This window comes from Tachyglossus aculeatus, chromosome 7 (genome assembly GCF_015852505.1).
Source record: "Tachyglossus aculeatus isolate mTacAcu1 chromosome 7, mTacAcu1.pri, whole genome shotgun sequence".
Taxonomy (NCBI): Eukaryota; Metazoa; Chordata; class Mammalia; order Monotremata; family Tachyglossidae; genus Tachyglossus; species Tachyglossus aculeatus.
Genome location: NC_052072.1, coordinates 32,176,876 through 32,288,026, shown reverse-complemented (window position 1 = coordinate 32,288,026; position 111,151 = coordinate 32,176,876). Strand labels below are relative to the sequence as shown.

At 44.4% G+C, this 111,151-nt stretch overlaps 3 protein-coding genes and 1 non-coding gene across 6 annotated transcripts; all 4 read left to right on the top strand.

Moving 5' to 3' along the window:
* Positions 1–9,759: 9,759 nt before the first annotated feature.
* TRNAF-GAA lies at positions 9,760–9,832 on the top strand. Its single transcript has one exon. It is a non-coding gene; the product is annotated as a tRNA-Phe (tRNA).
* A 4,611-nt stretch (positions 9,833–14,443) lies between these two features.
* SIKE1 (suppressor of IKBKE 1) lies at positions 14,444–30,105 on the top strand. The gene is made up of 5 exons (XM_038749523.1): positions 14,444–14,625; positions 20,865–20,970; positions 22,450–22,592; positions 25,405–25,518; positions 27,911–30,105. The coding sequence occupies exons 1-5, from the start codon at positions 14,467–14,469 to the stop codon at positions 28,010–28,012; spliced, it is 624 nt and encodes a 207-aa protein (XP_038605451.1). The 5' UTR covers positions 14,444–14,466; the 3' UTR covers positions 28,013–30,105.
* Positions 30,106–44,760: 14,655 nt separating this feature from the next.
* Positions 44,761–91,457, top strand: CSDE1 (cold shock domain containing E1). 3 transcript variants are annotated; one of them, XM_038748723.1, is made up of 20 exons: positions 44,761–44,859; positions 62,554–62,968; positions 71,657–71,855; positions 72,616–72,725; positions 73,128–73,220; positions 73,824–73,921; positions 74,957–75,038; positions 75,723–75,851; positions 75,969–76,094; positions 76,728–76,940; positions 78,594–78,734; positions 78,821–78,985; positions 83,424–83,531; positions 84,078–84,253; positions 84,707–84,819; positions 85,714–85,833; positions 86,793–86,971; positions 87,840–88,003; positions 89,493–89,625; positions 90,001–91,457. In XM_038748723.1, the coding sequence occupies exons 3-20, from the start codon at positions 71,657–71,659 to the stop codon at positions 90,046–90,048; spliced, it is 2,397 nt and encodes a 798-aa protein (XP_038604651.1). In that variant the 5' UTR covers positions 44,761–44,859; positions 62,554–62,968; the 3' UTR covers positions 90,049–91,457. The 3 variants fall into 3 exon arrangements, with proteins under 3 accessions (XP_038604651.1, XP_038604648.1, XP_038604649.1); XM_038748720.1 differs by lacking the exons at positions 44,761–44,859; positions 62,554–62,968 and adding an exon at positions 70,012–70,154; XM_038748721.1 differs by lacking the exons at positions 44,761–44,859; positions 62,554–62,968; positions 73,128–73,220 and adding an exon at positions 70,012–70,154.
* Positions 91,458–94,228: 2,771 nt separating this feature from the next.
* NRAS (NRAS proto-oncogene, GTPase) lies at positions 94,229–110,460 on the top strand. The gene is made up of 5 exons (XM_038748981.1): positions 94,229–94,424; positions 104,481–104,659; positions 105,474–105,633; positions 106,483–106,606; positions 107,559–110,460. The coding sequence occupies exons 1-4, from the start codon at positions 94,314–94,316 to the stop codon at positions 106,600–106,602; spliced, it is 570 nt and encodes a 189-aa protein (XP_038604909.1). The 5' UTR covers positions 94,229–94,313; the 3' UTR covers positions 106,603–106,606; positions 107,559–110,460.
* Positions 110,461–111,151: the final 691 nt, after the last annotated feature.

Genomic DNA, 111,151 nt, shown 5'->3' with positions numbered 1-111,151 from the left:
TAAAGTTTGACAAGATGCAGCTACGGAGTTAATAGTTATTAAAAGCATTAAAGCATTAACCTCTCGCAACCTCATTTTTCACTTTGTACACACACTTAAGTGTTTAATCGAACTGAAGTTCAACACTAAAAAAATTGGAGTGGCCAATTTTATCCCTTCTCTTCAGTTAATGAAGAATAGCTGTGATAAGAAGCCAAGGGCATTAGGAGAAAGATACAACCTAGAAATTTGTTTTAATGTTCACAGACTTGTTTAATCTCTTCCATAGTCCCTGGAAATTTTTAAAGGAATACTGAACATGCAAAAATGGAGTCCTTTGAGGAATATTCAGGTTTCAAGTAGTACAGGAACATGATTTTTTCTGGTACAGTAAACAGGAAGAAATAGAAGGTCATTCAGTTTTTTAATAGCAGAAACTCTTACCCTGACTCTTCACATCACTTTTATCTTCAAATTATAAAATAAACATTGAGGGCTTTCTTACTTGTATTACTTTTGTTGTATTATTTTAGTCTCCATTGTCCTTACTCTTTTTTATCTCAGTTGATTATTTAAGCCATATGAAATCCATAAATACTAGGACCTATTCAGAGACAGAAAAGAATAAGGCCATTTTACAAAATGACAATTTGTAATTAAACCCTAAATCTCAATTAACTCTGCAATGCCAAGATCATGTATTACTGTTATACAGAATAGACCAAGATGGGATTAAAGATATGATGTGGCTTACACTGGCCTGGGTAAATGGATCTACATGATCTAATAATCAATCAACCAGTGGTTTTTATCGAGTGCTTATTGTGTGCAAAGCACTGTGCTAAGCACTAGGAAGAGTTACAATATAACAAGAGTTGGTAGATATATTCCTTGTCTACAACAATAGAAGCAGTGTGGTCTAATGGATAGAATGTGAACCTGGGAGTCAGAAAGATCTGGGCTCTAATTCGGGCTCCACCGCTTGTCTGCTGTGTGACCTTGGACAAGTCACTTAACTTCTTTGTGCCTCAGTTGGCTCATCTGTAAAATGGGGATTAAGACTGTCAGCTCCATGGATACAACCTGAGTAGCCGGTATCTACCCCTGTGCTTAGTACAGTGCTGGTACATAGTAAGCACTCAACAGATACGACAATTATTATTATAGTAAGCACTTAACAAATACCATTTAAAAAAAAGCTTACAGTCTAGATCCATAGGGACCTTCTAATATCCATCTCGTGAGTTGAGAGATCCCATCCTGGTTTACTCTGAATAGAGACGTTTTGGAAGCCATATCCTCCTTTTGGTTAAGCATGTAAGCATGAAACATTAAAAACTGGCACTTAGTTGTTGAATTGGATCCTTCTGGATTTTAATATGTAGCATTTATTATTGAGAAAGAAGTTCTGTCCTGGGACCATACTATCCCCCTACAACAAAATCCTAACCTATGGCCGTTTGATTCCGAATTGAGCCAAAAAGTTTTGAGAGTCCTATTCAAGGTGATCAGCATTCTGGGAGGCTAAAAGAGAAGTCAACGAAGGGGTAAAACAAGGGGGAGGAGTCATGCAAGCAAGTAAAAGTCACAAGTGAATTAAGCAATAGAGACCTTTAGGCTTTAAAGGACAGAGAAAAAGGATTTATTATGATATATTATCTAGGGGAAATTGATGCCAAAGTCCCTCCAAATTTATACCTTAGTTAATCTAGAAATATATATATATATATATATATATATATATATATAGGGTGTATCTGGATTCTTGGAAAGACTAGAGTGTATTCTGAAATTTATTCCAAATTTATCTAAGGGAAATTGATGCCAAAGTCCCTCCAAATTTATACCTTAGTTACTCTAGAAATATATATATGTATATATATATATTTATATGTGTATATATATATATATTTATATATATATAGGGTGTATCTGGATTCTTGGAAAGACTAGAGTGTATTCTGAAATTTATTCCAAATTTATACCTTAGGTAATCTAGAAAGATATATATCTATCTATCTATCTATATATCTATATAGATAGATAGATAGATATCTTTCTAGATATATATGGTGTATCTGGATTCTTGGAAAGACTAGAGTGTATTCTGAAATTTATTCCAAATTTATACCTTAGGTAATCTAGAAAGATAGATATATAGATATATATAGAGATATATATCTTTCTAGATATATATGGTGTATCTGGATTCTTGGAAAGACTAGAGTGTATTCTGAAATTTATTCCAAATTTATACCTTAGGTAATCTAGAAAGATATATATATATATATATATATATATATATATATATATATATATATATATATACATAGTGTACCTTGGAAAGACTAGAGTGTATTCTGAAGGTACTATAAACATGTCGTCAAGTCTAAGGGACCAGACCCAGGCAGTGAGTTTATCACTTATTTATTCATTCATTCCACACACGAACTTCTCTTTTCATAATGGCATTTATTAAGCACTTACTATGTACAAAGCACTGTTTTGTTCCTTAACTCTTTGAATATCATCAGGATTCTGTTATTTCAGCTACTGATCTGAAATGCACTAGAACATCACTAAGTCATTTCAGAATTCATTCATTCAATTGTATTTATTGAGCGCTTACTGTGTGCAGAGCACTGTACTAAGCGCTTGGGAAGCACAAATCGGCAACATATAGAGACGGCCCCTACCCAACAACGGGCTCCAGTCCAGTGACTGTCTCTGTGAAAAAAACAGAAAATTTGTCCATGAAATAATATTTCTGCCAATGGCCATTTAAACTTAATGGAGTACATTGCAATTAAAAAAAAATCCAGGTATTTAAAGTGAATCGGATTTACCTGACTTTATATTTTGAATAATTCTTTGGAAAATAATTCTTTAAAACTTTTTTTCAAAGAAAATCAGAACTCAAGCATTAAAAAGCAGAAGATAGAAGCTTCTACCAGCAAATAAGTAACAAAGAACAAAATCAGTGTAACCAAACTTCTGTTATTTTAACTTAAGTGGAGGATGTTTACTGTGAGAAGGAACAAACAGAAATAATACTGATAAGATGACAGATCAACAGATCACAATCCCGAATTTATCAAACAGGGTTGAAGAGTATTTGAATAGGTAACTAGGATTCCTTTGGGTCAAGGATGGGCAGCCTGCTCTAAATTCATAACCAAACTGTGCTGGCCTAGCATTAGCAATATATTGAATTTAAAACATGATTGTTACTCAGTATTTTTAGCACATTTTGAAATCAGACATAATCTTTCATGAGGTTTATTTTTTCCTTTGAATGTTGTTTCAATTTTTCTTTTATTTTTTCCACGAAGGATTTTTTTTTTCCCAAGTAAAACTCACTTATCTGAATCCTAATGGCCCTTTTAGAAAGGAAAAAAAAAAAAAAAAAACACCCAAGGAACTGATGCTGTATGAGAAACTTCAGTTTGTTTAGAAACTACATTTTCTAGTCCAAGAGTCTTGTTCAGAAACATACACAACCTACTAAGTGGAAAATCTGAAACTACAGGGTCATTCAAGTGCAAGAGATTTACCACGTAATCCCAATGAATGTTTTGGGGAGCTATGAAGCTAAAAATGTGACTCTCTAAATACCAAAAAAATAAAGTACTTGCCAGAATTTGGTTTTCCATATTAATGGAAGTTAGAACAAATTAACACCTATTTCACTGAACTTTTCTCTAGTTACACAGACTAACAAGTCAAAAAAACGTTCTCAAAGATAGAAAAAATATGGTTTCCTGGGAATATGTCAGCTGTGTGACTTGGGGTAAGTCATTTAACTTCTCTGTACCTCAGTTCCCTCATCTGCAAAATGGGGATTAAGACTGTGAGCCCCAAGTGGGACAACCTGTATATGTATAAATGTTTGTACATATTTATTACTCTATTTATTTATTTTACTTGTACATATCTATTCTATTTATTTTATTTTGTTAATATGTTTGGTTTTGTTCTCTGTCTCCCCCTTCTAGACTGTGAGCCCACTGTTGGGTAGGGACCATCTCTATATGTTGCCAACTTGTACTTCCCAAGCGCTTAGTACAGTGCTCTGCACACAGGAAGCGCTCAATAAATACGATTGATTGATTGATTGATTGTATCTACCCCAGTACTTAATAGTGCTTGGCACATAGTAAGCCCTTAACAAATATCATTATTATTGTTATTATTATTGTTATGTTTCAGTATTAAATAGGAATAAAGGAACATTCTCGAGAACTTATGATTTTCTTATTTATACTTGTATATTTAATTTATGAAACTATTATAATATTTTTCTTTCTCTTGCTCCTACTGGGTACATGACAGGGGTGCAGACTGCCTAAGCTATTAGGATTTCAAGTGTTTTGGAATTGTTAGGAAAACTGAAACCATAAGGCCAAAAAATACTTATTTCAAATAAATAAACAAGATAATTGCCAGCCAGGTGGCTGGTTATTGAAAAAGGACAAAAACGTTAAGATGAGTGAAATATGGAGGGCACAGGATATGTAAAATGTGACGAACCAATTTGGTTCGGTTTGTTTGAAGTCTGCGGAACAGTAAAAGTAAGTTTTTCTATGTTCTACTTTCCCAAAAGCAATATTAAGTGTGAAGCTTAGAAAAGTGTTAAATTCCCAACTAACTTTACATTTAGCAGGGCAAAAGCTAAAATCTCAGCCTTAAACTCAGAGAGAAAATCAGCCTCTTCACTGATCTCCCTGCCTCCACCCTCTCCTCCTTTCGTCTATACTACATAGAGAAGCGGCGTGGCTTAGTGGCAAAAGCACGAGCTTGGGAATCAGAGGATGTGGGTTCTAATGCTGCTTCGGCCACTTGTCTGCTGTGTGACCCAGGCAAGTCGCTTAACTTCTCTGTGCCTCAGTTACCTCATCTGTCAGATGGGGATTAGAAGCAGCGTGGCTCAATGGAAAGAGTGTGGGCTTTGGAGTCAGTGGTCATAGGTTCAAATCCTGGATCCGCCAATTGTCAGCTGTGTGACTTTGGGCAAGTCACTTAACTTCTCTGGGCCTCAGTTACCTCATCTGTAAAATGGGGATTAAGACTGTGAGCCCCCTGTGGGACAACCTAATCACTTTGTTACCTGAACAGTGCTTTGCACATACTAAGCGCTTAATAAATGCCATTATCATTATTCCCCTTTTAGACTGTGAGCCCACTGTTGGGTAGGGACTGTCTCTATAGGTTGCCAATTTGTACTTCCCAAGCGCTTAGTACAGTCCTCTGCACATAGTAAGCGCTCAATAAATACGATTGATGATGATGATGATGAAAGAAAAAGTCATGGGAACGCTTACAGTAATGAGCAGAGGAGGTTGGCAGAGCAGTCACAATCTACTTCTGGTTGCTTTGCTGGTCAAACTCTCCCCTCACTGTAAACGGGTCCGACAGAAAGGCGCATTTGTGTTTTACTAGACGTCCGAGTGCTTAGAACAGTGCTTGGCACGTGGTAAGTGCTGAACAAATAGTGTAATAATTATGACGATGATGATGATGATGATGCAAAGCCTCCTCCAGTTGGCTTTGTAGTGAGAAACAGTGTAGCCTAGTGAGTAGAGCATGAGCAGGAGAGCATGAAAAAGGGGTAAAGAGAGAGAGAGCAAGAGAGAGAGGGCAGGGAAGAAGAGAGAACTATGGTTTCTAGAAAATTTCTAGAAATTCCCTTCCTCCTGCCACACCTCTATTTCCCTATCCTGCAGAGATCTACTCCTGCTGCTGGGAATTTGGCATTGCCTAGCTATGGGCTAAATTGATACCACAACTGATCCCCACATACGAGCTTACATAATGTAAAATGATTTCAGTAAAGAAGTTGGAAAGTCAGTCATTTTGATTCATCCTGCTTGTAAACCTCACGATCCAGAGAAGCACCACGGTCTAGTGGAAAGAGCGTGAATCTGTGAGTCAGAGGACCTAGGTGTGTGGTTTTCTGTCTCGAGCACTGCACCGGAGCAGCTACAAGATTCAGTCAATATCCTGATTGAGAGGAAATTGATTTTTCCCCTCCTCCTCCCCCCCCCAACTCCTTCCCCTCCCCACAGCACCTGTATATATGTTTGTACAGATTTATTACTCTATTTATTTTACTTGTACATATTTACTATTCTATTTATTTTGTTAATGATGTGAATTTAGCTTTAATTCTATTTGTTCTGACGACTTGACACCTGTCCACATGTTTTGTTTTGTTGTCTGTCTCCCCCTTCTAGACCGTGAGCCCGCTGTTGGGTAGGGACCGTCTCTTTATGTTGCCAACTTGTACTTCCCAAGCGCTTAGTACAGTGCTCTGCACACAGTAAGCGCTCAATACGATTGATTGAATGAATGAATGAATCCTGGCTCTGCCACTTGTCTGCTGTGTGGCCTTGAGCAAGTCACTCCACTTCTCTGTGCCTTAGTTACCTCTTTTGTAAAATGGGGACTAAGACTGTGAACCCATGTGGGACAAGGACTGTGTCCAATCTAATTTGCTTGTATCCACCCCAACACTTAGTACGGTGCCCAGCACATAGTAATAAGGACCATAATTATTATTATTATAGTGTGGCCAGCACTATGGGTCCCACATTGGCCCTTCCCCTCACCCATGCATCTACACGTGGACGCAGAGAAATAAACTGCATGCACAGTATGATGTATGACATCATCTGAGTCTCTCTATCAGATAGTCAAGCGGGCCGTCAGTAGCCACCCTAAATATATCACAGCTTGATCAAATTCAGGATCAAAATTCACTATCAGCAGCATCGTCTTCAAGCACAAAGGACAACTATGATTGTGTGCTTGTGTGTGTGTGTGTGTGTGTGTGTGTGTGTGAAAAGAGAACAAAAGCCAGCTTTAGATATTTGGTCGCTGTCTTTGGGCAGGGAGACCAGTTATCCTACTCCATTTTACAGAGGAGGAAACTGAGGCCTAGGAAGGTTAAGTGACTTGCCCAAGGTCATACAGCAGGATGAGAATCTGGATCTCCTGACTCCAAAACCCACGCTCTTTCTTCAAAGGGAACATAATCAATCAATCAATCATATTTATAGATCACTTACTGTGTGCAGAGCACTGTACTAAGCGCTTGGGAAGTCCAAGTTGGCAACATATAGAGACAGTCCCTACCCAACAGTGGGCTCACAGTCTAAAAGGGGGAGACAGAGAACAAAACCAAACATACTAACAAAATAAAATAAATAGAATAGATACGTACAAGTAAAATAAAGAAATAAATAAAAAGAGTAATAAATATTTACAAACATATATACATATATACAGGTGCTGTGGGGAAGGGAAGGAGGTAAGATGAGGTTTCTAGAGCATGTTGGGGGAGTCAGGGATCCCCCTGGAGAAATGCGGTAGATTCAAGCGAGCTCAGCGTACTGTACAGTGGCTCGTGTGATATCATCACACTACATTGGGGGCAAAATGGAGTGTACATGACATCACATCTATCTCAGTGTCTGTAATTCTCAAGCGCTGTCAGTGGCCACCCTATATCTGATGAGATGATTACATTGTACTACATTATGGAAAGATTTTGTAGATCCATCCAACAATCTTTCTCTGTACTATTCCCATCATTTCACTGCTGACCCTGATAGCTACCCCACTTCCACACCACTGCCATCCCCACAGACCCCCCCCCCCAATCAATCAACAGATCAATCAATGGTATTTATTGAGTGCTTACTGTGTGCAGAGCAGTGTACTAAGTGCTTGAGAGAGAGAACAGTACAGTGGAGTTGATAGACACGTTCCCTTCCCAAAATGAGTTTACAGCCTAGAGGGGGGAGACAGACATTAATATAAATCAACAAATTACGGCTATGTATATAAGTGCTTTGGGGTTGAAGGTGGGAGGCAAATACCAAATGCTCAAAGGACACGGATCCAGATGCAGAGAAGCAGCATGGTGTAACGGATAGAGCAGGGGCCTGGGAATCAATCAATCAATCAATCGTATTTATTGAGCGCTTACTGTGTGCAGAGCACTGGACTAAGCACTTGGGAAGTACAAGTCGGCAACACATAGAGACAGTCCCTACCCAACAGCGGGCTCACGGGTTTAATCCTGGCTCCTCCACTTGTCTGCTGTGCGGCCATGGGCAAGTCGCTTCATTTCTCTGGGCTTCAGTTACCTCATCTGTAAAACGGGGATTGAGACTGTGAGACTGATAAACTTGTATCTACCTCTGAGTTTTGTGCAGTGCCTGGCACATAGTAAGCGCTTAACAAATACCACAATCAGTATTAGTGTCAAGGCCCTACTGAGAGCTCACCTCCTCCAGGAGGCCTTCCCAGACTGAGCCCCTTCCTTCCTCTCCCCCTCGTCCCCCTCTCCATCCCCCCCATCTTACCTCCTTCCCTTCCCCACTGCACCTGTATATATGTATATATGTTTGTGCATATTTTTTACTCTATTTATTTATGTATTTATTTTACTTGTACATATCTATTCTATTTATTTTATTTTGTTAGTATGTTTGGTTTTGTTCTCTGTCTCCCCCTTTTAGACTGTGAGCCCACTGTTGGGTAGGGACTGTCTCTATATGTTGCCAACTTGTACTTCCCAAGTGCTTAACACAGAGCTCTGTACACAGTAAGTGCTCAATAAATACCATTGATGATGATGATGATAATAATAGCATTTATTAAGCGCTTACTATGTGCAAATCACTGTTCTAAGCGCTGGGGAGGTGATGAGGTTGTGCCCCGGGGGGCTCCCAGTCTTCATCCCCATTTTACAGACGAGGGAACTGAGGCCTAGAGAAGTTAATTAACTTGCCCAAAGTCACACAGCTGACACGGGGTGGAGCCGGGATTTGAACCCATGACCTCGGACTCCAAAGCCCGGGCTCTTTCCACTGAACCACGCTGCTGGGCAGGGACTGTCTCTATATGTTGCCAATTTGTACTTCCCAAGTGCTTAGTACAGTGCTCTGCACACAGTAAGCGCTCAATAAATACGATTGAGGATGATGATGATGATGACACAGACCAAACGCCTTTGGTAGCTTGGCTTCTAGAACCCTGACTCCCACCCCATTACACATCACTCCCACCTTGGGCATCACGCCATCCTACTGCCGACATCTCCGAGAGGGATGGAGAGACATAAATTCCGCTCAGAACAGTGCTTGGTGCTTAGGAAATGCCATCATTATTAATTCCTTGGCTCCAGCATCTTTGTGCTGGGCCCCACCAACTACTTGGGAAGCAGCGGGGGTAGCGCGGCGGAAATCCCACCGATCGAGCGATTCCCCTCCCGTCTTCATTTTTGAGGTGCATTTGCGTTTCCACGGCTACCGGCACCTCTGGATTGTCCTCTCCCAAGCGCTCAGTACAGTGCCCTGCACACAGTAAGCGCGTCGAAATTAGATTGTCATCTGTTGAAAGCGGCTGGACGTCTGGAAGCATGCGGAAGCATGTGGGCTCCGTGGAAAGAGCACAGGCTTTGGAGTCAGAGGTCATGGGTACAAATCCCGTTTCTGCCACTTAGCGGCTGTGTGACCTTGGGCAAGTCACTTAACTTCTCTGGGCCTCAGTTACCTCATCTGTAAAATGGGGATTAAGACTGTGAGCCCCACGTGGGATCACCTTGTATCCCCCCAACGCTTAGAACCGTGCTTTGCACATAGTAAGTGCTTAACAAATACCATTAAAAAAAAAAGACTGTGAGCCCCCTTGGGACAACCTGATCACCTTGTAACCTCCCCAGCGCTTAGAACAGTGCTTTGCACATAGTAAGCGCTTAATAATAGTTAGCGGGCCGCAACAGTTCAGTTGGGAGAGCGTTAGACTGAAGATCTAAAAGTCCCTGGTTCGATCCCGGGTTTCGGCACGTGTTGTATCTTACATCTCAGCGAATCCTTATGGAACTTCGTCTGCGCGCTCACAATTTTCCAGCGCTTAGAACAGTGCTTTGCACATAGTAGCGCTTAACAAATGCCATTATTATTATTATAAATGCCATTATTATTCTCTTCCTCCCTTCAAAGCCCTACTGAGAGCTCACCTCCTCTAGGAGGCCTTCCCAGACTGAGCCCCCTCCTTCCTCTCCCCCTCCTCCCCCGCCCCATCCCCCCACCTTACCTCCTTCCCCTCCCCACAGAACCTGCATATTTGTATATATGTTTGTACATATTTATTACTCTATTTTACTTGTACATATTTATTCCATTTATTTTATTTTGTTAATATGTTTTGTTTTGTTGTCTGTCTCCCCCTTCTAGACTGTCAGCCCGCTGTTGGGTAGCGACCGTCTCTATATGTTGCCAACTTGTACTTCCCAAGCGCTTAGTACAGTGCTCTGCACACAGTAAGCGCTCAGTAAATACGATTGAATGAATGAATCTGGAAGTTGGAAGTGCGTTTTCTAAGTGCTCAGAACGGTGCTCTGCCTTTGGTAAAAAGCACCGCACCCTCAGCCCCAAAGCACTTCTGTGTGTATCCAGAATTAATTTCCATTTTTACCCGTCTCCCCCTCTAGATTTCTTTCGATTTATACCCATCCCCCAGATCTGTTTCCATTTATACCCATCTCCCCCTCTAGATTTCTTTCCATTAATACCCGTCTCCCCCTCTAGATTTCTTTGCATTTATACCATCCCCCGTCTAGATTTCTTTCCACGTATACCCATCTCCCCCTGTAGATTTCTTTCCACTTATACCCGTCTCCCCTCTAGATTCATTTCTATTTATACCCGTCTCCCCCTCTAGACTCTTTTCTGTTTATAACCTTCTCCCCCTCTAGATTTCTTTCCATTTACACCCATCCCAGCTCTGCCAATTGTCAGCTGTGTGACTTTGGGCAAGTCACTTCGCTTCACTGGGCCTCAGTTCCCTCATCTGTAAAATGGGGATGAAGACTGTCTCCCACTCTAGATTACATTTAGATTTCTTTCCATTAATACCCGTCTCCCCCTCTAGATTTCTTTGCATTTATACCATCCCCCGTCTAGATTTCTTTCCACGTATACCCGTCTCCCCCTGTAGATTTCTTCCCACTTATACCCGTCTCCCCTCTAGATTCATTTCTATTTATACCCGTCTCCCCCTCTAGACTCTTTTCTGTTTATACCCTTCTCCCCCTCTAGATTTCTTTCCATTTACACCCATTCCAGCTCTGCCAATTGTCAGCTGTGTGATTTTGGGCAAGTCACATGACTTTGGGCAAGTCACTTAACTTCTCTGGGCCTCAGTTCCCTCATCTGTAAAATGGGGATGAAGACTGTGAGCCCCTCGTGGGACAACCTCATCACCTTGTATCCCCCCAGCGCTTAGAACAGTGCTTTGCACATAGTAAGCGCTTAATAAATGCCATCATTATTATTATTATTATCACTTCTCTGTGCCTCAGTTACCTCATCTGTAAAATGGGGATGAAGACTGGGAGCCCCCTGTGGGACAACCTGATCATCTTGTAACCTCCCCGATGCTTAGAACAGTGCTTTCCACATAGTAAGCACTTAATAAATGCCATCATTATTATTATTATTAATCCCAACTCCGCCGCTTGTCAGCTGTGTGACTTTGGGCAAGTCCTACTGAGAGCTCACCTCCTCCAGGAGGCCTTCCCAGACTGAGCCCCCTCCCCATCCCCCCCCGCCTTACCTCCTTCCCCTCCCCACAGCACCTGTATATATGTATATATGTTTGTACATATTTATTACTCTTTATTTTACTTGTACATATTTATTCTATTTATTTTATTTTGTTAATATGTTTTGTTTTGTTGTCTTTCTCCTCCTTTTAGACTGCGAGCCCGCTGTTGGGTAGGGACCGTCTCTAGATGTTGCCAACTTGGACTTCCCAAGCGCTTAGTACAGTGCTCTGCACACAGTAAGCGCTCAATAAATACGATTGACGGAATGAAAAGTCACAACTTCTCTGGGCCTCAGTTCCCTCATCTGTAAAATGGGGATTGAGACTGTGAGCCCCACGTGGAACTACCTGATCACCTATATCCTCCCCAGCGCTTAGAATAGTGCTTTGCACACAGTAAGAGCTTAACAAATGCCATCATTATTATTAGGGCAAGTCACTTAACTTCTCTTTGCCTCAGTTCCCTCATCTGTAAAATGGGGATGAAGACTGTGAGCCCCACGTGGGACAACCTGATCACCTTGTATCTTCCCCAGCGCTTAGAACAGTGCTTTGCACACAGTAAGAGCTTAACAAATGCCATCATTATTATTAGGGGAAGTCACTTAACTTCCCTGTGCCTCAGTCCCTCATCTGTAAAATGGGGATAAAGACTGTGAGCCCCCCGTGGGACAACCTGACCACCTTGTATCCTCCCCAGCGCTTAGAACAGTGTTTTGCACATAGTAAGCGCCAAAGCGGAGAAATAATAATAATGGCATTAATTAAGCGCTTACTATGTGCAAAACACTGTTCTAAGCACTGGGGAGGTTACAAGGTGATCAGGTTGTCCCACGGGGGGCTCACAGTCTTAATCCCCATTTTACAGATGAGGTAACTGAGGCACACAGAGGAGTTAAGTGACTTGCCCAAAGTCACACAGCTGACAGTTGGCAGAGCCGGGATTTGAACCCATGATCTCTGACTCCAAAGCCCGGGCTCTTGCCACTGAGCCACGCTGCTGTGAGCCCGCTGTTGGGTAGGGACCGTCTCTATATGTTGCCCAACTTGTACTTCCCAAGCGCTTAGTACAGTGCTCTGCACACAGTAAGCGCTCAATAAATACGATTGAATGAATGAATGAATGAACAAATGCCATCATTACTAGTATTATTACTTGTATGAGGGACTGCACCACCCACCTATCCCCACGAGGTGGCGACGGAGAGGCAGTTGCTTGTGTCTGAAATAATGATAATAATAATAATAATAATAATAATAATAATAATTGTGTTTGTTAATACCTTCTTGCCTGAAACCAGGCAAGAAGAACAAAGAATAATAATTGGGGTACGTGTTAAGCGCTTTCTCTGTGCCTTGCATTGTGCTAAGCCCTGGGGTAGATACAAAATAATCAGATCTCACAAGAGGCTCACAGTATAATTAGGAGGGGGAACAGGTATTAAATCCCCACTTTGCAGGTGAGGGAAATGACGCACGGAGGTGTTGTGACTTGCCCAAAGTCACAAGACAGATAGATGGCGAAGCTAAAAGAGTATATGGACAATAACAACAACAACAACATAATAATAATAATGGCATTTATTAAGCGCTTAATATGTGCAAAGCACTGTTCTAAGCGCTGGGGAGGTTACAAGGTGATCAGGTTGTCCCACGTGGGGCTCACAGTCTTAATCCCCATTTTACAGATGAGGTAACTGAGGCCCAGAGTCTCCCCCTCGTCCCCCTCTCCATCCCCCATCTTACCCCCTTCCCTTCCCCACAGCACCTGTTTATATGTATATATGTTTGCACATATTTATTACTCTATTTATTTATTTATTTTACTTGCACATATCTATTCTATTTATTTTATTTTGTTAGTGTGTTTGGTTTTGTTCTCCGTCTCCCCCTTTTAGACTGTGAGCCCACTGTTGGGTAGGGACCGTCTCTATACGTTGCCAGCTTGTACTTCCCAAGCGCTTAGTCCAGTGCTCTGCACACAGTAAGCGCTCAATAAATACGAGTGATTGATTGATTCCCTCATCTGTAAAATGGGGATGAAGACTGTGAGCCCCCCGTGGGACCCTGTATCCTCCCCAGCGCTCAGAACAGTGCTTGTAAGTGTTCTCTGCACATAGTAAGCGCTCAATAAATGCGATTGATGATGATCTTGTCTGAGTGAAGTAGCGGTGCAAATTCCCACACTGGGATGAAAGGTCTTTGTGGCAGGCGCCTAATTGCTTTCATTCTTAGGAGGAAGTTTTTTAGGTGGAATATGTGGTGGGATTCTTCTTGAATGGGCATCCCTGGTGATAATGGGGAATAGCCACTGTTTTCTTGGACTTCCTTGCATCGCATATACATTATATGTATATATGTTTGTACATTTTTTTTTACTCTATTTATTTATTTAATTTATTTCTACATATCTATTCTATTTTATTTTGTTAGTATGTTTGGTTTTGTTCTCAGTCTCCCCCTTTTAGACTGTGAGCCCACTGTTGGGTAGGGACTGTCTCTCTATGTTGCCAATTTGTACTTCCCAAGCGCTTAGTACAGTGCTCTGCACACAGTAAGCGCTCAATAAATGCGATTGATGATGATGATGCTGTGCGCATAGTAAGCGCTTAGCAAATGCCATCGTTATTATTGTTATTAGGATGAATGAGTGAATGACTGGCCGAGGGAGGGGCCGAGCAGGGCGTCGGCGGCCCGCCAGGGGGCGGCAAAGGGCGGCCCGCGGGCAGGCGCGCTCTGCGCAGGCGCCGCTGGTCGGGAAAGCGCGGGCTGGCGAGGGGCCGGAAGTGACGTCGAGGCGGCGGCCGGAAGTGGGGGCTGAGGGGCTGAGGCGCCGAGCCGGCGGCCGCCGCCGCCGCCATTGCCGTCGCCATGAGCTGCACCATCGAGAAGATCCTGACGGACGCGAAGACGCTGCTGGACCGGCTCCGGGAGCACGACGCCGCCGCCGAGTCTCTGGTGGACCAGTCGGCCGCTCTGCACCGGAGGGTGGCCGCCATGAGGGAGGCCGGGGCCGCGCTCCCCGAACAGGTGGGGACGGACGGCCGTGACCTCTGACCCCCCCGTGACCTCTGACCCCCCACCTCGGCGGGGCTGAGGCACCACTTCATTCATTCATTCATTCAATCGTATTTATTGAGCACTTCGGTCAGTCAAACGAGGGTATTTATGGAGCGCCTCCTTTCATTCATTCATTCATTCGTATTTACTGAGCACTTCATCAGTCAACCGAGAGTATTTATGGAGCGCCTCCTTTCATTCATTCATTCATTCGTATTTACTGAGCACTTCGTCAGTCAACCGAGGGTATTTATGGAACGCCTCCTTTCATTCATTCATTCATTCGTATTTACTGAGCACTTCGTCAGTCAACCGAGGGTATTTATGGAGCGCCTCCTTTCATTCATTCGTATTTACTGAGCACTTCATCAGTCAGTCTACCGAGGGTATTTATGGAACGCCTCCATTCATTCATTCATTCGTATTTACTGAGCACTTCAGTCAACCGAGGGTATTTATGGAGCACCTCCTTTCATGCATTCATTCGTATTTACTGAGTATTTCATCAGTCAGTCTACCGAGGGTATTTATGGAGCGCCTCCTTTCATTCATTCATTCATGCATTCATTCAATCGTATTTATTGAGCGCTTACTGTGTGCAGAGCACTTCAGTCAGTCAACCGAACGTATTTATGGAGCACCTCCTTTCATTCATTCATTCATTCATTCGTATTTACTGAGCACTTGATCAGTCAGTCAACCAAGGGTATTTATGGAGCGCCTCCATTCATTCATTCATTCATTCATATTTACTGAGCACTTCATCAGTCAGTCAACCGAGGGTATTTATGGAGCGCCTCCTTTTATTCATTCATTCATTCGTATTTACTGAGCACTTCATCAGTCAACCGAGGGTATTTATGGAGCGCCTCCTTTCATTCATTCATTCATATTTACTGAGCACTTAGTCAGTCAACGGAGGGTATTTATGGAGCGCCTCCTTTCATTCATTCATTCATTCGTATTTACTGAGCACTTCAGTCAGTCAACCGAGCGTATTTATGGAGCGCCTCCTTTCATTCATTCATTCAGTCGTATTTACTGAGCACTTCATCAGTCAGTCAACCGAGCGTGTTTATGGAGCACCTCCTTTCATTCATTCATTCATTCATTCATTCGTATTTACTGAGCACTTCATCAGTCAACCGAGGGTATTTATGGAGCGCCTCCTTTCATTCATTCATTCATTCGTATTTACTGAGCACTTCATCAGTCAGTCAACCGAGGGTATTTATGGAGCGCCTCCTTTCATTCATTCATTCATTCAATCGTATTTATTGAGCGCTTACTGTGTGCAGAGCACTTCAGTCAACCGAACGTATTTAATATGGAGCGCCTCCTTTCATTCATTCATTCTTTCCTTCAATCGTATTTATTGAGTGCTTAGTGTGTGCAGAGCACTTCATCAATCAGTCAACCGGGCATATTTACTATGGAACACCTCCTTTCATTCATTCATTCAGTCGTATTTATTGAACACTTCAGTCAGTCAACCGAGGGTATTTATGGAGCGCCTCCATTCATTCATTCATGCATTCACTCAATCGTATTTATTGAGCGCTTACTGTGTGCAGAGCGCTTCAGTCAACCGAACGTATTTAATATGGAGCGCCTCCTTTCATTCATTCATTCATTCATTCAGTTGTATTTATTGAGCGCTTACTGTGTGCAGAGCACTTCATCAGTCAGTCAGTCAGCTGAGCATATTTATGGAGCGCCTCCTTTCATTCATTCATTCCTTCAATTGTATTTATTGAGCGCTTACTGTGTGCAGAGCACTTCATGTCAGTCAACCGAGCATATTTAATATGGAGCGCCTCCTTTCATTCATTCACTCATTCATTCGTATTTATTGAGCAGTCAGTCATTCGAGGGTATTTATGGAGCGCCTCCTTTCATTCATTCATTGTCGTATTTATTGAGCGCCTACTGTGTGCAGAGCACTTCATCGGTCAGTCAACCGAACGTATTTAATATGGAGCGCCTCCTTTCATTCATTCATTCAGTCGTATTTATTGAGCGCTAAGCGCTTAGTACAGTGCTCTGCACACAGTAAGCGCTCAATAAATACAATTGATGATGATGCAGAGCACTTCATCAGTCAGTCAACCGAGCGTATTTATGGAGCGCCTCCTTTCATTCGTATTTTTTGAGCACTTCAGTCAGTCAACCGAGGGTATTTCTGGAGCGCCTCCTTTCATTCATTCATTCATTCATTGTCGTATTTATTGAGCGCCTACTGTGCGCAGAGCACTTCATCAGTCAGTCAACCGAACGTATTTAATATGGAGCGCCTCCATTCATTCATTCATTGTCGTATTTATTGAGCGCCTACCATGTGCAGAGCACTTCATCAGTTAGTCAGCCGAGCATATTTATGGAGCGCCTCCTTTCATTCATTCATTCGTATTTATTGAGCACTTCAGTCAGTCAACCGAGGGTATTTATGGAGCGCCTCCTTTCATTCATTCATTGTATTTATTGAGCGCCTACTGTGTGCAGAGCACTTCATCAGTCAGTCAACCGGACGTATTTAATATGGAGCGCCTCCTTTCATTCATTCAGTCAGTTGTATTTATTGAGCGCTTACTGTGTGCAGAGCACTTCGGTCAGTCAGCCGAGCGTATTTATGGAGCGCCTCCTTTCATTCATTCATTCATATTTACTGAGCACTTCAGTCAGTCAACTGAGGGTATTTATGGAGCGCCTCCTTTCATTCATTCATTCATTCAATAGTATTTATTGAGCGCTTACTGTGTGCAGAGCACTTTAGTCAACTGAACGTATTGAATATGGCGCGCCTCCTTTCATTCATTCGTTCATTCCTTCAATCGTATTTATTGAGCGCTTACTGTGTGCAGAGCACTTCATCAGTCAGTCAATCGAGCGTATTTATGGAGTGCCTCCTTTCATTCATTCATATTTATTGAGCCCCTACTGTGTGCAGAGCACTTCATCAGTCAGTCAACCGAACATATTTAATATGGAACGCCACCTTTCATTCATTCATTCATTCAATCGTATTTATTGAGCGCTTACTGTGTGCAGAGCACTTCATCAGTCAGTCAACAGAGCGTATTTATGAAGCGCCTCCATTCAGTCATTCACTCATATTTATTGAGCGCTTAGTGTGTGAAGAACACTTCATCAGTCAGTCAACCGAGCGTATTTATGGAGCGCCTCCTTTCATTCATTTCATTCATTCATTCAATCATATTTATTGAGCGTTTACTGTGTGCAGAGCACTTCATCAGTCAGTCAACCGAACGTATTTAGTATGGAGCGCCTCCATTCATTCATTCATTCAATCGTATTTATTGAGCGCTTACTGTATGCAGAGCACTTAAGTCAGTCAACCGAGCGTATTTATGGAGCGTCTCCTTTCATTCATTCATTCATTCAATCGTATTTATTGAGCGCTTACCGTGTGCAGAACACTTCATCAGTCAGTGGACCGAGCGTATTTTTGGAGCGCCTCCTTTCATTCATTCATTCATTCAATAGTATTTATTGAGCGCTTACTGTGTGCAGAGCACTTCATCAGTCAGTTGACCGAGCGTATTTATGGAGCACCTCCTTTCATTCATTCATTGTCGTATTTATTGAGCGCCTACTGTGTGCAGAGCACTTCATCAGTCAGTCAACCAAACGTATTTAATATGGAGCGCCTCCTTTCATTCATTCATTCATTCAGTCGTATTTATTGAGCGCTTACTGTGTGCAGAGCACTTCATCAGTCAGTCAACCGAGCGTATTTATGGAGCACCTCCTTTCATTCATTCATTCAATTGTGTTTATTGAGTGCTTACTGTGTGCAGAGCACTGTACTAAGCGCTTGGGAAGTCCAAGTTGGCAACATATAGAGACGGTCCTCTACCCAACAGCGGGCTCACAGTCTAGAAGGGGGAGACAGACAACAAAACAAAACATATTAACAAAATAAAATAAATAGAATAAATATGTACAAGTTAAATAGAGTAATAAATACGTACAAACAAATATACAGGTGCTGTGGGGAGGGGAAGGGGGTAAGGTGGGGAGGGGGAGGAAGGAGGGGGCTCAGTCTGGGAAGGCCTCCTGGAGGAGGTGAGCTCTCAGTAGCCTTCTGTGTGCAGAGCGCTGCTCTGAGCTCATTCATTCATTCAGTCGGATTTTTGGAGCGCTTACTGTGTGCAAAGCACTGGACTGAGCGCTGCTCCGAACTCATTCGTTCATTCAATCGGGTTTATGGAGCGCTTACTGCGTGCAGAGCACTGGCCTGAGCCCTGCTCCGAGCTCATGCGTTCATTCGGTTGGATTTATTGAGCGCTTGCTGCGTGCAGAGCACTGGACTAAGCGCTGCTCCGAGCTCATGCGTTCATTCAGTCGGACTTATTGAGCGCTTCCTGCGTGCAGAGCACTAGACTGAGCGCTGCTCCGAGCTCGTTCGTTCAGTTGGAGACTCTGAGCCCGTTGTCGGGTAGGGACCGTTTCTATATGTTGCCAACTTGTCCTTCCCAAGCGCTTAGTACAGTGGTCAGCGCACAGTAAGCACTCAATAAATGCGAATGAATGAATTTATTGAGCGCTTCTTCATCATCATCATCAGTCGTATTTATTGAGCGCTTACTGTGTGCAGAGCACTGGACTAAGCGCTTGGGAAGTACAAGTTGGCAACATATAGAGACGGTCCCTACCCAGCAGTGGGCGAGCAGAGCACTAGACTAAGCGCTGCTCCGAACTCATTCGTCCATTCAGTTGGACTTATTGAGCGCTTACTGTGTGCAGAGCACTGCGCTGAGCGCTTGGAAAGTACAATTCGGCGACAGTGAACCCGTTGTTGGGTAGGGACCTTCTCCATATGTTGCCGACTTGTAGTAATAATAATAATGATGGTATTTGTTAAGCGCTTACTGAGTGCGAAGCACTATTCTAAGCATTGGGGGAGGCTACGGGGTGATCAGGTTGTCCCACAGGGGGCTCACAGTCTTAGTCCCCATTTTACAGATGAGGGAACTGAGGCCCAGAGAAGTGACTTGCCCAAAGTCACACAGCTGACAAGCGGCAAGATCCGGGATTAGAACCCATGACCTCTGGCTCCCAAGCCCGGGCTCTTCCCACCAAGCCACGCTGCCTCTTCCCGAGCGCTTAGTACAGTGCTCTGCACACAGCGAGCGCTCAGTAAATACGATTGAATGACCGAATGAATGAACGGATACAGTCCCTCCCCGGCAACGGAGCTCCCGGCCGAGCTTCCAATCAGCCGCGTGTATTGAACAGTTACTGTGTGAAGAGCACTGTACTAAGCGCTGCCCCGAGCCCCCGGCCGAGTTTTCAGCCCGTCGCATTTACTGAACTGTTACTATGTGCAGAGCGCAGTACTAAACCCCGCTCCAAGGTCCCTTCCGAGTTTCCAATGGGTCGCATTTATTGAACTCCTACTAGGCCCCCGGTCGAGTTTTCAGTCAGCCCTGTTACTGCGTGAAGAGCACTGTACTGAGCGCCGCCTCGAGCGCCCGTCCGCGTTTTCGGTCGCTCGCGTTTATTGAGCGCCGACCGTGTGCGGAGCACTGTGCTTAATAATAATAATAATAATGATGGCATTTATTAAGCGCTTACTATGTGCAAAGCACTGTTCTAAGCACTGGGGAAGTTACAAGGCCATCAGGTTGTCCCTCAGGGGGCTCACAATCCCCATTTTACAGATGAGGTAACTGAGGCACAGAGAAGTTAAGTGACTTGCCCAAAGTCACACAGCTGCCAATTGGCAGAGCCGGGATATGAACCCATGACCTCTGACTCCAAAGCCTGGGCTCTTTCCACTGAGCCACGCTGCTTGTCTGTAATAATAATGATGGTATCTGTTAAGTGCTTACTATGTGCAAAGCACTGTTCTAAGTGCCTGGGGGATACAAAGCAATCAGGCCGTCCCACCCGGGGCTCACAGTCTTAATCCCCATTTTACAGATGAGGGAACTGAGGCCCAAGCCAAAGGTCACCCAGCTAAGTGGCAGAGCCGGGATTCGAACCCATGACCTCTGACTCCCAAGCCTGTGCTCTTTCCACTGAGCCATGCTGCTTCTCAGTGCATGCTTCTCGTGCTGCTTGGCGCCGCCAGCCCCGTGTGCGAGCTCCCGACGGGTGCAGGGTTCAGTCCAGGCCGGGACCCCCGACTCTTCGGCCCCCCGACCCACCGCTGCCGTCCCTTCCTCCGTGTCTTGTGTGGACAGTATCAAGAGGACGCAGGCGACCCGAAGGACGTAGCGAAATACAAACCTCACATCTTGCTCTCCCAAGAGAACACGCAGATCAGAGACTTGCAACGGGAGAACAGAGGTTAGTCCGGCCCGGCGCGAAGCTGCTTTGGCATGTGTCCCCTGTAGACTATAAACTTATTTTTGGCACTCTCTTATATTGTACCTTCCCGTGCGCTTAGTACAGTGCTCCGTGCACATTAAGCACCCGATAACTACAATTGATCGAAACGTCTCTTCTATGCAGACTACCGTTAAATCTACTTGCACGTGCCATGCTTCCGTCACTCTAACGTTTGACATCAATAACAATAATAATAATGTCGGTATTTGTTAAGCGCTTACTATGTGCAAAGCAGTAAAATGATGGCTTTTTAGTCTTACGTAGCTGAGGTTAGCATAGACTATTTCTTGAATCCCCACAGATTCTCTGGGATGTATGGAATATAGTCAGTCGTATTGGTTGAGCGCTTACTTTGTGCACAAAGAACGCCGTACTAAGCGCTTGGGAGAGAACAGTAGAATCAATCAATCATATTTATTGAGCGCTTACTATGTGCAGAGCACTGTACTAAGCGCTTGGGAAGGACAGATTGGCAACATATAGAGACAGTCCCTACCCAACGTTGGGCTCACAGTCTAAGAGGGGGAGACGGAGAACAAAACCAAACGTACTAGCAAAATAAAATAAATAGAATAGATATGTACAAGTAAAATAAATAAATAGAGTAATAAATATGTACAAACATATATACAGGTGCTGTGGGGTGAGTAGAACAAAGTTGGGAGATGTGTCTTGCCCATATCAGGGACATAATTCCTGCTCTCGGCTGGTTTATAGTCAGTCATTCCTCTTAAAGCGTTTGAATACGAGTGAGCAATGAAATAAGAGCTCAGGAGGGCGAAGTGGAAGAGAATTTCTGATAGACGAACAGGAATCTAAAGTGAGAGAAACTTCATTCATTCATCATCATCATCAATCGTATTATATTGAGCGCTTACTGTGTGCAGAGCACCGTACTAAGCGCTTGGGAAGTACGGATTGGTTCATTAAATCGTATTTATTGAGCGCTTACTGTGTGCAGAGCACTGGACTAAGCGCTTGGGAAGTACAAATTGGCAGCATATAGAGACGGTCCCTACCCAGCAACGGGCTCACAGTCTAGAAAGGGGAGACGGACAACAAAATAAAACATGTGGACAGGGGTCAAGTTGTCAGAACAAATAGAATTAAAGCTAAGTGCACATCATTAACAAAATAAATAGTATAGTAAATATGTACAAGTAAATAGAGTAATAAATCTGTACAAGCATATATACAGGTGCTGTGGGGAGGAGGAGAGGAAAAAGGGGGCTCAGTCTGGGAAGGTTTTCGATTCTAGTCAAGCAGTTATTTTATGATCTTTTTCATTTGCTCATGGCACAAAGCAGTCCCTTGCTATATTGTGACTGTGTGCGCAGAGAAGGATTTCAGTGCAGATGGGTTAGGACATGCGGCATGAGAGTTTACTTTGTGCTTTTACCCTCAAAATAAACATCGGGTTTTCTGTGTGTTTTGTAGAATTGTGGGTTTCCCTGGAGGAACACCAGGATGCTTTGGAACTCATCATGAGCAAGTACAGGAAACAGATGCTGCAGTTAATGATAGCTAAAAAGGCAGTGGATGCCGAACCGGTCTTGAAAGCTCACCAGTCTCACTCTGCGGTAAGAGATGTATTCCGTTTAGATGAACTGTAGACACTGTTCTTAGATGTCACTGCCCTTTTTATTTTTCAAAAAAGATCGATCTTGTATTTTCTCATTGGAGTGCGTTCGCCTCGTTACTGCTGTAATTTGGCCTGGGGTCTGTGTCTCAAGGGTCTTTTAAACACATGTTTATCCGTATGTAGCATGGTGCTAAGTTTGGCGTAATGAAAGTTAATACTCCCTTTTTGAGTTTACAGTGAATCATCAATCGTATTTATTGAGCGCTTACTGTGTGCAGAGCACTGTACTAAGCGCTTGGGAAGTACAAATTGGCAACATATAGAGACAGTCCCTACCCAACAGTGGGCTCACGGTCTAAAAGGGGGAGACAGAGAACAAAACCAAACATACTAACAAAATAAAATAAATAGATATGTACAAGTAAAATAAATAAATAAATAGAGTAATAAATATGTATCATGCAAATAAATAAATAAATATGTATAAATATGTATTATGTAAATAAATAAATATGTACAAACATATATACATGAATGAAAAAGTTGGTCAGACTCCCATCTCCAGAGCCACTTGACAGTGTTACGAGCAACGTTTCTGGGGGACAGTGTCTTGTGTGGACAGTATCAAGAGGACGCAGCCGACCCGAAGGACGTAGCGAAATACAAACCTCACATCTTGCTGAGTGTTAAAGGGCTAAGTGGGCAAAAACTATCAGGCTGAACCAAACCTTGTTATCCTCATCTCCGTCTGGTTGGGATTAGAAGCCTCGTACCTGTCTGTGACCCACAGCGACTCCATGTACGCCCCTGTAGCAGAATGCCCCGCTCTCCATCTGCAGTCGTTCTGGTAGTGTAGCCATAGAGTTGTTTAGGTAAAAATACGGAAGCGGTTTACCATTGCCTTTTTCCATGCAGTAAACTTGAGTCTCCTCCCTCGACTCTCTCCCGTGCCGCTGCTGTGCAGCACGGGTGAGTTTTGCTTCTAACAGATTGCCCTCCATTCGCTAGCCACTGTCCAAGCTAGGAATGGAATGGGTATGCCTCTGCTTGTCTCTCTCCTGGAGCCAAGACAGGTAGAGTACTGGCAATTCTCCAGGTGCCATACTGAGAGGGGATCAAGGTGGCCACTGCCGTGCGAATACAGTTGGTGTTTCCGCGCACATACGCAGTTGTTCCCATGAGGTTCTGGTCCTTCCTAAAACCCCCCGCTGCCTTGCAGTTCCCCAATCTTGAATGGGGGAATAAAGAAGGGATAAGGATGCTAAGGTCATCTTTTGCAGGTGACTTAATCAATCAATCAATCAATCGTATTTATTGAGCGCTTACTATGTGCAGAGCACTGTACTAAGCGCTTGGGAAGTACAAATTGGCATCACATAGAGACAGTCCCTGCCCAACAGTGGGCTCACAGTCTAAAACACAGTCTTAACACTCTGCCGGACTTGAGGGTCCCTCCCTCTCCTTCCTGTCCACGCTGCTCTTCATGGGCTCAACGAAGAGCACCAACAGGATTCATTCATTCATTCAATCGTATTTATTGAGCGCTTACTGTGTGCAGAGCACTGTACTAAGCACTTGGGAAGTACAAGTTTTTCTTTTATGGCATCTATTAAGCGCTTACTATGTGCAAAGCACCGTTCCAAGCGCTGGGGGGGGGGATACAAGGTGATCAGGTTGTCCCACGGGGGGGCTCGCAGCCTTCACCCCCACTTCCCAGATGAGGTAACTGAGGCCCAGAGAAGTGACCTGACTTGCCCAAAGTCACCCAGCTGACAATTGGCAGAGCTGGGATTTGAACCCATGACCTCCGACTCCAAAGCCCGGGCTCCTTCCACTGAGCCACGCTGCTTCTCTAAGTTGGCAACATCTAGAGACGGTCCCTACCCAACAGTGGGCTCACAGTCTAGAAGGGGGAGACAGAGAACAAAACAAAACGTATAAACCAAATAAAATAAGTAGAATCACTTTGAGCACAGGGACAAAGTGTGGCTAGAGCAATAGGATGGAGCTTGGAGGAGATGAGAGAAGAACAGAGCGAGAGGAAAAGAGGAGGAGGAGTGGAGGAAAGAAAAAGAGTGGGGGAGAGGAAGGTAAAAGGGTACTTGAATTTGTTTCATGGTCCAATATTCTGGGTACAGGTTCTCAGCCCTGGGATCTATTTATTTTATTTTGTTAGTATGTTTGGTTTTGTTCTCCGTCTCCCCCTTTTAGACTGTGAGCCCACTGTTGGGTAGGGACTGTCTCTATATGTTGCCAATTTGTACTTCCCAAGCGCTTAGTACAGTGCTCTGCACATAGTAAGCGCTCAATAAATGCCATTGATGATGATGATCTAGCACTGGTTAACTGAAACACAGGGGCTTCCCTTGCCTTTCGGGGGTTCCAGATCTAAGCATCTCGGGAGGATGGCAGCAAACTACAGGGACGTTCTCAAAGTAGGCTGGCAGGGAGGCCCGAGAGAGTCCCTGCCTCGCCGGAATCGATACTTAATAATATATAATAAATACTATCACTGTTAGTAGTACTGCAAACAGCCGGGGGCACTGGGAGCTTAGAACCGCCGGATACTCATAAGTGACAGAAATTTCCCAGTTGGAACTAGGGAAGTGTTTTTCTACCTCAAGATCCTGATTGTAATAAACCGTGAAACACAGTCATGTTGGGCATGTACGGGCCGGGGATCTGGATCTAGAGCCTCCAGCTTCTCTAGTTGAATCATTTGCACCGCGGAACTGAGTGTTAACTAACAAGATGCATGACAAGATTTTTTTTAACTGGATAGTGAACTCATTTGCTTGAATCTTTTACAGGAAATAGAGAGTCAGATTGACCGAATCTATGAAATGGGAGAAGTGATGAGGAAAGCAGTTCAGGTGGATGACGATCAGTTTTGTAAGATTCGGGAGAAACTCGCCCAGTTAGAGGTACACATCTTGCTTCTTGAGATTTAAGACTTTGGGTCATTGCAGTGAGAAATGATTCATTCGTTCTTCCCGTGGCTAAAAGTGACCGTATCTTTCCAGGGACCATGTCTTATTGCACTTTTAATTCCAGGCAGATTAATAAAATAATGCTCAGTGCTTGGAACAGTACCTGACAGGTACCGACAGGAATCAGTTTATTCCGATGTCGTTGGCGTGCCCGTTATCCTTTGACCTGGTGCTTATACTATGTGGTAAATAAACACTAAACTTAGGCCAACACTTAATATTCCTTAATAATTGGGCCAGCGGGTGCCTTCAGTTGGTACTTTCGTATTTAGAATGACTTGCCCTCTAACAAGGACTCGGGAATCCCGGTAAAGTTGGGAGGTGTTCCTGGCTCACCAAGATTAAGATTAGACAGAAGTATTTCCATCTTTAGAAAATAAATGGAAAAAGTGGAAGTCCTTTGGTACGATGTCTTTAACAACTTCATCATCCAGTAATTCAGGGTGGCCAAGTGCTGGAGCTCAGCATTGGGCGATGGCCGGCTCAGATGACCCGGCCTCTGGCTGGGAAGAAAGGATGGCCCTCTTGCTCTGCTTCCGAATAAGCCTGGGAGAGCATAGCATCCCACTCAAAAAAAAAAAAAAAAAATGGAGCTCTAACAAAGGTAATTCCAGCCCCTTCTCTTTCTGCACACCGGAGCTGGAATGGAAAGGGAGAAGAGTGCACCCACTTGAAGAAGGGGTCATATAGTTGTCCTCCAGGTTAAAGATGACACTGTTGCCCACAAGCCTGGATCCACTCGTGGGAATGTCTCTGAGAGAGACTCTCTTGCACACTTTGCTTATGAAAATACAGTAGCACCCCTTTTCTGGCGCCTTGCCATTTGGATAAGGATTGCTCGGTCACCGGTGAGGAAGAGTATGTCCTTCTGGCAGGAGGACGTGCAGTAGAATGAATGGCTTGTGCTGAAGAGGGGACCAGGTTTGCGATGGACTGGACATAAGGGCCCTTGCAGGCTTTAAGCTGCCCAGCGTTGTAATCTCTTCCCAAGATAATTTAGATAGCCCCATTGAGGGGGTGAAGGCCTGAGCTGCTACAGAGCTGGCTGCAGAAAACTAGCTCGGTTCTGTTTATCAGTACATAAAAGAGGGCTCCATCCGTAATGGGTCCTAAAATCATAGCTGTTTAGTTTATTCCGTTGTCATTGGTATGCCCATTATCCTTTGACCTGGTGCTTATGCTAAATACCGTGTGGTAAATAAAACGTTAAACTTAGGCCAACACTTAATATTCCTTAACAATTGGGGCAGCGGGTGCCTTCAGTTGGTTTTGAGAAGCAGCTGTGGCTTAGTGGAAAGATCGTGGGCTTTGGAGTCAGAGGTCATGGGTTCGAATCCCAGCTCTGCCACTTGTCAGCTGGGTGACTTTGGGCAAGTCACTTGACTTCTCTGGGCCTCAGTTCCCTCACCTGTAAAATGGGGACTAGGACTGTGAGCCCCATGTGGGACAACCTGATAACCTTGTGTCTTCCCCAGCGCTTAGAACAGTGCTTTGCACATAGTAAGCACTTAACAAATACCATCATTATTATTATTATTACTTTCGTATTTAGAATGACTTGCCCTCTAACAACGACTTGGGTATTTAGAATGACTTGCCCTCTAACAAGGACTCGGGAATCCCGGTAATGTTTGGAGGTGTTCTTGGAGCACAAAGATTCCCGAAAAAGCGAAAGGATAGGCTGGCCCACCCTATGGCAAAGGGGAAAAAGATGGGAAGCAGCAACAGCGGCTTGAAACGTCCCACAAGAGGGATCAGGCTGTAGAGAACAACGAGTGCCACTTGGCTGTAATCTTCCCTTTCCTATGTTGTGAGTAGAAGTAGGCCAGGTGTTGGGACTCTTTTAGACTGTGACCCCACTGTTGGGTAGGGACTGTCTCTATATGTTGCCAATTTGTACTTCCCAAGCGCTTAGTACAGTGCTCTGCACATAGTAAGCGCTCAATAAATACGATTGATTGATTGATTGACTCTGGGTTCTGCTCCAGGTGGAGAGCCAAACTGCAATCCTCTCAGACTCTGGGCCGGAAAATTCGAGAGAAGAGAGGGACCAGGTGGAGAGGTCAGGGAAGCGATAGGAAAAGAATAATGAAGAAATTAGATGTAGAACAGGAGAGGGAGAAGGAAAATAAGACGGTCACATAGGCAGTAGTGCGTTCTTAGTACTAAAAACAGCATTTATTGAAATAGGAATTTTTCTGGGCCCTTTTTTTTCCTTGAAAGTTACGAATCCTTTTGGGGTGAAATAATGTATGGTTGGGGCAGTTGAATAGTGAAGAATAGTTGATTTATTCATAACTGGGGTTTATTTTTTGTTCTTTTTTAGCTTGAAAATAAAGAGCTCCGGGAATTATTATCTATCAGTAAGGAATCTCTCCAGGTGAAGAAGGAAGAGTCGATGGACAGTGCTTCCCAAGACACCAAATAATGCTCAGCTAGCTGGAAGCTGCCCTCGTAAGGGAAAGAATTATTCGTTGTCTGCGTGTTGCCTGTTCTGCGTCTTTTTCCTCCCTCAGGCACGGCTTGAGGTCCCAGCTATCGATCATTGTGGCACTTGAGCATTGTCACTTGGTTTGAATCACATGCACCAGTTCTGGGATGTTAGCAATGGAACAGATTTTCACACAGCTGCTTCCACTCCTTTCTGGAGACTTTTCCTGCATCCGTCTTTATTTTGGGGGGGGTCACTTTATCCAAACTGTGTTTATAATTTATTACCCCAACTTTCCAAAATCTGTAGGATACTGCTTTGTGAACCACCATTATACCCCCCTGTATAACTGAGAAATGTGACTTGGAACAAAGAACTTTCGTTGCTGGGTGAGAAGACCAAGTTTAGTCAAAATAACAGCTTTCAGTAGGTGCATATGAGCAGTTGATCATCTTGGTATCTTGAAAGAATCTATCTTATTCTGATCATGTAATGCTTCCTAATTTCCTGGTGGAACCAACTGGGATGTTATTACCCAGTGGAATAGGAAAGTTCAGAGTGGCAAACGTGAATAATCCAGAACAGGAGGAATCCCTGAACTTCCTATTTCTCCGGCCAGGATACAATACCCGACTAACAAGACCAGACCGTGTCATCAACAGTCCATTGAGGGGCTCGGAAAGAGCAGAGCAGTTCTACTCTTCAAAGAGCTTTCCCGTGCCCCCCATCGCAGGCCAATTTTGGCTCCTGTCCCCCCACCCCCAAACCCCAGCCTCTGCATTTGGCGGATCGGATGGAGCCGTGTCAGAGGCCCGAGTTTGGGGGGTCTCCGGTAAGATAGAGCTTGAACGGTTACAATCCTGTGTGAAAATGTCATATTTCTCTTACTGCGTTGCACAGCAGCCTAAAGGGAGTTTTCTTTTCCGACGAAAATGTAAAAATCTATTTTTATCAACATATGTTTAACTCAGGGCTAACTGCTCCAAGGGTACGTTGGTTGTAATTACCTCCTTGTTTCTCAAAGAGTAAGAATGTATTTAGAGGAACGTTAAATACAAGTATAGGACATGTCTACCCCACTGACAGTTGCAAGAAGGCTCATACTATCCCTACTTTACCCATTTTTCCCCTGATACTCTATTAGGATCAGTTATTGAGAAGAGATTTCTAGATGGGGAAATTGATGAATGAAAATTTTGAGTTACCACTCCTCTTAATGCAGTACTTTATGTTATGAGACTATTAAATTATAGCATTGCCTCTGGGCTACCAGACTTTCAGACCATTTTCTTGGGCTGCTTAAAGCCTTTATTTTGAAAAAGCAAGTTGAATTTTTGCAAGGTCCTAAAAATATCTTTTGTCCCCATTATTTAACTTTTCCCTCCACTCCCCGAGGGCTCACCTCTCCTTGACGGTTTTCACACAGACTTATGGTTGAGGCCGAAGGAAGCCGAGCTTTGCAAGCACTCAAACATACTCTGCAGGAGTTATATATTTTCTGAATGAAAGCTTATTATCGTGAATGGTATGTAATGTTTGTGTGTGTGTGCGTGTCACTTCACAAAGGATTTGATTCCATTTACCTCCAGCTCCAAGAGCGAAATCTCACCGTCCAGAAATCACAATAAATAAAGCTTGAACTTCCAATTCCCAGCAATACCAGTTTATCTTCTCCTTTAGGAGGAATTAAGCCAGATAATCTTATCCCATCTCTAGTTTGAGTACTGCCCATACCAGCCAAGATGCAATAAGCTGGAGTGTGCTGTTGGATTGAGTTTACCTGCAGCACTCTGAAACGTGTTCATCCTCATTTGCAGAAACTAATTTGAACAGTTTGTCCAGTTTTATGCCTTAAATATGCCATTGTGCCAGTCTGGAGTCACGTGAACCCTCCATATCTGTGCTACATATGCAATGGAGATGATGGTACTGTAAGTAAACAACTTACTAAGGTATAACATAGTGTCTGCTACTGCTGTGGTTCACTCAGTCATTTGTCTGTTACTCTGTTGGAACCAACTAAAGCAGCTCTTGACATCTCAGGTTTCAGAAATCTGTACATTGGTTTATTTTTTTCTGGAAAATAAAAAAAAAAAGGTTTGAAATACGGTGGTGTTTCTAATTGAAGGTGATTTACAACATTTTAGGGTCTTTGGCAATACAGCCCTCCATCCGTCCATGCAGAATCATCTGATCAGGGTAATGGTGAAAAAAGCCAAATGGGAAAAATTATTGGTACTTTAAGTAGAATTTATTTTTAGAGGATTTTTGACTTTTTTTTTTTAATCAGGAGTGGAGTTCAGCTGGTTTGTACATTGTCCTTTTGCAGCCCAAAATGAATTAACCTTTTCCCTTACTAAAAAGTAGAACTTTAAATTGGATTTTGTTGAGTGCTTGGCACATAGTAAATGTTAAACAATCCTGTGAGCCCACTGTCGGGTAGGGACTGTCTCTATATGTTGCCAATTTGGACTTCCCAAGCGTTTAGTACAGTGCTCTGCACACAGTAAGCGCTCAAATACGATTGATGATGAACCATTATTACATTGAAAGACAGCTATTAGCTGAGCCAGAGAACACACCCGCACCCCAATAATTCCAGTCTTTCCTAAAGAGGGTTTGGTAGGTATGCTTTATATCTTGAAGTGTTTCAAGGCATGAATTAGACTTGGGAAACTGCCATTTCAGCTAGAAATACTGTTTCCGTTGTCCTCAGGTTGCTGTACCGCTCCATTCGTCCCGCAATACACACTCAAACGTCGTGAAAACTTCAGAGACATTTAACAAACTGCAAAACCATGGCGTGTGCTCTCGCTTCCTTTAACCCTAGTTTTAATGGGAAATGCGTAGATTTAGTGGAAGAATCACAAAGGATTTGATTCCATTTACCTCCAGCTCCAAGAGCGAGATCTCACCATCCAGAAATCACAATAAATAGCTGGATGGGATCTACACATTAATGGGAAACGTGTAGATTTAGTGGGAAAATCCTTGAGTTTTTAAAATGGTGTTTAAGTGTTTACTAAGTGTCAAGCCCTGTTTTGAGCAGTGCAGTAGACACAAGTTTCTCGGGTTGGACACAGTCCCTGTTCCACAAGGGGCTCAGTCTAAAGCAGGGGGAGGAGGATTTCAACCCATTTTACAGATGAGGTAGTTGGGGCACAGAGAGGATGAGTTGCCCAAGGTCACACAGCACAGGCCCTCTGTCTCCCAAACCCACGCTCTTTCCACTAGGCCACGTTGCTTCACTGACTTCATTGTTAGCCTATTAAGTGACAGGAAACAAGATCATCATCATCATCAATCGTATTTATTGAGCGCTTACTATGTGCAGAGCACTGTACTAAGCGCTTGGGAAGTACAAATTGGCAACATATACAGTCCCTACCCAACAAGATGCAGTTTCAATAAAGAGTCACTTGCTTAAAATGTTAGTTTTGGTTTCCCTGTTATTACGTTGGTGTTTGGTAAGCGCTTACTATGTGCCAAGCACTGTTCTAAGCGCCGGGGAGGTTACAAGGTGATCGGGTTGTCCCACTGGGGGGGCTCACAGTCTTCATCCCTGTTTTACAGATGAGGTAACTGAGGCACAGAGAAGTTAAGTGACTTGCCCAAGGTCACACAACAGGCACGTGGTGGAGCCGGGATTAGAACCCGTGACCATAATGATAACATAGGGCCGAATCCCACCATGATGCCTTCAAGGAGCCTGCAGGCTGCTGCGTGTAAAGCAGTGTACTGCTTAGTACAGTGCTCTGCACACAGTAAGCGCTCAATAAATATGATTGAATGAATGAATGCTTAGGAGAATTAGTGCAGACCCTGGGCAGGTAATAATAATAATAATAATAATGATGGCATTTGTTAAGCGCTTACTATGTGCATAGCACTGTTCTAAGCACTGGGGTAGATACAAGGTAATACAGGATGAGGTAACTGAGGCACAGAGAAGTAAAGTGACTTGCCCAAAGTCACGCAGCTGACAAGTGGCGAAGGCGGGATTTGAACCCACGACCTCTGACTCCAAAGCCCGGGCTCTTTCCACTGAGCCACGCTGCTTCTGTATAATAATGGCATTTGTTAAGCGCTTACTATATGCAAAGCACTGTTTTAAGCTCTGGGGAGGATACAAGAGGATCAGGTCACTTCACTTCCCTGTGCCTCGGTGACCTCATCTGTAAAATGGAAATTAATAATGATAATAATAATAATGATGGTATTTGTTAAGTGCTTATGTGAATTACTATTACTACATAAATTAAGACTGTGAGCCCCACGTGAGGCACAGAGAAGTAAAGTGACTTGCCCAAAGTCACACAGCTGACAAGTGGCGAAGGCGGGATTTGAACCCACGACCTCTGACTCCAAAGCCCAGGCTCTTTCCACTGAGCCACGCTGCTTCTCTATAATAATGGCATTTGTTAAGCGCTTACTATATGCAAAGCACTGTTCTAAGCGCTGGGGGGGATACAAGAGGATCGGGTCACTACACTTCCCTGTGCCTCGGTGACCTCATCTGCAAAATGGAAATTAATAATGATAATAATAATAATGATGGTATATGTTAAGTGCTTATTATGTGAATTACTATTACTACATAAATTAAGGCTGTGAGCCCCATGTGGGAGAGGGACTGAGTCCACCCCGATTTGCTTGTATCCACCCCAGTGCTTAATACAGTGCCTGGCACATAGTAAGCGCTTATTTATGATAGCATTTGTTCATTCATTCATTCAATCGTATTCATTGAGCGCTTACTGTGTGCAGAGCACTGTACTAAGCGCTTGGGAAGTCCAAGTTGGCAACATCTAGAGACGGTCCCTACCCAACAGTGGGCTCACAGTCTAGAAGGGGGAGACCGAGAACAAAAAACAAAACATATTCGTGGCTCACTGGCTTTGGAGTCGAAGGTCACGGGTTCAAATCCCGGCCCCGCCAATTGTCAGCCGCGTGACTTTGGGCCAGTCGCTTCTCTGGGCCTCAGTTACCTCATCTGTAAAATGGGGGTGAAGACTGCGAGCCCCATGTGGGACAACCTGATCACCTTTTAACCTCCCCGGCGCTTAGAACAGTGCTTTGCACATAGTGCTTAATAAATGCCATTATTATTATTATTAACAGAATAAAATAGAATAAATATGTACAAGGAAGTATGATTTGGGAGAGAGAGCGGTTGCAGCAGCACCAAATATCTCAGAGTTGCAAAAGACAGCTACTGCGGCTCGAGGAATGGTCTGTTGAGTCCTGAAGTTAAAAAATAACTGCTACTTTCTTCCCCCCTCCATGACTCTCCACCTCCCATTTTCTTCCTCTCCTCTTTTCCCTCCTCTTTATCAGAAGCAGCAGGATTTGCGCTAATCCCTGTGCTGCTGGGACTGTGTCTCCCCAATGCACCAAATTGTGTAGAACATAAACCCCGCTGCGGGCAGGGGGTTGTCTCTTTATTGCTGAATTGTACTTTCCAAGTGCTTAGTACAGTGCGCTGCACAAAATGCTCGATAAATGCGATTGAATGAATAAATGATGGCTGAATGTGAACCAAATGGAGAGTTCCAGCTTCAAGACCTGGATTGAGAAGAACGTCACAGGTGGTTAAGGGGCTTGGAGATCAATGTTGGTGCTAAAAACTCAGAACAGGTCTTATAATAATAATAATAATAATAATGTTGGCATTTGTTAAGCGCTTACTATGTGCAAAGCACTGTTCTGAGCGCTGGGGGGGATACAAAGTGATCGGGTTGTCCCATGTGGGGGTCACAGCCTTAGTCCCCATTTTACAGATGAGGTAACTGAGGCTCAGAGAAGTTAAGTGACTTGCCTAAGGCCACACAGCAGACGTGGTGGAGCCGGAATTCGAACCCATGACCTCGGATTCCAAAGCCCGGGCTCTTTCCACTGAGCCACGCTGCCTCTCGATATATATATCTTATATATATATTACATATGTTTGTACATATTTATTACTCTATTTTATTTGTACATATTTATTCTATTTATTTTATTTTGTTAGTATGTTTGGTTTTGTTCTCTGTCTCCCCCTTTTAGACAGTGAGCCCACTGTTGGGTAGGGACCGTCTCTATATGTTACCAATTTGTACTTCCCAAGCGCTTAGTCCAGTGCTCTGCACATAGTAAGCGCTCAATAAATACGATTGATGATGATGATGATAAAATGTTTGAGGAAAGGTATTGACGTGATGATCAGAAAGTCTGATTGTAAACCTCGTCTTGGGCAGAGAACAGATCTACCAACTCTGTCCTATTGTGCCCTCCCAAATGCTTAGTACAATAATAATAATAATAATAATGTTGGCATTTGTTCAGCGCTTACTATGTGCAAAGCACTGTTCTAAGCGCTGGGGGGGGGTACAAAGTGATCAGGTTGTCCCACGTGGGGCTCACAGTCTTAATCCCCATTTTACAGATGAGGGAACTGAGGCTCGGAGATGTTAAGCGACTTGCCCGAGGTCACACAGCAGACATGTGGCGGAGCCGGGATTCGAACCCATGACCTCTGACTCCAAAGCCCGTGCTCTTTCCGCTGAGCCACGCTGCAGTGCTCTACGCACAGTAAGCCCTCAATAAATACAATTGATCAGAAAATTTGGTTACTCTGTCTCCCCCCCCACCCCGAACTAAGCTTGCTAAGCGCTTAGTACAGTGCTCTGCACACAGTAAGCGCTCAATAAATACGACTGATCGATTGATTGCTGTGGGCAGGGACCACATCTACCAACTCTGTTCTTCTGTTCTCTCCCAAGTGCTTAGTATAGTGCTCCCTACGCAGTAAGTGCCCAATTAAAAACTAATTGTATTTAAGCACTTACCTATGTGCCAGGCACTGTACTAAGCACCAGGGAGAGATACAAGATAATCAGCTCAGACACAGTCCCTGCCCCACATGGGACTCACAGCCTTAATCATCAATCGTATTTATTGAGCGCTTACTATGTGCACAGCACCGTACTACTACTAATAATAATGATGGCATTTATTAAGCGCTTACTATGTGCAAAGCACTGTTCTAAGCGCTGGGAGGGTTACAAGGTGATCAGGTTGTCCCTCGTGGGGCTCACAGATTTAATCCCCATTTTCCAGATGAGGGAACCGAGGCCCGGGGAAGTTAAGCGCCTTGCCCAAAGTCACACAGCTGACAATTGGTGGAGCCGGGATTTGAACCCAGGACCTCTGACTCCAAAGCCCGGGCTCTTTCCTACCGAGCCACGCTGCTTCACGCTGTACTAAGCGCTTGGGAAGTACAGATTGGCAACGTATAGAGACGGTCCCTACCCAACAGTGGGCTCACAGCCTTAATCTCCGTTTTACGGGCAACTGAGGCCCGGGACAGTTGAAGTGACTTGTCCAAGGTCACACATCAGTTGGTGAAGCCGGATTAGAACCCAGGTCCTCTGATCCCCAGGCCTGTGGTTTTCCCACCAGGCTCGGCTGCTTCTCCTTAGCGGCACAGCATCGGTACCATTGCTGCTGATGATTTGGTGATTTTTCTAATACTGTATTTACTTGGCTGTCTTAGCGGCGTAGCATCAATCAATCGTATTTGTTGAGCGCTTACTATGTGCAGAGCACTGTACTAAGCGCTTAAGCATCAGTACCGTTGCTGCTGCTGATTGGTTGATTTTTCTAATACTGTATTTACTTGTATAACTGCCCCGCTTTTTTTTTTGCAAAATTTTTGCAACCCCAAAATAGGAGAGGCGCTTAGTTGGGGAATTACGGCTAGCATTAAGGGGAGCGAGGGAAAAAGGAGGAAGGGAGAGGGAAGAAGGGATTAATATTGCGTTCTCCCAGGTGGTGCATTCAACAGGTGCTCCGGGACTGTCTCTATATGTTGCCAATTTGTACTTCCCCAGCGCTTAGTACAGTGCTCTGCACACAATAAGCGCTCAATAAATCCGATTGATTGACTGGTAGCCTTCCTTCCCCCCTCTTCTCCGATAATCAGTTTTATTTATTGAGCACTTACCGTGTTCCAAGCACTGTACCAACCTAATCACCTTGTAACCACCCCAGCGCTTAGAACAGTGCCTAGTAAGCGCTTCATAAATGCCACGCGAGAAAGAAAGTAGGAGAACAGGTATTGAATCCCCATTTGGCAGATGGGGCAACTGAGGCCCAGGGAGGGTCAATGACTGGCCCAAGGTCACGCAGCAGGTAAGTTGTTGTTAGTATGTTTGGTTTTGTTCTCTGTCTCATCATCATCATCATCATCAATCGTATTTGTTGAGCGCTTACTGTGTGCAGAGCACTGTACTAAGCGCTTGGGAAGTCCAAGTTGGCAACATATAGAGACGGTCCCTACCCAACAGTGGGCTCACAGTCTAAAAGGGGGAGACGCAGAACAAAACCAAACAGACTAACAAAATAAAATAAATAGAATAGATATGTACAAGTAAAATAAACGGAGTTATAAATATGTACAAACATATATACATATATACAGGTGCTGTGGGGAAGGGAAGGAGGTAAGATGGGGGGATGGAGAGGGGGAGAGGAAGGAAGGGGCACTTCTCTGTGCCTCAGTTACCTCATCTGTAAAATGGGGATTAAGATTGTGAGCCCCCCGTGGGACAACCTGATCGCTTTGTAACCTCCCCAGCGCTTAGAACAGTGCTCTGCACGTCGTAAGAGCTTAACAAATGCCATCATTATTATTCTCTAGGCCTCAGCCACCTCATCCGGAAAATGGGGATGAAGACTGTGAGCCCCACGTGGGACAACCTGATCACCTCGTATCCCCTCCAGCACTTAGAACAGTGCTTCGCACATAGTGAACGCTTAACAAATGCCATCATTATCTGTCTCCCCCTTTTAGACTGTGAGCCCACTGTTGGGTAGGGACCGTCTCTCTACGTTGCCAACTTGGACTTCCCAAGCGCTTAGTCCAGTGCTCTGCACCCAATAAGCGCTCAATAAATACGATTGATTGATTACCAAGCACTTGGAGGAGTACGCTATAATAGAGTTGGTGGACACGTTCCCTGCTCTTCTGTTCCTATGATTGCATGCGCGTGCACATTTCAAAAAATAAATCTTCGCGGTTTGATCCTGTATCCCAGGCGTCCTGCTCTTCCCTTTCTTCCTACCCCGGCAGGTGCTTATTTCCTCCTCAGAAATAAATTATTCTTGTGGGGAGGAAGAGGGGGATTCTGCGAGTAAATATGGTAGTTGTGATATTTGAGAATGTGTAATCTCAGGCCTAATTCTACTTTTAGCCCGGCTTCACATGACCTTGTTTCTAGCCCAACAGCCCTACGCAGTTGTCTCTGTAATAGTAGATGGGAATGTCCAGGATTAGATCCATTTGAAATGAAGTTCTCCATTTAAGGACTCCACAAAAGGAACAAAACTGATTTGAAATTGTATTTGCATTCCAAACTGGATGGCAGAACACCTTCCTAAACGCTTCGAAAATTGTTTTCACATGTTAATTTTCTTTAAGATTTCGCGAAAACTACCTGCCTTCAGCAAACTCTTGTTTTTCTGAAGCCGTGTCCAGTTTCTACGTTGAAATCCGACTGCGAACAAGGAAACAACAATTTATGGATGGTAAACAGCCATCAACTTTTAATTTGTGGGCAAAACAGATTTCCACAGCCTTCATTTTCTTCCAGTCCCCGATGACCTGGTGTGTCAATCTGAATTACATACTTTATGGGTTTTTTTAAAAAAAATTCCATTTGATCCTTTTAATATCAGAAATTATGGATACTCTGTAATTTGGTTGCATTTTTAGAGGCTGGTTCACCGTTTCTTGCTTCGCCCCAGTTTTCCACCTAGAATCTTTCCTATCAGTTACGTAGTTGGCAGTAATAATTAAGGGTGGTAAGCGATGATTTTTCAAACGAGCAGAATAGTAGAAACGTGAAACCCCACTATTCACGGGGCGTCTCAACCCCGGCAACTTGCAAATCATCTTCCGTATTTTGAATGGGCATGAAAGATTTCACTTTAGAAAAGAAGAGATGTGTGACTTAACTCTGGTTAGTAAATCAGGTTGGAATGCCATAGCTTGGATAATCTACTGAGGGTCGGTATGGGAAGGGATGAAAGTCGCGGGCTGAAAAATTCCGCTTACGGCTACTGGTAGTGTCTCTGGATTCAATCAGTCAATCATTGGTATTTATTGAGGGCTTACTGTGTGAAGAACACTGAACTAAGCGCTTGGGAGAGTACAATGCAGCAGCAAGCAGTACAAGCAGCGTGACTCGGTGGAAAGATCCCGGCTTTGGAGTCAGAGGTCATGGGTTCAAATCCCGGCTCTTCCGATCGTCAGCTGTGTGACGTTGGGCAAGTCGCTTAACTTCTCTGGCCTCAGTTACCTCATCTGTCAAATGGGGATGAAGACTGTGAGCCCCCCGTGGGACAACCTGATCACCTTCTTAACCTCCCCAGCGCTTAGAACAGTGCTTTGCCCATAGTAAAGGCTTAATAAATGCTATTTATAATGCAATAATTACAATCGATTCCGGCCCTCACGCCGAGTGGCCTTGGGGAAAGAGCACAGAACTGGGAGTCAAAAGGTTCAACTCCCGGCTCTGCCTGCCACCTTGGGCAAGTCACTTCTCTGTGCCTCAATTCCCTCATCTGAAAAATGGGGCTAAAGACTGGGAGCCCCATGTGGGACAGGAACCGTGTGTCCAACCTGATTAGTCTGTTATTTATCCCAGCACTTAGTGCTGGACACAGAGTAAGTGCTTAACAAATACCACCACCATCATCCGCGAGGAGCTTACAGTCTAGTGGGGGGCAAAGATCATCATCATCGATCGTATTTATTGAGCGCTTACGATGTGCAGAGCACTGTACTAAGCGCTTGGGAAGTACAAATTGGCAACATAGAGAGACAGTCCCTACCCAACTGTGGGCTCACAGTCTAAAAGGGGAAGACAGAGAACAAAACCGAACATACCAACAAAATAAAATAAATAGAATAGATATGTACAAGCAAAATAAATAGAGTAATAAATATGTACAAACATATATACATATATACAGGTGCTGTGGGGAAGGGAAGGAGGTAAGAAGAGGGGGACGAGGGGGACGAAGATGTTAAAATATATTACAATTAGGGGAAACGGCAGACTCTAAAGGAGGTGAATAAAAGTGTTGGGGAGCCAGGGTTAGGGGTGATTCTATTCTATTTATTTTATTTTGTTAGTATGTTTGGTTTTGTTCTCTGTCTCCCCCTTTTAGACTGTGAGCCCACTGTTGGGTAGGGACCGTCTCTATATGTTGCCAACTTGGACTTCCCAAGCGCTTAGTACAGTGCTCTGCACATAGTAAGTGCTCAATAAATACGATTGATTGATTGGTAGCCTTCCTTCCCCCCTCTTCTCCGATAATCAATTTTATTTATTGAGCACTTACTGTGTTCAAAGCACTGTACCAACCTGATCACCTTGTAACCACCCCAGCGCTTAGAACAGTGCCTAGTAAGCGCTTAATAAATGCCATACAAAACAGAAAGTAGGAGAGAGAACAGGTATTGAATCCCCATTTGGCAGATGGGGCAACTGAGGCCCAGGGAGGGTCAATGACTGGCCCAAGGTCACACAGCAGGTAAGTTGTTGTTAGTATGTTTGGTTTTGTTCTCTGTCTCCCCCTTTTAGACTGTGAGCCCACTGTTGGGTAGGGACTGTCTCTAGATGTTGCCAACTTGGACTTCCCAAGCGCTTAGTCCAGTGCTCTGCACACAGTAAGCGCTCAATAAATACGATTGATTGATTGACTGATTCCAGAGGGTTATTCAATTTCCTAACAGACAAGCAGTGTGGCTTAGTGGGAAGAGCGCGGGCTTGGGAGTCGGAGGTCGTGGGTTCTAATCCCGGCTCCGCCGCTTGTGAGCTAGGTGACCTTGGGCAAGTCACTTCACTTCTCCGGGCCTCGGGTCCCTCATGATGATGATGATGATGGTATTTGTTAAGCGCTTACTATGTGCAAAGCACTGTTCTAAGCGCTGGGGGGGATACAAGGCGATCAAGTTGTCCCACATGGGGTTTACAATCTTAATCCCCATTTTACAGATGAGTTAACTGAGGCACAGAGAGGTGAAGTGACTTGCCCAAAGTCACACAGCTGACAATTGGCGGAGCTGGGATTTGAACTCCTGACCTCGGACTCCAAAGCCCGGGCTCTTTCCACTGAGCCACGCTGCTTCTCTGGATGCATCTTCCTCACCTGGAAGAGCCCCACGGGGGACAACCTGACTACCCTGTATCTACCCCAGCGCTTAGAACGGTGCTCGGCACATAGTAAGCGCTTAACAAATACCACAGTTATTATCATTATTTCTATACCTACAACCCAATAAGATCCAGGAGACCGGGTATGCCACCCGCACACTTCCCGAAATGGCCTACAACGATGATAATAACAATAATAATAATGTTGGTATTTGTTAAGCGCTTACTACGTGCCAAGCACTGTTCTAAGCGCTGGGGAGGATACAAGGGAATCAAGGTTGTCCCGCACGGGGCTCCCAGCCTTCATCCCCATTTTACAAATGAGGAAACTGAGGCCCAGAGAAGTGAAGTGATTTCTCCAAAGCCCCACAGGTGACAAGTCATCCCCCGGGCCTGGAATGCCCTCCCTCTGCCCCTCCGCCAAGCTAGCTCTCTTCCTCCCTTCAAGGCCCTGCTGAGAGCTCACCTCCTCCAGGAGGCCTTCCCAGACTGAGCCCCTTCCTTCCTCTCCCCCTCGTCCCCCTCTCCATCCCCCCATCTTACCTCCTTCCCTTCCCCACAGCACCTGTATATATGTATATATCGTTGTACATATTTATTACTCTATTTATTTATTTATTTTACTTGTACATTTCTATCCTATTTATTTTATTTTGTTGGTATGTTTGGTTCTGTTCTCTGTCTCCCCCTTTTAGACTGTGAGCCCACTGTTGGGTAGGGACTGTCTCTATGTGTTGCCAATTTGTACTTCCCAAGCGCTTAGTACAGTGCTCTGCACACAGTAAGCGCTCAATAAATACGATTGATTGATTGATTGATTGATTGAAGTGGAGGAGCCGGGATTAGTACCCATTACCTCAGATTCCCAAGCCCGGGTTTTTTCCGCTGAGCCACGCTAGGCCTTGTCTTGACAATTCCTCCTAACAGGGCTCCTGGTTTTAGGCACGGTGGAAGAGGCCTACCCCTGGGGAGGGAATTAGCGCAAGAAAATGGGCAAAGTCTCTTGAAAATGAGGAGAGGGTAGAGCGAGGCGGGCAGATGGCTCTGCCCTCGGCCAGACCACCTCTGAAAATGACTTTAATATCCTAAAATGGCAATGATGGAGGTCTGCGATAAAATGAGCAAACATAGGCTCAGTGAGAAGAGCCCGGGCTTGGGAATCGGAGGTCATGGGTTCTGATCCCCGCTCTTTGGGCAAGTCACTTCACTTCTCTGTGCCTCAGCTACCTCATCTGGAAAATGGGGATTAAAAGTGTGAGCCCCACATGGGACAACTTTAACTTCTCTGTGCCTGTTACCTCATCTGTAAAATGGGGATTAAGAATAATAATAATTTTGGTATTTAAACGCTTACTATGTGCAATGCACCATTCTAAGCGCCAGGGAGGATACAGGTGATCGGGTTGTCCCATGTGGGGCTCACAGTCTTCATCCCCATTTTACAGATGAGGTCACTGAGGCCCAGAGAAGCCAAGTGACTTGCCCAGAGTCACCCAGCTGACAAGTGGCGGAGTCGGGATTAGAACCCATGACCTCTGACTCTCAAGTCCGGGCTCTTTCCACTGAACCATGCTGCTTCTCTTAAGACTGTGAGCCCCATGTGGGACAACCTGATCACCTTGTAAACCCCCAGCGCTTAGAACAGTGCTTGACACATAGTAAGCACTTAATAATTTTTTTTTATTTTTTTAATGGCATTTATTAAGCGCTTACTATGTGCAAAGCACTGTTCTAAGCACTGGGGAGGTTACAAGGTGATCAGGTTGTCCCATGGGGGCCTCACAGTCTTAACCCCCATTTTACAGATGAGGTAACTGAGGCACAGAGAAGTTAAGTGGCTTGCCCAAAGTCACACAGCTGACAATTGGCAGAGCCGGGATTTGAACCCATGACCTCTGACTCCAAAGCCCGGGCTCTTTCCAGTGAGCCACGCTGCTTCTCTTTTGCCATTATTATTATTATATCCCTCCCCAATGCTTAGAACAGTGCTTGGCACATAGTAAGCACTTAATAAATGCCATTATTATTATTATTATTGTACCCAAGTGCTTAGAACAGTGCTTTGCACATAGTAAGCGCTTAATAATAATAATAATAATAATGGTGGCATTTATTAAGCGCTTACTATGTGCCAAGCACTGTTCTAAGCGCTGGGGAGGTTATAAGGTGATCGGGTTAGAGAAGCAGTGTGGCTCAGTGGAAAGAGCCCGGGCTTTGGAGTCAGAGGTCATGGGTTCAAATCCCAGCTCTGCCACTTGTCAGCTGTGTGACTTTGGGCAAGCCACTTAACTTCTCTGTGTGTCATCTGTAAAATGGGGATGAAGACTGTGAGCCCCCCGTGGGACAACCTGATCACCTTGTAACCTCCCTAGCGCTTAGAACAGTGCTTTGCCCATAGTAAGCGCTTAATAAATGCCATCATTATTATTATCAGGTTGTCCCACGGGGGGTTCACAGCCTTCATCCCCATTTGACAGACGAGGGAACTGAGGTCCAGAGAATAAGAATAATAATAATAATGATGGCATTTATGAAGCGCTTACTATGTGCAAAGTCTTCTAGACTGTGAGCCCACTGTTGGGTAGGGACCGTCTCTATATGTTGCCAACTTGTGCTTCCCAAGCGCTTAGTCCAGTGCTCTGTACACAGTTAGCGCTCAATAAATACGATCGATTGACTGCAAAGCACTGTTCTAAGCACTGGGGAGGTTACAAGGTGACCAAGGACGACACGCAAATTCGTGAAGCATTCCATATTTTTTCTATTTATTTTATTTTGTTAGTATGTTTGTTTTTGTTCTCTGTCTCCCCCTTATAGACTGTGAGCCCACTGTTGGGTAGGGACTATCTCTATATGTTGCCAATGGGTACTTCCCAAGTGCTTAGTATAGTGCTCTGCACACAGTAAGCGCTCAATAAATACGATTGATTGATTGATCAGGTTGTCCCATATGGGGTTCACAGTTGTAGTGCCCATTTTACGGATGAGGTCACTGAGGCCCAGAGAAGGGAAGTGACTTGGCCAAAGTCACACAGGTGACAATCGAGGGAGCCGGGATTTGAACCCACGACCTCAGACTCTTTCACAACAGCATCTCCTAGTAATCTTATTTCCCTCCATCACCTGGGGCTTTGATATATGAGCTAGAAACTAGAATAGTGCTCACTTTCAAAGTGAACTCAGAACTAAATGTCTAGAATTTGGACGGACATATTGGGAGGGGAATCACCTGTATATATATATATATGTATATATGTTTCTATGTATTTATTACTCTATTTTATTTGTACATATTTATTCTATTTTATTTTGTTAGTATGTTTTGTGTGGTTCTCCGTCTCCCCCTTCCATCAATCAATCAATTGTATTTATTGAGCGCTTACTGTGTGCAGAGCACTGTACTAAGCGCTTGGGAAGTCCAAGTTGGCAACATCTAGAAACAGTCCCTACCCAACAGTGGGCTCACAGTCTAGAAGGGGGACACAGACAACAAAACAAAGCATATTAACAAAGCAAAATAAATAGAATAGATAGGTACAAGTAAAATAAATAGAGTAATAAGACTGTGAGCCCACTGTGGGGTAAGGACCGTCTCTAGATGTTGCCAACTTGGACTTCCCAAGCGTTTAGTCCAGTGCTCTGCACACAGTAAGCGCTCAATCAATATGATTGATTGATTGATTTCCACCTGAGCCACAATGCTTCTCAAATCATCATCATCATCATCAATCGTATTTATTGAGCGCCTACTGTGTGCAGAGCACTGGACTAAGCGCTTGGGAAGTACAAGTTGGCAACATCTAGAGACGGTCGCTACCCCACAGTGGGCTCACAGTCTAAAAGGGGGAGACAGTGAACAAAACCAAACGTACTAAGAAAATAAAATCAATCAATCAATCGTATTTATTGAGCGCTTACTATGTGCAGAGCACTGTACTAAGCGCTTGGGAAGTACAAATTGGCAACATATAGAGACAGTCCCTACCCCACAGTGGGCTCACAGTCTAAAAGGGGGAGACAGAGAACAAAACCAAACGTACTAACAAAATAAAATCAATCAATCAATCAATCGTATTTATTGAGCGCTTACTATGTGCAGAGCACCGTACTAAGCGCTTGGGAAGTACAAATTGGCAACATCTAGAGACAGTCCCTACCCAACAGTGGGCTCACAGTCTAAAAGGGGGAGACAGACAACAGAACCGAACATACTAACAAAATAAAATAAATAGAATAGATAGGTACAAGTAAAATAAAGAAACAGAGTAATAAATGTCATCGTTCTTATTATTATTAATTATTATTATTCTAGATTAGGCGGGTTCAAGCGGAGGCCTTCGTCGCCTCATCGAGCCGCTCTGTCCCTCAGGCCGTGCGCCGCCGCGCGCACGCGCGCGGGGGGAGGGGCCGCGGCCGCCATCTTGGCCGAGGGCAAAGGCGGCGGGCGCCATCTTGGCTGAGGGCAAAGGCGGCGGCCGCCCGGCGGCTTGGCCCTCCCGTGCGCATGCCCGCGGCGGGAGTCTCCTCCCTCCCTGCCCGCGCGCGGAGCCCTCAAGTCTCGCGAGAGGAGCGAGATTTATTCCTACGTACCGGGCCGTGCTGCTTATGGCGGCGCTGGAGAGGGGGCGCTGAGCTGTTGGGGTGAGTGCGGCCCCGGGGCCCGCCGCGGGCCGGGGCACACGGCGGAGACCCGAAGGGCGACGAGGAGGTGGTTGGGCCGGAGGGGGTGGGGGGGTGGGGGTGATGGAGCTCGGCGGGGCTCAGTTGGGGGCCCCTCCCTTCCCCGCCACCATCTTACCTCCGGGGCCTAACCCTCCCGAATCCGCCTCTCGCTGCGGGCCGGGCCGCCGTCCGAGCCGGCGGGGCAGGGGGCGGCCGGAGGGGGGGAGGGGAACTGGGGGGGGGGGGGGAAGATGGAGGCTCCGACCGCAGCCAAGATGGAGTCGGAGGGTGCGGGGCGGGGCCGCGGGGGCTGCCGGGAGTCGTAGTCCCGGCCGGCGCTTGGGGCTGGGGAGGGGGCCGGGGGCCGGAACTACAAGTCCCGGCGGGCGCCGGGCGGGGCCTCGGACGGCCGGACTACGACTCCCAGGGCGCATTGCGGCGGCTGCGCCTTCCCTTTGTGTGGCGGCGCGAGCCCCCGCCCCGGACGCTCCGCGCTCCTTCCGCGGGCACGTGGCCGCTCCCCCCGGCGACCCCGCCCCAGAGCCTGCAACCAAACCCCCCCCTTCCTCTCCCCCTCATCATCATCATCATCATCATCATCATCAATCGTATTTATTGAGCGCTTACGTATACAGACAGTCCCTGCCCAACAGTGGGCTCACAGTCTACTCTATTTATTATTAATCACTCTATTATTACTCTATTTGTTATTACTCTATTTGTTATTACTCTATTTATTATTACTCTATTTATTATTACTCTATTCATTTATTACTCTATTCATTTATTACTCTATTTATTTATTACTCTATTAATTATTACTCTATTTATTACTCTATTATTACTCTGTTATTGCTCTATTTATTTACTATTACTCTATTTATTTGTTATTGCTCTATTTGTTATTACTCTATTTATTATTACTCTATTATTACTCTATTTATTATTACTCTATTCATTTATTACTCTATTCGTTTATTGCTCTATTCATTTATTACTCTGTTATTACTCTGTTTATTACTCTGTTTATTATTACTCTGTTTATTATTACTCTGTTTATTATTACTCTGTTTATTACTCTATTATTACTCTATTATTGCTCTATTTATTATTACTCTATTTATTATTGCTCTGTTTATTACTACTCTGTTTATTATTACTCTGTTATTACTCTATTATTAATCTATTTATTATTACTCTATTATTACTCTATTATTGCTTCGTTTATTATTACTCCATTTATTTATTATTACTCTATTTATTTATTATTACTCTGTTTATTATTACTCTATTTATTTATTATTACTCTATTTATTATTACTCTATTCATTATTACTCTTTATTTATTATTACTCTATTTATTATTACTCTATTTATTATTACTCTATTTATTATTGCTTTTGGACTGTGAGCCCACTGTTGGGTAGGGACCGTCTCTGTGTGTTGCCAACTTGTGCTTCCCAAGCGCTTAGTCCAGTGCTCAGCACACAGTAAGCCCTCAATAAATACGATTGATGAGGATGATATAGAGGCGGTCCCTACCCAGCAGCGGGCTCACAGTCTAAAAGGGGGAGACAAAACCAAACATACTAACAAAATAAAATAAATAGAATAGATATGTTCCCTGTATATATCAATCAATCAATCAGTCGTATTTATTGAGCGCTTACTGTGTGCGGAGTACTGGACTGAGCGCTTGGGGAAGTCCAAGTTGGCACCATAGAGAGGCGGTCCCTACCCAACATCATCATCATCATCATCAATCGTATTTATTGAGCGCTTACTGTGTGCAGAGCACTGGACTAAGCGCTTGGGAAGTACAAGTTGGCAACATATAGAGACAGTCCCTACCCCACAGTGGGCTCACAGTCTAAAAGGGGGAGACAGAGAACAAAACCAAACATACTAACAAAATAAAATAGACTAGATACGTCCCCTGTATATATCAATCAATCGCATTTATTGAGCGCTTACTGTGTGCAGAGCACTGGACTGAGCGCTTGGGGAAGTCCAAGTTGGCACCATAGTGAGGCGGTCCCTACCCAACATCATCATCATCATCAATCGTATTTATTGAGCGCTTACTGTGTGCAGAGCACTGGACTAAGCGCTTGGGAAGTACAAGTTGGCAACATATAGAGACGGTCCCTACCCAACAGTGGGCTCACAGTCTAAAAGGGGGAGACGAAACCAAACATACTAACAAAATAAAATAAATAGAATGGATATGTACAAGTTAAATAAATAAATAGAGTAATAAATATGTGCAAACATATACAGATATACATATACAGGGAAGGAGGCAAGATGGGGGGGATGGAGAGGGGGAAACAGTGGGCTCACAGTCTAAAAGGGGGAGACAGAGAACAAAACCAAGCATACTAACAAAATAAAATCAATAGAATAGATAGGTACAAGTAAAATAAATAAATAGAGTAATAAATATGTACAAACATATATACAGGTGCTGTGGGGAAGGGAAGGAGGTAAGGCAGGGGGGATGAGGAGGGGGAGAGGAAGGAGGGAGCTCAGTCTGGGAAGGCCTCCCGGAGGAGGTGAGCTCCATGAGCGACACCTCTACGGATTTATCACTCTATTATGATTGTACCTATTGACTGTTCTATTTATTTTATTGTGTTAATGTGTCTTGTTGTCTGTCTCCCCCTCCCCACAGCCCCTGTATATATGTTTCTACGGATTTATCACTCTATTATGCTTGTACCTATTGACTGTTCTATTTATTTTATTGTGTTAATGTGTCTTCTTGTCTGTCTCCCCCTCCCCCCCCCCAGCCCCTGTATATATGTTTCTACAGATTTATCACTCTATTATGCTTGTACCTATTGACTATTTATTTTATTGTGTTAATACATCTTGTTGTCTGTCGCTGTTGTCTCTTTACGTTGCCAGCTTGCACTTCCCAAGCGCTTAGTCCAGTGCTCCGCACAGAGTAAGCGCTCAATAAATACGATTGAATGAATGAATGAATGACGTGGACTGTGTCCAACCTCATTAGCTTGGATCTACCCAGCCCTTAGTCTAGTGCCTGCCACATAAGCACTAAAATACCATCTTAAAAAGAAAAAAATGAGTGCGGGATTTATTATTCTATTTATTATACTTATACATATTGACTATTCTATTTATTTTATTGTGTTAATGTGTCTTGTTGTCTGCCTTCCCCTTCTCGCCTGTAAGCCCGCTGTTGGCTCTGTATATGTTGCCAGCTTGCACTTCCCAAGCGCTTAGTCCAGTGCTCTGCACACAGTAAGCACTCAATAAATACGATTGAATGAATAATAATAATAAATGCCATTATTATTATTATTATTCACTCAATTGTATTTATTGAGCGCTTACTGTGTGCGGAGCACTAGACTGAATGAATGACATGGACTGTGTCCAACCTCATTAGCTTGGATCTACCCAGCACTTAGTCTAGTGCCTGCCCCAGGACCATTTAAATACCATCTTAAAACGAAAAAATGAGTGCAGGATTTATTATTCTATTTGTTATACGTATTGACTATTCTATTTATTTTATTTTGTTAATGTGTCTTGTTGTCTGTCTCCCCCTTCTCGCCTGTAAGCCCTCGGTTGTCTCTTTACATTGCCAGCTTGCCCTTCCCAAGCGCTTAGTCCAGTGCTCTGCACACAGTAAGCGCTCAATAAATACGATTGAATGAATAATAATAATAATAGTAAATGCCATTATTATTGAATGAATGACATGGACTGTGTCCAACCTCATTAGCTTGGATCTCCCCAGCACTTAGTCTACTGCCTGCCACAGAAGCACTTAAATCTCCCCCTTCTAGACTGTGAGCCCACTGTTGGGTAGGGACCGACTCTATATGTTGCCAACTTGTACTTCCCAAGCGCTTAGTACAGTGCTCTGCACACAGTAAGCGCTCAATAAATATGATTGAATGAATGAATAAGCACTTAAGTATCATTTTAAAGAAAAAATGAGTGCCGGATTTATTATGCTTGTGCATATTTACTATTCTGTTTTATTGTGTTAATACGTCTTGTTGTCTGTCTCCCCCTTCTCGCCTGTAAGCCCGCTGTTGGCTCTCTGTATGTTGCCAGCTTGCACTTCCCAAGCGCTTAGTGTAGTGCTCTGCACACAGTAAGCACTCAATAAATACGATTGAATGAATGAGTGAATGACATGGACTGTGTCCAACCTCATTAGCTTGGATCTTCCCAGCACTTAGGCTAGTGCCTGCCACATAAGCACTTAAATACCATCTTAAAAAGGAAAAATGAGTGCTGGATTTATTACTCTATTATACTTGTACGTATTGACTATTCTGTTTATTTTATTGTGTTAATACGTCTTGTTGTCTGTCTCCCCCTTCTCGCCTGTAAGCCCGCTGTTGGCTCTCTATATGTTGCCAGCTTGCACTTCCCAAGTGCTTAGTCCAGTGCTCTGCACACTGTAAGCGCTTAATAAATACGATTGAATGAATGAATGAATGACATGGACTGTGTCCAACCTCATTAGCTTGGATCTCCCCAGCACTTAGGCTAGTGCCTGCCACATAAGCACTTAAATACCATCTTAAAAAGAAAAAATGAGTGCCGGATTTATTACTCTATTTATTATACTTGTACGTATTGACTATTCTATTTATTTTGTTGTGTTAGTACGTCTTGTTGTCTGTCTCCCCCTTCTCGCCTGTAAGCCCGCTGTTGGCTCTCTATATGTTGCCAGCTTACACTTCCCAAGCGCTTAGTCCAGTGCTCTGCACACTGTAAGTGCTCAATAAATACGATTGAATGAATGAATGACATGGACTGTGTCCAACCTCATTAGCCTGGGTCTTTCATTCATTCAGTCGTATTTATTGAATGCTTACTGTGTGCAGAGCACTGTACTAAGCGCTTGGGAAGTCCAAGTTGGCAACATATAGAGACGGTCCCTACCCAGCAGTGGGCTCACAGTCTAGATCTCCCCAGCACTTAGTCTAGTGCCTGCCACATAAGCACTTAAATCTCCCCCTTCTAGACTGTGAGCCCACTGTTGGGTACGGACCGTCTCTATATGTTGCCAACTTGGACTTCCCAAGCGCTTAGTACAGTGCTCTGCACACAGTAAGCGTTCAATAAATACGATTGAATGAATGAATGAAATACCATCTAAAAAGAAAAAATGAGTGCCAGATTTATTACTCTATTATATTGTGCGTATTTGCTATTCTATTTTATTTTGTTAACGTGTCTTGTTGTCTGTCTCCCCCTTCTAGCCTGTAAGCCCGCTGTTGGGTAGGGACCGTCTCTAGATGTTGCCAGCTTGTACTTCCCAAACGCATAGTCCAGTGCTCTGCACACAGTAAGCGCTCAATAAATACAATTGAATGAATGACATGGACTGTTTTCAACCTCATTAGTTTGGATCTACCCAGCACTTAGTCTAGTGCCTGCCACATAAGCACTTAAATACCATCTTAAAAAGAAAAAAATGAGTGCTGGATTTATTATACTTGTGCGTATTTAGTATTCTATTTATTTTATTTTGTTAATATAGCTTGTCTGTCTCCCCCTTCTACCCTGTAATCCCGCTGTTGGCTCTATATTTTGCCAGCTTTTACTTCTCGAGCGCTTAGTCCAGAGCTCTGCACACAGTAAGCGCTCAATAAATATGATTGAATGAATGAATGATGCCTGTGTACTTGTTTTGATGTCTGTCTCCCCCTTCTAGACTGTAAGCCCGCTGTTGGGTAGGGACCGTCTCTAGATGTTGCCAACTTGTACTTCCCAAGCGCTTAGTCCAGTGCTCTGCACACAGTAAGCGCTCAATAAATACAATGGAATGAACGATGTCTGTCTGCTTGTTTTGATGTCTGTCTCCCCCTTCTAGCCTGTGAGCCCGCTGTTGGGTAGGGATCGTCTCTAGATGTTGCCAACTTGTACTTCCCAAGTGCTTAGTCCAGTGCTCTGCACACAGTAAGCGCTCAGTAAATACGATTGAATGAGTGAATGATTCCCCTCCTCTGCAAAATGGGGATTAAGACCGTGAGCGGGGACAACCGTATCTCCCCCCACCATTCATTCAATCGTATTTATTGAGCGCTCACTGTGTGCCGAGCGCTGTACTAAGCGCTTGGGAAGTCCAAATCGGCCACAGAGAGAGAGAGACGGACTACCCAGCAATGGGCTAGAAGGGGGACAGACATCAAAACAAAACAAGTAGATAGGCATCAGTGCTCTGCACACAGTAAGTGCTCAATAAATACGATTGAATGAATGAATGAATCAGCGCTTAGAACGGTGCTTGGCACATAGCTAGCGCCTAACAAATACCATCATCATTATTATTATTAATAATGTCGCGACCTCGCCCTTGTTCGTGAAAGGCTCTCCCTCTCCCCCCCCCCCCCCCGAGGAAGCCCTCCCCTCCCACCGTTTTCTCTCGCCCAACTTGCAGATTGGAAATCATCAAAGTAACCCGGCCGTGCCAATTCTCCCAAAATCCAACTTCTCTCATTCGGTTAGTTACTAACGGGAGTTGGCCGGGACCTCGGCGCCGGCCGAAAATCGGGGGGGGAGGAGAGAGGGTGCAGCTGTCTGCGACATGTGATGCTGATGCTGAGTAGTCTTTCCTTAGTGAGGCCTTAGTGTTACCGAGCTGGCATGACTGGCACGCCGCAGGCAGTTTCCTGCCCGAGAGCAGGCTATTAAAAGCAGGCCTCGCTCAAAGCCGCATGGCTTTTCACAAGCCCGGTCGGAGAGATTGACCTCTGCGGGAATTTTGGGTTGAGGTAGAGAGATTGGGTGGGAAATCCGAGGCTCTCGAGCCCCAAAACCTAAATCACGGCGAAGGCTTTAATATGCCACACGTGAGGTTGGCAACCGTGCGGCCGGGGTGATGCGGCTGTTCTTCCTTACCTTCGGAACAACTGTTAATAGCAGCTGAGGTGGAAAAGTTCGATTTAGAGCCACAAGGTGTTTTTTGTTTTTAAAGCAGGTCCTCAAAACTCAGGTCACTACAGGGTTCTCTACTGTCAAAACTACTGTAACGGCTATCACAGACTTCACCAAGAATCAAGTCAATCCTTTCTTCCTTCCTGCCCTTTTCCCGTTTTGGGGGGGATTCTGGGTGTCTTGAAAAAGTCCGCCCGAATTTGGACAATGTAAAAACGGTTGTTGTTTGGAGACTCTTTTTCATGGAAGGATAAAATGTTAGGCTTATACATTAAAATAGGCACTTTCATGCTCCTGGTTTCTTTTTTCTCTTTTAAAGAAGAAAGAACAGATTGGGGGGTGGTGAGATGTGGCATTCAGTGATCAAACTAAATCCCTTTTGGAGTCTGCCCCCACCAAGTGCTTATTCACGTGTTTTTAGCTAAAAATCTGAGGTGGGATGGTCCATTTTTCTTCACTGCCTTCCAAACAATTGTTTCCCTAGTGTCCATGCAGTATTTCTCTGGCATGGCCTAGTTGAAAGCAGCCAGGACTGGGAGTCAGGAGATCAGGGTCGCAGTCCCAGGTCTGCCATTTGCCTGCCATATGACCTCAGGCAAATCTCTTAACTTCAGTTTCCTCACCAGCAAACTGGGGATTAAAACTTTGTTCTTCCTCCCCCTTAGACTGGTAGCCAGTTGGGGCCAATCTGATTATCAGTTATCTACCCCAACTTCTAGCACAGGCAGGGAATAAACACCGTCCTCAACGTATCTTAGAAAAAGTGCCCAAACTGCTTACCAGTTAATGCAGGGAAAATCGGGTGTTAATGAATTGGGTTTTGAGTGCAAAACCCACATTTAAATTAGCCTTAGATCCGATTGTTTGGGGCGTTGATTATTTATTGTAGTTCCTCTTAATTCTCACAGTCCCAGTAATGGTGTTTGAGTGCCCATTAAGTGGAATGCACTAAACTAAGCCCTTGAGAAATTTCCAGAGAAACACAAGACATGTTCCCAGTCCACAAGGCGCTTACACTCTAGTGCGCGGGACAAGAAAGTTTCTAGTGTACACGTGGGCAGGGAGGGTCCCTGTTTGTCGTCGTATTGTGTCAGTACAGCGTTCTGCACAGAGTAAGCGTTTAATAAATAAGATTGAATACCGATGGGGAAAATAACCACAAGAAGGCAAGAAGGGGCTGGCCATCCTGGTAAAACTGCAAGTGGCATAGAGAGGAGGGGGGTGGTGGTGATGGCAGCAGGGCATTTAAGGCTGGCAGCAGGGAGAGCTGCTGTGGTTCACCCTCCGAGAACCCTGAAAGAGCAAGAGCGGGAGCAGCGGGGTCATGGCCGGCCTTCCCCTCTTTCTCACCCTGGAGTGGCCCATAAGCTCTGTGCTGCAGCACACGCACGTGTCATGAGGGAGGGGAGGGAGGGCTTCCCTGCCCCTCAGTGACTATTAAGTTCCTGACTGGGTGCCAAAAGGAAGAAAAAAAAAATGGGTGCCCTCCCCCTGCTCTCAACCATTTTAGCTGGCTTCCAGGTCTGAGGTAATAATGGTATTTAAGTGCTTACTATGTCATCATCAGTCGTATTTATTGAGCGCTTACTGTGTGCAGAGCACTGTACTAAGCGCTTGGGAAGTCCAAGTTGGCAACATATAGAGACAGTCCCTACCCGATAGTGGGCTCACAAGCACTGGGGTAATTACAAGGTAATCGGGCTGGACACAGTCCCCGTCCCACGTGGGGCTCACGGTCCTAAACCCCATTTTACAGATGAGGTAATGGAGGCACAGGGAAGTGAAGTGACTTACTCAAAGTCACACAGCCAAAGCCGGGATCAGAACCCATGTCCTCCTACTTCCAAGCCCATGCTCTGACCACTACGCCGTGCTGCTTCTGTGCAGCTGCCTGCCGTGTGACCTTAGGCGAGTCACTTCACCGCGCCTCAGTTTCCTCCGCTGTGAAATGGAGATTCAAAACCTGTTCTCCTTCCTACTTAGACTGGGAGCCCTGTGTGTCCAACCTGATTCACTTGTATTTACTCTAGTGCTTAAGAACAGTGCGTGACACATAGAGCATAAGGAATACCACATTTAAAAAAAAAACCTGATCGTTGGGGAAGATTTTTTGGGGGAGGTAAGATTTTAGGAGGGCTTTGAAGGAGGTTGGGGGGCTGGTAGACGTCACTGGAGAAGGGAGTTTGGGTCCTGAAGACAGCATGAACAAGAGATTAGAGCCAGGCAAGATGAGAGCAGGAGGCAATCAAAAGCGGGGCTTGAGAAGAGCAAAGAGTGGAGAAGTAAGGTGAGAATCAACATTGCCTAATGGAAAGAGCGTGGGCTTGGGAGTCAGAGGACCAGCAATCTATTCCCGCTCTACCAGTTGACTGCTGGGTGACCTTGGGCAATTCAGTTAAATTCTCTCTGCCTCCGTTTCCTCATCTGTAAAGTGGGGATTAAATACCTGCCCACCCTCCTGCTTAGCTGTGAGCCCCATGTGGTTCAGAAGCTGTCCAAACTGATTAACAGGTGCTTAGAACAGGGCTTGGCATAGTAAGCGCTCAACAAATGCCGTTATTATTATTATTACGGAGGGCCTGGAAGCCGATGGCAAGGAGGCTTAGGAGATGGGCACCCACCAGAGGGTTTTGAGGAGAGGAGGGACATATGCTGAGAGACGTGTCAGGGAGATGATCTGGGCAGCAGTCTGAAGCATATCCTGAGAGTGGGAGAGGCTGGTGACAGGAGGACTGACAAGAAGGCGAATCCAGGGAATCATTCAAGGCATGGCGAGCACTTGGACCTCGGCCATGACTCTAAGGGTGGAGAGGAAGGGACGGATCTCGAAAGCGTCTTGGAGGAAAATGGTCCTAAATTAGCAGTGGATCGGGTGCAAGAGCAGACTGGCAGTGAGGATTGGAGGGTAATCCTGAGGTGTCCGAGTTTGTACTTCCCAAGCGCTTAGTACAGTGCTCTGCACATAGTAAGCGCTCAATAAATACGATTGATGATGATGATGAAAGAGCACAGGACTGGGAGTCATAGGACCTGTGTGCTAATCCCATCCGTGCCATTTGCCTGCTGTGACCTTTGGCCAATCACTTCACTTCCCTCCGCCTCTTTTTCCTCATCTATAAAATTGGGATTCAGGACCTGTTCTCCCTCCTGTTGTGAGCCTCCTGAGGGGCGGGGACTTCTGTCCAACCTATCTTGTGACTACAGTGGTGTTTAGAGTGCTTAGCACAAAGTAAGTGTTTAGCAAACACCATCACTTGTGGGTTTCAGCTGCAGGGTGGAGGATAGTATCGGGGCGATGGGGAGGCTTTTAGGAGGCAAGGTGAGAAGGTCAGTTTTGGATGTGGTGTTTGAGGTGCCAGCAGACTCTCATCATCATCCTCAATCGTATTTATTGAGCGCTTACTGTGTGCAGAGCACTGTACTAAGCGCTTGGGAAGTACAAGTTGGCAACATATAGAGACAGTCCCTAAGATGTCCTCATGGCAGAGGGGGTTACTGGATTTGATAGTGGGGAGATTGGGCTAAAGAGGTGTAGTTTGAGTCCCCCAGCATTGAGAGATGTACTGCAAATTCCAGAATGCTCTGAGGCCTAAATTGGCTATGTATCGAACGTGCACGTATTGCGGGTATGCTCCATTCCGGCATGGAAATCAAAGTATGGAAAGGGAGCGGGAAGAGCTGCTCATCGGCTCAAGGTAGTCTGTAGTTTTAGACTGTGAACCCACTGTTGGGTAGGGACTGTCTCTATATGTTGCCAATTTGTACTTCCCAAGCGCTTAGTACAGTGCTCTGCACACAGTAAGCGCTCAATAAATACGATTGATGATGATGAAGGTAGTCAGGGACAACCCCAACTTTAGGATATTTATTGTAAATTGCCCATAAATCAAGAATTCCATCCTGAGTCACACTCCTAAGTGTGAGAGTGACCACCATGTCTTTTTGGTGTTGCACTAGAAATGGTGTTTCAAGCTTTGTTCTCACCCTGTGCTTTCAATCAAGGTCGTCCTCTGTCTCCTCTGGACCTCCTCTGTCGCGGCCCGCTGTGGGCTTTATTGAATTGGAATTCTCCGTATTGCGATATTTTCATCTGGTTAAAGCAGCTGCGGAATCAGTGACTTCCTTTTTTCCTCAAGCGAATATGGTACAATTGCTTAGAATTTTTGCCAGATGGTCAGGTCACGCTGTATCACATTTTGAAGGGGCCTAACAGTTCTTGGTTATTTTATTGTCTGTACATCTAGTTCTTCTAAAATGTGGGGGGTGCATTCTACTAAAACCCTGTTTCAAGGACAGCTTATGGATCCAAGCAATTTCTTCTGTCACTGTGACACCCTCTATTCAAACAGGTCCACCTTCCTTCTAACCAAAACTTGTAATGAAAACACACCTAGCTGAAGTGGGTATGTTTCTTTATCCTGTAAAAGTACAAATCTTCAGGATACAAGTCTCTCTCAGTACAGTATCTTATTCTACCTCACCCCATTTCTCCCTCTTTGTACCTCTCAAGTTAACTTTCTCAGTGTGCCTCATTTTTGTCTTTGAAGCCCTCTCCACTGCAACTCCCTCTCCCTCCCCTCCACCTTCTGCCCCCCAAATCTACCAGACCACGGCTCTCCCCATGTTCAGAGCACCACTCCAGATGTACTTGGGAATTAGTTTGGCTTAGTAGAAAGAGCATAGACCAGGGAGAGGATCTGGGTTCTCATACTGGTTCATCCATCTAGCTGCCATGTGACCTTGGGCAAGTCACTCAGCTTCTCTGTGCCTCAGTTCCCTCAACTGCAGAATAGGGATTCAGCGCCTAGTCTCCTTCCTCCGGAAAGCAGCGTGGCTCAATGGAAAGAGCCCGGGCTTGGGAGTCAGAGGTCATGGGTTCAAATCCCGGCTCTGCTGATTGTCAGCTGTGTGACTTTGGCAAGTCACTTCACTTCTCTGGGCCTCAGTTACCCCATCTGGAAAAAGGGGGTGAAGACTGAGCCCCACGTGAGACAATCTGATCACCTTGTATCAGGGCTTAGAACAGTGCTTGGCACGTAGTAAGCGCTTAACAAATGCCATCATTATTTTATTTGCCTGTTTGCATTGTGAGCCCCATGTGGGCCTGATGTTCTTGTATCCACCGTGGTGCTTAGTTCATGGTAAGCGCATAATGAATATCACAATTACCACTGGAGCATCTGTATAACCACCACAGCCACCCTTACCACTTCCATGCTTAGCAACCAACCTTACTCATATATGCCTTAAATGGTGGGTTTCGTTATGCTCCGACCACGTACCAGGTTAAGCTCTAGGGTCGATGCAAGCCGTTCGGGTTAGTCGCCGTCCCCGTCCTACATAGGGCTCACAGTGTCAATCCCCATTTTACAGGCGAGGTAAGTGAGGCACCGAGAAGTAAAGCGACTTGCCCAAAGTCACACAGTAGATAAGTGGCAGAGCCATTGGGTTCTAATCCCTGGGCCTCTTGACTCCTAGGCCACGCTGCTTCTCTGTAATTACTTCAGGGTCTCTTAACTCAATGCTCTGCCCACGGTAGGTGCACCATAAATGCAGGTGATGGATGTGGCCGTGCTTTTCCCCTTCCTGGTAGACGCAGCATGGCCAGCGAACAGAGAGGACAGCCTTCTTCATCCACGCAACCTTGGTTCTAGTCCCTGGCTCCGTCCCTCGCCCTCTATCCAACCGTGGGCAACGGTGCCTCTGTTTTCTCATCTCTAAAATGGGGAGTCAGTAGTACCTGTTCTCCCCCTTACCTATCCCCAGTAGGGACTGTGCCCCCTCTGATTATCCTGGACCCCAGCATTTTTAGTATAGTACTTGACACATATTAAGCACTTAAGGGCTAGCACTATCACTGTTGCTGTTATCTTGAAGAAAGAAAATGATGTTAGCGGGAGTTGTCAGTGTTTATTAAGAGCTGAACTAAACAAGAACCAAACTTTCTCAGTGCCCCAAGATTTGTGCTATGCCTGAACAAGAGGACTAGGTGTTAGCGGGTGTTGTCAGTGTTTATTAAGAGCTGAAGTAAATAAGAACCAAACTTTCCAGTGCCCCAGGATTGGTGCTATGCCTGAACAAGAGGACTAGGTTAGAGTATTCACTAGCAAAGGAGAACAGCGCCCAAATAATAGCTCACATGGACTTAATTCAGATCAGGTCATTTGGAGTTTTAACTCCCTTTAACCCCCAAATTCAAAATTAGTCGTTGAGAGACGAACTTTTATAGCTCTGTTTTTCATCATCATCATCATCAATTGTATTTATTGAGCGCTTACTGTGTGCAGAGCACTGTACTAAGCGCTTGGGAAGTACAAATTGGCAACATATAGAGACAGGCCCTACCCAGCAGTGGGCTCACAGTCTAAAAGGGGGAGACAAAACCAAACATACTAACAAAATAGAATAGATATGTACAAGTAAAATAAATAGAGTAATAAATATGTACAAACATATACAGGTGCTGTGGGGAAAGGAAGGAGGTAAGATGGGAGGGATGGAGAGGGGGACGAGGGGGAGAGGGAGGAAGGGGCTCAGTCTGGGAAGGCCTTCTGGAGAAGGTGAGCTCTCAGAGGGCCTTGAGTCTTTCAAGTCAGTTCTGTTATGTAGGGGTTACGCTCCTAAAGACCCCTTGCTTTCATTGTACTTTGTACATTACAAGTACATTGTAGTACTTGTTCCTAGACGGATATCAGATGTGCATATAGTGGGAAGAATGTCTCCTACTTTCTCCAACAGCTTCCTATCCCAAAACATGATCTAGAAAAGCTGACTCGTTTGTCAACAGAATTTGAGTGCAGACTCTACAGGGCACTACCCAAGACAATCAGTCAGTGTTAACTGATTGCTTACTGTGTGCAGAACACTGTAATAAGTACTTGAGAGAGTACAATACAACCCAGCTGAAACACACATTCCCTACCCACAGTGAGGTTTCAGTCTAGAGATGCTTGAGAATTATTCAGTCTTTTTATGACATGATCTTGTCCTCCAAAAGTGGAGAAGACCGAACAATCCTCGATTACAATAAAATGAACTTAAAGTGGGTGTGAACAGAAAGCATTTTAGATTACTGGGAAAGCCCATTTGAATGAAGGTATTTAATTTTCTGAAACATCTGGAGCGTGTTGGGTGTAGGTGGTGATTTAACCACCATGAGGACATGCTTGAGCTAGAAACAGATTTTCCTTGTTCTTATGCAGAATTCTCATCCCAGAAGTTTGACATTCTAGCAGGGAAAACACACTGCATTGTGATGAGTGCAAGGGCAGAGGACTGGATGGATGCGGAAGAGACAGTGACGCCCAGCGCAGTGAGTGCGAGGGAGTTCCTTAGCGTGGGAATCGGCACAGTCCCTGCCTTGTAGGATTACTGCATAGACTTCAGAGGAGCCAAGCGTATCAATTGGCAGGATAAAATAACTGAAGCCACCCCCTAAATTCAGATACTGGTGATAGATGTGTAGTGCATTTGTATTTTTATTTTTCCTTGTGAATGGAGTTCAGATCGTGAGCCCTGGCTTTTTGACTTTCACTAAACGCTCTGCCCTATGCAGCATTAATCACTAACTGGCCAAAGTTTAGTGGTCGAGCAGCCTGAGAGAGCCAAGATTTGGGGAAGTAAGAAGACAGGATAATTGTCATAAAATTTCATTTCCCCAAAAGTTAAACTCTTCCACTTCCAGCCACTGTGTGCACTTGCAGAATTAATTACATCATGAAAATTTAAGTGTCTGACTGTCTTTAAAAAGTACTTAGTAAAGATGCTGCAAAAGGCATAGAAGAGGGTAGATTGGATTTGAGGGCTTTTAAATTGTGCTGATTCTTTTAGACTTATTCACCCAATAAGGGGCTCCAAATTTTTGTGGGGAGGGGAGAATTGTTGGGCTTACACCAGTTCTGGGTGTCACTATTTTGTCTGTCCCTTCTGCATGTCTGATGAAATTCTGGGACTTGGTTGGATCCTTTGAAGCGCCCTAGCTAGAAAACATGCACTGAAGCCTAATTGACTTGTTTTGATGCTTATTGAGAGATTTGTCCTTAAATCTGTATAAAGTAGAAGGCTGTCCATCTATTTTGCTTCTAGAAGCCCTGATTGGCTCCCAGATGACTCCCTGCAGCAGTTAACTAAGAGGGTTGAGTCACGGGATGTCCGATCCGGGAGCCGGAAAAGGAGCAGATAGTGCTCTAGGAGTATTGACAGCATCCCACAGGGAGTCCGGGAGCAGGTGAGGTAGGATGTTTTGAGTGACCCCAAGGTGTGGTGCACTTGCCAAGTGGTTGGGTAGTACTGAGCAAAGAAGTGACAACATTCACTGCGCAGAGGTGAGCAGGTGTAGGGACAGGGACACCCAATCATAAAGTGGGCATTGCTGCTGCCGGAGCCGAGTGTGTGGAATCGGGAAGGTAGTTTAGAAAAGTTCTGTTTTGCAGAGGTGTGGGATGGGTTCAGGCTGAGCTTCCCTGTGAAACTGCACTTAAGCCGCCTTTGTAGTAGCCGCTTCCTAGGATGTCCGGAGGGCCTTGCGGCCACCTCAGCCTCCCCCTCCTCTCTTTATGTAGCCACCGTCCCAGCCGAAAGGTGGGCAGGGCTGCCATCCAACCAGTAAGACTGTTCAGACTCCCCAAGTTGAGGCTGGCATCCCCGCGACTTAGCCAAACTGCGAGTGCTCCAAGTTTCAGTTTGGGTCGTTAGCGTTTCCTTGTGTGGGCAGGTCGGCATATGTACAGTTACAGAACCTAGAGCAATTCCTGGGCTGTTTGTTCTCTCACCCCTGTCACAGGCCGGCACTCAGCTTAACACCCACCCATCACCTTCACCCCTGGGGAAGTTTTCCTCGTCAGCCGCCAGACTCTCCTCAACTTCTGCTAGCCTGGCACATACCTCTTGCTTTCTACCTTCCCTCCCAGTACCACCCCCACCCCTCCACCCCCGGCCTGGTATCCTGAATGAGAAACTTGGCCTATACCTGACTTGACGCCGCCTGGGAATCTTAAATTGACAAATCAAATGGAGACTGCTTCTATAAACCAGGGACTCCTATGACAGATACTCAGCTGCTATGGTCTGGTCTATGCAAGGCTAATAACTTATTTCTGGACCTCCCCAAAAGACATCTCTTTGCATCTGCCTCATAGAGATGAAGGTTTATTTGCTTGGCAGTTTCCCTCAGATATGAACACTGACCAAAGGGTATGGGAAGGTCGGTGGGATGAGAGAGCTACCCTGCATGACCTGAAACCATCCATAAATAGTGGAAAGCAGGAACAGGGACAGTGGCACATGGGCTACATAAATGGCGGGGATAGAAATTCATTCAGTCGTATTTATTGAGCGCTTACTGTGTGCAGAGCACTGGACTAAGCGCTTGGGAAGTACAAGTTGGCAACATCTAGAGACGGTCCCTACCCAACAGCGGGCTTACAGGCTAGAAGGGGGAGACAGACATCATTCATTCAATCATATTTATTGAGCGCTTACTGTGTGCAGAGCACTGGACTAAGCGCTTGGGAAGTACAAGTTGGCAACATCTAGAGACGGTCCCTACCCAACAGCGGGCTTAGAGTCTAGAAGGGGGAGACAGACATCAAAACAGGTACACAGGCATCATTCATTCATTCAGTCACATTTATTGAGCGCTTACTGTGTGCAGAGCACTGGACTAAGCGCTTGGGAAGTAAAAGCTGGCAACATATAGAGCCAACAGCGGGATTACAGGCTAGAAAGGGGAGACAGACAAGATATATTAACAAAATAAAATTAATAGAATACTAAATACGCACAAGTATAATAAATCCAGCGCTCATTTTTTTCTTTTTAAGATGGTATTTAAGTGCTTATGTGGCAGGCACTAGACTAAGTGCTGGGTAGATCCAAGCTAATGAGGTTGAAAACAGTCCATGTCATTCATTCATTCATTTGTATTTATTGAGCGCTTACTGTGTGCGGAGCACTATTTATTTATTTTATTTGTACATATCTATTCTATTTATTTTATTTTGTTAGTATGTTTGGTTTTGTTCTCTGTCTCCCCCTTTTAGACTGTGAGCCCACTGTTGGGTAGGGACTGTCTCTATATGTTGCCAATTTGTACTTCCCAAGCGCTTAGTACAGTGCTCTGCACATAGTAAGCGCTCAATAAATACGATTGATGATGATGATGATGACTATGCGCTTGATGGGTATGTGTTAAGGGCAGCGTTCATGTGATTGGGAATGGTGTGAATTAATCAGGGAAGGCTTCCCAAGTCTGCTATTCATTTTTTTTTTCCTTTGCTTGGGCTGTTCGACCCAGCCATACTTGTGTGGAGAAGAGCAGTGGCAGAACTCAGACAAGCACGGGCATAACTCTTGCATAGACTCACAAACCCATTCCCGGTTTGCTGCCGGTTGTATCCCAGGTAGTGGGGTGTACACCTGGCTTGCCCAAGGATGCCAGTGCAAGTTTCCAGGGCACGGAACTGGAAAGGGGGTGTGACCTGGGAGGAATCTGAGGCATCCCGGCCCCAGCTTGAGTCATCGGTCCACCACCCAGTCAAGTAGGGCTCGCTTTGTGAAGGTTTTTGCTAGATCACCTCCAAGCCTCTTGGAATAACACTAGTGTTGGTTCCTCGACAGACTATCAAACTGACCCAAGATTATGGAGTGTCTGCTGAAAGCTCAGAGTGCCCCATTCCCACCCCTTTCACCCCACCCTAACCCAAATTTTGAATCTTTTGTCCTTTCTTTTCCCCCCCGCCACAGTATGAAGTGTAACAGAACAGAATTTACCACCTGAAACTGCTGCTTCAAGTTCAGATCAGGCAAAGAACATACCACATTGTAACAACAACAACAACAACAACAAGACCAAAGAAGAGTAAACTTAAGCTGAAGACACAACACTTGATCTGAAACAAGAAGTTTGTGCCTACTCAACAGCTTCGAAAGAGCACTTCCCAACGCTGCTAGTAGTCTTTGTTTTCTTCAGTGCTGCACTGTAAGATTGGCTGGTGCAGCAGCAGTTGTATTCTTTATTAGCTTGATAGATCATTTTCTCTCGCTCTCTTTCTTTTCTTTTTTTTTTTAATACTAGCAATTTTCATCCTCTGAAACGTGTGCTGAAAAGGAAGACTCAGCAGATACTACTGAAAGTGCAATATTTGATTATCACTGCGAGGTAGGTGCATATGCTATAATTCACTTTTTTAGCATCCATTCTAATCACTGAGGTTTCTAAATATTCTTTTCCATGCACAAGCTCGTCATCACTGATTCTTTATTATATAACAACCAACACAGGGGTGACATGGATAATTTAAATGCGTCAAAATGTGTTTCACTACCAGGATAATTCCTTTAAAGTATACTTGAAAGGAATCTAGTAGTATTTTCCTCCCGATATATTGCCTTTAAAATGGTGGTTGCTGCTATATGTAGGGATGTGTAGTACTGAAAGGACCATTTCTATATTCACCTGTCCTTTTTTTTTTTTTTGATACTGCATAAGGTGATTTACTTGGTGTGAGAGCTGTCCTATTTCCAGTTTTTGTAAGTGGTGAGACTTTGTCCTAAGCTGTTTTGAAAGCACCAAAATGATCAATCAGTAGAATTTATTAATAATAAAAAAAATTATGGTGTATGTTAAGCGCTTATTAGGTGCCAAGCACTGTTCTAAACACTGGAGTAGATACAAGGTAATGAGGTTGTCCCACATGGGGCTCACAGTCTTAATCCCCATTTTACAGATGAAGTAACTGAGTCACAGAGAAGTTAAATGGCTTGCCCAAGGTCACACAGCAGACAAGTGGCAGAATCGGGAGTAGAATCCACATCTCTTTCCATTAAGCCATGCTGCTTTCTCTTATTGAGCAGCATATGTGTTCAGGGCACCATACTAAGCACCTAAATGTAAGAGAGACCCGATCCTTAATGCAAAGGAGCATACAAACCAAGATGACCAACACATCAATCATATTTACTGAGTGCTTAACTGTGTGCAGAGCACTGTACTAAGCACTTGGGAGAGTACAGTACAAGAGGGTTTGGAAGACTTGTTCCCTGCCCCAAAATAACTTATGGTCTAGATAGGAAGTGCTCAGTAGCAGAATGTGGGGGAAATGTGCAGAAGTGCTCCAGGAGGTTGCAAGAACAAGTGTCCTGAGGTGGCACAAAAGTGCTGGGACGATGATCATTGGCAGGATGTAACCTGGGGAGAAGAGTAATTGGGGATAACTTCCTGGAGGGAGAATGGGGTTTGAAAGGGCCTTGAAGATGGGAAGAGCAGAGTTGTAGCAGATATTTGCAGCTGGGAGGGAGCTCCAGGCCAGAGGAAGGGTGAAAGCCGGCAGGGAGAGGCGAGAACAAGGCCTAGTTCCTGTGAAATGGTACTAGGGAGGAAAGAAGCCGTGTGCCGGGGCATTGTAGGGGAGAGTACAGTGACTAGGTATGACAAAGCGAGCTTAAGGACTGCTTTAAAACTGAGAACTTCCCACCCAAACCCTGTCCTCCCTGTGACTTTCCCATCACTGCAGGCAGCACCATCTTCCCTGTCTCACAAGCCCATTATCTTAGCCTTATGCTCGACTCGTCTCTCTTTCAACCCACATATCCAATCTGTCACCGGGTCCTTTCGCTTTGACTCTCACAACATCTTTGAGTCCTCCCTTTCCTCTATCTAGACTGCTACCCTGCTGATCCAAACAGCTATAGACTCCCTTGACTGCAGCATCAGCCTCCTCGCTGACCTTCTTCCTTCTCCCCACTCCAATCCATACTTCACTCTGCTGCCTCGATCATTTCCCTAAGAAAAAGCATTCAGACCATATCTCTCCGTTCCTCAGAAACTTGTAATTGTTGCCCATCTACCTTGGCATCAATTAGAAGCTCCTTACCATTGGCTTCAAGGCTTCAATTAGCTCTCCCCCTCCTACCTCACCTCACTGATCTCCTACTGCCACCCAACCCACACATTTAGCCCCCACTAATGCCAGCCTACTTACAGTGCTTAGAACAGTGCTTGGCACTTAGGAAGTGCTTAACAAATAACTGTTGTTATTGTACAGCAAAGCAGTGTGGCTTAGTGGATAGAGCACGGGCTTTGGAGTCAGGTGGTCCTGGGTTCTAATCCCGGCTTTGCCAAATATCTGCCTTGTGTCCTTGGGCAAGTCAGCTTCTCTGGGCCTCAGTTACCTCATCTTTAAAATGGGAATTAAGACCGTGAGCCCCATGTGGGACAGGGACTGTGTCCATTCTGATTAACCTGTATCTACCCCAATGCTTAGAACAGTGCTTGGCACATAGTAAGCGCTTAACAAGGACTAGTAGTATTATTTTATCTATTTTGCCTAGGTCCTCCAGCTGGCCTGGAACTCCTCCCTTTATCTGATTGACCACTGCTGTCCGCACCTTGAGAGCCATCCTAAAATGGCATCTCCAGGGTGCATGCTCTTCCTTCTGCTTTGTCTATGCAGTTGGATCAGTACGCTGAGAAGCAGCGTGGCTTAGTGAAAAGAGCACGGGCTTGGGATTCAGAGGTCATGGGTTCGAATTCTCGCTCCGCCACTTGTCAGCTGTGTGACTTTGGGCAAGTCACTTAACTTCTCTGGGGCTCAAATCCCCATCTGTAAAATGGGGATTAAGACTGAGAGCCGCATGTGGGACAACCTGATAACCTTGTATCTGTCCCAGCGCTTAGAACAATGCTTCGCACATAGTAAGTGCTTTACAAATGCCATTATTATTATTATTAGGACAGTGCTTGGTACATAATAATCACTTAACAAATGCCATCATTATTGATACTCACCTTACCCTCAGCCCCACAGCACTTAGGTACATATTATATCCTGCCATTTTGCCCTATCTGTAATTTATTTCAGTGTCATCCCCCTTGTAGACTGTAAGCTCTTTGGACAGGGGTTGTTTCCACCAACTCAGACTCTTCCAAGTGCTTGTTACGGTCTTTGCACAGAGTAAGCACACATAATAAAGCACTCAGATACCACTGACTGATCAGGAGCTTGTTTGCTATGGGGAGGAGTTGGTAATCGATGCAGGTTTCTGGAGAGTGGAAGGATGTATGCAGAAGGTCATTTTAGAAAGGTGGTATGACTAACAGTAGAGTGTAAATGAAATAGAGATCAGCGAGGCGGTTGGCAATAGTCAAGCTGGGTACAACAAGCTCCTGGAACAGGGTGGTGACCATTTGGGTGGAGAGGAAAAAGTGGAACTGGGAAATGCAGTGGGCAGACCAGCAGGATTTAGCAACAGAGTTGATGAGAAAATTGCAAAAACAAGGATTAAGCCATGGTTGCAGTGTTCTGGGACAGGGAGGGTGAAGGCATGTCAACTCATGGGAAGATTAGATGGAAAATTTGGAGGGGAAGATGAGTTCAGTTTTAACTTATTGAGCTTAAAATGGCAGTGGGGCATCCATTTGGAGATCTCCTATAGGCATGAGGAAATGCAAGATGGCAGGTAGAGGGAGAGGTTGGGGGCTAGCAAAATAGATCGGCTTAGAGGTGTTAGCTGGAGCTGTGAAAGTGGATGATCTCCCCAAGGGGGTATGTGGAAAGAGGGAACCCAGAAAAGAGCCTTTAGCGAGACCCACAGTTTGGGGCTGAGTGATGGATGAGCCATCTTGAGAGACTTGAGAAGGAGTGGCCATTGAGGTAAGGAGATAAACCAGAACGTCTCCCTGCGTCTTCCCCACACCAAGAACCTCCAGCATTGCCCATCCGCCTCGGAGCTCCTTACTGTCAGTTTTAAAGCACTCAATCAACTTGCCCCTTCTGCCACATCTCACTGATCTACTACATACAGCCCGGCCCACATACTACCTATGCTCCTCTAACAGCCAGTTTAATTGCTGCGCCCCAGTCTGATCCATCCTGCTGCCAGCCTCTTTCCTCTGGCCTGAAACTCTTTCCCCCCCACCACTGTGTATGTCAGTCAACCAGTCTCCCCATCTTCAAAGCTTTATGAAGGTCACATCTTTTCCAGGAGATCTTGTACAATTAAGCCCTTGTTTCCCCAGCTCCTCATGCATTCATTTCAGTTGTATTTACTGAGCACTTTCTGTGTGCAGAGTGCTGTACTAAGCACTTGGAAGAGTACGGTATTACAATAAACAGTCACATTCCCTGCCCTCTTCCTTTGATGTTATCTATGCACTTGGATCTGTCCGCTTTGGGCATTTGGTATTTTCGCCATGTTCAGCCGTAGAGCACTTATGTACAATGTACAAATCTATAAATTGTTTGTATTAATGTCTTGTTTCCCCCTCTAGACTGTAAATTCATTGTGGGCAGGGACCATGTCTGCCAGCTCTGTTGTACTCTCCCAAGAGCTAAGGCCAATGCTCTGCCCGCAGTAAGCGCTCAGATGTCGTTGATTAAAATTGCTCTAGTGAAACCAAATTAGATAACATTTCCAGGTGGAGAGGGTGATCCACAGGGTCAAGCAGCTGAGAGATCAAGTAGTATTGGGTTAGGGAGGAGAACTTCAGGGCATTGGCGACCTTGGAAAGTACAGTCTGTGGAGTGAAGGGGACAAAAATGTGATTGTAGCAGGTCAAGAAGGGAGTTGGCAGAGAGGATTTGTTTGGGAATTTTAGAAATGGAATTGGGGAGAAATTGGAGGGTGCAGTGGAAACCAGAGAACTTTTTTAACATGGAGAAGACTTGATTTATGGCAGAGGAAGCAGAGATTAGAAATGTAGGTTTGTAGCCAGCTTCAGTCAATAGTATTGAGCCCTTAATGTTTGTAGAAAGTTACATTAAGTGATTGGGAGAGTGCAGTCGAGGTTAACAACACTGCCCTCAAGGAGCTTAATGAGGGAAGCAGAATGAATTACTGGGCGGGGGGCGGGGAGGGCGGTGAAGAGAATGGATGTAGGTGATGCAAATGTTTAAATGATAGCATTCATCAGTGAGTTCCAAGAATGCTGTGCTGGCATGCCTAAGTCCTGAGGATAGTGGCCAGGTGTGACCTGAGGGGGAAATACATAATCAGGGTGACACCTGCAGGAAGTTAGATTTCAGAAGGGTGTTGAAGAGAGAGTGGAAATGTGGCAGAAGCTGCTGGAGGGTAGCATGAGGAATGGTGTGAGTAAAGGGTAGGCTGCAGGAGAACCGAGCGATCAGTCAGTTGTCCATCAAGGAATCTGGGGAAGATTAGCTTGGGAGAAATGAAGGGTGCCAGCTGAGGTGGAGTGGAAAGAAAGGGTCTTTAAACCAGTGGACAGGAGTTTACATGTTTGATGTGGCAAAGGATAGGCAGCAAGGTGAAGTATATAGGAGGCTGGAAGGTAAGTTCGTGGTGAATGAAACCAAGATAGCCCATTAGGGTGTTGTGTAGCTTATGTATTTTTGAACCTGTACCATCCCAAAGTGTCAGCTGTAACTCATTACCAGGTGCATCAGACCTCACACTGCTCTGGAATCCACAGAACTGTTTTGAATCCCCCTCTTGGGATAGTGTATAGATCGGCGGTGGGCACATCAGTCCACTTGGTTTCCTGTCTTCTGTCCCTCTGGCATGACAGCAGAGAAATTCTCTGGTTTGCTACAGGCTCATCCAGACTCATCAGTCTTGGATAGTCTTTTCCTTCCTTCCCTTTCCATTTTTCCCTTTGGGGTCTAGACATATAGACCTCATCACCCAGCCTTCATACAGTCCTGTCATTCTCGTAACCTGGCCATGGGAGACACTACCCCTCTTATATTTATTTAGGGATAAGCCGTGGTGGATGGACACCAGTGGCTGGATCAGCCCAAAGATTTCCGGTATTAGTAATGGTTTCTTCAGTTGTCAGGGATAAAAATCTTGGCTTATTTGTTATTTCAGAATGTATGTTAATCTTTTGACTGAATTATTAAACCCTTTTGTTGCTTCTGTTTTATTTTCTTCCCTTTGGGATTTGAGGAGGGAGTGGAAGAAGAAATTCAAATTAACCAATTTTGCTTCTCACTAATATTTCTTCCGAATGATGCTTATGGGAGAAGTTAGAATAATTGACTGGAGTGAGGGTTTTGGATTGTGTGCCTTTCTTATTAATGAAATTGTCAAGAGGTGATTTTTACTAGAAGTACATTTCTTTTATTCATCCTATTAGGTGTAATTGTTTAGAGCACAGGTTATGAATTAGTGCTAGGTAGGTTTTTCTTTTAAGGAACTCTATGGTTAAAATTACTTAAAGCCTAAATTCCTTGATAGCTGCCTGGGCATATTTCTTCCAGTTAATAATTTGTAATTTTTTAATGACTTCGTGTTGCTTGTCAGGACTGCTTAGCATTTCTTAAGGTACTTATGAAAGTGTCCCTTGTTGTATCACTTGTTGCCAGAAAGATTTGTTTAAGCATGGCAGCAATACACTCTTATTTGTCTCTGCAGCAGAAGTTCAAATACTGCCTGTGGATCATTTTGGTGTGGCCACCTTCAGCCTGATCAGAATACTAGGGATAATGTTCCTTGAAATTGAATTTTCCTCTTAAATTGTTAGCTAACTATATCCCTTAAACGTAAAATCATTTGTTAACCTAGTTTTAAAAAGTAGCCTCAATAAAATATTTGTGAAAAACCACTGTTCTGCAACATGTCGAGAGCATCTGTGGGGCCTTTGGGTGCCCCGTTAAGCGCTTCAAGGATAAGAAGTAGAAAATCCTAATCAGAAACACTGACCCAGTGATTGGAAGACTGGGTGACTAGTTGTTCAATTGAATGAACAGAAGCATCTCACTGCTGTTAGGCATATAAAAATTGTATGGAACATTCACTCCCTGACATCAGATCTATCAGAAATGCACCTGGAAGGTGTTCCGAAAGCTGCTCCACGCCTCACTTTTAAAATTATGGCATAAATCTTGGGCTTGAAGCAGAATCCTTTCAAGGTGACTAGAGTCCTTTTTCTTACCTCTTGCTGCTCTGGGTTCCAATGTTATCTGGTCCATTTTTTAATAGTTGACTTATTCCTATTTATAAAGTGGAACCAACCCATGAGAGAGTGACTTACGAAAGTAGTTTGGTGGGCTGTTCTCGTGTGTGTTTGTTCTCTCTCTCTCTCTCTCTCTCTCTCTCTCTCTCTCTCTCTCTCTCATGAAATGTGGTCTCAACACCTTGAGCTAATCACAGATCTGAAAAGATTAATGTTCGTAAATGTTTTTTGAAAATGGTTGTAAACAGTTGCCCAGTTATAACAATGTACTATGTTGTCACAGCTGTGTGAGATGGAGAACCTTTTTACTGTGTCATCAGATCCTCTCCCCCCTCCTGCAGCTCCCCCTTCTCTTCCTTTACCTTTACCTTCATCTTCTACCTCATCTGGGTCTAAAAAACAGAAGAGGACCCCCCTCTATCAGAGATCTGTAAGTCAGGGAAGCAGTCTGCCCAGCTTATGCTTTGTATTAATTGCATGGATTTTTAGAGCTGTTGAGTTTGGGAATGTAGCATTTTAGTGTCACATCCTAACAACACAATGCACATTAACTCTAATGTTGAATCTTGGAGGATCAGCTATTGTTGGACCCGACCGAGCTCAGATTCATTTTCAGGGTGGCCTTTTCTGTTTTCCTGCCCAAAATATTAGGCTAGAATCTTGTTTCAGCTCCTTTTTACTCTGGAGAAACTGAATACTGTACCTCCAAAGACTGGTGGATTGCTTTTAAGCCTGTAGGTCCTTCCTTGCAGGTCTTTTGAGGAACTGTGGAGGAAGCCCTAAAAGAGGAGGCATCATCACTTCTGGTAGTCATGATATGCCCCATTAATTTATGTTGCATATTGAGCTTGTCTCAAACAAAATCTGAAATGTCGGTCAACCACTTATCCTCACCGCAGCAGTATCTTGTTTTATGTTGTCTGGCTTCAACCTAAAATGCCAGTTCTCTCCATTTTTATAGGCAAAAATAAATGTTGGTTTTGTATGCAGCGTCTCATGAGGCCTTAAATATTGACTCCAGGGCGTTGTTGAATTTTCTTAAAATTTTCCCCTCTGTAGAGTTAGCATTTTATTAAACATTCTGAATGCTTTCTCATCACAGAAATGAGAGCAGTTTGTATCCTTATTTTATTTTGATGGGGCAGATTATAGAAAGTATGGTGTATATGTAGATTTTTTTTAAAGCACTTGTGACCTGCATGTCGAGCATATTCTGAGGGAGGGTCTTAGTGGTCGCATGCTCCATTCTGAAATTCTCTGGTGTTTAAGAAGTCTTGAGCAGAAGACTGTTGTAAAGATTAGAAGTGTTAAACTTCATTTGAACACTCAGTTCAGAATTTTCCTTAGGAAGTGATCTTACCAATAATCAAAATAGCAAATTATTGTTCAGATGAACCAAAACTGGGTATCTGGGGTGGGGGGTGGAATCTAATCAACAGAGCTCATACTGTTAAATAGAAACAATTTAGTACTATAGAAATATCTTAAGGCAGTCACTCTTAGTTGCTTAAGAATTATAACTTCTTGGTAACTTGTAATTTTAGTGTACTTTAAAATTAGTAGTCACAGTTAAACTTTTTTTAAATGCTGGGCACTGAATCTATTTGTGACCATCAGTCTTTTTCAAAAAAAAAAAAACAAAAAACCAGGGGGAAGCAACATTTCCTGCAGCTTGATCATGAGCTTCTCTAGTGGGTCCCTTTAGTTACTGCTCCTCTAGTCTGCTAGCTTTTAGAGGTGAATGGCTGTTCAAAATTTGAAACTTATGTTCCTCTTCTTTATTACGGCGTTTAGTGAACTTGGTAGTCTCAGCAGTATTTTTATCCCCAAGTGTAAGTTTCTGTTCAGATAAGGAAAATATTAAAAACAAGATGTACAGAATTTATCGCCTCTTTTTTTTTCCTTTCTCCCCCCTCCCCCCCCATGAATCAGATGAGCTTTGATCCAAACCTCCTCCACAACAATGGACACAACGGGTACCCCAACGGTACTTCGGCCGCACTGCGTGAAACTGGGGTTATTGAGAAACTGCTGACCTCTTATGGATTTATTCAGTGTTCAGAACGCCAAGCTAGACTTTTCTTCCACTGCTCACAGTACAATGGCAACCTGCAGGAACTAAAAGTAGGAGGTAATGTGTCAACTACTGCATTCTCAGTGTCCCGTGACACTCTTTGTTCTTTTTCTATAGGTTTTGCCTTCTATAGCGCATCACTGTGATACCTGGGCCCCTATTATCAGATTCTGAGTTGGCAGTGTTGCTTCCCTCTTGTTTGTGCAATGTTTATGTGATGGTGGGACTGGATTTTAGGATCTCGAAGATAGTTTAACAGATAGAAAGTTTGCATTGCATTATAGAATGGAAAGTATGATGGCTGTCCCCTACTGTCATCTAACCGCCTTATGGATGCAACGTCCTACATTCCTTCTAAGGAGCATTCTTTGGAAAAACTGGCTATAGTGAAAGCCTCCTGCCACTTCTCTTGCCAATCTTTGCCCTTTTGAGAACTTTGGAAAGATAGTTCTACAAACCTTGCTTTTTTGGGGGACTGTCTGGTTCTAGTGGAAAACTAAATTCCAACTTCCATTTTACGTACTACAAGGGGCTGTTGAAAACAAAGCATTGCAACTCTTTGGATCCTATGGGGTTGGGGTTTTGGTTTTCGTTTTTTTAAGGAATTTTGGAGAAATGTAAAAACCAGTTTTTCCCTTACGGAAAAGATATAAATTGCCGCAACAAACCCTTTAAATGTGAAACGCCCCTTTCAAAGGTGACACAAAGAGTGCACAGTCTTATGTGTAAAGATTAGTCAGCCACATTTCAAACAGTGAATGTGTGGGGTTGAAGAATTCTAGATAACTGAATCTGTCCTTGGATTCTTCTTTTACAGATGACGTAGAATTTGAAGTATCATCTGATCGGCGGACTGGAAAACCCATTGCTGTTAAACTGGTCAAGATAAAACCAGAGATATTACCAGAAGAACGAATTAACGGACAAGTTAGTGACTGTTTCATGCTTTCTGGGTCCCTATATTTGCATCCATTTTGTGCACATCAAAAGAGACAAACCCCAGTTTTGCACGCAAAGTAGTTTCAGAAAAGATTTATTTTTTTTATCATAATGAAATCACTGATGTTTTTTTTTTTTGGACCTCAGTTTGACACTGAAACATGGACATGGCTCAGTTTGGGTTTTTGCATATAACCCTCAAGCTATCCCTACAGTCAGTTGGTGTACTGTAAGGTTGAGACTTTGCAGCATGGCATCCTCTTGTGGATCATATTTTAATGCATCCTTGTATGTATTAGAGGGCATTAAAAACTCATTTTGTGTTGCACAATGCTGCTCCTGAAATGATTAGCAATGGAAATTTTTTTTTTTTTTTTTTTTGACTGGTAGGTTGTGTGCGCTGTTCCTCACAAGTTAGAGAGTAAATCTCCAGCTGCCCCGGGTCAGAGTCCAACAGGGAGTGTTTGCTACGAACGTAATGGGGTAAAACTTGTGTATTTTCCTTAAACTTTTGACTGATCCACCAGTGTGATCTGTAAGCCTGAAAAGCATTGAGGTAAACTTAAGTCGTGGTGTCAAAACAGGTTTGGAATCTTATATATATACATTTTTTTTTTTTGAAAGGCTACACGTGATATGTGACCAGAAATATGGAAAATAGAATTCCAGATGTCTTCATTTGCCCAAATAGTTCGTCAGCTTTATTGTAACATTAATGTTGAATAACATTTTGTTGAATCATTACACTTCCCATTGTTAATGCTTCAGTGTGTTGTACCTCCCTTTGGGGGTGGTGGTGGTATTATTTATTTTAATGCTCATATTCTGGACAAGTACGTCCAAATATTTGTTTAGAATTTTTTTAGAGTGGGATTGTTGCCCAGCTATGGACTCAAGCCACTGGCACCGTGGAGGCAAAATCATCTTGTGAATATGGGAAAAACTTTTTTTTGCTTTTGTAAAAACAAGTTATGTTTCTTGGAACACTGACATTCAACCCATGCATCAAAAGTAATCACAGTAGGCTTTAGTGTAGGATCATTTATCCGGCAAATCGGAGTAATATTGGTTGCTGTTGATTCACAGGAAGTGTTTTATCTGACTTACACCCCAGAGGATGTTGAAGGGAATGTTCAGCTGGAAACTGGAGATAAAATCAATTTTGTAATTGACACGAATAAACAGTAAGTTTCCCTTCTGTTTTTTGTGGGGTTTTTTTTTTTTTTAAACTTTCAGGCTATGATGCTCTTACATTTCTCTATCAGAACATGTAAATGTTAAGACTGAAAAAAATCAAGTCCATTGATGGAAGTCTCTGGAGTGACGTTCGGTTTCATTTTTAGTGTTCTGATCAGTTGTCTGAGGATTGTAAGGCCGAAAGCACTTATCCAAGTGTCTGCAGCCTCTAGCCAAGTCTTGCCACTGTGCTCTCCTCAGAAAGTGGAAGGTGTATTTTGTAACTGACTGTGACACTCCTTTGTCTCTGCCTCTGAACCTTCGGTGTCTTTAGAATGAAAACCAACCACCTCCCTGCCCCAAACATGGCCTTAGTTAACATTATAGCTAACGAAATAACGATTGGGAGTTTTAAGACTTTTCCCCTCACTTCACCTTCTAGTTATTTTGGAAGATGCTTTTTTTTGCAAAATGAAAATTTCTTTCTTTAGGGATTCTTGTATTGGTCAATTTGCTTTTGTGTGGCCAAAGTGAGAGCTGGGGAATCCAAGCAAAGGGCTTTTTTGAATGGAACTCTCTGTGAACATCAGGTATTAGAGACTTTCACAGTTGCTTTTTGTGAGGTCAGCTGTATTGGTTTCAACAGTAATTAAGTGCCTTCTCTGTATAGACCACTCCGTTGGGCCCTTGGGAAATGTACCAAAGAAGTTTTAGAAAAAAAAATGCATTCCCTATCCTCAAGGAGCTTTCAATCTAAATGGGGAGGCCGTAGAAATATTTGAAAGTTATCCTGTAGTGGAGAGTGAGAGAATGGATATAAATATCGTGAGGCGAGGTGGTTCAACCAAGAAGATGGGATGATTAGTCCTGGATGAGAATTAGTTCTAAGCGGTCGTTGTCAGAAGGGAGAGATGTGGTTTTGCTAAACTGAGGGAGGAGGGTGAGCCAAGTAACATGGATTGTTCTGTATTTGCATGTAACTCTTAGGAACACAACTGATATGGTTGACCTAATTCTTTGTTCCCTTCCCCTCAACCCCTCAGTACTGGTGCTGTAAGTGCTCGAAACATTATGCTGTTGAAAAAGAAACAAGCCCGCTGCCAGGGAGTAGTTTGTGCCATGAAGGTAAATATCAGTTTAAAATTAAAGAAACTTAGTAGCTGTATTGTCTCTGATTTTTAGCTGAGGTTGAGATTTTCCCATTATTTCTTCCCCCGCCTTCAAATTTTTTTCACTGTTTCAGAAATATAGAATGAAAGTCTGGCTTGGTTCCTTTGATATCATTCATCATGTTGTCAGGCCATCAGGTTCTTTGTTAGAAATGGAAAAAAAAAAATTATAAGTGGAAAAATATTTTTCTTCAAGCAGTATCCAGAGTCTCAATCCTTTAGACTAAAGGAAGCTGGAGTCTCCAAAAGCTTGACCATCAGTTGATGGTACTTATTACACCCAGTTCTTTTATTATGCAGAGGCTGCATGCTTGCAGAACCCTGAGTTTAGAAAGTTCATGCACTATGTAGCCACTGTACTAAGCGCTTAAGTTATAGTTTATTCTGCATCATTGTCTGTTACATTACATCCACGTAGGCATGCTGTCTATCAAACACATAGCGACAATATGCATTCTGACAGGACTGAGAGTGTTAGCAATCTTATTGGCAGTACCTAATCAATAACACGAAAAGTAGCTTCCCCGTCAAGTTGTTATACTAAGTGGTCAGGTTGAACTTTAAGTGGAAGCAGAACTGTCATTCTAAATTTCAATGTTTTTGCCTCCTCACTGTTAACTGTATTGTGTTCTCTTTCTAGGAAGCATTTGGCTTTATTGAAAGGGGTGATGTTGTAAAGGAGATATTCTTTCACTATAGTGAATTTAAGGGTGACCTAGAAGCCTTACAGCCTGGGGATGATGTGGAGTTCACGATCAAAGACAGAAATGTAAGACAATTCAGTTAATCACTCAGGCAGTGAGGGATGATGTTGCTGACGCTTAAACCTGATTTAAATTGTGTGGACTGACTTTTATTTATATATGTTTTTTAAAACTCCTTAAAGGGTAAAGAAGTTGCAACCGATGTCAGATTATTGCCTCAAGGAACCGTGATTTTTGAAGATATAAGCATTGAACATTTTGATGGAACTGTAACCAAAGTTATCCCAAAAGTACCCAATAAAAATCAGGTAAATAGTTTTTTTTTTTTTTAAAAAAAGAGTGTTTTTGTATTCCATTCAGTAATCGTTACCATGGGATTTGATGCTTACTGAATCAGGTATCTGCTGAGATCCCTGTGGAAAGCTATATGAAATGACTTTGAACCCTCTCAAACTAGAGGAATCTACTCAAGTTTTTTCTGGACAGTCTTAGAATATATATTGGTGCAACAACTGAGACACCTTAACCCTCATTTAATCCAAAAGAAATCCAAATTGTGGTGTTCCCCCCTCCCCTCCTGGGGCCCATGGTTTCCTTCATGTTTAAAAATGATCTCAGCAGATACCGTCACATTATAGAAGAAAACCTGCCAAAAATAATGTCACTTAATTTGACCTCATCTCTTCCATTTCTTCCCCCAACTCACTACTTCTGCCTCCCTTTGTTTTTTTCCTATCACATTCAGAAACTCTTGTCTTGAAAAGTATTTAGAAAACTTGTAGATGCCTCTTTATGCTACGTTGTGACCATTTTTAGCTATTTTTCTACGCAATGCCCAGTCAGGATTATTTTAAATTTCTTCGCCTTGCTGCATTCTATCAAGTTTGGGTTGGAATTGGGACAGTCAATTCAATGCTGCAGTTGTTCTTTTCCTATATCAGAATGATCCACTGCCTGGACGTATCAAAGTAGACTTTGTGATACCTAAAGAACTTCCCTTTGGAGACAAAGATACAAAATCGAAGGTGACCCTACTGGAAGGAGACCATGTCAGATTTAATATTTCGACAGATCGGCGTGACAAATTAGAACGAGCAACCAACATAGAAGTTCTCTCCAATACTTTTCAGTGCACTAATGAAACAAGAGAAATGGCAAGTTTGATGTATTTTTAAAGTTTTCTTTATTAGGTAACCCGTTCCAGTTGTAATGGCTGCAAGCAAAGCATATGAACATGGAAATAATATAGTTGTCCACCAAATTTTCTCATTAAAAAAAATTTGGCTTTGAAATATTTTCCAGATAGGTATTACATGTTGATTAAATTTAGATCGCTGAAAATTTGAGGAAATCACAATTTTCCAAAAGCAATTTTTTTTTTCAGTTCCCTTTTGACTCTGCAGGGTTGTTCATCCTAGGTGGTTCTGCTGGGATTTGTGATGTGGTTTTAAGAGGTGGAATTTTGCTAGCAAAAATTGGGGCTTTTTTTAAAAAAAAAAATTTTTTTTTAAATGGACAAAAAGGTTCTGTGGAGAACTCTGCAAAGGAAACAATGCAAGAAGTAGATTCTGTCTAAAAGGCCTTCAGCGGTTTTCTGGTGCAGTGTAACAGATTCTCTCCCACTGATATTCTTCACCCACAGTGCTTGGTACATAGTAAGCGCTTAACAAATACTATCATTATTGTGTTCTTTATAAAACCCCACATTAAAGAAAACTTGCAGTCTTGTACTCACCTGTTCCAACACTGCATGTGTGCACCCAGCTGGTTTCTTCCAACAACATGACTTGTTCATGATGTCAGAAGAATGTCCCAAGGCCCTCCATGTTGGCCAAACCTGAAATGAAAGCACGCATTATGTCTGAACTGTGAGTACTAAAGTTGGTTGGTGAAACCAGTTTCTTTAGTGCTTGAGACCTCACCTGAGCAGATTCCTGATTTATTTATTTATTTTTTTGGTCAGGCTTATTTTTTTGTTTTTGGCTCTGTTTTCAAACTTAAAACCTCAAGGCTCAGCATTAAAATAAAATTGTACAAACTGAAAGCAGGGAGGCTTTTGCAGCAATTTACCATAATAATGATGGCATTTATTAAGCACTTACTATGTGCAACACCCTGAAAGTACTTAAAGTTTAAGATTTCAAAAACTTAACACAACCAAAATCATAAACATATCCCACGGTGGGATTTCAAAAATTTTGAAGCACGAGTTCTCTTTATTTCAGTCATTAAAGACTAGCTCGGTGAAAATAAACAAGTGATGTGCATGTGCACAATTCTGAACTTATGGGGACGATACCATAGGTGGTCATATGTTCCTCTGGCATTTGGGAAGCCTTCTTAGGCCCTCCCCCCCCCAAAAAAATGAAAATAAAATCCTAGTTGATAAGCTCTCTTATTCTCCCTGCCTCAAAGAGCCTAAGTCTTCATTTCATTTTCTCCCACTCCCTTCTGCATCACCCTTGCACTTGGATTTGCTCCCTTTATTCATCCCTCTCTCAGCCCCACAGAACTTATGTGTATATCTGTAATTTATTTATATTAATGTCTGTCTCCCCCCACTAGACTGTAAGCTCGTTGTGGGCAAGGAATAATAATAATAATGGCATTTATTAAGCACTTACTATGTGCAAAGCACTGTTCTAAGCACCGAATGTCTACCAACTCTGTTAAATTGCCACCTTGTGTACTCTTCCAAGCACTTAGTACAGCATTCTGCACACGCTATGCACTCAGTAAATAGAATTGCTAAACAGCAGTTGTGTTTGTCACCAATTCCCGATAATGAACTTGAGAATTTGTTGCAGGGAGTGATTGCTGCGATGAGAGATGGCTTTGGATTCATCAAGTGTGTGGATCGTGATGCCCGCATGTTTTTTCACTTCAGTGAAATACTAGATGGGAACCAACTCCACATTTCAGATGAAGTAGAGTTTACTGTGGTCCCTGTGAGTAAGGCAGTTGATACGTTGGGAAAACCTTCTTTTCACTTTTGCTTTAAATTTATTCAGTTTATTTTCTTCCTGTCTTGTAGGATATGCTGTCTGCCCAAAGAAATCATGCTATAAGGATTAAAAAACTTCCCAAGGGCACGGTTTCATTTCATACCCATTCAGAGCACCGTTTTCTGGGCACTATAGAAAAAGAAGCCACTTTTGCCAATCCCAAAACCACTAGCCCAAATAAAGGCAAGGAAAAGGTAACTTTCTGCTCTATGGTAGTGTTATTGCATCTCTAGCTTCCTGCTTTTTTTTGGTAAAGGAGCTTGCTTTATTATGTGCCTCTGCCTCAGTTGTATGTATCTTGTTCTGGACATTGCCATAAGATATAATAATAATAATAAAGGCATTTATTGAGCACTTACTATGTGCAAAGCACTGTTCTAAGCACTGGGGAGGTTACAAGGTGATCAGGTTGTCCCGCAGGGGGCTTACAGTCTTAATCCCCATTTTTCAGATGAGGTAACTGAGGCATAGTGAAGTGACTTTCCCAAAGTCACACAGCTGATAATTGGCAGAGCCGGGACTCGAACCCATGACCTCTGACTCCAAAGCCCGTGCTCCTTCCGCTGAGCCACACTGCTTCTCTAAGAGACTCTGAGTCTCAGATGTTATTAGTACTTAGCCCTCCGGGTGGATTCTAGTTTTCGAAACCATACTGAATCTAAGAGCTAAATTTTATATGAAATTAGTGTCGCCGTCGGTCAGTTGGTAACATCAAGGAACTAGGCAACATTTGAAGAGCCAGCACTGGCCCACGTTGATTGTCATCGGCACATGCCATAGGGCTGAATTCCTTAAAGTCTTTTGAAAAGTTGTTTAAATTTAGCCGAATGGGTTGTATTAATGGAACTGTGACATTGTCGTGGCCGTTTTGAAAGGACAAGACTGTGACCTTTAATTCACAAATGGTTTTGGAGGCAGTGTAGCTCAGAGATGGCCAAATCATCCTAGCTCCTGGAAACCCCAATTGGGTTTAGCAATGCCCTGCTGCCGGCTGGTGGTCATCTCCACCGGTTTCCCCCCCAGTTTGGGTCACTGCCTGTCCCCAGTTCTGAAATTAACTCTGCATCCGCTCATTATGAAAAGTTGACATTTGGATGTGGAAGTCAGGAGTTGGAGTGGTTCAGGTGAGAGTTGTACAAGAAGCAGCGTGGCCTAATGGAAAGAACACAGGTCTGGGAGACCAAAGACTTGGGTTCTAATCTTGGCTCTGCCACTTACCTGCTTTGTGACCTTGGGCTAGTCATTAGACTTCTCTGGGCCTCAGCTTCCACTTTTATAAATGGGGATTCAATGCTTGTTCTCCCCCCTCCTCTAGACTGTGAGATCCATGTAGGGCAGGGACTGTGTCTAACCTGATTAACTTGTGTCTTCCCCAGCACTTAGTGCAATGCTCAGAACAGAGTAAGCACTTAACAGATACCATGATTATTCATCATTAAGTCAAGCGTCCACTCCTCCCTTGAGATCACACTTTCAATCACTTGAACTTGCCCGGCTTAGTGGCAAGAGCATGGGGCTGGAGTCAAAGAACTTGGGTTGTAATCCCAGCTCTGCCACTTACCTGCTGTGTGACCTTGGGCAAGTCACCTAACTTTTCTGGGCCTCAGTTACCTCATCTGTAAAACGGGGATTAGGACTGTGTGCTCCATGTGGGACAGGGACTGTGTCCAACCTGATTAACTTAGATCTACCTCAGTGCTTAGTACAGTGTCTGGTACATAGTAAGTGCTATCCCACCTGGCCCACTCACCAACTTGGTCACACCCTCGACTTCATCATCTCCTACCGCTGCACTATCTCCACCCTCACCAACTCTGAAATGCCTCTCTGATCATAACCTTCTCACCTGCCTCCTCACTCACTCCTCTCCCCTGTAAATCTATATTACTACCTCACAGAGACCTCCACTCTCTTGACCCCATCTTTCTTTCTGAGTGCCTCACACCCCACCTCGCCTCCCTTTCCTCTCTACCCAGTCTTGATGATCAGATTACTGCTCCCAACTCTACCCTCTCTACTCAGCTCGACTTCCTCGCTCCCCGTTCCCTTCGCCACTCTCATACCACTAACCCACAGCCCTGGATCGCTGCCACTGTCCGCCTCCTTCGCTCTTATGCTCGAGCTGCTGAACGCTGCTGGCGAAAGTCTAAACACCATGCCAACCTCGTTCACTTGGTTTATCCTTTCTTGCCTTAACTCTGCCCTCTCCTCTGCCAGACAAAACTATTTCTCCTCCCTTATTGACACCCATGCCCATCATCCCCGTCAGCTCTTCCGTACATTTAACTCCCTTCTCAGGCCCCCTGTTCCTCCCCCTCCTCCTTCCCTCACCCCAAACGATCTGGCCTCCTACTTCATTAATAAAATTAACTCCATCAGGTCTGAGCTCCCCAAAGTCATTCCTCCCCCTTCTCCAACTCCCCGGCTCTCAACCCTCTCCGCTACTCTTCCCATCCTTCCCAGCAGTATCCTCAGATGAGATCTCCTCCCTCCTCTCAAGTACTACTACAGCCACCTGTGCTTCTGACCCCATTCCCTCTCATCTTATGAAATCTCTCGCTCCGTCCCTCTTCCCCTCCTTAACTTCCATCTTCAACCACTTACTCTCCACTGGTTCCTTCCCCTCTGCCTTCAAGCATGCCCATGTCTCCCCCATCCTAAATAAAAACCCTCTCTTGACCCCACCTCCCCTTCTAGTTATCGCCCTATCTCCCTCCTACCATTCCTTTCCAAACTCCTTGAACGAGTCGTCTACATGCGCTGCCTCGAATTCCTCAACGCCAACTCTCTCCTCAACCCCCTCCAATCTGGCTTCCGTCCCCTACGTTCCACAGAAACTGCCCTCTCAAAGGTCACCAATGACCTCCTGCTTGCCAAATCCAACGTCTCCTTCTCTATCCTAATCCTCCTCGACCTCTCAGCTGCCTTCCACTGTGTGGACCACCACCTTCTCCTCAAAACGCTACCCAACCTTGGCTTCACAGACTGTCCTCTCCTGGTTCTCCTCTTATCTCTCCGGCCGTTCATTCTCAGTCTCTGTTGTGGGCTCCTCCTCCCCCTCCCATCCCCTTACTGTAGGGGTTCCTCAAGGGTCAGTTCTTGGTCCCCTTCTGTTCTCTACACTCACTCCCTTGGTGAACTCACTCGCTCCCACGGCTTCAACTAAATCTACATCTCTGCCCCTGCTCTCTCTCCCTCCCTTCAGGCTCGTGTCTCCTCCTGCCTTCAAGACATCTCCATCTGGATGTCTGCCCACCATCTAAAACTCAGCATGTCCAAGACTGAACTCCTTATCTTCCCTCCCAAACCCTGACATCTCCCTGACTTTCTCATCACTGTTGACGTCACTACCATCTTTCCCGTCTCACAAGCCCGCAACCTTGGTGTCATCCTCGACTCTGCTCTCTCATTCACCCCTCACATCCAATCCGTCACCAAAACCTGCTGGTCTCACCTCCGCAACATCGCCAGCCAAGATCCGCCCTTTCCTCTCCATCCAAACTGCTACCCTGCTGGTTCAGTCTCTCATCCTATCCCAACTGGATTACTGCATCAGCCTCCTCTCTGATCTCCCATCCTCCTGTCTCTCCCCACTTCAGTCTATACTTCACGCTGCTGCCCGGATCATCTTTGTGCAGAAACGCTCTGGGCATGTTACTCCCCTCCTCAAAAATATCCAGTGGCTACCAATCAACCTACGCATCAGGCAAAAACTCCTCCCTCTTGGCTTCAAGGCTCTCCATCACCTCCCTTCTTTCCTTCTACAGCCCAGCCCGCACCCTCCACTCTTCTACAGCTAACATCCTCACTGTGCCTCTTTCTCGCCTGTCCCGCTGTCGACCCCCGGCCCACGTCCTCCCCCTGGCCTGGAATGCCCTCCCTCCGCACATCCGCCAAGCTAACTCTCTTCGTCCCTTCAGAGCCCTACTGAGAGCTCACCTCCTCCAGGAGGCCTTCCCAGACTGAGCCCCCATCTCCCCTGCCTTACCTCCTTCCTCTCCCCACAGCACCTGTATATATGTTGGTACAGATCTACTACTCTATTTTACTTGTACATATTTACTATTCTATTTATTTTATTTTGTTAATACGTTTTGTTGTCTGTCTCCCCCTTCTAGACTGTGAGCCCGCTGTTGGCTAGGGACCTTCTCTATATGTTGCCAACTTGTACTTCCCAAGTGCTTAGTACAGTGCTCTGCACACAGTAAGCGCTCAATAAATACTATTGAATGAATAAATGAATGAAGTGCTTAGCAAATTACCCCCTCCGTGCCACCCCCCTCCCCCATAAAAAAACCCACAAAAACAAACTTCTGAAGCCTTTACATGTCTCCTAGGGCCAGAAAATTTGGTTGCCTTTATTAACTCTTTTGTGATTGAGAATTTTTTTTTCTTTCAGGGTTGAATGACCCTTTGGCATGTCTAGTCCCATCTCTGGGCTATTGTGTCCTTTGGGAATAGGTAAATAATTATGCCAGGAATCAGTTGTTCTGCTTTACGTTCGGGGGTGGTTAAATAGATATCTAGAAAGGGTAGCTAGGCAGTTAATAACACCATATATACCCTTCCTTGCTTTGAGATTTCTATTTATGCCCCGCATAACTCGTCAACATCGCGACCTTGCCGTTTCAGGAAGCTGAAGATGGAGTTATCGTTTATGATGACTGTGGAGTGAAACTGACCATTGTGTATCAAGCCAAGGACCTGGAAGGATCCACTCCTCCTCAGATAGGAGATAAGGCAAAGACAACTTCACTTGCTTCGGGAGGGAGCTGATAATGCGAAATACCCACAGATTAGGCTGTCGGGTGTATCATTTAACAAAGAGAAGTTGGTAGGGGGTTAAGATTTCTAGCGCTGAGTGCCCCTTTAAATTATCCCCCCAGTCTCTTTCCCAACTTAGGTGGACATGAGCTGTCTCTGATGTTTTTGAAGCTCTTGGTGCTTTCCAAGTCCTTGTCTGGCCACAATGGGGTGGTCCGCATCCGTTCGTTAATGCTCCTTGAGTACTTAAGCAGTGCATAGCACTTGGAGGTTTCAGTAGGAGAAGCAGACATGGTCTTTGTCTTTGAGATACTCTCTTGCGTTTTACAAGATGTTTTCCCAGTTCAAAAAACAGTTGGATACATGGGGCTTCTCTCTCCCTCCAAAGCCCCTCACTGTAAGTGACCTTAGGGAGAGGGAAGAGCAAAGTGCAGGACTTCCCACCCTTGAGTACGTTGTGAGGGTCATTTCTTATCTGTGCTCAGAAGTTGGAGGTGGCAAACTTATTCTTGTTTTTTGCAGGTTGAGTTTAGCATTAGTGAAACAAAGAGGACTGGACAACAGATTGCACACTGCGTCAGACTCCTCGGTCGAAACTCCAATGCCAAAAGGCTCTTGGGTTATGTGGCAACCCTGAAAGATAATTTTGGATTTATTGAAACAGCCAATCATGATAAGGAAATCTTTTTCCATTACAGGTGGGTTGCACTCATTCTTCTGAGAAGCTATATTTTGGTGCGTAGGGCAGTGTAGGGTTTGAAGACCCTAAATTTGGGGTGGGGTTTCTCCATTTCCTTCATCTTCCTCTGCTTCCTCTAGGGGTAATTTATTACCGTTGTTAGCTATTTTGTAGCACTTTGGGAACTGTTCTATGTATTCGGTGTCACACTGCTTTCTGAGAAGTGGCTATATTTGGGGAATTTGATTGCAACTGGGAGCCTTAGGTTAGTTCCTTATCGTAACCTACAACAAAAGAGCCATTTTGGTCCATGAGGAAGAATGAAAGTTTGCTAAAAGGGCTTAAAACCCTTGGATCACTGGGTTTGTTGCTGCCCGTGGTGGGTTATACTGGAGGGATATGCAGGTCAGCGGGTCCACTGTCCTATTCTATCTGGCCGATTCCCAGTGCATTGTTCATTTCCTCCCTTTAGTGAGTTCTCTGGTGATGTCGATAGCCTGGAACTGGGGGACATGGTCGAATACAGCTTGTCAAAAGGCAAAGGCAACAAAGTCAGTGCAGAAAAGGTGAACAAAACACACTCAGGTAATGTATTAGGGTCCTGATTCCTTGCTGTGCTTCAACTTTTCAGGAGTTCTGCCTGGTGTGGAGGAGATTCTGAACTGGTATCATTGGCATTTGCAACTCTGAAGGGCTTTGCTTCCTTATAGAGGAAACCCATTTTTTTTTACTGTGGATATTTTGAACAAAAGGGAATTTTTGAGAAAAATAATTTCAAGGAAAGAGAATGAATGGTAGTTTCTAGTTCCTGTGAACAACTCACACTTGAGATTTTTTACAAACAGGGACCTAGCGTTTTATTTGAACAGAGTAGTTCAAAGTAAAACTCTCTAATCACCCGTCTGCGGTCCCTCCTGATGAAGACTAGAGTATTGATGACAGTAAAGGTGCTCTTAAATGTCAGGGTGTTAGTAAAAACTTAGTAAAAAAAAAAATTGAAAACATTCCATTGTTTTGAGTGCTTACTGTGTGCAAAGCACTATACTTAGTGGTTGGGAGAGTTCAGTATAACAAGCATTCCCTGCCCACAATGAGCTTACAGTCTAGAGGGGGAGACCGTCAATATAAATAATTTACAGATATGTACATAAGTGCTCTGGGGCTGGGAGAGGGTGGAGGGCAGGAGGATGAATTAAGGGACCAAGTCAGGAATATTGGAATCCACCAACTCCCAAATGTGTGTCTCTTTTGGGGTGGGGGGCACTGGGGGAGCCCAACCTGAGACAGCCCTCGTGTTAAACACTGGCCTGATATTTAGAAACGATGACAAAGGAGTGTATATGCCGGGGTGGCCATCCGTCCAAGTGAATAAATCCGTTCCATGTCTTCAGTTTCACTTGGTGCCTTATCTCACGATTAGATTATTGTCATACTTTTTTCTGTGGGAAGGTGAATTGTCAGGATTCCCGTGTTTTGCAGTTAATGGCGTCACCGAGGAAGCCGATCCAACAATCTACTCTGGTAAAGTCATTCGCCCCCTGAGGAGTGTCGATCCAACACAGACTGAATATCAAGGAATGATTGAGATAGTGGAGGAAGGTAAGGGCTTCCTCACCTGGGTTGCGGGCAAATACAAGGAGCTGTTTTATAATCGAGCAGTCAATAGTATTTATTGAGCACTTACCATTTGCAGATCACTATGAAATGCTTGTGAGAGTACAGTAGATCCTTGTCCACAAGAGGCTTATGTGCTATTGGAAACTGCAAGTTATATTTTATTACAGATTGTTAGCTCCGTGAGGGACTGGGACTGTGTTTAAAGCCTACCAGTGTATTTCCCAGTAAGCACTTAATAAGTACTGTTATTATTACCGTGCTCTGGGAGTGGTGTCTGCCATCTTGGTCCAGAGTATAAGTCTTAGTAAGTTTCTTTTACCCAACTTCACACATAAATGAGTGTTATGCGGTGAATAATCCGCCTCTTGTTTGCAGAGAAGGTGTTCATGGGTGACAGTCTTTGGGAAAGTCCAATGTGTTCAGCTGGCCAGTGTGCTAGTGGAAAAAAAAAATTATGGCATTTAAGTGCTTGCTTCATGCATAACACTACACTAAACACTGGGGTTAATACAAGATGAGGTCGGCACAGTCCCTGTCCTGCATGGGACTCCCAGTTTAAGGGGGAGGGAGAAGAGAACAGATTGAATCCCATTTTATAGATGAGGAAACGGAGGCAACTAGAAGCCAAGTGACTTGCCCAAGGTCACACAGGGAGCAAGTGGCAGAGCTGGGATTAGAACACAGGTCATCTGGCTCCCAGGCACGTGTTCTTTCCACTAGGCTGTTACTCTTTCAATTATTTTTTGCTTCTATAACAGGATTCATATGAGGGAAGTCTTTAGGTGTATTTAGCACGCGGCTTCACTCTACAAGTATACGTAGTCGTGTTTGTTCAATACTTAGGTGGCTACCAGGGACTATAGTGTTAGAGCGTGTCTTGGTGAAGTATTTGAGTGCTTTGTGTTTCCTGACTCATGGGATACTTGCGTTTCTCTCACCAGGGGACATGAAAGGTGAGGTCTATCCATTTGGTATCGTTGGAATGGCCAACAAAGGGGACTGCCTGCAGAAGGGGGAGAGTGTCAAATTCCAGCTGTGTGTCCTGGGTCAGAATGCTCAGACAATGGCCTACAATATCACCCCTCTGCGTAGAGCCACGGTGGAGTGTGTGAAAGATCAGGTGAGCAGCGGCTTGTTTCAGCGTCGGGGTCTAGTACCTTCAGGTGGGAAGTGGGTGTGTCCGTATTCCGAATTTTCCATAAGCCTAGGTATTTGAGCCAAAGAGTGAACAAATTCCATGAGCTGCTGCTCTTGGAGGAAGTCGATTATTTTGTTTCGGTGATTTAACCGTGACCCTTTCCTGTGCTCCTGAATTCTTGATGTTTAATTAGACCCAATAGGTGATCCACAGTCTTGGAAATCCTATCGTGATAAGGCTGTCCTTCTCATCATCATCAATTGTATTTATTGAGCGCTTACTGTGTGCAGAGCACTGTACTAAGCGCTTGAATAATAATAATGGCATTTATTAAGCGCTTACTATGTGCAAAGCACTCTTCCAAGCACTGGGAGGTTACAAGGTAAAGCAGGTTGTCCTATGGGGGACTCACAGTCTTCATCCCCATTTTACAGATGAGGTAACTGAGGCACAGAGAAGTCAAGTGACTCACCCAAAGTCACACAACTGACAAGTGGTGGAGCCAGGATTTGAACCCATGACCTCTGACTCAGAAGCCCGGGCTCTTTCCACTGAGCCACGCTGCTTCTCTATAATAATGGCATTTATTAAGCGCTTACTATGTGCAAAGCACTGTTCGAAGCGCTGGAAAGGTTACACGGTGATCAGGTTGTCCCACGGGGGGCTCACAGTCTTAATCCCCATTTTACAGATGAGGTAACTGAGGCCCAGAGAAGTTAAGCAACTTGCCAAAGTCACACAGCTGGCAGTTGGCGGAGCCGGGATTTGAACCCATGACCTCTGACTCCAAAGCCCGTGTTCTTTTCAACTGAGCCACGCTGCTGAAAGCAAACTTGTGACTCTCTTTCAGTTTGGCTTCATTAACTACGAAGTGGGGGACAGCAAGAAGCTGTTTTTCCATGTGAAGGAAGTTCAGGATGGCATCGAACTGCAGGCTGGAGATGAAGTGGAATTCTCAGTGATTCTTAACCAGCGGACTGGCAAGTGTAGTGCCTGTAACGTCTGGCGGGTCTGGTGAGTTGTCAGTCATTGCGTGTGGAGTCTTGGTTGGGACTAGCCTCAGGTGAAACGGTCGTAGTGTCCATTCGCCACCCCCCACTTTCAACCTCTCCCCGAGCAGAAATGTGGCAGTCCAGTCTTTTCCTAGTCATAGCCCTCCATATCATCTCCAAAGCAGGGTCACGGCAGGAGAAGGAGATGAGGAAGGGAGGAGTGGGCCCGGAAAAATTAACTTCCATATTAATTAATTAATTAACTTCCCTGGGCTTCAAGGCTGTCCATCACCTCGCCCCCTCCTACCTCACCTCCCTTCTCTCCTTCTCCAGCCCAGCCCGCACCCTCCGCTCCTCCACCGCTGATCTCCTCACCGTACCTCGCTCTCGCCTGTCCCGCCATCGACCCCCGGCCCACGTCCTCCCCCGGGCCTGCAATGCCCTCCCTCTGCCCATCCGCCAAGCTAGCTCTCTTCCTCCCTTCAAGGCCCTGCTGAGAGCTCACCTCCTCCAGGAGGCCTTCCCAGACTGAGCCCCTTCCTTCCTCTCCCCCTCGTCCCCCTCTCCATCCCCCCCATCTTACCTCCTTCCCTTCCCCACAGCACCTGTATATATGTATATATGTTTGTACATATTTATTACTCTATTTTATTTGTACATATCTATTCTATTTATTTTATTTTGTTAGTATGTTTGGTTTTGTTCTCTGTCTCCCCCTTTTAGACTGTGAGCCCACTGTTGGGTAGGGACTGTCTCTATATGTTGCCAATTTGCACTTCCCAAGCGCTTAGTACAGTGCTCTGCACATAGTAAGCGCTCAATAAATACGATTGATGATGATACAGGTGTGCTTAGGTCCCCAAATCCATAAGATGAGGTAACCCGATCTGGTCTGTCTTGCCTCTGATGGGTCACTCGCTCCTTCTCTATCATCATTGTCGACAGTATTTATTGAGCGCTTCCCGGGTGCAGAGCACTGTACTAGGCGCTTGGGAGAGTACGATACAACAGAGTTGGTAGGCACATTCCCTGCCCTTAACGAGCTTACAGTCTAGTTCTTTATGTTCTACAGTATCCCTACCTAGCCACTACCTAACAGCCTCCCCCACCCTCAACCCCTTCAATCTTGGGTGTTTCTAGGATTCCTCTCCCTTTTTTTTTCCCCCTTCTTCTCCCAAGAAGTCTTTTTGAGGACCTCTGTTCTCTGCGTTATTTGGTTTGGGGCCTCTGAAAATCTTTTGGGGGTTAGAGGGGCTGTTTTTTACCAGGCTGCACTCTGGCCAGGTTGAATTAGAGCCCCTCAACCACCGACTGACCAAGCCTCAGGGCCTTTTCCTTATTTTCTGACACAGATAACTTCCTCTTTCGGCACAGTTCGTGGTGTGAATGAGTCACTTCCCGAGCTCGGTAGGGAGTGTACCCTGCTGGAAGTGCTGTTTGCTTCTGACTATCCCGATTCTGCTCTTGCTGACCTTGTCGTCATCTTTTATTTTTATTTTTTTTTTTTACAGCGAAGGCCCCAAAGCTGTTGCAGCTCCACGTCCCGATCGATTGGTTAATCGCTTGAAGAGCATCACTCTGGATGATGCCAGTGCTCCTCGCTTAATGGTTCTTCGTCAGCCAAGGGGACCAGATAACTCAAAGGTATGGTGCCAGAACCAACGCTCGGGGAGAGACACAGGGCGGTAAAGATATTCTGGGGTCAAGGATGCTTGGGACGTCCCTAGTTTCCAGTGGCTGTTACTGGAACACTGTTATTCGAATGAGGGCAGCGGGAATGAAGTTGAGGAAGGAAAACTGGGGGAAAAACTCACTAGCTGGTTAGAGAATGGATAACTTGGGGCCAGAGGAGTTTATTGAACTCTCAGACCGCAGGGGCTGGAGGATGGGATCTCTTTTTTTCTTTTTTTTTTTTTAAAGAGCAGTAAAATGCTTGCTTCAAATGTGTCGAATACACTTCTGCTAAATGAAGTACCCGACTTAAAATCGCAGCTAATCACATAAGTTGTTTCTTTGCAGGGATTCGGTGCAGAGAGAAAGATCCGTCAAGCTGGTGTCATTGATTAATCCCATCCACAGAGCACATCATTTAATCAGATATGATCAAGTGGGGGGGGTTCTGGTGAAGGGTTCTGAATATCTCCCTCTTCATCCTCCAAAATCTGGAATACTTATTCTATGGAGCTATTACACCAGTTTTAACACCTTCCTCATGTTATGTTTAAAAAAAAAAAAAAAAAGAACCATTTTAAAATTATGCACAGTTGCAGCCTGGAGAACTTAAGGTGGCGCCTTATAGTATCAATCTTAGAAGCTTTATTTGGTGCATATAACGCAACTGGTAATTGCAAACCTACTTCGCCTGTGTAAGTGAAAAATATAGACAGTTATATTCTGGTCAACCCTATGAAATTCTGCACTCAAGATAGTGTATACTCTACCTTCATTATCTCTGGTAAGGTGGTGTTCTGCCTTAGCTCTCAGTTGCATTCTTTTCCTGTTATTTCCTGTTCATTATGCTTTAATTCTGAGGACCATATGAGGGTAGACTATATTACCTTTTTAAAAAAAAAAATGAAATTTGTGTAGGCATTCAAACGAGTTCCTGAAGTTGAAGGCCAAGTGTTAAAAATGTTATTTTTCATATCTCATTTATAATCTCGTCACAGTCCACGTAGCGAAATCCCGTTAGATTACAGTGAGAGGTTATCTTCCAGAGTAGATCTAGGGTTTATCCTTTTTTTTTTTTTTTTTTTTTTTTTTTTTTTGGGTAACTATTCTGCGATTAGTACGTCCGGTGCAGAATTTCATAAGGAAGAGGTGTGCCATCAGTGTGGTAATTTAAACATATTTAAAAACAAACAAACAAAAAAAAAAAAAGGATGCACAAACTCGCTGCTTAGAACACTGCAGCTTCTAAACCCCAGTTTCTTTTACTGATTTAAAAAAAACAAACGGAAAAAAAAAAAAATAAAAAAAAAAAAGTTGTGCCTGAAGCGGATCCTGTTTTCTTTTTGCAGCCGGCCCCAGGTAGGAAGAGAACGGTTAACTTAGGCTTTCGATACGCGCCGTATCGATCAGGTTGATGTCTGCTTAGTTTGGCCCTTTGACTCCCCATCCCCAATTCCCCTCCCAGCCGACGCAGCCCCCCAATATGGTGGAAGAGGGGGTCCCTCCCCTCAACTCCCCCCTAACCTCCTTCCCTTTCTTTCCCTCCCTCCTTCTCTCTTTTTCCTCATTTTTTTTTTCCCTGTCTCTCCCCTCGCTGTCTCCCCTCAGCCCCCGACCTCCATCGGGGGGATTTGCTCGGCTGTGGGAGACGAGAGGCCGCCATTTACCTCTGTAAAAACCCCTAAACTTTTTATTTTTCCCCCCACCCTCTTCCCTTTTCTCTCTCTCCGGTTATTCTGTTACTGGCAAAAGAATGGAATAGAATAAAGTTTTACTGATTTTGAGACAAAAAAAAACCAACCAGACCCAAGCGACCGGTTTCGTTATTGAGAAGGCGCGCGTTCGGCCACCCGGAGGGGAGGGGCGTGCATTCTTGTCAATCGATCAATCAATCAATCAATCGTATTTATTGAGCGCTTACTGGGTGCAGAGCACTGGACTGAGCGCTTGGGAAGTCCAAGTTGGCAACATCTAGAGACGGTCCCTACCCCACAGCGGGCTCACCGTCTAGGAGGGGGAGACGGAGGACAGAACGAAACGTATTAACAAAATAGAATAGCAAAATAAAAAGAATAGCAAAATAAAATAAATAGAATAACAAAATAAAATGAAAAGAGTAAAATAAAGTGAATAGAATAACAAAATAAGATGAATGGAATAAAATAAAATGAAGAGAATAGCAAAGTAAAATGAAGAATAGCAAAAAATAAATAGAACAAAATAAAATAAATAGAATAGCAAAATAAAATTAGAATAGCAGAATAAAATGAATAGAATAGCAAAATAAAATGAATAGAATAGCAAAATAAAATGAATAGCAAAATAAAATGAGTGGAATAGCAAAATGAAAAGTGAATAGAATAGCAAAATAAAATGAATAGAATAACAAAAAATGAATGGAATAGCAAAATAAAATGAATGGAATAGTAAAATAAAATGAATAGAATAACAAGATAAAATGAATGGAATAGCAAAATAAAATGAACGGAATAACAAAATAAAATGAATGAAATAGCAAAATAAAATGAATAGTAAAATAAATGAATAGAATAGTAAAATAAATGAATAGAATAGTAAAATAAATGAATAGAATAGTAAAATAAATGAATAGAATAGTAAAATAAAATGAATAACCAAATAAAATGAATGGAATAGCAAAATAAAATGACTGGAATAGCAAAATAAAATGAATAGAATAGTAAAATAAAATAAATTGAATAACAAAATAAAATGAATGGAATAACAAGATAAAATAGAATAACAGAATAAAATGAATAGAATAGCAAAATAAAATGAATATCAAAATAAAATGAGTAGAATAACAAGATGAAATGAACGGAATATTAAAATAAAATGAACAGAATAGCAAAATAAAATTAGAATAGCAAAATAAAATGGATATCAAAATAAAATGGATATCAAAATAAAATGAGCAGAACAACAAGATAAAATGAACGGAATATTAAAATGAACAGAATAGCAAAATGAACAACAAAATAATAAAATGAATATCAAAATAAAATGAGTAGAATAACAAGGTAAAATGAACGGAATATTAAAATAAAACGAACAGAATAGCAAAATAAAATGAACAACAAAATAATAAAATGAATATCAAAATAAAATGGGTAGAACAAGATAAAATGAACGGAATATTAAAATAAAACGAACAATAGCAAAATAAAATGAACAAAATAATAAAATGAATATCAAAATAAAATGAGTAGAATAACAAGATAAAATGAATGGAATATTAAAATAAAATGAATACCACAATAATGAAATGAATATCAAAAGAAAATGAGTAGAATAAGATAAAATGAACGGAATATTAAAATAAAATGAACAGAATAGCAAAATAAAATGAACACCACAATAAAGTGAATATCAAAATAAAATAAGTAGAACAAGAAGATAAAATGAACGGAATATTAAAATAAAATGAACAGAATAGGAAAGTAAAATGAACAACACAATAAAATGAATATCAAAATAAAACGAGTAGAACAAGAAGGTAAAAGGAACGGAATATTAAAATAAAACGAACAGGATAGCAAAATAAAATGGAGGGGATAAAATAGAATGACAAAATAAGATGAATAGAATAGCAAAGTGAATAGAATAGCAAAATAAAATGAATAGAATAGCAAAATAAAATGGAGGGGATAACAAAATAGAATGACAAAATAAGATAAATAGAATAGCAAAGTGAATAGAATAGCAAAATAAAATGAATAGAATAGCAAAATAGAATAACAAAATAAGATAAATAGAATAGCAAAATGAATAGAATAACAAAATAAAATGAATAGAATAGCAAAATAGAATAACAAAATAAGATAAATAGAATAGCAAAGTGAATAGAATAGCAAAATAAAATGAATGGAATAAAATGTAAACAAAACCTCGCTCGTCCCCCCGGAGGGGAGGGGCGTGGTCGGAGGGGGCGCGCGTGCGCGCGCGCAAGCTCGTCCCTGCGCAGGGGAGGGGCGTGGTCGGAGGGGGCGCGCGTGCGCGCGCTCAAGCTCGTCCCTCCGCGGGGGAGGGGCGTGGTCGGAGGGGGCGCGCGTGCGCGCGCTCAAGCTCGTCCCTCCGCGGGGGAGGGGCGTGGTCGGAGGGGGCGCGCGTGCGCGCGCTCAAGCTCGCCCCTGCTCAGGGGAGGGGCGTGGTCGGAGGGGGCGCGCGTGCGCGCGCTCAAGCTCGTCCCTCCGCAGGGGAGGGGCGTGGTCGGAGGGTGGCGCGCGTGCGCGCGCTCAAGCTCGTCCCTCCGCAGGGGAGGGGCGTGGTCGGGGGGTGGCGCGCGTGCGCGGTGGGGTCCGGGTCGGCGCGGATTGATGACGTAGAGGGAGGGGGACCGGAAGTGGCGCTCCCCGGGCGGGGGCCGTTCATGGCGGTTCCGGGGTCTCGGGCCCTGTCGCCGGTTGTGGCGCCTCGTCCGCCCGGAGCGGAGGCCGCGGAGCGTGAGGGGACGGCGGGGGCGGGCGGCTGCCTCGGCCGCGGATCGCCGCCGCCGCCGCCGCGGGGGGCCCGGGGAGCAGGAGGAGGAGGAGGAGGAGGAGGAGGCCCTTCCCCTGTCCTCTCCTCTCCTGTCCTCAGCCGCCCCGCCGGCGTCCCCCTGAGGAAGTCCGGAGCCTGTGGAGTCCGGTTGTTTCCGCCGTGCGATGACCGAGTACAAACTGGTGGTGGTCGGAGCCGGCGGCGTGGGGAAAAGCGCCCTCACCATCCAGCTCATCCAGAACCACTTCGTGGACGAGTACGACCCCACCATAGAGGTGAGCCACTCACACACCTATATGTATATACGTTCGTACATTTTTTTTATTCTATTTAATTTATTTGTACCTATTTTTTTACTCTATTCATTTATTTAATTTATTTGTACCTATCCTATTTATTTTATTTTGTTAGCGTGTTTGGTCTCCGTCTCCCCCTTCTAGACTGTGGGCCCGCCGTCGGGTAGGGACCGTCTCTAGGTGTTGCCAACTTGGACTTCCCAAGCGCTTAGTACAGTGCTCTGCACATAGTAAGCGCTCAATAAATACGATTGATGAGGATGATGATGATGACACGGTCGAGCGGGCTGCGGCTCCGGCAAAAACGTGGAAAACGGAACTGGCGCCCGGCGAGTCGCACCGCCTCCCCCGGCCCGGAATCAATCGATCAATCAATCGTATTTATTGAGCGCTTACTGTGTGCAGAACAGTGGACTAAGCGCTTAGCACTGGACTGCCCTCCCTCCGCACATTTTATTTTCTTAACATCAGTCAACCGTATTTATTGAGCGCTTTGTGTGTGCAGAGCGCTGTGCTAAGCGCTTAGCCCTGGAATGCCCTCCCTCCGCACATTCTATTTTCTTAACATCAATCAGTCGTATTTATTGAGCGCTTACTGTGTGCAGAGCGCTGGGCTAAGCGCATAGCCCTGGAATGCCCTCCCTCCGCACATTTTAGTTTCTTAACATCAATCAATCAGTCGTATTTATTGAGCGCTTACTGTGAGCAGAGCACTGGACTGAGCGCTTAGCACTGGACTAGGCGCTTAGCACTGGAATGCCCTCCCGCACATTTTATTTTCTTAACATCAATCAATCAGTCGTATTTATTGAGCGCTTACTGTGAGCAGAGCGCTGGGCTAAGCGCTTAGCACTGGAATGCCCTCCCTCCGCACATTTTATTTTCTTAACATCAATCAATCGTATTTATTGAGCGCTTGCTTGTGTGCAGAACACTGTGCTAAGCGCTTAGCACTTGAATGCCCTCCCTCCGCACATTTTACTTTTTTAACATCAATCAATCAATCGTATTTATTGAGCGCTTACTGTGTGCAGAGCGCTGGACTAAGCGCTTAGCACTGGAATGCCCTCCGCACATTTTAGTTTCTTAACATCAATCAATCGGTCGTATTTATTGAGCACTTACTGTGTGCAGAGCACTGGACTAAGCGCTTAGAACTGGACTAAGCGCTTAGCACTGGAATGCCCTCCCTCCGCACATTTTAGTTTCTTAACATCAATCAATCATTCGTATTTATTGAGCGCGTACTGTGTGCAGAGCGCTGGACTAAGCGCTTAGCACTGGAATGCCCTCCCCACGCACATTTTAGTTTCTTAACATCAATCAATCATTCGTATTTATTGAGCGCTTACTGTGAGCAGAGCGCTGGACTAAGCGCTTAGCGCTGGAATGCCCTCCCTCCGCACATTTTATTTTCTTAACATCAATCAATCGTATTTATTGAGCGCTTACTGTGAGCAGAACACTGTACTAAGCGCTTAGCACTGGAATGCCCTCCCTCCGCACATTTTATTTTCTTAACATCAGTCAGTTGTATTTATTGAGCGCTTACTGCGTGCAGAGCACTGGGCTAAGCGCTTAGCACTGGACTAAGCACTTATCACTGGACTGCCCTCCCTCCGCACATTTTATTTTCTTAACATCAGTCAACCGTATTTATTGAGCGCTTTGTGTGTGCAGAGCGCTGTGCTAAGCGCTTAGCCCTGGAATGCCCTCCCTCCGCACATTCTATTTTCTTAACATCGATCAATCAGTCGTATTTATTGAGCGCTCACCGTGTGCAGAGCACTGGACTAAGCGCTTAGCACTGGACTGCCCTCCCATCGCACACTTTATTTTCTTAACATCGATCAATCGTGTTTATTGAGCACTTACTGTGTGCAGAACACTGTACTAAGCGCTTAGCACTGGAATGCCCTCCCTCCGCACAGTTTATTTTCTTAACATCGATCAGTCAGTCGTATTTATCGAGCGCTTACTGTGTGCAGAGCGCTGTGCTAAGCGCTTAGCACTGGAATGCCCTCCCTCCACACATTCTATTTTCTTAACATCAATCAGTCGTATTTATTGAGCGCTCACTGTGTGCAGAGCGCTGGACTAAGCGCTTAGCACTGGAATGCCCTCCCTCCGCACATTTTAGTTTCTTAACATCAATCGTATTTATTGAGCGCTTACTGTGTTCAGAGCACTGGACTAAGCGCTTAGCCCTGGAATTCCTTCCCTCCCCACATTTTATTTTCTTAACATCAATCAATCAGTCGTATTTATTGAGCTCTTACTGTGTGTAGAGCACTGGGCTAAGCGCTTAGCACTGGAATGCCCTCCCTCCGCACATTTTTGTTTCTTAACATCAATCAATCAGTCGTATTTATTGAGCGCTCACTGTGTGTAGAGCGCTGGACTAAGCGCTTAGCACTGGAATGCCCGCCCTCCGCACATTTTATTTTCTTAACATCAATCAATCGTATTTATTGAGCACTTACTGTGTGCAGAGCGCTGGACTAAGCGCTTAGCACTGGAATGCCCTCCCTCCGCACACTTTATTTTCTTAACATCAATCAGTCGTATTTATTGAGCGCCTACTGTGTGCAGAGCACTGGACTAAGCGCTTAGCACTGGAATGCCCTCCCTCCGCACACTTTATTTTCTTAACATCAGTCGTATTTATTGAGCGCTTACTGTGTGCAGAGCACTGTGCTAAGGGCTTAGCACTGGAATGTCCTCCCTCCGCACATTTTATTTTCTTAACATCAATCAATCAGTCGTATTTATTGAGCGCTCACTGTGTACAGAGCACTGGGCTAAGGGCTTAGCACTGGAATGTCCTCCCTCCGCACATTTTATTTTCTTAACATCAATCAATCAGTCGTATTTATTGAGCGCTCACTGTGTACAGAGCACTGGGCTAAGCGCTTAGCACTGGACTGCCCTCCCTCCGCACATTTTAATTTCTTAACATCAATCAATCAGTCGTATTTATCAAGCGCTCACTGTGTGCAGAGCGCTGGACTAAGCGCTTAGCACTGGAATGCCCTCCCTCTGCACATTTTATTTTCTTAACATCAATCGTATTTATTGAGCGCTCACTGTGTGCAGAACACTGGACTAAGCACTTAGCACTGGACTGCCCTCCCTCCGCACATTTTATTTTCTTAACATCAATCAATCAGTCGTATTTATCGAGCGCTCACTGTATGCAGAGTGCTGGACTAAGCGCTTAGCACTGGAATGCCCTCCCTCCGCACATTTTAGTTTCTTAACATCAATCAATCGTATTTATTGAGCGCTTACTGTGTGCAGAGCGCTGGACTAAGCGCTTAGCACTGGACTGAGCGCTTAGCACTGGAATGCCCTCCCTCCGCACATTCTATTTTCTTGACATCAATCAATTGTATTTATTGAGCGCTTACTGTGTGCAGAGCGCTGGACTAAGCGCTTAGCACTGGACTGCCCTCCCTCCGCACATTTTATTTTCTTAACATCAATCGTATTTATTGAGCGCTCACTGTGTGCAGAGCGCTGGACTAAGCGCTTAGCCCTGGAATGCCCTCCCTCCGCACATTTTATTTTCTTAACATCAATCAATCAGTCGTATTAATTGAGCGCTTACTGTGAGCAGAGCACTGGACTAAGCGCTTAGCACTGGACTAAGCACCTAGCACTGGAATGCCCTCCCTCCGCACATTGTATTTTCTTAACATCAGTCAATCAGTCGTATTTATTGAGCGCTTACTGTGTGCAGAGCACTGGGCTAAGCGCTTAGCACTGGAATGCCCTCCCTCCGCACATTTTATTTTCTTAACATCAATCAGTCAGTCGTATTTATTGAGCACTTACTGTGTGCAGAGCACTGGACTAAGCACTTGGGAAGTACAAGTTGGCAACATGTTTTGTTCTCCGTCTCCCCCTTCTAGCCTGTGAGCCCGCAGTTGGGTAGGGACCGTCTATATGTTGCCAACTTGGACTTCCCAAGTGCTTAGTCCAGTGCTCTGCACACAGTAAGCGTTCAATAAATACGATTGAATGAATGACCAAAAGCAGCCCCAATCAATCAATCACTCAGTCGTATTTATTGAGCGCTTACTGTGTGCAGAGCACTGGACTCATTGCTTGGGAAGTACAAGTTGGCAACATATTTTCTTGTCTGTCTCCCCCTTCTAGACTGTGAGCCCGCTGTTGGGTAGGGACCATCTCTATATGTTGCCAACTTGTACTTCCCAAGCGCTTAGTACAGTGTTCTGCACACAGTAAGCGCTCAATAAATACGATTGAATGAATGAATGAATGAATGACCAAAAGCGGCCCCAATCAATTAATCTATTTATTTTATTTTGTTAGTATGTTTGGTTTTGTTCTCCGTCTCCCCCTTCTAGCCTGTGAGCCCGCTGTTGGGTAGGGACTGTCTCTATATGTTGCCAACTTGGACTTCCCAAGCGCTTAGTCCAGCGCTCTGCACACAGTAAGCGCTCAATAAATACAATTGAATGAATGAATGAACGACCAACCGAAAGCGGCCCCAATCAATCACTCAGTCGTATTTATTGAGCGCTTACTGTGTGCAGAGCACTGGACTAAGCGCTTGAGAAGTACAAGTTGGCAACATGTTTTGTTTTGTTGTCTGTCTCCCCCTTCTAGACTGTGAGCCCGCTGTTGAGTAGGGACCGTCTCTAGATGTTGCCAACTTGGACTTCCCAAGCGCTTAGTCCAGCGCTCTGCACACAGTAAGCGCTCAATAAATACGATTGAATGAATGAACGACCGACCGAAAGCAGCCCCAATCAATCAGTCGTATTTATTGAGCGCTTACTGTGTGCAGAGCGCTGGACTAAGCGCTTGGGAAGTACAAGTTGGCAACATGTTTTGTTTTGTTGTCTGTCTCCCCCTTCTAGACTGTGAGCCCGCTGTTGGGTAGGGACCGTCTCTCTATGTTGCCAACTTGGACTTCCCAATCGCTTAGTACAGTGCTCTGCACACAGTAAGTGCTCAATAAATACAATTGAATGAATGAATGAACGACCAAAAGCGGCCCCAATCAATCAATCAATCAATCAGTCGTATTTATTGAGCGTTTACTGTGTGCAGGGCACTGGACTAAGCGCTTGGGAAGTACAAACTGGCAACATATAGAGATGGTCCCTACCCAACAGTGGGCCCGAAGACCTAGCCACCCCTTTGCCCACCCACCTGCACAGATTTTGGATAGGTATCTGTTTTGTTCTGTTTTCAATGACATTTGTTAAGCGCTTACTATGTGCGAAGCGCTGTTCTAAGAGCTGGGGAGGTTACAAGGTGATCAGGTTGTCCCACGTGGGGCTCACAGTCTTCATCCCCGTTTTACAGATGAGGTAACTGAGGCACAGAGAAGTGATGTGACTTGCCCAAAGCCACACAGTTGACAATTGGCAGAGCTGGGGTTTGAACCCACAACATCTGTTAGGCACTTACTATGTTCATTCATTAAATCAATCGTATTTATTGAGCGCTTACTGTGTGCAGAGCACTGTACTAAGCGCTTGGGAAGTACAAGTCGGCAACGTACAGAGACGGTCCCTACCCAGCAGCAGGCCCACAGTCTAGAAGGGGGAGACAGACAACAAAACAAAACATATTAATAAAATAAATAGAACAAATGTGTACAAGTAAAATAAATAAATAAATAGAGTAATAAATATGTACAAACATATAGGTGCTGTGGGGAGGGGAAGGAGGTAAGGCAGTGGTGTGGGGGAGAGGAAGGACTGTTCTGAGCGCCAGGGGAGATACAGGGTAGTCAGGCTATATTCTATTTATTTTATTTTGTTAATGTGTTTTGTTTTGTTGTCTCGTCTTCCCCTTCTAGACTGTGAGCCCGCTGTTGGGTAGGGACCGTCTCTATGTGTTGCCAACTTGTACTTCCCAAGCGCTTAGTACAGTGCTCTGCACGCAGTAAGCGCTCAATAAATACGATTGAATGAATGAATGAATCCCATGTGACTCTCACAGTCTTCATCCCCATTTTACAGATAAGCTAACCGAGGCCCACAGACTTCATTCATTCAGTTGTGTTTATTGAGCACTTACTGTGTGCAGACCACTGCACTAAGCGCTTGGGAAGTACAAGTTGGCAGCATATAGAGATGGTCCCAACAGTGGGCTCACAGTCTAAAAGGGGGAGACAGAGAACAGAACCAAACATACCAACAAAATAAAATAAATAGGATAGATATGTACAAGTAAAATAAATAAATAAATAAATAGAGTAATAAATATGTACAACCATATATACATATGTACAGGTGCTGTGGGGAAGGGAAGGAGGTAAGATGGGGGGATGGAGAGGGGGACGAGGGGGAGAGGAAGGAAGGGGCTCAGTCTGGGAAGGCCTCCTGGAGGAGGTGAGCTCTCAGCAGGGCCTTGAAGGGAGGAAGAGAGCTAGCTTGGCGGAGGGGCAGAGGGAGGCCATTCCAGGCCCGGGGGATGACGTGGGCCGGGCGAGAACGAGGTACGGTGAGGAGATTAGCGGCGGAGGAGCGGAGGGTGCGGGCTGGGCTGGAGAAGGAGAGAAGGGAGGTGAGGTAGGAGGGGGCGAGGGGATGGACAGCCTGGAAGCCCAGGGTGAGGAGTTTCTGCCTGATGCGCAGATTGATTGGTAGCCACTGGAGATTTTCCACTCTAAGGGGAAAAGATTGTTTTACCACACGTTAGCCCGGGCCGTGCCCGCGAAACAGCTCGGCAGAATCACTCCGAACTCTTCAGTAATTTAGTTCCGTTCAGGCCCTGTCCCCAACCTTTTTAACCCACACTCAGGCCTGGGATTTAAGGCCCGGTTTTTCAAGAACCATTTCCCAGGAACCGAAGCCACCTTCCTCTTGGGAGTCCCGCTTTAGAGGGGGACGTTTTCCCGAACCGAGGTGGTATACCGTGTTTATTCCCCAGATCACCCAGAATGATATCAGTTAAAGAATGTACTCGTAAGTGCTAGTCAGGTTAACATTTCAAAACCAAATAGAGGTAAATGTAGTAGGAGAAGAGATAGTGTCGAAAAACGATGTAAAAAAAATAAGGCATAGACAAATGAAAAGTGCATTGTAATGGGCTTATGGGTTAGAATAGTGCTCGGCACATAATAAGCGCTTAACAAATACCATCATTATTATTATTATAATATGATCATTATTATATCATGATCATTAATGACATATCAATGAAAATGATATAATATAGAATAATGATATTTTATCAATGATAATAATAGTGTAGGGCCTGTTCCATGTCCCACCCCCACCCACCCCTATAAATATAAGATTGCTTTCCTTGTAGACTGTGAGCCCACTGTTGGGTAGGGACTGTCTCTATATGTTGCCAATTTGTGCTTCCCAAGTGCTTAGTACAGTGCTCTGCACATAGTAAGTGCTCAATAAATACGATTGATCGATTGATTGTCTCCTCCTGTCCCAGCCTCCATGGTTATGGTGGTCCTGTTGGGGATGGAGGCTGCAGCTGGGGCTAGGGCCATGTAAAACTAAAAGAAAGATACGGGTAGGAGCTTAGTACAGTGCCCTGCACACAGTAAGCGCTCAATAAACATGATTGAATGACGGAATGAGAGGGAGGCCCCGGGGGAGGCAGAGATGCAGCGTGGCTCAGTGGCAAGAGCCCAGGCTTGGGAGTCAGAGGTCATTCATTCATTCATTCAATTGTATTTATTGAGCGCTTGCTGTGTGCAGAGCACTGTACTAAGCGCTTGGGAAGTACAAGTTGGCAACATTCATTCATTCAGTCATATTTATTGAGCGCTTACTGGGTACAGAGCACTGGACCAAGCACCTGGGAAGCCCAAGTCAGGGCTCTAATCCCGGCTCGGCCACTTGTCTGCTGTGTGACCTTGGGCAAGCCACTTAACTTCTCTGTGCCTCAGTTCCCTCACCTGTATAACGGTGATTGAGACTGTGAGCCCCACGTGGGACATCCTGATTACCTTGAATCTACCCCCGCACTTAGAACAGTGCTCTGCACATAGTAAGCGCTTAACAAATACCATCATCATTATTATTACTGTGGGGGTTGGACACACAGGCCCCGGTAAACAGGGAAACGGTACGTGGTGGGGGTGGAGGCAGCGGAGCCATTTTCAAGAGGGATGTGGGGCAGAGCAGGAGGAGACAGGATTTCAGGCAGAGCCCCCAGGGAGGGCTGACTAATACATTTTACCTCCGATGGAGCACCGTACTAGCGTCTGTCAGGAAACGGGGCCGGTGCCGTAAACAAGGCGAGGTGTCAGAAAGTCCGCCCTGATGGTCCACCAAGCTAGCTCTCTTCCTCCCTTCAAGGCCCTGCTGAGAGCTCACCTCCTCCAGGAGGCCTTCCCAGACTGAGCCCCTTCCCTCCTCTCCCCCTCGTCCCCCTCTCCATCCCCCCATCTTACCTCCTTCCCTTCCCCACGGCACCTGTATATATGTATATATGGTTGTACATATTTATTACTCTATTTATTTATTTATTTATTTATTTTACTTGTACATTTCTATCCTATTTATTTTATTTTGTTGGTATGTTTGGTTCTGTTCTCTGTCTCCCCCTTTTAGACTGTGAGCCCACTGTTGGGTAGGGACTGTCTCTATGTGTTGCCAATTTGTACTTCCCAAGCGCTTAGTACAGTGCTCTGCACATAGTAAGCGCTCAATAAATACGATTGATTGATTGATTGATTGAAACAGGATGCGCGTTTAAAAACGCTGGAAGGGCCATTCGTCCGAATTCGGTCAGAAATCCTGGCCTTCCTGCATTCAGATCGGACAGAAGTGTATGTAGACTGGGAAGGGTTGTGCTGCGTGCTGAATAGGTGGAAGGAGAAGGAAGATAGGGCAGTAAATACGATTGATTGATTGATTGATTGATAGGTCATTAACAGGATGCCCAGGTCTTCGAGTGTCTAGCAGCACACTCGGTTGGTTGCCAGTTGTCTTTGTGGAGGCTGTGCCCCAGAGGGCTTTTTGGGGTTGGTTGCTCCCTTTCAAACAATCAATCAATCGTATTTATTGAGCGCTTACTGTGTGCAGAGCACTGGACTAAGCGCTTGGGAAGTACAAGCTGGCAACATATACAGTCCCTACCCAACAGCGGGCTCACAGTCTAGAAGGGGGAGACAGAGAACAAAACAAAACATACTAACAAAATAAAATAAAAAGAATAGATAGGTACAAGTAAAATGAATAAATAAATAGAGTAATAAATCTGTCATGCCCTGCATTCTATCTAAAATGAATCCCTCTTCCATTCCCAATTTTGCCTCCCTCTCTCGACTGTAAGCTCCTCATGGGCAGAAAACATATCTATCAATTCCGGTTTATCATACTCTCCCAAGCACTTAGTACAGTGCCCTGCACACCGTAAACACTCAGTAAATGTGATTGATCGATAAACACTTGGGGATTATCTCCTGAAGCACCGGACGTCTAGTAAAACACAAATGCGCTTTTCTGTCAGACCCGTTTACAGTGAGGGGAGAGTTTGACCAGCAAGGCAACCAGAAGTAGATTGTGACTGCTCTGCCAACCTCCTCTGCTCATTACTGTAAGCGTTCCCATGACTTTTTCTTTCATCATCATCATCATCAATCGTATTTATTGAGCGCTTACTGTGTGCAGAGCACTGTACTAAGCGCTTGGGAAGTACAAATTGGCAACATATAGAGACAGTCCCTACCCAACAGTGGGCTCACAGTCTAAAAGGGGGAGACAGAGAACAAAACCAAACATACTAACAAAATAAAATAAATAGAATAGATATGTACAAATAAAATAAATAAATAAATAGAGTAAAAATAGAGTAAAACTTTCAGTCCAGTGGCTGCGAAGTCCAGCCTTATTCTTCCCCGAATTACAAAGTGGAAATAAGCGGCGCAGTGCTCACATGCCGTCGATTTGGGAATTGCATTTTAGGTGGTTCTAAGACCCTGGAAGAATGCGTAATAAGCGTGTTCTTACAGGTAGGGGCCCATTTTAGGACGGAATTTTTCTGGGTTCTTATTAATAAACCTCGAATTATCTTCCTTAGGATTCATACCGAAAGCAAGTAGTTATTGACGGCGAAACCTGTTTGTTAGACATACTGGACACTGCCGGACAAGAAGAATATAGTGCCATGAGAGACCAGTACATGAGGACGGGGGAAGGTTTCCTCTGTGTGTTTGCCATAAATAATAGCAAATCATTTGCTGATATTAACCTCTACAGGTACCGTACATTTTCTTTATTCTCGGCGAGCGTTAACTCCTTGGGTTCAGGGATTGTGTCTGCCAACTCTTTTTTGTATTGTACTCTTCCAAGCGCTTAGTACAGTGCTCTGCCACATTTAAGAAATACCATTGATGGGGTGCTGGGTTGGCTATTTTGGGTGGGGTTCATTACTAGGTTGGAAGGATTGATTTTTCTTTCCGTAAAACTTTGCCCTAAGATCATACTACAGTGGTGCTTTCCTCTGTGGGCTTGGATGAATCGTAGACTATATAGTTGTCAGAATCTACCTAAAACCCTCGAGGCAGCTCCAAGTGTTGGTCAGGAAATACCATCAGTGAGGGACTCAGTGGCCCAGTGAAGACCCCAGGATCCCCACAGGGAGAAATATGCAGAAAGAGGAAAGGGGCTAGGTGTCGGGGTTTAGGGAGAGCAATAGCAACAGCATTTATTGCATTGTAATAACCACTTGTGGAACGTGCAGTAGGTGTAAAAGACCTAATTCTTTGCCCTTGAGAAGCAGGGACTGTGGGAAGAAACTATTAATAGGAACTTCTTGGAAGAGTTGAGTAATGGGGCTGAAAGAAAGAAACCAGTCAGGAGGGGATTTGGGGAGGATGGTGTACAGGGGAAGGAGGGAGAGTAGGGCGACAAGGGGAGGGACTTGAGGTGCATCGCCTGGAGGAAGATTCCACAGAGTAAGTGGCCGGATTCGTGGAATAATGGAGGAGAGACATAAAGGCAGGAGCAGGCTCAACTTAAGACTACGGGGTTATTCTAACCCTGATGCTTTTGATACCCTCCGTCCCTCCAGGGAACAGATCAAGCGAGTGAAAGATTCAGACGACGTACCTATGGTGTTGGTGGGGAACAAATGCGATTTGCCAACGAGGACAGTTGACACGAAACAGGCTCATGAACTCGCCAAGAGCTATGGAATTCCCTTCATTGAAACCTCTGCTAAAACCAGACAGGTACCTTCGTGGCTTTCCGCTTCACGGTTTGAACAGATACATGTGCAAGGATGTGAGAGTCCACCGGACGGGGCCCACATGGCTCTGCTGGTAACAGAATGGTCACCTAGAAATCCAATGCAGTCCAGCAGGGCCTGCCCCCTGCCCTAGTGTTGGGAGTTTTAAGTGTCTTTCGGTACTTCGTTTTCTTCACTGTAAAATAAAGCCGATCGATCCCCGTGGGTCTGAAATACTGATGGCCTCCTCGAATAGTTGACTTTTAATCAGGTCCGTCCTCTTTCATAAGAAGTTTATGCTTGAAATTGGCCGAAACCTCGATCAGATGATGCTTTCTCCCGAGGCTTTGTCTCTCCTCGCCTACCTCTTAAGGCGGATGCTCACGATCCAAGGTTACATAGCTAAAATGGTTGCAGAGATTCATCGAGAGCTGATGATTTCATGATTCCCTTCCACATCTGCTTTAACACACTAGTGATTTTTCTCTCAGGCTCTCTTGCCACTGTATCATTTATCTGGAACCGGAGTCAGGAATTGGAAAGCGGCATCACTTGCTTGCTACCAAAATTATTTGCTCCAAATTACCTATTTCCTCCCTGCTCCTCTTTCCCCAAAGTGGGCAGGTGTTTGCCAAGACTCAATCTGCTCTCATGGTAGGCGTCCTAGCTTCATGTTTTTGAACTTCAGGATCAGTTTTCGTCTGCCTAAACTATTTGGATAGACCAAAAATCTCCTCAGTACTAAGAATTTTGTGACGCGAAGAACTTTTATTGAGACCCTGTTGACTGAAATCAAAGAGGAGATGTCTTTGGTATGTTGCAGTCACTGACTGACTCAAACGTTTATTTCTAGGGTGTCGAAGATGCCTTTTATACATTGGTGAGAGAGATAAGACAGTACCGAATGAAAAAACTCAACAGCAGTGATGATGGGACTCAAGGTTGTATGGGACTACCGTGTGCAGTGATGTAACAAGGTGTGCTATGAAGTTTTTGGCTAATTGCGATTACACCAGTTTTGTGGTGGTTTTTTTTTCCTTTTTTTTTTTTTTTTTTACAAAATTAGCATCCCAGAAACTAGGTCATCAGACCCTTTGCTAAATTCAGTCAGCAGCATCACCCGCTCAACTCCATTTTTCTAAAGCTTTTCTAATATAGCAAAACAGTTACCAGGAATCTTTTTATTTTCCCTTAATTGGGAAAGCTCTCACCCCTCCAAGGTGGTGTTAAAGGCATCGTCTAATTATGGTATTCAGCACGTACATTGTGCTAAGTAAGCGCAGAGGTAGACAGAAGATAATCAGATCAGATAAAGCCTCTGTCCCACAGATGGAGCTCACAGTCTCCATTTTACAGGTGAGGGACTTGAGGCCCAGAGAGGTTTATTGACTTGCCAGGGTCACACAGCATTCTAGTGGCCGAGCTGGGGCTGAAACCTGGGTTTCCTGTCTTCCAGACCCATACTCTTTGACCTAGCAGTTTAAAGCAGTAACCTCCAAGCAGTTTCACTGTATTACAGACCAAAACCTGGTATATTTTAATGTCTGTCTTCCCCCCTCTAGACTGTAAGCTCCCTGTGGGATGGGATCGTGTCAACTTACTCTTTTGAATTAGTACGGTGCTCTGCACAGAGTAAGCGCTCAAATGCCATTGATTGATCTGTGGAAACCGACACCTCCAGCAGATTTATATTTTACGAGTTACGAGTCTTGCCCACTTCGCAAGATATTGGGAGATAGTGAGGTGGAGGAGATAGTCTTTTCTAATCGATATTGGTTTAGAATTCTCTCCTGGCCAGAAATTGCCACAGTCTCAGGTGGGTTAGGTGTCAGTGGGTGGAGGGTGTCCCCATTTGGCGATAATCTTTTCAGCCGTTGTTTTCATCGGATCTTGTATGTGCCACTTACGTGAACTCCACTTCATTTCCAGCTGCACTGACCCCCCTGGTTCTGCTATCCCTGGAGGAAAAGCATTAACACTGCCATCTCCGAACTCACCACGAAGCTCCTGCCTCTGCCCCGCCTCTCAGTTGATCAGTACAATAGTCTTTCGTCTGTTCTCCGCTTGAGAACTTCTGAACAACTACCTCCTTACTTGGTTGTCTGACCAGAGAAATGCGCCTCTCATTACTCACCAGTATTTCTCTTTCCCTGGAATTTTTCTCTCTCTGGTTTTCAAACGGGAAGAAATCCATGCTCTGAAACAGAGAAGCAAACCGTAGAAATGAAATACGGTTGAAAAGCAACACGGTCGAGAAACAGTTGCTAGTGATTCTTTTTGTGCTGCACACTTCACCTGTGTTGATATTTCGCAAAGTGATATCGGTTTCCAGAGAACATTGCTGAAATCAGTTTTGTTGGTATGTTAACGTTATCTGCCACCTATCCTAAACTGGTATCTACTCTTTTCAGAGAACATTGTTGAAATCAGTTTTGTTGGTATGTTAACATTATCTGCCACTTCTCCTAAACTGGTATCTACTCTTTTCAGAGAACATTGCTGAAATCAGTTTTGTTGGTATGTTAACGTTATCTGCCACCTATCCTAAACTGGTATCTACTCTGTATGGTGTTTGGAACCCAATACAACAGGCTATGCCCTAACCTCAGTTCTATCTGTTGCCAATATTGCCCTGTTTTCGCATCCACCTTAGTTCTTCTCAATCCTTTTGTTAAAGTGGAGACATCTTTGCTAACGAAGTGCCTTTGTCCTCAAAGGGATTTGTTGAACTTCCCCGTTCTGTCCAAGGAAAAGCATTGAAAGGGGCAGAAACCATTAGGGTCGGTATCGGAGATCAGTCCTTGTTTCGGAAACACAAGATCATTTAGGGTCTTGTGTTCAAGCCCACGTGATATCTAATACGTTCATCTTACAGACAGCTGTTCTGGGATCTCCTGGAAAATCATAAAACTGGAAAGACAATTTTATTTCTCTTCATTTTCACCCATCCTCCAACTTTTTCTGCTGACTCCAGCTTTCAAGATATGCGTACCCTTTACACTTTTCCTTTCACTTTATTACTGTTCACAGGACTCTTCTGGGTTTTTTTTTGTTTTTTGTGTTTTGCGGGGGGGGGGGGTTTAGAGAACTTAGAATTTGAAGGTCAAGTTTTGGGATTGTGGTTCCACAATTAAATATTCCGATTTGGGCCACACCAGAGAGTTGTGTGATTATGACGGTAGGAGCATTACCGTAACTGGCAGGAGGTTTTTGCTGGAACCCTTAAACTTCAAATTAATAATGTGAACAGGAAAACAAATCAGTAGCTAGAGTATTTGTTGTTCCCTTGCCAACTTCCCTTGTTTCTACTTTTTAGTGACATGAGTTTTTGCCACTTGGAAGGCCTTAAAATTTATATCATTATCTGTGAAATTTTTGTGAAACGGAGAGAGCCCTGCAATAAAATATAATGCAGAAAATCAAATCGATTGCAGGTTGGTTCAAAACTGGAAATGATCTTTGAAAAGAAATTGCTTGATAGGGAAGAAAACAGAAATGGGTGCAGTTAATTTGTCTATGAATCAGGTGCCAGGGGATATGCTAAGTTTTGGGGGTTTTTTTGAGTTGTTTATCTAGGAGTATCCTTGGATGAAGAAATGACACAGTTGGCCTTGTAGCCTCTCAGTGTTCAAAAATTTGAATTCATTAAAGGTTAATCTTCCAACATGAGTCTTCTCCCTTCCAAACAAACCCGTCATTAACCTGCAAGAAAACCGAGTGCATAAGAAGGATTTGGCCAAGAAAGACGCCTTTGCCCCAAGTATCAAAGAGTCCTGTTAGTGAAACAACTTTGGAGGAGGCAACATCAAAAGTCTGTCTAGTGTCTGCTGTGTGCAGAGCATGGAACTAGGCTCAGTAGAAGTAAAAGGTAACAAGCAGTCCATGCTCAAGAGGAGTTGAAAAGCTCATGAGATTATCGGTTGGTAATAACTAGTTTTTTCCGTTCTAGGTTTTAACAAATTAATTTCCTAAAAGCTCTTCATTGCAAGTGAGGAAAGAAACCCGCACTTGTTCTACTCACAACTGCTTTTTTAGAAAGACTCTGGAGAGAATATCTAGGGATGCCCTTCTCCGTTCAGATCTTAACCTTCTAGATTAACACAGTAGGAGCACAAACTTTCCCAAGCAAATGTCAGTATCATCAGGGTTTCCTCAAAATCAGGGTAGGAAATGTCCTCGGAATCCCTTTGTAGGCGTAGGCCTGGGTTCTGACTCGGGGTAATGTGATAAACTAACATTTAAAGACAAGAAGCTAGGAGATGTGTAGTCCACATTTACAAAATGTGCTTTTATACGATGTTTGTGTTTTGCTGAGACCTGCCCCTCAGTTGGCTAACTGGAATTCTAAAATCAGAGTTAAATGTTCTGCCAAACCTATAATAAATGTGTTCCTTTACAGTTGGCATTTGCTGTTTAAAGGTTGCGAGTTCAAGAGTGTGAAGATTGAATATCATGGGGCTGAGGCTTCAGAATCTAAAGAGTTTGCAAGTGCATCTGATAAAGTTACTTTGTGCTCATCATCTTATTACAGATCGTTTCCTGTTATTAAAATGCTGGTGATAATTCCACCCTTAACTTTGGGACTCTGAAAAGTAAAACTGAAACTGAGGATTCTCGGTCACATGTTCCATATTGCAGCAGCCTAGCTTACGGCTAGGGCGAGACCTAATCTAATAAGGTTTCCAGAGGAGTGGACATTCCCCCTCTAAACTGTAAGCCCATTGTGGGCAGGGAACTTGTCTACCAACTCTGTTCTATTGTACTCTCCCAAGTGCTGGATACAGTGCTCTGTACTGTAAGTAAGCGCTCAATAAATCCGATCGATTGATTGACTGATGGAGTCTCATTCCTTCCTTTAAGGAACACAGACTCGCCTGATGTTTGTTGAGGTTTGTTTTCACTTGAATTTTCTACCATGTCTTAAGTCCCAACAGAATTGTGGAGCAGCCTGAATCCAAGAAATATCCATTTCTCTTTCTACGCTCCATTCTTTGAAGAGCCGATTTACTCTCAGCCGCTTCAAGTGTCATCTCTACGTAGGTGATTCTCAAATCATCCGGTCCTGACCTCTTTTTTTCACTGCGGTCTTGGATTGCCTTGTGTCTCCGGGCTCTCACGTCGACACCTCAAACCAGAAGTGTCCAAAACGGAGCTCCTCATCTTCCCACCCAAACCCTGTCCTCCCCTTGACTTTGCCATCTCTGTAGTTAGCACCATCATCATCCTCCCTGTCTCGGAAGCTCATGACCTTCGCGTTATCCCCTACTCATCTTTCACCATCGGCCCACGCATTCAATCTGTCTTATCCCAAAATCCTGGTGGTTTTACCTTCACATCTCTAGAATCTGTCCCTTCCTTTCCATTTAAACTGCTGCCATGCTGGTCCAAGCACTTGTCGTGTCCTACCTTGAATACTACTTCAGCCTCTTCGCTGACCCCTGAATCCTGTATCTCCACTCTCCAGTCCCTATTTCACTCTGCCACACGGATCGTTTCTCTGAAAAACTCATTTGTCCACATCT

Excerpts from the sequence above, each read along its gene's own strand:
- SIKE1 (XM_038749523.1), top strand. The coding sequence starts at position 14,467 with ATGAGCTGCACCATCGAGAAGATCCTGACGGACGCGAAGACGCTGCTG. Across the intron at positions 22,593-25,404 it reads CTCACCAGTCTCACTCTGCG|GAAATAGAGAGTCAGATTGA; the intron begins GTAAGAGATGTA and ends AATCTTTTACAG. Across the intron at positions 25,519-27,910 it reads AGAAACTCGCCCAGTTAGAG|CTTGAAAATAAAGAGCTCCG; the intron begins GTACACATCTTG and ends GTTCTTTTTTAG.
- CSDE1 (XM_038748720.1), top strand. The coding sequence starts at position 70,017 with ATGGAGAACCTTTTTACTGTGTCATCAGATCCTCTCCCCCCTCCTGCA. Across the intron at positions 71,856-72,615 it reads GCAGGAACTAAAAGTAGGAG|ATGACGTAGAATTTGAAGTA; the intron begins GTAATGTGTCAA and ends CTTCTTTTACAG. Across the intron at positions 73,221-73,823 it reads TTTGCTACGAACGTAATGGG|GAAGTGTTTTATCTGACTTA; the intron begins GTAAAACTTGTG and ends GTTGATTCACAG.
- NRAS (XM_038748981.1), top strand. The coding sequence starts at position 94,314 with ATGACCGAGTACAAACTGGTGGTGGTCGGAGCCGGCGGCGTGGGGAAA. Across the intron at positions 104,660-105,473 it reads GCTGATATTAACCTCTACAG|GGAACAGATCAAGCGAGTGA; the intron begins GTACCGTACATT and ends CCGTCCCTCCAG. Across the intron at positions 105,634-106,482 it reads CCTCTGCTAAAACCAGACAG|GGTGTCGAAGATGCCTTTTA; the intron begins GTACCTTCGTGG and ends GTTTATTTCTAG.